General features: G+C 37.4%; 1 protein-coding gene across 1 annotated transcript; it reads left to right on the top strand.

Annotated features, from left to right (window-relative positions):
* The first annotated feature begins 12107 nt into the window (after positions 1-12107).
* On the top strand, positions 12108-110152 carry COL21A1 (collagen type XXI alpha 1 chain). Its single transcript, XM_063389396.1, has 31 exons — positions 12108-12227; positions 26884-26954; positions 37041-37160; positions 38994-39545; positions 44093-44261; positions 44396-44612; positions 45940-46113; positions 47036-47113; positions 49402-49410; positions 50847-50930; positions 53061-53123; positions 62256-62309; positions 63255-63308; positions 65586-65639; positions 66473-66526; positions 68118-68171; positions 68250-68303; positions 71099-71152; positions 86358-86402; positions 86742-86795; positions 90952-91005; positions 92193-92246; positions 92714-92785; positions 96089-96124; positions 96802-96846; positions 98892-98924; positions 101690-101836; positions 101918-101972; positions 102263-102463; positions 103915-103992; positions 104721-110152. Exons 3-31 carry the CDS (start codon positions 37073-37075, stop codon positions 104906-104908), a joined length of 2874 nt encoding a protein of 957 aa, XP_063245466.1. The 5' UTR covers positions 12108-12227; positions 26884-26954; positions 37041-37072; the 3' UTR covers positions 104909-110152.
* Positions 110153-121896: the final 11744 nt, after the last annotated feature.

Here is a 121896-nt window from a genome sequence, read left to right as displayed (position 1 = left end):
CTTTACCCTTGCTTTCTGTAATAAGGAAAATTAAATCTAAGACTATCTACACTCAGCTGCTGGGATGGAAATATTTTTATTCATGGAACACATAGGATAATCTTTATTATCCTCTGTACTATTTTTGGTTTTTTCTCCCCTTACTATTTAAACAAACAGCAGAAACTCAAGGCAAAATTTAGCTAAACTGAAATTGCCATTAATTTATACAAAAATTGAACTGAGTACTCATGGGCTACTGCTATCAGCCCAGGAGAAATTTTATGCTTAGGGACTTTGTATGATGCTGACATGAGCTTTGGACATGCAGTGGCTTACAAAACTGCTTCTAGTAACTTGAGTGTATACATTTTCCAAGGAAACAGTCTGGTTTTTCCGAATAAAAGATGCTGAGTGGAAGGACATACTGGAATCAGAGAAAAAAGCCAGGGTGTGGGAAATGTTAACTCACAGAGCAGTTGAGTAATGCCAGCTGGTCCCTGTTCCACTCCCCACTGACCTTTCTGGAAATGAACCCTGGCATGACTCACACTGCAGTCCCACCTCCACACCTTGTCTGCCCTCCCTCCCCTTGGGGCAGCTGAGAGCTTGCAATGGCAGTCACCCTCATATGGCTCATTCATAACAGCAATTTGATGTTTGGGCTTGGGGTTTTTTCAGCTCCTGTGCATAACATCCCTTTCTGTTCCTTGGGTTAAAGTAGAATTCAGTGTAACGTGATGTAAAACTGTTCCCTTTCAAAAAGAAGCAAATTTTTCCTTATTTTTCCTTTTCTGCCGTAAGGTTCATCTCAACACTTCTTTTTAATAATTTCTTCAACTGAGTTTTCTCAACTACCATCCTTTTAATTATTTGATAGTAGTTTAATGTGGTATATGTATTACCAAGGAAAACCAGCTCAGTATCACACAGCACATGATCTACCACCTTTTTCTCATATGTCAAAGGACAATAAACAGTGATGACTGCAAGAATATTATCTATTTATCCTGAAGGAAATTATTAGTCTTGCTTCACTTCCTAGGTTTCCAGAAATCAAGTTCCCAAAGACACTGGGATCAGATTCATGTGAGAGACACAATTTTATTGCGCCAGTTTATTGCTGAACCTTGTGTAATAACAGAATGGACTTGATTATACTTTAAGCAGTAGCACTTGAAACTACAAAACTGGAAAGACAATTCATGCCTGTTCCCTGAACCCCTCAGGATCCAGCAGACTTGAAAAGGAGTCAGAAAATCATTGAGCCATTTCAGTGAGCCACTGGGGAGCAAGACAAGCCTTGCAGAGAGGCACCATGCCATTTCAGGAGTCTATAGCTCCTCCAACGCAATTCCATTTCATGTCCTTCTTTCTGATATTTTCCTCTATCTTCCCCTCATGTTTTCCTTGGTTTTCTGGCTCTATCTCATATTTTAGCTCTTGAAATGGAAGGGGGAATAATCCATTTACTTAGTGGCAATTTGTATGTGTTAGGCAGACTGAAAGGGAAAAAAAAATGTTATTTCTGGAGGTGCCAGAAGTCTGATATCCTGGAGTTCTTCCAGGTATCTGTGTTAAAAACACCCATTGAATCTTAGGCTTGCCGTGAGCATTTGTGATTAACTGAAATTTATAACACCCTTTCAAAAAAGTCTCCCTTATCTATTTTTAATGACAGTCTTATTCCTGTTTCTTGCACTTTGACAGCTGTCTTTATTACATTAGTTGACAGATTGTTAAGAATAGAAGTATTCAGTGTAAAATTAACTTCCAGTGCCTGTTTCTTGGAGTTAGCAAGACGAGTGTAATAAAAACTGTGTGCTTAATATGTTGTATTAGAATAATGGAATATGAATAAAAAGCCTGTTTCTCTTCTAAAATCTTCTACTGTAACATAATGCAAATCTTGAATAATCCCAGAACTCTTATGTGTTGTAGTCAAAATCATGAATTGTATTTTATTTGCTATAAATTTATCAGTGTATATCAATTTTCAGTAGAAAGTATATAAATAATTTGATCGATTGTAGAATATGATGGGAGTACTTTTCACAAACTTCTATTATATTTTAGTAATTATAAAGCTTTTATATGGAAGGTTAGAACACGAACCAGGCAGTTTACTTAAGTAGCAATGCTTAACATTGTTTTCTCATTTGCTCATAACTTACATGTATTTTGAAAAATAACTGAACTAAGGCAAAACCAGGAAAATAATACACACAGAACAGAAGAGAAAAAACAAAACAAATGATGGAGTGGGAGGAAAGAAAGATGAACTTTTGTTTAAACACTATTAATAGGGAAAAGGATCCCACTTTCTGAAATTCTAGCCCTAAGGAAACCTATTGCAGTTCTGTCACTGATTTTCATCCATGTAAATTCTACATCTAGAATAAATTTCTAGTATTGACTAGGCTATAGTACAGGTGCAATATTTTGTGATATGTGACTTTACCTTTACTCACTTTGGCTTCTGTATGTTTAATGACAGTGGTACATAGATCATGATAAAAACTGAAATATTATGAATTCTTAATTAACATGATGAAAAAGTTGCTCTTGAAATGCAAACAAGAATTATTTGTTTGATATTTGCAAAGGGACATGGCAAATGGAACTGTTATATTTAAAACTGGGTAACTGAAAAAATATTGAAGCTCTTTGAAGTGAAAAGTGAATAATAGTGGGAATAACACAAAATGGAAAAAAAAAGGATAAGAAGAAAAATATTTTAAAAACATTGACAAATAAAGTTGATAAGATATTGCCATGATAAAATGGGCCTTATTGTTTGACAGCTTTAAGAGTAAATTAGTGAAACACCTGGATGAAATGATTCAGGATGACTATGACTTAATGATTATTTTTCCCCTGCTTATGATTCCTTCAGCTTACCTCAAGTTATCTTTTTTTTAGGTATTAACAGTAATAGTTGACTTTTTAAATTGACTTTCACTAGCTGTTCTAATAATTAAATAAATAATTTCATAATTTATTAAATTATATAATTATATTACATATTTATTTAATTATAATAATAAATTTAATAATTTATTTTTCAAACTCATTTTTTCCTGATCTGTTTAGGAATCTCTGTTGCATGCATCTGACATTGTCCTAGGTTACAATGTCAGATGTGCCCAAAGTATGTATCCTATCACCCTCTTCACCAGCTGTTGGAACCAGGTGGGGCAGTGTTTCCCTTGGCTCTCCCTCTGGACTATCTTCTGTTACTGGGCCATCAAGGCCTTGCCCATGACTCACAGGTAACTCCCTCTGGGAGCCATCTCTGTTTAATGGGCAATCAAGGACCCACTGCAGGACTCATAGAATGAGATCAGCCCATTGTGAGATGCTCTGCCCAGGGGAGGAGCCAAGCATTCCCACCTGGATATAATCTGGGATTTGGGACAGCACAGGAGGCCTCACCCACTGGATTACCAGAGGACAAGAGCTACTAAACCTTTCTGCAGGATCACTGCTTCAAGACTGCTCCATTTGGACTGCTACCACCACCCGAACTGACAGGGTGGCAGGTTGTATTCTGACTCTGTCAGTAGTCTTTTGTACTTTTGCTTTTATTTTATTTTATTTTACTTTTTTTCCCTCCTATTAAATTGTATTTCTGATTTGGGGTCTCTCACTGCTTTTGCTTCCAAACCAGCAGAGACACATGCCATCAGTCATCTGCCCAGTCAGGTTCAGCATTTGATTACAGGCTTAGCCCGTGATTGGACTCAGACTGATGGGATCTAGCCTAAAATTGTTTGAATGTTTCCACTTGCTTTCTGGACTTTAAAGGAGGCAGAGCACCACTGCTCAGGTAGTACGTCTGATTTGGTCAGCTGAAAGCCTTCTGGAGTGTTCCTGAAAATCCACTTTACAAAGTGTGATTCTTAGAAGTCATCCCAAGCTAGGGACGAAGTTACTCCCATTAGATCTGCAGCCAAATTAAAATAATTAACCGCTGTTCACTTTCCATCATTGTGGTGTTATTTGGATGCATATTTAGGCATCTTGTGAATTCACAAGTATCCTAGCAGTCACTCTGAATTCTGTGCTCCATGTATCTGTTAGTTCTGTATTCAGTAAGTAAATTTATGAGAAAAATGGAGCATCTCCATAATAATCAAACCAATGAATTTTTGTAGTTCTCTAATTCTCTAATTTGTTTTCAACTGTTTTTGTTCTGTGTCAGTTGAGCTTGACAATTTTGTGTTTTCCAAAGAACATCTTTACTAGAAAAGTTTGACTTATCAGAGGTATATGATGAGTAGCTGGAATGAGTCAGACATGGCATAATTTAGAAGTAATTGGCTTCTTCAGGATTAATCTTTTGACTATTTCTCTGTCTAGAAGAGTAGCTTGTATTTCCTGCTCTCTAAAAAAGTTTTATGTCCTCTCACTATGCCCTCCTCACATATATAGAAACTTTCCGTTATTTTACTTTCCATGTTTTTGGACACAAGGCTCCAGCCCCCCATCACTGCCTTTTTATCTGAGGAAAACTGTGTGATTCTTTGTAAATGAGCATTATTTCTCACAAATTTAAACCCTGGCTCTTAAAAAGATTTGGAGTACTTTCCATTTCTACCAGATGTTCCACCCATGTTTAATGGGAACAGATGAAGTCATTTAAGGATGTAAGGATTTTTTTTGATCCTTGGAACTTGGGTTATACTCTTCACAAACATCTGAAATATCCCTGGTGCATTCAAGAGTCTAAATGGAATTCTGCATCACTGAAGCAATCCACAGGTTATCACAACACATGTTATTTCCCCTTCCATGTCTCTATGATAATTCAACTTGAAGGACAACATTATATTCAATAAGTTAAAATTGTAAATATATTCTGTTTCTTATCTTTTTTTCCAAAGTATCTCTTGTATAATAAGGTAGATGATCTTCGTCTTTTTGTGAATGAAGACTTTTGTAAGCAGAAATCTTTATGTACCTTCATCTCTTTATTAGATGTTTGATACTGTTATAAGTGTGGAAGATGGTGGTAATCACTGCTTCAAGCCATCTTTTAACATGAAATCAAATTTCTTTTTTATTACTGTGTGATGTGCTAGATGATCCAGTGGGAGAGGGGCTGCTTTGTTTCAGCAATATTGCATAAGTTATACTTTACTGATGCTTCTCATCATATGTCCCCACCTCTTCATTTTACCTGGAGGAGACCAGAAACAAAGTAATTGCTCTATTAATTTCCTTTCACTGTTTTCTATGGATATTTCTGTTGAGTTGTTTCCTAGATTTTTTTTTTATTCTGGTGCTGCTTTTGGGTTCTATTTTTTTAAGAAGCTCTGAAATACCAACAGTGTTGTACGCTGTCCTCATAATGCCTTTTTCTTTAGCTTCACTTACTTCTGGTCGTTCCTTTCCCTTGGAGTTCAATCCTTCATCTAGCTTGACTATAAATTCTGCAAAAGAGCGATCCCAGTTTCAAAGAGTAGTTTGTAATCTTACAGACGTACTTGCATGTTGATTTATTATCTTTCTAACTCTATTATGAGCCCTTGCTCAGAAAGAAGGCGAACGACAGAATGTTCTCCTGTCACCCTGCATGCAAGGCCATTGCTTCAGGTAGTCACACTTTCTTCTACTGACATTGAACACTTGAGTATTATCCTGAAACTCCCTTACTCTTTAGAGTCCTGAGGAGTCCCATGACTTGGATCAAATCCATTTCCAAAACACGTTGATTAGAAACATTAATACTATAACAGCACAAAACAGTTTACTGTGAAATAAAGCATATAAAGTAAGCTGTACTTCTTCTTTGTCAGCAGTGACAGAATAATATTCAGCACAATTTCTTCAACTCGACCACCTGACCACTTCTATTGTGTGGATCAGTAACCAGGACAACAGCTCTGCCACTACCAAGCCATAGATACCTGGAGAGAAGTGCTACAGGAAACCCAGCTGTTCTGGGGTTGACAAGTTACTTCTAAAAACTGCTGCCAGCTCTCCAATAACCCCAGAATTTCTTTTCCTGTAAGGTTGCAATCATCAGCATAGTTTGTTCTACTGTCAGAGGTCTCTGAAGTCTACTGCACCTCTACCACATGGGTTGGAGCCAGCTAAGAAACATTTTCTCAATTAGCTGGCCAGTGACATTTTTGTGAAACTCTGCACCTTAAGTCCTTCAGTATTTTCTGATTACATTGACAATCACTCAGGTTTTGCTTCTGGAAAAAAATTCTTCCATGAAGATTCCATGCAGTTTCTCCTCACTATTTGCTACTCTTGATAATTGTTTTTGCACTGTATTCTCTTTCTTCATCAGGAACCATTTATAAAATGACTTTTCCACTCAGGCTTCAAAGTTCATCTCTTGAGCAGACTCTTGCAGGAATTGCCCAATCAGCTGCTGCCTTCCTGTGCCTCTGGTCTTCTGCTGGCAGTAACGATGGCAAGCCAGGCAATTATTAAAGTCACAGCCTTTCCATATTCAGAATCATCTGTTAATGAAGAGCAAAAAAGAACTGATATTTAAACACAATTCTAATGTACATTACTACCTAAAGGCTGTTTATTGTTTCAGTTCTTGGATGTGCTAGATTAGAGATCCTAGGCTTGCCTGATGTCTGCTTCTTTTTTGTGCAGAAGTCACTAGCTATGATTGTTGGGAACAGTTGGCAGGGCAGCCTTTTGAGGCAGGACTAGATTTTTGTTTTCTTCCAGTTATATCCAAAGCAATAACAATGAAACCACTGATAAAATGAAGTACTTCTCTATAGAGGTGCTTCCCAGAATAATTATTACATAACTCGCAAGGTCAAAATCAGATTATTGGAGCTGCATGTTATCAAGCTGCTGTACGATAATGATCTCATCACAGAAAACGTCTTGAGTGTTAGCCAGTGTAAATATATTTAAAACAACTTTTGTCTACAGCACTTCCAAATTCAGTTCTGAGCTGATCAGTATGGATTATATTAATTCACAAGAGAAGAAAATAGCTCATGATGTGGTTTATAAGATACCTTAGTTACAGGACAGCTGTTGAATTAGCAAGTTCTCTCACACAGGGCACAAGAGTACTTATAGCTTTTTTTTTTTTTTTTTTCCTCCTCATGGTAAATCAGTGATTTTATCCAGGTGAAGTTTCTGTACAATCCAGCTAAATGAAAATCATATAGTGGGAACAGATTCTGTATCTTGAGTCACGCTCAGTCTGGCACTCTGAAAATCATAGAATGGTTTGAATTGAATGGGAAGGCACCTGAATCATCTTGTTCCAACCCTCCTGCCATGGCAGAGACACTTTCCATCAGACTGGGTCACTCAGAACCCCATCCAGTCTGGCCTGGAACCCTTCCAGGAATGGGGCATTCACAGCCTCTCTGGGCAACCTGTTCCAGTGTCTCACTATCCTCACACTGTAGTATTTCTTCCTAATATCTAACCTATATCTAATGTAGTATCTATCTAACCTCTATTAGATTAAGGTCCAAAAAAAGGTCTAAAGGTGCCGAAGTGCCTATTGAACCAGTATAGTGAACCAGTGCAGTGAAAGAAATGGGGAGCCTCTAATTTTTGTTTATTTGAATGCATAGAAACCTGTAATATTTCTGTAAAATCTTACAAGACAAGAAATGTCTATTTTCCAAGTTTAGAAGTTTGTGGTTTTTAAATACTCTTGTCTTCTGTGTTAATGACTTGTAACCAAAAATCAAATGCCCTACCCTTTTTTTAAAGACCTATTTCATTCATGAGAGCTACTGACATTATGTAATTTCATTCCAGATTTGTATAAAGGCCTAGTCACAAAGTTCATGGAGTACTCTCTGCTCAGTGTTTACACAAAGAGACAGAGTTCTGAAAGTGGACAACCAATTTCAGTGTTTGTATCACTAGCCTGGAGTAGAGTAGTGTCTACATTAGCACTAGCATCATTAAATGGCAAAGAGCTGTCACTTAAACTGTGGAAATACCACTTTTCAATCATGCTTTTTTTAAGCAATGGCTTAAATGACAGGGATTGTGGAAACTTCTGTTTTGCAAATCCTGGTCTCCAGCTGCTATTTTCCAGTTGTTTCCTCTCATGCATTAGCTCCAGTTTCTCTTTTACCAGCCCCAGTCCTTGCTCACCATAACAATGCAGAATTCATTTCAGAATCTTGACTATGTCACTATGGTAAACCAAAGCATGTTTATTGGAGAAGTGATGGAAAATACAAAAAACTTTGGTTTGCTGTAAGTTTGTTGAATTTCTGTCCCTAAAAATAAAACCTGCTCTTGTGGAGATGATTTAAGAATGTGACGTGGTTGCTGACAGCATAATTAAGTAAACATCTTGCACTACTAGCTTTCTAAAGCTTAAATTCGAAGTGGTGTGATTACTATAGAACCTGTATTTATTAGCATTTCCTACTGAGGTGGTGCATCTGTCCCCTTTCTGTGCTGTCGTTTTATATTAAATCTGTTTTTGCTGATTCCTTTGCTGGTGATTCTTTAAGCAACCTTAAAACACTCATTGGTGTAAAGCTTGACATTGTCTAGACTGCAATCTCATTAGGGTGTCACCCTGGTGTCCTAAACATAGCCTAATCTCTTTCTATCTTTTGCCATTCCCAGGCCAACACATGATTACCAGAGCTGTAAGTACGCTTTATGTATGGGATGTCTGCTGAGGCGTATAGAAGTGTTGCTGCTTACCAGAGTGGGTTTGATCCCATGAGAATTATCTGTCATGCACAGGTGTAAATTGAGCTGGCTCAGTGTCTACATTTATCTTTGAGTTTACTTGTTCCTAGCTGACTTCCTGCTATTTAGTGACTGATTGTAGGGGTGGATAATGGTAAAAATAGGCACAGAATTTCAATGACAGGCCAAACAAACCTGAGAACTAGAAACGATGTTTGAAGCTAGCAAAAAGTATTTTTAATCTTGAAGCACAGAATAGTCAGAGTTGGAAGGAATCCACACAGATTATCAAGTCCCACTCTTAAGCAAATAGCCCATACTGGGATTGAATCTGAAACCTTGGCATTATTAGAATCATTCTCTCATCAACTGATCTCAGGGTCATAGATAAGGAATATCAATGTAGCTGTCTACATTACGTAGAAATGTCACCATTTTGCATGTGATTACTAGTAACAAATATAGAAGTTATTGTAACTCAGTCAAATTACATGACCTGAGCACTATTGATTGGAAATTATCTAAATATGTGTATTTTTTTAACCATTATGCAGAACAGCATATGAATTTAAAACTTAAATTTAGATTTATATCCTTTAAAACTTCACCGAAGAAAAGAAAATGGAAAAATTAAAATTCTTGCTGAGCAAGCAAGAACAAGGTCTACAGAATGTGATGCCTGTTTCAGGAGGAGGGAAATAGACATAGAAGAATAGGTGTATGGGTTTTGAAAGGTATTTTTCTTAATCCCAGTCAGTAAAACTTGATTCTTCAATATATTTAGGTAATATCAGTGTGCGTCCTGAGAGCTTCCACAAGGAAACAATTTTCTGTCTACATAGCCTTGGCTAATGCAACTTGTTTGTAAAATAACCAGAAATTAATTTGAAACCACAGAATCCTGAGACAAAGAAAGGCATCGAGAACTTTCACAGTGTGGGAGGAGGATGACACAATTTTTGATTGCCTGAAGCTAGATAGGAATGTAGTGGAGACCTCAAAATGACTAATTTGGATGCAATTTGTGCTTAGATTTTAGAATGACATTTAATTTCATTTTTGCATGCCCTCACTGGACACCATACTGTTTTATGTTTTACACAAGAACATTTTATCCCTTCTTCAGACTCATTATTTAGGAAATAGCATCAAATGCTATTGACATTTAAACAGCTAAAATTCACCATTTTAATAATTTAATAGTGGGAAAACTTAAATGGGTGAATAAACATAGTGGCTACACAATGATCTACTGGGGACTGTGTTCACATCCATTTTTAGCATCACCTCTTCCACCATGACAAGGATAGTGGCTAGCAACACTTCTATTCCATTTTTTTAGCTGTAAGTTAAACAAAAGAATTTTTTTGTGAAGCCTGGGAGATCACTGGTAGATTTAAGTCACAAGACCACTTCTTTATTACTACAATATTCCAGACTTGACTGTAGATTTGGTCAGAGGCAAAGTTTACACAAACAGTGTTAAAATGTTTCTGCAGTCATTCATAGGAGTTACAGTGGTTAGAGTATCATCAAAGTTTGTAAATGATTCGTGTTTAAGGAGTTACAATACACTGGCCATGAATGGTAGGAAAATTTTCATGTTATAAACAGAAATATCATCATTGTATAAACAATGGCCAGAGGTGCTGCACTTCAAAAAATACTGATTCTGTCAGATTTAAACCCTCTTAGATTTGATATTTGCTATTATGTACTCTGCCCATGGTATAGTTATCAAGATTTTTCATGAACTCTTTTAGCTAAAATAGGTATTGTCTACTCCAGTTCATTTGCCAAGTTTCCTAAACATCCATCTTCTAGAGGCTCTTCTTTTAAATTGGGAAAAAATATACAGAAAACACACATATGTGCGTGTGTTCAAACAGATATATATATACACACACATATGTATGAGCAAATTCACTGACAACAAACTGCATCATCATACAGTGAGATATACATTTGTTTATGTCTGAGCTGCTCGGTTCCCAAACATGTGGTCAGAGGGAGGATGGGAAACTGTCAAAGATGTTCCTTTCAGGTGTCCCCAGATAGCGCCATTCTGGGATACAGTTTAGAAAGAAAAGCATCTTTTGATTCTTGCTGTGTTGGGGAAGACAGACAACAGCAGGCTTGATGTTTGAAATTTGTGTCTTATTCACACTTAACTGAGAGGTGAAAACCCTTTCCGTCAGGTGTGGAGGTGTCTATCTTATCTTTGTGTGTGAGTGGGAAACACAGACACTTCCTGCCTTGTTCATTCACAAAAATCCCCTGCTCTTCAGTGATCCTTGAAAGAGGCTACCTGTTAAAGCATACTGGGGCTGCATTTGAACCCAGACTTGTGTCCTGGATAAATAAACTTTGCAAACACAAGCTTTTACACAGGCGTGGGTATAAGGCAAGCAGGAAGCATCTGAGGGAAGAGAGTGGATGAGGTCTCTTAGCACAAAATAGATGAATTGGTCATGGGTACTGGTGTGCCCACAGTACAAATAACCCATGATGTCTTGGAAAAGGTAACAAGCCGACCCCAGACCCAGAAAATGGCAGTGGCAGAGGGGTAAGGGCCTTGAGCATGGGAGCAAGGAGCTTCTGCTTGTGACTGCTGGCATCCATAAACCACACTGGTTTCTAATGTAGTTGTCCTTTATTCACAGAGAACTAGGGAAGCTGCACTCCCTTTTGCACCTATCAGCCTCAGATCAATGTTAGCCATGCACCCAGTCTGATCAAAACTAACACTTCTGTGTTATTTACTTAATGTTTGTCTCCATATGCATTCCTTCACAGAAGGGCAAGGCCTGTGTGACACGGCTCTGATGTTTCTCCAAGAGCTTTCATGGATGTGTAGGGGCAGACATGAGGAACATCAATCACCATAAATAAATAATTAGGGAATGGCCCCAGAGACCTTAAATACTGCTTCACCTGGGCGAGGCAGGCTGGCATACCTCTTTCAGCTGTGGGGATTCTTTAAGTTTTTTGAAGGTGGTGAGGGACACCAGCTCCTGCTTTTAGTTAAAACTCCTTACACTTGAAAGTCATATGCTTATTGTCTGGTCATCCAGTTACTAAACACAAAGTGTTCCCACTAGTCTGTCTCCTGGACAGCAATCTCTGAGGCCAGGACTCAAAGCCATTCTGCCCCTTCACCTGAAGAAGTAATGATGGGCAGGAGTTCATCACCAAAGGACTTCAAACGGCTGGCCTGTCCCTCTGCTATCCACCAGCTCGCTGACAGCGATGCGGCCCGGGGTCGGGACGCAGTTCCAGACCGGGGAAAGCCTGTCCAGGCCGGGGCCGTGCGGGGCGGCGGGGGCGGCATTCGCGGGGCAGGGGCGCACGGACGGCGCGGCGGGAGCAGCGGGCGGCGGGCCCGGCGTGTCCCGAGCTGGCCCCGGGCCAGGCGGGGCCGTGCCAGAGCGCGGGGCCGGCGGGGGCGGCGCTGCCGGCGGGGCGGCTCCGCCGGGCCGGGGCTGCCGCGGGGGAGCGGGCGCAGGGCAGAGCCCGACAGAGCAGCGAGGGCGGCAGGGCGGGCACCGCGGCCGCGGAGGGTCGGCGAGGGCCGCCTGCAGGTCGGAGGGGTCCCGGGGACGCGGGGGGCGGGCGGGCTGCCCGGGGCTGCATCCCTGCGGGGCTCCATCCCTGCGGGGCTGCATTCTTGAGGGGCTGCATCCCTGCGGGGCTCCATCCCTGCGGGCTCCCCTCGCTGCAGGGGCAGCCGGGGACGGGGACAGACACGGGCCGGGCGCGGGCAGGTGCAGCCCTCGGGGCGGCCTCGGGTAGCCGGCCGTGGGCACCGTGGAGCCGGGGGGCTGAGATAAGGAAACTTGTGCCTTCTTCTTAACAGGGAGCTGACAGTGAAACTGATGCGGGCTTGGAGTTTTTTTTTTCTTTCTTTCCAACGTGACTGAGGTTCGTGCAGCAGGTTGGACTAGCATGACACCCTCGCTTAGTTTATTGGCAGGAGATGAAATCATTTATGCCTGCTATGTCCTTCTGTGCCATCCAGAAACCTGCTTTATGCTTGCACTGTAACCTGCACCGGGTTGCTAGTTAACTTCTTTATTAGGTTGTGGCATGAAAGTACAGAGTTTACAAGACTTTACTACTTTAGTAAAGTAGAAGGATTCATAATAACTGCAATTACACTTGTTTCTGTACCTGAAAAGAAAAAATTGCTCTGTGGGCCACTTCTGAATATTGCTGTTTAGATGTGTAATGCTTAGATGCACATGGTATTTAGGATCTGGTCTTCAAGGATTAAAAGGCTGGGAAACCAGTCCATTGGTTGATTCTGAGTATCAGGAAAGCTTTTGGGAAGTTTTCCCCAAACCTTATGGATTGTGGTTATTATATATACCACTCAAATATTTTTTTTCAAATACATAATACTGAACTAAAGGATGAGCACAAAATATTTCTTTGAAGAATCGTGCTAAATAATTTCCTTAGGACATTTAGTTTTCAGCATGAAGACTTTGGCAGGCTACAACATCTTAAAGATGTGCAAAATCAAAACAAATTTCATTTGGGGATGCATAACAGGATTGTTGCAGATGTATGATGACATATCTTGGTAGTTGTGACTTTGGGGTTTGTATCTGGTGTCAGTTCTGTCTGGGATTCTGGACACCAAAGTTCCAGGAGAGTCTTACCAGTTCAGCAGGAGATGAGTTGCAAAGCTGGTCAGAGATATAGAAAGTGTAGTCTTTGGGAAAACGGTGAAAGAACTGGAATGTTGCAGTCTAGGGAAGCAAAACTGATGAGAGATGTGATAACAATCTAACTGTGTAATTGGTTGCTGCAGATGGGAAGCAAACTCTTCTCCACATCCTGGGAGACATGACAAGAGCCAGCTTGCTGAGCTGCTGCAGGAGAGATTAGGTTAAATTGGTAGGGAAAGTCCTGTCTAACTGTAGAGGTAATGGAGCATTTAATGTCCAGCCAATCACCAGAAATCCTTAAGACAAAAGTGATGCTGTCTTCCTGTTGTCAGACACTAAATGGGCCTCTCCAGGTCCATTAAAGGTTCCAGGGGTGGCAGAGGCAACTAGGAAGCCAGCCTGTGAACTCATACACTCTTGATGATGATCATGCATATCAAGGAACTAACTCAATGAGGTAAATAAGGCTCAGTGATCCATTTAGGGCATGGGTTGGACTCGATGATCTTGAAGATCTTGTCCAACCTAGTGATTCTGTGATTTGTAATATTTCACTCACATGCCTAACTTTTATACCAGTTCTTGTGATTTTTCGCCCTTCTGCTCAAACTGCATTTGCCATTGAAATCTAAGAGCAATGTGTGGTCTGCTGATGAACATCACATCTTGGTTTGGTACCATCACAGCCAGTAAATTGACTTACTGGTAAATGTTAGGAAATTTCAGCTTAGTTTTGAAGTACAGTTCTGCAAAGCCAATCACATAGTTTCCTTCAAGTCCTCAGTAATTAGCAGAGTGTCTCAGGAAGTGCATGAGGCAGAACTGCTTTTGTTTAATGAATGTCTGTATTGGCTATGATTATCATTGTGGAAAGTACTCACAATATAATTCAATTCTTAAACATACTTTGAAATTTATAGTTTGTCCTACTACAGTTTAACAAAAGTTTTGCCTGGTGCAGTTATTAGCCAAACTAATTACAGAAATAGCTGACTGAAATGAGTCTGGGTGGTTTTCTTCCATTACCTCCATTACCTAGAGGTTTTTGCTGCTTTGCTCAATATTTATTCTTTTATTGTGTTATTCTTTGTATTGTTCTTATGAATTTAAATGTTAATTATATTAAAAATTCTACCACATTCTTTGCTTCCAGAAATTAGCTTCCCAGTCCAAAAAAGGATCACTTAAGGTTTTTGAACATCCTTATTTTATCAGTGGGAACAGACGAGGTCTAACCTGGCTTTCTAGATGATTTGTTACTATTTTGTGTCCTGTGTTCTGCCCTTAGTATTTGGAGAGGCATTGATTGAAGCTGATTCAGTTTTTCCAGTGTCTCTTTATGAAAAAAAGAGACCCTTTCAATTCTCTTAGTAATCTGTTCTATTAAGATGTCTTTGTTCCTGTGTTTTTTCTCTTCTTTGAGCTGACATGACCAGAGCTGAGCCCAGTAACCCTGCTGGAGACATGCTGTTCCTGAGGCATCTTCTGCTCTTTGCTCCTCAGCTGCTTTCCATCACACCCGCAGTGGCGTGACAGGCTAGAGTTCTTGAAGTAACCAAGATGTGCCTTATAAAATGTCTTTCATTAGTTTTTTCTGCTTCGTTGCTCTGGACCCCATCAGAGTTTCTCTGAATCATCTCAAGGATGAATTTTGTCAGGGCACAGCAGTGGGGGTTCCCATGGAGGGGTGGCAGGGACGAGCCTGGCCTGTCCCACTGCCCGGGCACAGAGCAGAGTCTGGGGGCACCAGGGCAGCCCCAGCCCTGCACAGCTGGGAATGGGCAGAGCCAGGCTGGGAGCTGGGCCTGCACTGGGACCCGGCTGGATGAGGCCCATGGCCAGCCTGGGCTGGGCTGTGGCATCACTGGGACAGGGGCTGATAGCCCAGGGGGCTGACAGGGGGCCTCCAGGTGTGGGATGGACTGGTGAGGGCTTGTTGGTGCCCTGAGCCCTTGACACATTTCAGAGCTTCACTGATCCAAATTTTGTGTTGAAAGCCTGTGAAATCTACCCATTAGCACCGGTATCTGAAGTATCCGAAAATGCTGGGCTTTAGGGAGGGTGGTCCTACACAGACTGGGAGACCAACTTTGCCATCTGTCCCAGCATGACAGTCACAAAGAGACTGTCTGAGAGTTTAGCTCCCCCAGTTACACAGACTGACGTGGCCTCTAGAACTGTGCAACAGAGATGTGTGTGCTCGAGCACCCCGCTGTTCAGCAGCACTTCCCTGGCTTGCCTGTCCTGCAGGGTTTTCTGCAGGCTCTGCATTCTCTGCATGGAGAATCCAGTGGACCTCCTTGAGCGCCCGTGGGGGCAAAGCTCACATCCTTGGATTGAAGGTGGCTCCACCAGCCAGGTGTGCTTTGTAAGTAGCCAATACTACTCATCTGGAGTAAAACTTAGGGTAAGCAGAATATTGTCAAGAATATTGCTACACCATGGCAATACATATTGCTTTGTTGAGTGAAAACAACCCCATAATAATCAAGGCTTGACATTCCTTCCCTGCTTTTGCCCATGAAAATAGGCTGAGCTCTGCAAGGCTTCTGTGTTCCTTCATTTAGAACTGGTCTGGCTGTGGAGAAACACAACCTATGGTAGAAGAAAACTTAGGCCTCTGGGAGCATAGAAAAAATGTCTTGAGTGACTTTTTTTCCTCTCTCTGGTTTCTGTGGCACTGGGCTACTGTGAGACTTACAAAGGAAACTTTTCCAAGTTACTGTTAACCTGCACAGGCATTGCTTTAAAACAATGCTGATTGATTTACTCTTTGAGGGTAGATGTCAGGCACACTGTTCATGATTAACAGCAGATAGAGACCAGGGAGATGAGCACTGTTGATCATACTGAATGGAAAGGAGAGTACAAGGTAAATATGTCAACCTTTTGGAATTTTGTGTGATTCATATAATTTCAGTCTTGAGTAATTGATCTTTTTATCAGTGTGCTTCATGCTGTAGTAAAACAGGATTTAAATAGTGAGAAGTTAATAGCTGCTCTAAGTAAAACACACAGATCCTAGAAGAGACCCAGTCTCTATAACTAAGAACATGCAAAAATTGCAGGGAGGTTTGTTTGAACCTGATGTGGTGCAAAATAAAACTGTCATTCATGCCAGTGAGATTTGTGCTTTTCCTTGAATTTTCTGTCTGTTCAAAACAAGCCGGTTAAGTGTACTGTATTAGCACATAGGACATTTACATTTCCACCTTGTATATTTGTGTGACTTTAAGGTTGCTTCATAATTCAGACTTTCGTATTCCGAGATTTTTCTCAGTCCTGTTGTTAGTTGTGGCAGCTTGCTCTGAAGCTCTAGTTTGAACTAATTACAAAAAGGGGCTGGAGGCTTCTTAGTAATGACAGAAATGAATACAGATGTGGTAAAATGAGCAGGTTATGGAGATCACAGAGGGTAAGACAAGGAGGGACTGGGATGAATTGCAGGTCCTCAGGGGCAGGAAGGGTTGAGGAGTGGCTGCAAAGGCCCTTTGGCTGTGGGACTGGTGGTGGTGGGATCTTCTGGCAGCTGACAAGGGGATAGAGGCATGAGTAGGGCTCAGGGCATTTTTAGGACAGGGAAGGTTGGCAGAGATTTTTGGCAGCAGGGTCTCTTTTATTCCCTCACCCTTTCCATCCAGACCAGTTTTTCTCATTGTCTTTTTTACTGTCCCACGTTGTGGGGTGCCTTTTATCACCTTTGCAGTCATCCATTTTTACTCAATCTAACATTTTTTCTTTCCCTCGTCATTGCCCCCTGCCAATCCCTCCCAGGCTTTGGGAAATGGGCTGGGATCTCAGGATCACTTGCTCTGGCTGTCAGGAAAGTGATTATAGGAGGTATGAAGAGAGGTGAGGAGGCTGTGCAGAGGTGAAGGCAGCACTTCAGTAACCTTTTAGAGAGAGATTTACTCCTTCTGGAGTCCTGCATGACGTGAGGGATGTCTGGCAGAGAGCTCCAGCAAGTCTGCCTCACATACATACACTCAGTCTGTGTCCTCGGAGACAGTGGTACTGTGTAAATAGGTGCTAATCAGTGGTTCAGGATGTAGCTCTGCCATTCCCATCTTCTTTAGCACAGGTAAAATCTGTTGCAGAAGCGGTCTACTCGCTTACAAGTGTGCAGGTTTGTGGGTGTAAAAGGTGTTGAATGAAGAAGTGATCACTGGGTTTTTGAATGTTTTAATTAGGAAGTTAATCTTATCTGGGGAGGGCTTTAAATGTGGAATATAAGCACAGTTGTATATGTGCTGTGTGATAAAACTTGTAGAGTTTTTAAAAATATTTTTTATCTGTTGAATGTGCTAGAAGAGTATCTACCCAAGCTGTCTTTGAAAGTGAGAAACTGAGTTGTCAGAATGAAGAGTTCCCCATCTTTTGTGGTTGGAGTCTACATTAACAGTGCTATTTGATTAGCTCAGAACTATGTTGTATATTTTAAAGACCACTTACTCTACTCAAAGCTCTGTAATTTTTTTTTTGCATTTAGTCCACCTTACCAAATATACAATATTGATTTGCTTTACCTAAACTGAAAGTTCTTCTCCCTTTTGTGTAAATCTTCAGAGCCATGGTGATCATAAAACATGTCCTAACTCGCCTGAACTCATTTTTGTCCTACATCAACAGAAAATGGAAGAAAAAAAACCAGGCTCTGAGCTCTAGTTTGAAATTAAGCCAACAATTTTTAAAGCATGCCAGCTTGTATTTTCCAAAATATGTTAAAAAATCTGTATTTTCTTCATTAAGTAAAGTTAATGATTTCCAAAAGTTTTCTTTTTAGTCAGAACTGTTTCAGCATATAAAAATGAGTCCAATTAAGGTGACTTGAAGACACATAAATGAAGAGTGCTGCAGCTGGTATTACAGCAGGCCTACATTTAGGCATAGCCTTTGATAGACACTTGGGAAGTCTTGTCAAAAATACCTTGTTCTTCTTTTGGTGTCAGTAGCTAATTCCAATCCCCACCCCTTATGAGCTCCCTAATTCCACAAGAGTTTCCAGGATCATGTAACTAGAGGTCTACATTAAATATGCATAGTTGTATTAAGAGTACAATTTATAAAAGTATCAGATTATTGTGCTCAGTTTAAAATTGTGGTATAACCCTTGCTTCACTAAAGTGTACAGACTTTTGCCAGACTAGCAAAGGAGCTGCCAGCAAGCATGATGGGCTTTCTAGACTGTCAGTGTAATGCATTCATTTAGGGTAAGATGTATGAAGTGGTATGAAATTCTTTTCCTGATATTGGAAGATTCAAATTATAGGTGCAAAGTACTGCCCTCAATGTCCTCAAATGTATTATTTTTTCCCCTTAGTCTTTTAACGACCTGGATACCCTGGGTGGCTCTCTTGGAGCCGTGGTCCCAAGAGACTCCATTAGACAGAGATCTAGGCAAGGCTGTTTAAACCTCTTTAATTGCAACCTTCCTTGACCAGATCAGTTCCTCCTTACCGGCACTTGGGATCTGACCCTGGTTTTCTACTGTTTCCCCCTTCCTCACTGCACATAGAAAATATATAGTAACATTCCCAATTGATTAAAAAGGCAGAAGAGAAAATAAGCAGTGTAAGCATGACTGCAGTGTCCCGTGTGGAGAAGAGGAGGCAGACACGTCTGTGCAGTGCTTACAAGGTGGTGGAATTATGCAGAACATGGCTTGATAGAAAAAGTGGGGATGGACAAGATGGAACTGTTACTATTGTGAATTCACTCCTTTCTCAGTTCTGGGAAATGTTTCAAAAAAAGCATTCTTTGGGAAGTGGCTCTGAGATTGGACTGTATGCCCAAGGCAAAAGCCCAGGGCAAAGTTACATAATGCTGGACTTCCACTTTGTCAGAGGGTTGATTACCCATGGAAAGTGGACTTGGCTGTGGCCAGCTCTTAAATTCTTGGCCTTGATAGCACCAGACTGTAAAGAGTAAAGTAGATCACTCCTGGCAAAATGTAAGCTGAACTGAATGTCAGCGACCTGGTGAGAAGCTATGTGCCTTCTCTTCTCAAGTGGAATGGTATCTGGCCAGCTATTGCATTTTGCTTAAAAAGTTTCCATTAGGAGGGAGCAGAACTGGGTGGGTAAAAGTGATAGAACTTTTGAGATACACCATGACATTCTCTGTCAACTCACGTGACAGAACAGTGTGGAAAATACAGCCATGAACACTAGAGTTAGAGTGCAGCTCTTCGCAGCAACTTAAGTGAACCTCTATGTGGAAATATAATAATACAAAATATTTGTATATGGAAAGGAGTTTTCCAAGATAAACCCCCTAATTATCTTTCCTGCTGAAAAGAAATTGATATTCTCACCTACTGAAAAGAAGTCCTCTTTGTCTTTCAGAAACTGTCATTTCTGAATGCAGAGAAAGTGAGCATCAAATGACAAGCCTAAGCAAACCAACCAAATAAATTAAATTACTTTTGAAAAGTCTATCTGGAAGTTAACAGAGAAAGAAAAATGGGGAAATAATGGCAATTAGGACCTGGAGGCATTTTTTCTTATCTCTGAAAAGTAAAACTGAGAATTCTTCAGGTCCTACGTGGAATGACACCAGCCATGAGAAATCCCTGATTATAAGTGTATCTAAATGCTGGCAATATATTAAACTCTGAAAAATATGCCCTTGCAGTACAATAGAAGATAAACTGATAAAGGAGTTTTTTTGCCGTTTTACTACCATGGAAAAGAATAACGGGTAGGGAAGGGGAGGATGATTTGCTGAATACCAATAACAGCAAATTCTTTTTAAAGGTCCTAGACAATGGAAGTTTATGTTTGTTATTCCCTGGTGAATTTTCAATGAGGAGAAAGGAATGTAATTGTAGGCCCCTGTGATTAAGTCCATTTGCTGTGCAAAGGGGCCCACATGGCCATGGCATGCTCATGACTGGGCTGAAATGAACATTGATGAGTTTTGCCAAAAAGGGGAGGGAAGACGGAATGCAGAGGATTTCATTGAGGAGCTCAAAAGAGAGGACAGCTGCACCTAATTTTCAGAAGCACATAGTTGTCTTCGAGGAAGCTAAGCAGTACCAAGAATAAAGATTAATTCTTATTTCCTAAAGAGCAAAGGCATTCCATTTATTTTATCTGATGTTTTCTTTTCTGATCTGGATTAAAATAAGGTATCTGCCCTCAGAAGAGGTGTTTCTAGCAAAGGAGAAATTCTTCTCTGTGCATGCATAAGTATACCTACTAATTTCTCGCTGTAGTTATCAGTAGTTCACGGTTTGATGGCACCTCTCAGTAGTAAGGAAAAGACATTCAACAAGACCATCCTGGAACTGTCTAATACAGAGCATTTCCTTGAAGAAGACCCGATTTTCTCTGTTCTTCAACACTTGACCACATTTAGTTTTGGATTTGCTTCATGGTCACTGTATGGGATTTTTAAATACATCTGAGTGATACATGTCTCCTGCAGAAATACTTAGAGGATGCCTTTGAAAAGTTGGCAACTTCAGGCAATGAAATCTTGCTCAGAAATCAAAGAGCTGTGAACATTCTGTTGCATGGTGATTTCATTCTGAAAACTGCTGTATTAATACTTCAATAGAAGTCAGGCACTGATGATTGACACCTGAAGTAAATATGTGATCACTTTAAATGATTAACCTGTTTTCTTCTTTGAATAAACAGAAAGTAGTTTTTCTCTCCTGAAAATGAATAGGTCAAGATGTTGACAACATTTTGATACAAAGGAAAATATTAATAATTATTGCAACAATTGTTATGAAATACTCCAGTGTCCTTTTGTGACACAGAAATTTTCATACTTTTTTCCTGAAGCAGTTATTTTCTAGTTTTTGTTGCTTATACCTTTTTCACTATTTGATATTTTCAATCTATTTTTGTTTTCATGGAAGCTTAACAATATGACTGAAAAGAAACTGGCTTTCTGTATTTATATGTATATGCACTTTTTTCTCCTTTAATGCTACCTGAGAACCAATTGTCATGTACATAGATAGAGTTCATCTTCAACAAGTTCATTCCAAAACACACATGACAGTGTTTGATTTTAAACAGCTAAAATATAAAGCAATGTTTATGTATTATGATATAGTTGCTAGTTGTTGTGGCTAAATTATAGCTGTGTGAATGTATAATTCTCATGAATTATATATCCCAAATAAGAACCAAGAATGTAATCACACATTTTGAAATGAGACTCACAGACAAGAAAATCCATTTTAAGTAAGAGTGGATCTATTTCTTACAGTTTAAGTAAGAACATCATATGATACTATACACACCATCTTTAGCTCTTGATACTATACCAAAGATTCCTCCAAAAATACTTCTTTTTAAGGATATGATGATTATGCAAAATGAGATTGTAAATAACCATATGAAATTATTTAGCCTATTGTGTGGATTATCTAGAATTCACACACCACTTACATAATTACTGGGGTCTTAATGTACCTTCAAATACCACAATTTTTGCAGTGGCAAATATAACTTTTATAAAAATACCCTGAAAGAATTAAGTTGGCATTCTCATAGGATTCAATATTTCAGTAGTTTTGTGTTTTGTAAACATATCATAAAAATTGGAGGAATAGAATTTCAAAGAATACTTCTTTTTGTTTCTTTTACATGAAAGGCAATGTTTGGTGGAGGTTTGAGCATTGCATATCATTCTGTAACTGGAAACAGAATAGCTGATATTTAAAGTGTCGAGTTATATGATGTAACGTGTATGCTCATTTATTTTGATGACTTCCTGATCTGTTTTGTTTGCAGGCCCAGTTGTACAGACAACGCTTTGTTTATTTAAGCCTTAACACAACAAATTACAGTCCAGGTGCAGATTTTATGATCCATTGAGATCACTATTCTTTTTTTTTTTTGTTTTGAGTGGAAACTGCAGTCTATCCAGTCATTTCAAGGTGAAGAAGTCTTACTCTGCTTGTACAATAATTGGTTTTGTCTAAATCCACAGATGTTAGTTTTACAACTTGCAGGTAAATGCTATATTTATTTTTACATGTCTGTGTTAAAGTTTACATATTTTTATACTCCAGCACAGAATTTAGACAATAACATACTTTATTAAAAATTAATTTATCCAATAACATCCTTTATTAAAAATGAATTTCTCCCTTAGTATTAAATTCTGTAAAAAATTCTCTATTCTTTGGCAGAGATAAGGTAACATTATTATTGGCTTAATAATGGCCTAACTCCAGGCTACCTTCTCCACCACGAAGTTGCCCCCTGGTACAGAGGTTTCAACACCTCTTGGTTCTTTCCTCTTACCTTAGTAGAGGATATAAATACACAAATATAGCTTTATTACATTTTTGAACCTGTCTTTTTAAAACTCATGTTAATTAAGTCTACTAATTTTTTTTTTCTGTGAGAAAAACTTCATAGACCAGGTAGATCATATCAGAGACTATATTTAGAACCTCTTCACCTGGATCCACGTTGATTTCTTTTTGTGTATGTTGTCTAACATAAATTATTTATTGCTATATGTTTGATAAATTTGGTATATAACCTTTTTCTTTTGATTTTTTCCATGTGTATTAAATGGTTGTTCATGCTGCAGTCTTACTATATTTTCAACAGTTTATCAATCCCACAATTTAAAGGCTAATAGATATTTTATAATAACACTTTAGAAATTATTATGAATCTCATCATCATGGTGAAAAAATATAAACCAAGTTACTTTATGTTGGTTCTCCATAGCATAAATACAGGCACTAATGAATCTAGATTTGGGTTGTACCACAAGAACCAGCAGAACCTCATTTTGTAACTAACTGCTTTGTAACTAGTACTCATGAATTAGCAGGAGCAAAAAATGTAAAAACCTGCTACTATTACCTCCAGCATCTTTTGTGTTCTGATGAAAAATGGTCAGACTCTTGGGAATGTTGGCAGACAGTTGAGAATTGGATATAATTAAAAAGGATCCCTCCCAAAAGGGAGGCTGCAGAACACCATGGTCTGAAGGATCTGTGCTGGTAATACTCTTAAACCATGGCTTTTCATTTACTGTAGGAAATACAAATTGACATCTAACACATACATTTATCTCCATAAACCTTCTTTATATGAGGTCACTAAGACTGCATGCTTAGTGGTTTTGTCCAACTCTATAATCCTAAGCTTCCAGTGTGACAATAAACCCTAGAAACACTACAAGTGTTTGCTCTGAAATGCTGTAAGTGATGCTCAAGATGTGTTCCCTCTTGTATATAAACTCATCTTTTAAACAAACAAACAAACCAACCTGAAATCTACCACTTTTCTAAGAGCATGAGTTTGATATTAAAAGAGAAATGCTCATCTCAAGGTGAATAGCTCTGGAATATGTCTGAAAATGCATTTGGCATCTTTTGAAATGTCAAATTTCTGACACAAATTTTAACGTATTCCTTTCACTTTTTTTCTTAACTTTGTATTAAAATTTATGATAATAGAAAATCTGTGTTTTTTAAAATTTGTGCTATTCCTCTGAAAACCTGGTTATGCAAGAAAGCACGACCTGTACTTTGTTCAGGCCTGTCTGTTACCATCAATATACTGGGTAAGCAATTTGCCATAGGTCCTAGTGAGTGTGCCATGTTGCTTTATTCATCCTTTTGCAAACTACATTGGTGACATTTCTTAATGGACTCTATGGAAAATAAGTTACCCATGTCTTGTATATTTTGAGATATAGGAACTACTTCAGAAAAATTAATCTGTGTTTTTGAAAAAAAAAATGTTTCCTATACTGCTTTAACCTCTACTGGCCATTTAATTCACCAGTAGCTAATTTAGGTGAAGTTGGCTGATTCAGAAATGTGACAGTTTTGAATTATTAAGAAATTCTAGGATCCTTCATGTCAAAAAGCAGAACTGTTTGTACTGTTCTCTTAAGCAGAAAAGTTTCAAGTGGAATGGAATGGAGCAGAATAGAATTATAAAATTCTTGGGGCTGGAAGATACCTTTAAGAACATCAAGTCCAACTGTCAACCCAGCATCATTACCATGTTGACCATTAAACTGTGTCCTCAAGGGAAAGTCTTTGGCTGTTTACTGTATGGGTTACAATATATAAGCCATATAATAAAATGTGTAATTTCTCAGAATAGTCTGTGGTAGGTCTTCTGGTAAATAATATTTAACTGTTGCTCAAAAGAGGGTGAAAAGTGCCTGATTTATTTCATTTCCCTGGTGGGAACCTAGGAGATGTGTGGGTGATGAGTGCTTGTGACTGTTTGGGATCACTGCTGAGTATAGTAGTAAGTCTAATGGCCTGGGGGCCAGACAACTCTCTAACCCATATGTTGAAGATTTCTTCATAGATGTAGAGTGGGAGGAAGGAATTTGCCTTCTTCCCATGAGTAAACTGGCAAGATGGAACAGGATGCAGCCTTCCACCCCCACTCCATACTTGCAGTGCCAGCTTGTAGGGGAAATTGCCTGCAATGGCAGAGGAAAGATTTTCTGCAGTTTTGAACACTCAGATTTCTAAGAACTTCCAAGTGCAGACCAAACTTGCATGGCCCTGCCTGTTGTTATTGTAAAACCAAACAACTCTCAGTCTTGAAGGTACTTCTCCTCCCAATATCCTGGACATTCAGGGTTGCACTCCCATTTAGACTCCCTCAGCCCCAAGACAGTACTGACCAGGACTGCATGCAGCTTCTGCACCCTCACTCCCCACATCCTAAGAGTCCTCCAGAGTCCTTCAGATATCTGACCTTCCTCTAGGTTCTCTTTCAGTGACCTGTAGCAATGCTGACACCCCCACAAGGAGCTAAATTACTTTCTTAATGGCCATTCTTTAAATAATCAGAAACAGGTTTGTTAGCAGACACTGAGGGATATCTAAAAAAAAAGCAGCACTTCCTAGATCATCCAGAATAATTTTTTTCATCTGTTTATTCTATGTATGGTTTTTTTTCTGTCCTACTATTCCACAGATGATCACCTCAATATGCGCTGTTGCTCCAAGACTGGGACAAAATAGAGCAGAATGTTTGGATGTGTGAAGTTGTATTGGATTTGTGTGGCCAGGTTTTGATATCAGTGGGACTTCCGTGATGGCTTCTTTGAGAAGCTTCCAGAAGCTTCTCCTATATCTACAGGGTCATTGCCAGCCAGCTCCATGATGGGTCTACAGTTGCTGTTGACCAATGCTGAGCCCATCACTGATGGTGATAGTATCTCTGGGATAATTTAGTTAAGAAGGAGGAAGAACCCATGCAATGACAATTGCAGCCAGACAGAGGAGTGAAAACATGTGGGAGGAACAGCTCTGCAGACCAGGGTCAGTGCAGGAGAGGCAGGAGGTGCTCCAGGTGCCAGAGCTGAGATTCCCCTGCAGGCCATGGTGAGGCTGCTGTGCCCCTGCAGCCCATGGAGAACGGGGGTGCAGAGATCCACCCCCCTGGAGGACCCCACTCTGGAACAGGTGGTACATGAAGAATTCTGTGACCCCATGAGAAGCTGGCACTGGAGCAAGCTCCTGGCAGGACTTGTGACAAGTCCCTCTACAAGGGACTCACACTGGAGCAGTTCATGATGAGTTTTAGCATGTGCAGAGGACTCATCTTGGAGGAGTTTGTGGAGCACTGTATCCCATGGGAGAGACCCCATGCCAGAGCATGGGAGGCTTCCCCTGAAGAGCAACAGAGAAAATGTGATAAACTGATTGCAAACCCCATTCTCCTTCCCCCTGTGCTGCTGGGAGAAGGAAGTAGAGAATTTGTAACTAAAGTTGAGGCTAGAAAGAAGGAAGGGGTGTGGGGAAGATGTTTTTAAGATACGCTTTTATTTCTTGTGATCCTACTCTGATTTGATTGGTGATAAATTAAAATAATTTTTCCCCTAGTACAGACTATTTTGACTGTGATGACAGCTGGTAGTGATCTCCCCCTGACTTCATCTCAACCCATAAACTCCTTGTTGTATTTTCTTTCTTCCTTCCAGTTGGGGTGGGCAGTGGTAGAGCATCTTTGGTGGGCATCTGGCCTCTATCTGGGGTCATCCCACCACAGAAGTACAAGGCTTTTAAGTAGAAATAGAGAACTAATCTGGAATCTTACAATAACAAGCATGCTGAAATAAAAAGCAGCTTCTTGTTGAAATGCCTACCTGGGACATTGGGAAATATTGGTGTTTTTCTATGAGAGAAAGTGATTTACAACATCCAGGGAGAACTTTGTATGATGTCTGCTGGCTTACTTCATATTTTTTCTTGATGCTATTTACCTTTGTGAAGGTGAAAGCAGAGAAAGACACAGAAATCTTCTAGAGGAAGAATACCCAGAGACAGAGGTTGTATAGTACAGGACTCCTGCCCATCCTGCATCTTTGCAAAGCCTTCTTGATGCAGCTTGTCCATTCGTTTTTGCTTAACTCTGCAGGTACTTTGTCCTTAGTTGCTTGGTGGAGTGAATGAAACCGTATGGACTATGAAGGAATTTTATACTTTATAAAAGTCATAGAAATAATTGTCTACATGTAACAGGCTGTAAGAGTCATCATGGTCAAAGAAAGCAAGATGGATTATTTGCTGGAATACCTTTACGTTCTAGTCTTTTTGCAGGTGTGAAGCAGCTGGGTGCGGAAGTTCTGCATGGTTTTAATTTTTGCTTGGGATTGTACTGATCTGGAAATGTGAGTATTTCTCGATGTACCAAATTTTGGATATACTTGAAACAACAAATGTTTGTTTTCCCCTTTGAGTATGCATGCATTAAAATTCTTTTTTCTCCCCTCAAAAAAACTGTTGAAAAATCTTATGGGTTTGATCTAGCCCCACTGAATACAACTGTAATTCTTTCAAAGTTTTACTAGTTCAGGTCCTAAATTCCTCTGGAATTTCTACTATTTCCATTCCTTCAGCCATCACAGCCTACTTTAAGTGAATTGCCAATTTTTCAGTGAAAACAAGACTAAGTAAAAAGAACATTATAATTAAAAACCATAGAATTGGAAAACATAAAAATTTTTTTATCCATTTATCTTATATAGTTTTTATTGGTTTGATGTCAGTGAGTTTGTTTATTGTACAAATACTACTGTATAATCAAGTGTTTTAGAGGGCAGTCTACTTCATGATACCTTTATATATAGTCTAAATTAATTTGAATAAACAGCCATTCACTCTACAGTATAAAACAATGCCATTAGGTTTTGAAGCTTGAACAGATAGTTTAATCAGCTTTTCCTGGGGCTATACATTTTTTTTTTAAGATTAGTGTGATTTACCTGTAATTGAATTTTTCCAGAAATGATGGAAAAAAGAGAGCGGACAGTTAAAGAATTACAAAGGACTAGGCTTTCAAATGAAGTTTTGATGCCTTTGGCTAAAGCAGGTGTCCACAGCATTACTCTTATCCTCTCCAGCCTTTGACATTACTTACATTAAAACAAATAATAGCATTAAGTATAAGTTATGGAAAAAAACAATGAATTACACTAATGTGCTTGCTGCTGGAATCCAAACCTGTTTGGAGAATAAAAAGATGACAGAAAAATATAATTTCTGTTTCTGATGCTGGTCTTTATTTGTGGGAGGCAAACAAAGTTCACAGACTTATTCTTTACATAGTAAACTTATTTTAAATCCCCTCCTGTGTATTTCTTACTGTATCTTTCTTGTTTTCATGGTAGATGTTGCAGTCATCATATTGCAAATAACATCTTAGCTAAGCCAACCCTACCCTCCCTTTTTAAAAGTGGAGAACTAAAATAAAAAGATGAAAAGAAAATAAATGTAATGGGAAAAGAAAGAAGTGGATGAGGAGCTGTTAGCAGAAATGAGTATCTCACATATGAGGACCTAGTTGAATCTGGTTGCACTGACAATGTTTAGACCCTCAACTGTCTTGCTTTTCTGAGGCCTTTGAGACCACAGCAGTAACTGCTGAGCAATTCTGTGTGTGTCTTGTCAAATAAATAGGCATGATCCAAAAGTAGTCTTTTAATTGCATTAGGAGTTCTTACTTGGATTGAATTCATTTTTAAGTTGCCTTTATGATTCTTTTTATCAACACTCATTGTTAGAGATTGTTATACTTTTCTCTTAAACTGATTTCTATAGTGGTTTCATTGCTAAATGATATATAATTGTATGTAATTATATATAATTTATAAAATTTCTAGTTATTTCATTATGTGCCGTAATTATTGTTTCTCTTGTCACTGGTCCAATTGAACTCTAAATTCTTTAGTGCAAACAAAATGTTCTCCCAAACTATTGCACCAGGTAGTAATTTCTATTAATTTTTTTTCTCTTTCCCTGTTTGGTAACATAGATACTTATACATGTGCACAGTCAAAATTTGGGCTTTGAGATTTCCTGTAGGAGTCAGTTGAAACATTTCTTATGCAGACTTCTGTTATCGTATGCAAGGTTAATTTCAACTGTACCATTTGAGTGTCAGATTTTATCCTAGTGATTAGCTGTTTTGTTTTTCTTGGGTCCATCCAAGGAGGGAAAGTTCTGTGGAATCTCAAGATGCTTGATAAGAAAGAAATAACAGCACAGGCTTTTCACAGACAGGATTAAATCATGGTTTCCAGGGAGACTTCAAATCCATTTGTTGCAGCCAGAAATCTGAGCTGCCAAGTGTGGTTACTTACCCATCCTATAGTACTTCCCTGTCAGTCGTGTATCAGTCCAGTAGCTCAAATGCTGTGGTAAGCCTCCTTTTTCTTTAACCCATAATATCTAATTGCTGGCTACTGGCACAGCATCCTCTTGGAGTGGGAATCAATCCAACAAAGTATGAAGTGCCAGAAGAAATTCGTTTTAAAAACTCAAGTCTTCTGTGACTTCAGATGTTGGAGCATGAATACAAACTGTCTCTGCTGTAGACTGGAGGAATATGTGGGTTTGTGTGCTTTACTGAATCATATGAAAAATAAACAGTCACCCCATCTTGTTTAAGGCTCAAAAATATGTGTCATCTTACTTCAGTTATAGTATGTATCAACTGCTTACTTTAGTCTTCAATGTATAGCATGGAACTTGGTATAAAGCCTTTATACAATTGATACAAAACCTTCTTTTCAAAATCTGCTGAAAAGATGATAAATTCTTTAATCTTCTCTGCACTTTATATAATCTGCATAATATTTTATACATTATATATATAGCACAGGTATAAATATAAAGTGTAATCTTAGCATGTAGTACTAATTCCTGTGAGTTTATTTTGTTTATATTGAATACCTCTAATAATAGGAATTGTAATCATGCTGGAGAATGATTGCATTTAAACTACTGGTCCTCTGAATTTTTTTCTTACCTACCTGTAAAATATCTTCTGGAGTGAAGATTGAAGTAGTTTGCTTTATCAGTAATTTTGGCAGTGCTCTCTTGACTGTTGAATCAACTATTTTTAATGAGAGGTTTAAATTTTATCTGTGGCACAAATAATCGAAATATCAAATATCATCTTGAAATAGTAGTTACTGCTTTTACTGAGTTTTGAGGGAAAAATACAAAATGGCATTTGAACAGCAAAACAGACCATGCTAATGTGTACTGAGGGACAACAGATGTATACGCAGAGGCAGGTAAGACTGATTTCTGAAAATGCAGATGAGACGTGATGTTACTGTTTCTCTGAGGTCTCCAATATTCATTCATGTTCTTCACATGCTTGGGCATTCATCTTTTGCTAGCTCAGTTGCTTTGCCATCAGCTCTGCACAGCTCTCTGCAGCTGTGGACTTGAGCAAGAGATCTTTGTCTGCATGCCTTCTCAATTTTTCATGTGTTTCTCCAGCTCTGTTTGGAGATCTCTTTTTTTGTCTGTCTGCCAGGTAGGCTTTAGATTCATAGAGGGAAAGCAAACAAAACTACAGCTCTTAACCTTGCTCGCTGTTGTAAAAGATAGCAAAGCTGGTGGAAATGGGTTAGGTGGCCCAAGCAATGCCTGCATTAGGCTTTTCTTTTCAAGGTAGTCCAGGCATTGCTTTCTGCTTGATCTCAGGGTTAGGAAATAAAATATGTGAAACTGTGCACTATGTGTACTTTATATTGCCATGTATTCATATATAGACCTAGTACAACTAAGAATTACCCAGAACTGAACCATTTTATATGGCTCTTTATACTTGTTGCACTAATACTAATAAAAAACACAAAGAAAACTCATGTGTAACTTAAACACATAATTTTCTTTCTTGACTCCTCTTAATAAAATCACATCCTTAATCACATATTTAATACTGTAGGAAAATCCTGGCATGAATGTAGTTGTACTGCTGATTATGCCAAAATCTTCTGTTCCAACACAGAAATAGAAAGAAATGGTATGAGGGATGCTGATGTGTTGCCATGAATTTTCCTGGTTTGCTGAGCGTTCATATTAAAGGAGAAACGTGCAGTTTCTCACGCTGGTGAATTGTAAACACAGGACCATGTTTTGTAAATATTGGCAATGTTATGAATTCTTTCTCCAAGAGAAGGGGAGGCTGAATGACAGCCTCCTGGACCAATGTGACAGGAGAGGTGGCGATACCCTTCTCCAATCCATGGTCACCTTGACACAGATATAAAATGGAAAAATAAACTAAGGGCAGGTCTTCTGCCCTGCTGCTCTGTGGCACCCAGATCTGTGTCCCCAGTCTGTGTTCCTGGTTGGGCCTCCACGGTGATACTGATGTACTTGTCACTTTTGGATATTTTATCTATTTGTAGGCAGTCTTGCATTTATGTACATGTATGTATGTGTAAATCAAGCCTAAATTAATTATATCTTCACAGTCTCACCCTTCCCAAGAAATGCTGTTATTTTAAATGTTTGCAAGTATAACATCCTCCTCAGCTGTGCCTACCAAGAAAAACAAATGAATAAGAACAATATGTGGAAAACATGAACGCAGAATGGGACTGAAATCCAAGGGGAAATAAGTACAGATTCAGATGAATTACTTGATGAAACAAAATTACTTAGAGCCTCATAGAGTTTTTGAATGCATAGGACTGATACTATTAGGTAGAGATAGAAATAAATAGTCACATGTAAATTGCCCTAACATTTTATTTGCAAATCCCATTAATTCTGAAAGTGGAGGGTGCAAATATAAAAAGGTGGTGATGCGATATTGCATTACTTTTCCATATTACTTAATGCATATTAATCAGGATTTTCAGGTACCTTTTTCTTGCTGTGCAGTTTTTGTAGTATTGCGTAAATTTGAAACTGCAAAGAATCTGCTGTATGTCCTTTCAGTCATTATTGTTGTAATGTCTTCATCCTCATCCCTTTGTATGCCAGACTTAATGATCTCTAGTTGAATTATGAGATGTTTATGCAGTGATGCAATATGAGAGAAGTGTTAACTTATACTTGGAAAGCTAGCTAATACATAAACCCTTTAGTCTGACTATTTTCTCAGAATGCTGGAAAAGGTTAAACCATACCACTACTGACTTTCTTTTTAGGCAGTAACTAGCGGTCAGAAGTGAAGGAAGAAACTGTTCTTTTCAGTGTAGTTCTTCAGTAAGGCATCTTCATGCAGCAAAGAAGCAAGGGTTTTCAGAGAAAATAAATCTCTCTATGAATTTGAATAGTGACAAAACTGCACTGAAGAGCAAATATTTTTGATTCTATAAGATTCCAAATTGCTCTAAATGGAAAATTTCCTCAGAGAGTATTCATGAAAAGAATAAAATGATGTATTTAGGGCACTGGAAAAATTGCTATGGAAAGACTGTATCAGTAAACTGCCCTTTGAGATGCTGAAGGTACTGCTTTTAGACATCATAAATGCAAGGTGGAAATACTGGCTAACCCACTTAGATGTATAAATTTTCTACTGAAAACTTAAATTGGATATGAAATTATTGTGCTGTGCCTGCAGAGATGTCATTTGAACCTTTGTGCACTTCTGCACAGCAAAGCTGTTCTGGGAATTGCATGCCTTTGCCATCTGTAACACACCAACACTCTCAAATTTGTTCAAAAATCAAGTAGTGGCTGTTGGTTTCAGTACTGGCTGTACCACATTTTTGCTGTGTAGGAGACCTGAGTTCCATTTCCTTCCCAGTCACCGGTTCACTGGCCCTGTTGGTGCAAATGCTGCTGCACAGCAAAATTGCACTGCCCAGAAGAAAGCAAGAAATAAGTTGCAGGAACTGTCCAATTGGTTAAGGCTGCCTAAAATGACAGCATGTGGGTGAGTTGCTGTGTCATCAGTTTCCAGACTTCATGGAGTTTCCCTGCTGTGCACATGAAACAGTGAATGTGCGTGGGGGAGGCAATCACCTGTCTCTGACCATGCCCTCAGAGGGTATGGGCTGATGTAGCCAGGTGTTATTGTACCACCTTTCTCTCCTGCCTTTGGTGAAGACAGAAATAATACTTTGTGAACTCTTGTCTTGGTTTGGAAAGACAGGTATCTGTCAGGGAAAACTGGAGTTTCCCTTGGAATGGAGAATGCAAAAACCCCCTCCCTGCAAATTATTACAATTTTGCAATTAGGAGCTTTCAGGCAAAAGTATGGGAATAACAGTTCTTTACTAGGAATATTAAAAATAAAAATGCAGTAATACAAAAAATCAAGCAGGTAAATAAACAAAAGTCCTAGAAAACCTTGATGGAGTCAGGAATATGACCTGACACCCTGTTGTCAGGCCAGGCTGTTGGAAGCAGTCTAAATAAATCCTCCTGGAGTGACAGATGTGGTTTTGTTGGAGTAGAGATGATCCTGTAGACAGGATTCAGTGGTGGTGGTGAGATGAGTCCGGTCTTCCTCTGGGAATCCAGTGGAAAACAGGATGTCTGGGGTCTCTGTGTCCCCATTTTTATCTGGGTAGGGAATGGTTGGCTCTCCTCACTGAGTGGTGCATCTCACAATGGGATGGTGTAATGTGTCATGTCACTGGTGAGCCTTAATGGCCCATTAAAAGAAGATATCCCCCAGAGGGGTGGACGAGGTTGATGAAGGAGCTAAGAAACACTGCCCCACCTGCTTTTAACAGCTGGTCTGTTATCAAAAGGCATCTACCCTCCTCCCTCTGGAGTTAAAAGAGATAAAGAAGAAAGAAACCATCTCCCAACTGCTTTCTACAGATGAAATAGAATACACATTTTTTGGTTACATAACCCAAGACAACTCTACTCTGGAGAATGGGTTCTTTCTTACAGAACCCCATTTGTTCAAGGGTCTGTTGTTTAGTAGCACTGCTAGGGCCTTACTTTTTGTGTACTCTCAGATGCAGAGAAATTTGCCTGAGTCTTGATGCAAATCACTCAGAAATATTGTGTGTGCTGTACAGCCCCAGAGCTCAGAGCAGAAGCCTTTACATAGGCTGTTTGTTTTCCCTCTTTCTGAGATAGGCTTTTTCCTTAGAGGACTGTTTCCATTCACTCTGACATCCATTTTGCTATCAAACTGGCATGTAAAATACCAAGATAAAAAGCATACAGTGGAAAGAATGGCCATAATGAGTCATACTAAAGGTCCACCCAACCCAGTATCCTGTCTCAGTTAATACCTCATTAAATATTGTGGCTTTAATTTAAACAATTTTGTGGAGCTGGGAGATAGCCAAAGGTTTGCTCCTGCCACCCTATACAGCACCAGAGTTACAAAGCCTGGTGTTGGTTGTGGAACTCTGTCCCTTTTAAAGTGGAAAAAGTAAACAGCTATGAGGATGACTTGAAAAATACAGTAACACGTGTGCTATTTCTCCACTAATACTCTCTCAGTCTGCCACCCTTTACTTGAGCTGGATGCACTATCTGTGTATTTATTTAGTAACCCTGTATGAATTTCTGCTGCACCAACTTCTGTATATTAAAAGTGGTTTGGTATAACTGAGAAGTGGGAAGGCAGTTCTATGTGTTTTACTGGTTACGTTTAGTAAAGCCACAAACTAATCACTAGGGATAATTTGGAAAAAGAGGCCAAAAGTTTTGTTTAAAATATTCATTCCTGGTTTGGGTGGCGTTTCTGTAAGTTTCAAGCACACTATGGTTGCCTGTTTAATAACTACTGTGTTGACAAGATACAGCAGCTGGGTCTCTGCTGCTGTTGGTTTGGCATCTCTTTTGACTGTTAAAAGTGCAGTGCTGTAATATTCTATTTTTCCAATAAATTGAGCATTGGAATTATCTGGTTGCTTAAGCTCTGGTTTTATCCTTTTAATTTTGGTTTTTATTAATAGGTCTATTTTGGTCTAGTAAACATTTATTTTGGTTTATACTTGAAATGAAATCTCAAGTACAGGCTTTGCTGAAAATGAAATACAGAATTCTCACAAATGGAAAAGATGACCTGTCAAGGGAATACAGTTTGGTTCTGTGAATCAGATAAGCTTGTTTGGACAATTATTTTATTGATTCCTTTTAAGAAGTATAAGTTGGACCATGGTTTTCACCAGAAGAAATGTTGCTGTAATGTGATGTTTTTAACATTAAAGACATGCACTGAAGGCTGCTGTAGCATTCCTGATGCCTCTCTGTACCCCAGGACAGCCAGCTGCTTTAGCATGTACCTCTCCTGTGATGAAGTATTAGTGTTTCTGTGGAGCAGCTCTTTCCCCCGAGGCACAGAGCTTCCTTGCAGGCCCCTGCTTCCTCTTTTCCCTTCTGAGCATCTGCCTCTTTCCTGTAACTTCTGTCATTCCAGCAGATCTGGGAGGCTCATCCCTGCAGGTACCAGTGGGTAAGTGCTTGCTGAATGATGAGCACAGTGAAAGGGCACAGTGCAGTTTAAGGAAGGCATTTGTAGTTCCTGCAGGGTTGGTGAAAGGGGAGCAGTGCCAGGGAATAGGATCCCAGTGTCCACACCTGATCTGAAGTATCTGTGCCCATGACACAGAGCACATTCAGTTCACATTCAAGGCAGTGTACTGTTAAAACTTTTTTTTTTTTAATTTAGTTAGCTGTTTTAATTTCATTAAATAGTTATAACATTTATGATAGCTGGCACTGTACTCTTTTTAGTAAAGACTGATAGCAGTGAGGTCACTAAGTTGCTTGTTTTCTATTTTCATTTTACATAAATTCTGTGGTGTTACACAAAGAGCCATTTAGAAAATCACAGAGGTGACAAACAGCAAAGCTTAGGTAATGTTCTATTTTGTAGTTAGTTAATGTGCTATTTTGTTCAATCTGCTTTTTCAAAACTGTTCCTTATAATGTGTTTATTTATTATATCAGCTCTCTGTACTGTGGTCTATCTGGTTTTGGGTTTTTTTTCAGTTATAGGCTGACATTTTTCTGATATTCTAGAAGTGTGCAGTTGTCCTTCAGTCACCTGCTGTTCAAATTCCCACATAGATTTAATTTCTCATGTTATTCTTTGATATTGCTCAATCTGGTCTCCTGAGAGACATGTTTTACCCTCCAGTAAACACTTGCCACAGGAAAGGCTGGAACAGATTTTAGGATGATCAATTGTACAAATCACCACCAAACCAAATTATCTATGTAAATTGTCTACCTCTACTATGGTAATATTTTTTTATGTGTCACAAACCTAATACTTATACAGTTTCATAGGTTAAAATAGATCCTTTTTCAAATAGCTGGAATAAAAAAACTTCCACTTAATCTGTTTGAATGAAGGTGATATCCCAGTGTAGCAGAACTGGAAAAGTGGATCTTGTGTCCTATCTCATAGAACCCAAGGTGTGTCTGATTTTTTACCCATTCTGACACAAGGTAATATGAATAACAAAATATGGCTCTACCTTGCAATTATCTGTAATCTGAAGGAGAGATTTAATAACAGAATAATTATGGTTCTGCTTTATTAACTTTGGGGAATTACATTAGGTGGGAGTAGCATTTCCTGGAAGTTGTCTGTTCTGCAGTAAAATGAATTCACCCTGAAAATTGCATTTTACATTGAAGGATGAGATGAGACAACACAAAAGAGATTCAGTATACTTTCTTTTACAGTCTTGAAATTAATGGATCTCTAATACAGTACTCCAAAAAAGTATCTTTTACCACTATGACACTATTTTTTCAATAAACACAATGAATAAATATTTCGTAATTAAAATGAATTAGTCAAATAATGTTTTTAACAGCAATATGAGACCAAAATTGCATGTTTGCTTGACAGGGGGTTATATTTCATAAATCATGATAGCAAAGGAGACATGAACAGAGGAAAAAATCAAAAGTTGAAGATGTACATAACTTATGTAATCTTGGATGTTTGTACATTGTCTGCAGAGCTTGGCTCTGCTGGGGAGGGGTCGGGGCTTGCTGAGACCCTGACTGCTGGTGTCAGTCTCAGTCCTGGGGTAGAGAGGTGGGAATTGTCCCAGACTCCCTGAAGTAGCCAGGTGTGTGAGTTGAGACTGAAGTAGCACCCCCCCACCAGTACCTGATAAGTAAACACTTGCCATATTTTGGATCTTTTGGTATTGTCTTTTGATAATGGCTACAGAGTGGGATAGTAGGATATTGTTTGGACAAGTGTGTGACTAGGAACATAACCTACTTTTGAAAGTGCCTAGCAGGAGAAATGTATAAATGCACCTGGGTGAAAACCGAGCTTCTACAAGAAGGCTGGTGAGTGTTGTTGAGTTTGGAAGCTCAGTTTTGGGCTTACATGCCTGACTGACACTTTAAGTCAGTGGTTCATTGCAGGGTGGTCACATCTGGTCTTACAGATTTGATTCAGAGATGTTCCTCAGACACAGTTTTTAAATTGCAGAAGCTTGGAAATTTTTTTTGTAATATAATAACACTCTGTTTTCTTTTCATTTTTCCCCATCTAGTTTTGTATCAAGACCTTGAGAATAAAATACACATGGCACAGATTGTAACATTTTTTCAGATGCTGTTAGTTCTGCTACTTCATGATTATATGTCAGCTGAAGATGGCGAAACAAGAGCAAGTAGGTCTTAATTTTTGTATTTCAGATAAGTGCAACTTCAAAGCATACCTCGAATTTTTAGTATCTATTTTGATGTTCACATGTACCCTTCTGTTGATGGTGATTTTATTTTAATGTAATTTTCCTGGTGAAAATATAAAAATATATGAAAATTAGCTTAAATATCTTATTTCTTCATTAGCAAGGGAATGTCTTTATCTGTGTCTTGGAAATGCCCAAGGGGGCAGATGGAATGGTAAAACTCCAGTTTTGATTTAAAATTGAGTCTCGAGTATTTGTATTTTGTTTCAGAAGTCATGTTCTGATTAGCTTAGTGTTATGTGAGAAATTAAATAGGGAAGAATGAAGGTTCTATGAGAGGAAGCTAACTCCAGTTGTGTGACCTTCTTCCACATTCTTTAAAATTAGCATCTCAAACCCCACCAAACCATTTGTATACTCTAAACCTGGTTTATATAAAAGAAAACATTAAAGCAAAGTAGCTTTCTTAAAGAAAAAGTGACTGAATAAAAAAGTGTAGAAGACTTGCCTCTGGCCACAATGATACTTCCAGGGTAGATCTTTTTCCTCTAGTTTTGCTCTCAGTCCAGGAATTTTCAATATTTAACAACAAACCCCATAAAATTCCTTTTGGTCTTTAGAAGGACTTTTTATATTCAGTCTACCTGCTCTTGGAGTATTTATCAAAATGAATACTCTGCTTTTAGCGGAGTCTAATGATAATGAATCATCCCTCCCAACTGAAATTACTTTGTGATTCATATCCCTGGACCACTGCGCGATGGACTCAGTGTGCCCTTTGCTCCTTCTGCCAGTGTCTTTTCTCCTCACCACCACCTGCATTGCAAAAGCATTTCTCCAGCAGATTGTGGTCACTTGCTTTCAAGGGAGGTGAAATCTTGACTCAACCAGAAGTGTCCACAGGCAGATTTCAGGGTAAGACACTCATTCCTGTGGTGGAGCTGCAGACTTTCAGAAAATATAAGGACAATAAGCTCCATGACCTCATGTGCCATGAGATAAAAATAAAGCCTTCTGCTTTTGGCCGTGTCCTTGGCACCCCATGTGTCAGTTATTAAAACCTCTTTCACAGTCAATGGAAGGTGATTCCCTCCTTTAGAAAGTTATTCCCTCCGTTTTCAGATGGAAACGAAAGACTTAGTTTATGACTACAGCTAGGAGAATCCATGCCTAACTCATCATGCAGTTACACTCTAGTTATTAAATGCTTATGTGATTCTGTAGTCGGGAGGTTGAGCTCATACACTGAATGCTTTTCTTCTTTAAAAATCAGCATATGCTACCAGTAGCATTCAATTGAGACTCAGGATTTTGTAATACTGATTCTGTAAATGCCATGTAACAGTGTCCGAAGTCAATTAAAATGTATTTGTAAAAGGATTCTGGAGTATCCAGGCTATAGCCTTCCTCCATACAGTGCTTGGTTTGCTAACAAAAAGGAGTTTTTATGTTTATTATGTCTGCAGATGAGATATGAAAAGACCCAATACATTTTCCTTTTTGTTAATTGAATGGAATGCAATTGCCAGCTAAGGAACTGAATTCCAGAATTTTTCATATTTTTTTCTGATGCTAATGCAGAAACCATAAAATGGTGTGCCTTTCAGATACCAAGATGGATCTGTGTACCCTACACAAACAATCTTACACAACTTTGGCCTGATGAACTCTGCTAATTTTTTTTCAGCTGGAATGTATTTGTCACTATAGATCCTAATATAAACACTAATTGGTAGGAGAAACATTTACTGTGGAGGAAGAAAGTGAAAGTGTTCATTAAAATACTTGTTTGTTTGGTTTTTTTTTTTTTAGGTTGCAGAACTGCTCCAGCAGATTTAGTTTTTATCTTGGATGGCTCTTACAGTGTTGGCCCAGAAAACTTTGAAATAATCAAAAGTTGGCTTGTCAATATTACGAGAAACTTTGACATAGGGCCCAAGTTTATTCAAGTTGGAGTTGTCCAGTACAGTGATTACCCTGTACTTGAAATTCCCCTTGGAACTCATGACTCCTCTGAGAACCTCATCAGGGAAATGGAGTCCATACACTATCTGGGAGGAAATACAAGAACAGGAAGAGCTATTCAGTTTGCCTTTGACCATCTTTTTGCAAAATCTTCACGATTTTTAACAAAAATAGCAGTTGTTCTCACTGATGGAAAGTCCCAAGATGAGGTCAAAGATGTAGCAGCAGAAGCAAGGAAAAATAAGATCACTTTGTTTGCAATTGGTGTTGGCTCTGAAATTGAGGAGGATGAACTTAAAGCTATTGCCAATAAACCTTCATCAACATACGTATTTTATGTTGAAGACTATATTGCAATATCAAGAATTAAAGAAGTTATAAAACAGAAACTCTGTGAAGGTAAGGGATTATAAAATATTTAAAGTGTGCAAAATGTAATTCTGTACACATATTTTTTAATTTCACAAGCAGAATACATGATTAATGTAATCTAAGGGACCTGATACTCTCTACTATGACCTTCTTTCTTTTTGATCTTGTTTGTGGAAATTCCTCCCAAAATGTTATTTTCTCTGTCAAACAAAGAGGAGTATTTGGGAAAGATAATGGTGTTTTAACACAGTATGTGTTTAATTTCAATATTATTCTTTTGCCCTAAGCCCAAACTTTTTTTTTCATTGATAAAGTTTGAAAACACTAAAAATATTTCAGCAATTCTCATAGTTCCAGAATATAGAGTTTACTTTATTGGTTTCACAGTTGCAGTTGATACTCATGCACAATCCAGCATTTCTTTTAGAGAGGTGAGAGAACAGCCTGCCATTACAACAGGAGTTTTTCTGAATACATACTTCTAGTATGTATTGAAAACTCTGATGAAAGACTCCTGGAAAAATCATAGAATCGTAGCATGGTTTGGATTGTAGGGGACCCTAAAGATCATCTAGTTCCACCCCCCCTGCCATGGGCAGGGACACCTTTCACTAGATCAGGTTGCTTAGACTCCCACCCAACCTGGCCTTGAACACTTCCAGAGATGGGGTATCCATAACTTCTCTGGGCAGCCTGTTCCAGTGCATCACTGCCCTGATGGCAAAGACTTTCTTCCTAATACCTAATCCAAACCTACCCTCCTTCAGTTTAAAACCATTCCCCCTTGTCCTGTCACTATACACCCGTGTGAAAAGTCCCTCTCCAGCTCTCTTGTAAGGTTCCTTTAGGTACTGGAAGGCTGCCCTAAGGTCTTCCCACATGCTTTTCTTCTCCAGGCTGAACAACTCTAACTTTCTCAGCCTTTTTGCACAGGAGAGAGGCCCCAGTCTTCTAATTAGCTTTGTGGCTTCCTCTGGACTTGCTCCAGCAGGTCCACATCCTTCTTATGTTGTGGCCGCAGAGCTGGACACAGCGCTCCAGGCTGGGACTCATGAGAGTGGAGTAGATGTCTGTAGTTGTAGCAAGCAGTTATGATGGTTCTTAGAAGAATTTTATAGAAGAGCTAGCCAAGACCAACATTGTAAAGTGACTCTTTGACTTTAGAATACTAACAGTCTTACTACATTGAGCTTTCTGAAATTTTGTAAAACAATGGGTTTATTTTATGTATAAAAAAGATAGCACATTGCTCCTAAAATGTATCATTGAGACTCTAGTATGTCAATGGTTTTTTGTACATGTTTTATTATTAAGAATTGATGCAAGTCCTATTTCAGTTGTACCATATTTCTGTACTTAGTAAGAATGAAAAGTACATTTTGTTTGCTCTCACTTTGAATATCAACTTCACTGAAAAAATACAGTGATACTTTTGTTGAGGATATTAGTGTTTATTTCTTGCTACATTAAATGAAAATCATAGTAATTCCTTGTGGCTGATGTAGTAAGGTGGTCAGTCCAAAAATTAAATGAGCTAAGTAGAGCTAAATTCTTTAATAGAACTTCATGCAGGGAGAAATTCCCCTAAATAAACACTAAATAGACACAATATTTTCTGTGACTAAAATTTTCGCAGAAGTGCCATTATATTTCATCAAGATGGGTTTTCAGCTTTCAGCATCAAGTTAACTAGTATCCTTTAAATTTCATTGGTGGTATTTCACATGATTTACAGCAGTAATCTGGGAATGTTGACTATTTGTAAAAGTGTACTTCTCTTTCACTTAAAGAGACCCTTTGCTTTGTCTCTATTCCATCGTGCACTTCCTTGTTTCAGCATTTAGATACTTATCTTGCAGATCAAAGCCACTTGGCAGTCTTATTTCTAACCGCAATGTCTTTAACAGGTGAACTCCAAGACTGATAAACTGCCATTTTTATAGCTAAGTTGTGCATTATTTTATGGATTGATTTATTGATCTATTTACTGGTTCTCATGATGGTAAGATTCACTTTGACTGAAGGAGAGGAAGCTCCATGAGGGCCGAGCAGCAATGATTTAGCTGTGATCAACCACATGAAACTTCCTGAAAATGTTGCAATTCTTTCTTCATGCTCTTTGTGTAAATGTCAAAAAAAAAAAAAAAGCCAGCTTTTACTCTGTGGAGTTTAAAAATCCATTCTTAAGTGAACATAGATATAAGGGGCAGTATCTCCTTTCTGGACAATGGAGGCTGAGTTTTGGTGGTTGCTGGAGCAAGTACTGCACTTAGGAAGAGGCTTGCAAGTGGTGGGCTCTAGTATGCCTTTTGGGGACTTCAGTGTTTGTTTTAGGGGGAAAAAAAGACTTCTTGAACCTGTCAACCAGAACTGTGCCAAATATTTAAGGGATATTTAAAATTTATTCTGAAAGTCAAATGTTCTTGTACTATTAATATGCTATACCAAAAATAATAATAAAAAAGTGTTTCAGGAATGCATTTAGAAAGAAAACTCAGTGCAGACCACAGGATTTTGTCTGGAGAATGCAGAGAAAAGTTGCTTTGTCCCAGATACTGGGATTTAACATCATAAAGTTTTTTCATGCTTTAGGATGGAAAATAAGCATCTGAAAACTATGTAAAAACACTAAAAGGCAACAAGGTTTCAGAAAAGGCTAGAGTTGAGTGACTGATGCTTTGGACTGGAAATACAACTCCATTTCCAATGGAAGTCAGCTCTTAATTTTGCCATTGATTTCTGCATGCTGTACAACGGCTCAAAGCATCAAGTTATCAAAATAGTCTTTGCCAAAAGATTATCCAGAAGACCCAGAAAGGTCTTACCTAACTGGGAATTTTTCGTGTAATTCAGCAATGTGCTAAGGGAAAGAAAATATAGTTTGTTAATGTTTAATTTTAGACATGCTTAATTTGGTTGGTTGGTATTGGCTATTTTGACCCTGATCCATAATATTGTCCCTCTTACATAAAGTATTCCTATTTCTGCCTTTAGTTTTTGATTTTACACCAAATTTATAATATTCTAGCTAATAGGAGTCCCTATACTTGTCGGTGTATATGTATGTGATTATCTGTAATCTCTATTAATCATGATATATCCATTATCCAGCTTTGCAATAAACGAATTTAGAAAATAGTTTCATGAACAATGCTCACTTGAAGAAACCTGGAAAAAGTCATATTACTCTTACTTAATAACATAAGTATGTTGACTTAAGTCTGTGTTTTGAGAAGAATGAGAAGGAAAGTTTTGTTGGACTTGGTGGGTTTTTTTGGGTTTTTTTTTTTTTTTTTTGTTGTTGTTGTTGTTGTTGTGTTGTTTTTTTTTAAAGTATTCAGGAGGTAGATATCTTAATTTCCAAAATGTGGACAGAGTTCTTGCAGTTCTGTCTTGTAGAACAGAGAGACAGTTTATTTTTCATTTGAAAGTCAGGTGTCATTTTGCTGCAGGGAGGAAAAGAAAACTAAGGGGATTTTATGTGGCTTCTTGCTGCTGCTCCCAAGTACCTGTGACATGGATCGTCCTTTCCCACGACAGACAAGTTGTGCAGAAAATTAGTGGGATTTTCTTAGAGCATATTTGTCCTGCTTCCCCCACAGAAAGGGGTAGCTTCTCACTGCCCTGGGGTTGGTTAGAAAGGGAAGTCATGCAGTGTTGCTCATATTATGCAAAGAAGCCAGTCGAGACCTTTGAGCTGATAATTCCCTGGCTCAGAGACAGGAGTTTTCCAGCCCATGGCTTTTCCAGATGGAGATAGGAACTCTCCACCCCTTTTTTGGAATGTATTCCTAATCTCTTCCCTGTCTATGAACTGAGGCTTTTCTGAAGAAATAGTGGGAAGTGAATAGTGATATTTATTGTAAACTGTTTAGCATGATTTTAATAAAACAAAAAACTTTCTTTTCATTGATTTATTACCCTAATGTTTGTTTTAGTATTAAATTTCACTGTCTTCTCTCTTTTTCTTTTTTTTTTGTTTGAGACAACTTAGGTCCACTGTTTTTGTGTAAGGATAATTAACCAAGATAATGTGTAGCTAACTTACTCATCCACAGAAAATGCATCACACACTATTTTTCCAGTGAGAATAACTTCAAGTAGATTTCAGTGTAACAGACAAAACAGCTCAGAGTCTATTTTGAGTTAAGTGAAATGAAGATAAAGCTTCGTCCATTTTCAAACTGATTTTATAGTTGGGAGGGATGCTGAATTCAAATTGTTAGTGCATCTTGGAAATTAACATCTATAATTTTATATAATTTTGGAACCGTGCAACTTTAGAAATGAAATTCAATGTATTTATTAGCCAGATATTGTAATACCCTTTAACTACAATTAGTGACAATTCAAAATAGTATGTGAATGTAATTGCAGTAAAATATGACATCTTAATATTCTTGCTTCAAGTCCTTGAGGATCCTGCATAACACTTGTCTCATGTTGTACATTTCTCAGTTCTCTTTTTATTTCTTGAAAGGCAGAAAAAAAAAAACCTAGTTGGGTGGGAGGCTACTTTTTTTGAAAGTTTTTAAGTCATATTTTGGACTGTCCTTGCATTTATTACTTTGCAGAATCTGTTTGTCCGACAAGAATTCCAGTGGCAGCTCGAGATGAAAAAGGATTTGACATTCTTGTAGGATTAGGTGTGAAAAAAAAAGTTAAAAAGAGAATTCAAATATCAACCACTAATGCAAAAGCTTATGAAGTAACCTCACGTGTTGACCTTTCAGAATTAACCAGGTATTGAATTTTGTAAATATGCTTCTATATTCAATAAGGGTTTTTTTGTTTCTTTAAGTGAGAAGGACTTATTTTAAGATTTATATGAATGTTCAAGTACTGTCTTGTTTTTTCCACCCTTCCCCCTTATTTAGGAATGTGTTTCCAGAAGGTCTCCCTCCATCCTATGTGTTTGTTTCCACTCAAAGATTTAAAGTCAAAAAGACATGGGATTTGTGGAGAATCCTGAGTCTAGATAAGAGACCACAGATAGCAGTTACTGTTAATGGAGAAGAGAAAACATTATCATTCACTACAACAAGTTTAATAAATGGCACACAAGTTATTACATTTGCTGCACCTCATGTAAAGGTAAGGAGTATGCTACTGTCATGCTGGAATACTTCTTTAAGTATGCATTATTCCGCTATTCCCCTCTTTGAGGAAACCAATTTCTAGTACAATCTGACAGTCGTCTTTCAATCTTTCTTCAGTAGTTTCTAGTAAAGTATTCCACTCTTATAAGAAGGATTGTCTTAGCTGCAGATGAGACAGAGGAATGGAGATTGAATGACCCTATTCTTGTATTTGTAGCAGGAATATGTGCAGCCCAGAGATTGCCCTTCCTGCCACAGGTAGTATTGTTTAAGTGAACAGAGAGGCCTAATTCAGCAGACAAAGACTGGGAAAGATTTGCTGCTGGAGCACTTCATGGCCAAGTGGGTTCAACTTTTCTGGGAAGTGGAGGCCTGCATTCAAATCCCTGCTCCAAATCAGGCTGAAGGAATTTTAAATATAAATCCTCATTGAAGGAAGGACTCTTATCCAAGGAATAGGTCTTAACTACTAAGCTTTTTCTAGGGAGAAGTATTTTATTCTTCTGTCACTGGATGGAGAATTTTTGCTCTTTCTTTCCAAATTTCCTCTACCTTTTAATAATTATTAGTAGGCAAAATATTTTTTTATTTTTTTAAGAAGCTATGTTAAACTTGATTTACAGGAAACTGCTAGCAAATTCAGGTTCAAGTCAGTAATCAATTTGTATTTATCTATTTCTTGGAGCTGCACAGACAAATCAGTCTCATTCATGCAGTCCCAGATATCCATGAACTTCACCAGGAAAACACAACTTTCGTGTTTGGTTTTTTTGGTTGTTTTGTTTGTTTCTCCATGCTTGCCTTGCTGTTTTGGAGGACAATAATTTCATGGCTTTTTTAGACCTGTGTCTAAAAACTATGTATCTAAACACAGTATAAATGTCAATATACTCTTAATGAACATTTTTCTTTAATAAACCTTTATGATAATTTATCACTTATCAATTTATCACAAGTACCAATTCTTTTTCACCATGATTGATGACCTGAAGTGTTCGAGACATTAAACCACTGCAGATAAAGAGGCTTCTGGCTGCATATTTTTAATAAACACGGGTTTGAGCATGTTTAAGGTCATAGACTAAAAAAATCTATGTGAGTTATAAAAGAATTCTGAAATAAGGATTAATTACTATCAATTGTCATATTTTCAATTACAATATTATTAGGCAATGCTTTATTTGCCTATATAGTTTAGAATTATTTGCAGCCTCTATCATCTCAACCATTAACAGCAGTCTGATTGTTGAAGTGCAGTTTTATGGTTATTAAAATTGAAGGCATTTTGTTTTAAACAATGCTGTTTTCTTCATTTTTCTTAGACATTGTTTGATGAAGCCTGGCATCAAATTCGTCTCTTAGTAACAGAAGACTTTGTAACTTTATATATAGATGGCCAAGAGATTGAAACAAAGCCATTACATCCTGTTTTAGGTATTTACATCAGTGGCCTAACCCAAATAGGAAAGTATTCTGGAAAGGAGGAAACGGTACAGGTAGGCATATGCTAAAACTACAATAATTCAGTAATTCTGTTGTAAGTTAACATTGCATTGGTGGCTTCTGTTCTCTTGAATTTACTCTTCTAACATAGAGTAGACTGAAATTTAGTATACAAAGGTGTAATACTTAAGAAAGAATAAAAATGGTCAGGAGGACTTAGCACAAGAGATGTATCCTGTGACATGGATGCTTAAGGGATCTCACTTTTTCCAAGGAGAAAATTAATGCAACGTGGTTGCCTGAATTTGGGAAACAGTGTCTCAAAGTAGGGAACTTCCTCTGGTTGACATTTGAATATGATGTCCTTCCATCAGTGTATGCTGGTAAAAGAGGGAAAATTTTGGTCAAGTTTCCTTCTCCTTGCTTTGCAGTCATGACAGATTATACTAGAAAAACTGACAGTGGTTTCATTTTTTTTTGGAATGTAGAAACAAAGATGAATGGCAAAAAGTTTTGTTTACCTGATGCCAGTGTTTTTATTCAAAAAGAATTTTTATTTGTGAAGCATTAGGGATGCCTTCACCTGCTTCACCAGAATTTACTAACCCTACATCTGATATGAGCAGGTCTGTGTAGGAGCATCTTTGCAGGTCTGTTAGGGTAAAAAGAAGGAGGTTGAGCTTGGCTGTGCTATTAACTTGTTTCCTCAGTGATATTGGCAGCCAGCGTAGTTTGTGCTGCATGTGTTTGGATTAATTCCCAGGGAATATGGATGGTGATTTCTGTTATTTTTAAAAAATTCTTAGATTGATTATTTTTATTTAAATAATTCTGTTACAGTATATTTAATTGGTTGCACATATATAAGCATTGTGAATAGCCTAAAAAATTCTGTATATTTCTTAATATTTAATTGATTTTTAACTGTAGTGAATGCACAGACCTCTAAAGAGTCTTTTATGTTTTGAATTACAGTTTGATATACAAAAACTGCGAATCTACTGTGACCCAGAGCAAAATAATCGAGAAACAGTCTGTGAGATCCCAGGATTTGTGAGTATGATAGATGAACTTTTGAGGACTACTTGGCATTTTTTTACAGATCATTGTTATAAGCTGACTTAATGAAGTTTTAAAATAAATTACCCTATATTAATACAGCTGGTGCAAACACATGCTTGTTACCTGTGCAATATCAAGTGACACAGACTTTTGTCTGTTTTAAGCCTTTTTTCTTACAAGGTGTTTTACAAGTTGTTTTAGTTTACGATATTTAATGGTGTAAATTTGATATCTGACTATAGAAGAATCTCAGAATCCTCTCTTAAAATTTCAGATTTTAAGCATTATAGAATAATAAAACTTCTAGTTTTCTTCAGTGTAAAATTCTTTAAATATGACTTTTGAACTTTACTGATATACTCCTTGCTGCTTGTCAGGTCATTTAATCTGTGAAATTTTGGTACATAACCAGCAAATCTGTATTTCTAAATCACTTTCTCCCATTAGAAATATCTATGCTGAGGTCTGTGATAAATATCCCAAATCTGAAATGTTGCCACGATTTCAAGAAGTATGTTAAGTATAAGACAAATAAAATCAAGACTTTATGATTCACATGCATAATTAGCAAGCTTATGGGGACCCTTTGGCCCTCTCTTGGTCCTCTTATAGTTAATTATGCACTGAAATATAAACCATATGCAAACAGATTTGGAAACCAATCATGACTGGCAGGGTGGGATTTAAGCATTCAGTTCCTATCTCAAAGCATAAGCAAGAGATTGATTTAAACATACAGATTCAAAATGCTCTTCTCTGTTTGGTGGCTAAAATAAATTAGGCTAAGGATTATCAGCTGCCAGTATCTTACTATGTAGACCCACATTCCACATGTTGTGATTTGATTTAGTATCATTTTGCTGGTTTGACAATAGAACCATTGAATCTCCAGCATCCAGATTTTCTTTCTTGTCAGACTGGTACATACTGCCAACTAGTCTGTTTTTTCTTCTTTTTCTTTGGGGCTGGTGTGTCTAATGCATCCTTATCAGGGCTTTTTCAGCTTTCAGTCAAGAAGCAAATAGGTGAATGGGTTATTAACTGTTCTGACCTCTGACTCTGTGTCAAGAACTAGCAGGTCCAGGAACACCTTTGTAAAATTGGCTTTGAGTCTTGAAGAAAATAAAGTAAATGGCTATTTAGATGCACCACATATCTTTTTGCTCTTTACAAATTAAAAGTAGGATATGAAAAGCAATCAAATGAAAACATCTTGCATAAAGAAAGCAAACACTGAAAAGCCTTTCATATCTTATGTTCTCTGCAATTTATCAAGGAATTGAAGCCAAAAGATTGCTTTTTGCCATTTTAGTTTCCCTGTCTGTTTTTGTAAATTAAATTTGGACTTTGCCCATGTGATTCTGGACTCCTTCAGAAAATAAAAATGTTGGATGGTCTTCAAGGAGGAATATGTGGTTTGTGGTTGTATTCTGTCAGAGTTCCTGAAATAAGCAGAGGCTTCATGTACTAATTACAGCCCAAATTAATCCCCCTTCCCAGAGCTACCTAGCTGCATAGTAATTTTATGCTCCTTCTATGATCCGTGGAAAATGAAAACTTTCTCAAGGGGTTGCTTAAGCTGAAAATTGAATACAGAGATAGCTCTGTGTCTACAGAGCATGTATGAAATCTGCAGTGGCTATGTGCATTAGAATGCTCCTGTGGACCGTGCAGCTAATGGTGGCTACTAAATTATTAAGACAGACAGTTTCATGGTTGTTACTCTGAAGTATTTGAGGTTGGATTGCTCTGTAGTGTTGCAGATACTGGAACAAAAATCAATTGATAGCAGAGTCTAATGCAGTCACAGGAAAGCAAAAAAAAGCCAGCCTTGCCTCTGTGCTGCTCTGTGTTTTCCCAGATACAGGATTCAGGCAGAGAGCAGAGATTTCAGAAATATTTTGGTACATCCTCTGACATGAATGAACAAGCAGAGGATATTTTTGATGAGAAATTACTTCTAGTAAAAGGTTTGACTGAAATCTAAACATTTGGTGTGTAAATACTCACATGGTTTAGTATTAATTCTGTCATTATCTTTTAAAAATTGCTGCTGCTAACGCCCATTGACAGACCCTTAAACACAATTAACTAAATTAATTTCATATTGCATTGTCAGCAGCTGCACGTAAGTCTCAGAAAGTTTAAAAATTTGAATTAATCATTTCTTGACAGTTACATCTCAAAAGTTATGATTGGTTTTGATATTGTTTCCAAATGAATGTATTTTCTTTTTAGAAATATTATTGTACTCTTAAAATGTGTTTCTTTTGTTTCAGAATGGAGAGGTAGGCTTGATCCTAAACTACTCAAACTCAGTTTAAGGTAGTATTGGACTTTTTATAAGCTTCTTATTATTCTAGGTAATATACACTTTGTTTTCAAAAGGGGACAGAGATTTGCTGAGCTTAAGAGTGCTGGACTTCCCTTGCTTGAACTGTAGTCAGCAGACAAATAAAAAATGATATTTTTGAAAAAACACATGTTCATTAGAACAAATGGTCTGATGTTTTCCCCCAGTTCAATTCATCTGCTGCTGTTTGCAGGGGGATGGGGGATATGCATGGTCAGGTAGCTGTTACCTGCATTGTGCTAATGGGCACTCCCTGAACAGGAGCTTATCTGAAGACTTAATGACAACTTCCCTAACCTTACCTGTAACTCCCAACCTGTACCATTGCAAAGGAAGCATGGGTTTGTGTTTTCATCAATCATTTGAACCTGAGAAAAAATTCCATTCAATAAATGTCTTAAAAGGTGTCATTATTCTAGAAAATATGAGTAAAATGCGGTGGAGATTTTTAGATAATAAATACAAAAAAACCACTTTTTTTGCTTGGATTCTTAAATTTTTGCCTTTCCATAGGTCTAAGAACTTGCTGGGTTAGGGTTGATGGGTGAAAAAGACTTTACTGACTCTAACTCCAACACAGAGATTTAGCACAGATGTACCTATAATAGATTGGATTTAGTAGCTCTCCCCTTGCCTGCCTGAGTAAAGCACTGAAATTTCATGTGGGGCTTAGTGGTGAGAAGTAAATACCACAAGAAAAGAAATTCTAGAGGGTTATGTGGTTTTGCCAAGGTTTAGTATTTAGTACTGCAGGGAGCATGGTTTGGAGGAGGTCACCTAATGCTCTTTGTAGGATGGGCACACTTGGGACCAGGACTAGTGACCTCCAGGAGTCAGTGGTAGCAGCTGTGTCCTGCCTCCCCTCCAGTAACTTCATAGTGGGAACACATGCCTAGGAGGTATGAGACTTGGGGTTTATTTCCTTTACAGGCTCGCTGCACATGATAGCATGCCAATGGTTGGGATCATTATGCTATACATATGATATTTTACATAATTTTACACATTTTTAATTAAATTGATATATTTGAGAATTGATTACACTTTAAATTACGAATATAGATTAGGTAAGAGAAGTGTCTTTCATGTTGCAAGATAAAAAATTATCAAGCTGTAAACAAAACAAAGTTACAGGTATCAGCCCAATATTGGTACTTAAGTTTTTTTATTTTTATTCTGAATAAAATTATTTTGTGCATGAAAAGTAGTTGGAGGGCAATATTCAGATAAGCAGAACTTCCAGCTGAACAAGAGAGTGAATGCCAAGACCTAAGTGAAAGGCAGCCTAAGGAAAGTCAGCCTCACATAGTGTTCAGTAAGTTTGTTGGCTGCCTTGGTGTGTGTGCTGATGGCTGTTTTCACTCTTGGTAGTGCATGAATGGTCCCAGTGATGTAGGCTCAACACCTGCCCCCTGCATATGCCCACCAGGAAAGCAAGGACCTCCAGGCCCCAAAGTAAGTCTCTGTTCTGTCTTGTTGAATGTGTCAGCTGTGTTTCCCTGCTACTCTTCAGCAAACGATGTAGAACTGTTAATTGAGGATGAAATGATTTTCTAACAAACGTCTTTTAATGGAGAGGGGGGTTCCTTCCTTCTTTGTAAAAGAATGAACTAGATGCTTACTGGGAGAGTTGCACATTAGCTGTGCTGATGACTTCCTTTCTGTGCTGATGAAGAACTAAAATAAGTAGACTTGAGTTGCAGAAGTCTTACTTGGCAAACTCAAATCCCCAGTATTTGCTTTAGTACCTTTCTCAACAACTGTGCTAAGCAGTGTTTACAAAATTATTTATAAATGCAGACAAGAAAACCCCAAATCATTTGTGTTTCATTAAGCAAATGGATAAAAACCTTCTCTGCTGTCATCATAAAAGAGGTTACAGTCTGCTCTAGCTACCTCAAATCAAAGGGCTTCTTGATACAGTGGAAAAGGTTTCTGATCAGGGAATTGAAATGTGCAACACAGAGATCATTGTTATTGTTTCATGTAATAGAATTTCTGTAGTCTTTTACCTTTTTTTATTCTCTTTTTACTATATTAGAGAAAAAAAGTGGGAGAGAGAATGAAATATTTATAATTTTAAAAGAATGGAAGACCAATTCCTCTAAAGTATGAAGTAATATGGAATTTCAGAACTCGGATGACCTATACCTGTTGCATTATGTGCAATTTTTCTCAACTACCATGCACTGTAATATTTGTTTGGGGATAGTTGAATAATAGAGGTGACAAGATGGTGCCTCACACAAACGGCTGCAGAAATTTAAAAACCGATTTAGTGTTAAATAGCTTATCTAAGTTATAGTATTTATTAACTTTTGAATACTGGACTCTAGAACCATATGAATTTACACTTAATTTCTGTGTTGGTGATATTAATGGAGTACAATAATTTGAATTGAATCAAAGTGATTTCAAAATACAAATAACTGATATTTTAAGCTTTTCAAGTTAAAAGCACAAAATTTCACAGTTAAATAGTATATTTGAAAGCAAATTTAATTTTGCTCAAATCCCACATCTGGAGTTCTTAATTTGGACAGCAATATTTCTGGGTAACTTATTACTAATTTAGCAAATGGTGACTGTTACGCTTTTCAAAAAGGACATTATTCTATAGTCTCTTCCACTTTGTTCAGCATCACACGTCTGTGGTTTGTATGTGAAATGATGTTTTTCATAGTCACATTGAAAGTTAGTGTCCTGTTTCCCTTCTAATGTCCTCCCTATTTATAACAATTCTGGAGTTGTAACTGACTCACAGGTCTTTTGATGGTTCAGCCTGAAGAAATAAGTACCTGCTTAATACCCCTGCAGAAGTAAAATGGTTTAGAGATCAAGTCTTACTGGATTTTGCTGAGTTCAAGTAAAAAAAAAAAAGATTTTTTTAGCATTAAGTTTTAGTATAAAATTTTTAGTAAAATAAACAGAGAAAGTCAATGCTCTAGAGAATATATTGAGTAGCATGGTAAGTTCCTGCTTTCTCACCATAAACAGCAAGCCTTGGCAAGAAATTTTTCTTTTACTTTAATCTGTAACAGTGGTTATCAAAATAATTGCAAAGGACTTTTAAGAAGAAATCTAAAAAATATCTTCTTTTATGGCAATTGGTATGTGGAGAGGAATTAATTATTTTGCAGGTTTTAGTCCTGGCTCTTACCTTTTTAGTGCTTTGGTCTTAAGAATTAGGCTCAGCTAAAGCAAATGAGAGATTTCTTCAGGAAAGAACTACTTCATTAATGAAGTTTTATTAAAGATTGTTTCATCTATTTGATAAAAAGTGTTTCTGTTCATTAAAGTGCTAAAAGACTAGAAAACTTTTAAGCTGATGGGTCAAACTTACGCTGTAACCAAGTATGGACTCTCTTTGTCCAGCACTCCACAAGGAGTTGGGGAGAATATCCCCCCCTCCTCAAATCAGTTATTTTTCATTGTAGGAATTGCTCCTCAGTAGTAGATCTCTGGACTTGTAGAGACTGTTCTGTGGAATGTGTTAGGGTTAAGGTTATTTTGTGCTAATTTTAAAATACTTACAATTTTAAAATGCTTATATATTTTGTGTGTTCACATGTTGCTTCTCCATAGGGTGACCCTGGGCAGCCTGGGAATCATGGTTATCCTGGTCTGCCTGGTCCAGATGGTAAGCCTGTGAGTACTAAAAACTTAGTCATATATTGTAAATGTAAAACTAACAGGAGAAAAAACATGGAACACTCATACCAGGTTTTTGAAATTTAGATGATTTTGTCTCCATTTTTTGAAACTCTGAATATCATTTAAGCACTATCTGCATGTAATTGTTGTATGAATGTCAATCATATTATTTTTGTTTCAAGGTATAATACTATAAATATTACAGTTGGATACTGTTATGAAGCAGAGAACAGGCTATGAGTGCTCCTGTTGGTCTTGGCATTACTTTGCAGCAGTTATGTTATCACCTTCAGTCTTTAGTCCTTAAGAGTTTGTTCACTAGAAAGCACCTTGCGTCGCCTAAAATCCTATCTGTTCTTTTTAGGGCTTGCTCCTTGGTTCATAGAATTTCTTTGTGGGCTACCTCAAGTAGTCCATCAAAATATGTAGATATACATGTAAAATTTAAAAAATATAGATTTTTTTAGTTCCAGACTGGTTCATTTAACTGTGGTGATTCCATTTATAAGCAGAGTTAGTTTAACAGGAAGGAAATAGATGCTGAAAACAAAAAATAAAATAGTTTCTATATATTGACTATTTCCCTGTTTTACAATATGGGACTTGTTATATTGAAACCCGAGCACAATAATCCTGATGGTTCAGATGAGCAGTGTTCATATGAATTTTTCACCAGTCTAACAAGAAAGTATCCTCATTTTCCGTGTGATATAAAATGGTTTTGTACTTTTGCTCTTAAATAGCTTTTGATGGCTATTAAATTCAAGAGTTTTTTGATCCAGTTAGAGAAGACAATCTGAGTTGAAACTATCAGTGCTTTAAAATACTGCATTTTGATTTTAGACAATCCTGAAAATACAGGTTTTAAAGTATTCTAAGATGGGGAAGTGTATTTAATCAGAATAACTTTACAATTGATAATTGGGGGTACTTAAGCTTATGAAGAGCAGTTCTGATCTCCTATAAATGGTTTACAAGCTGTCTTAACACAGACATGTATGGGGGAAGGTGTCCCTCACACTCTGACCATGCTGATTTCTGGAAAAAGATTTGCAGCACTGATAAGCATCACAGAGCTGCCTTTAATCCAGGTAAGTCTGATATTTTGAAAAGTAAAGAGATATCATGTAAGCTTCAATGAAGGTCAAATGGACTGGATATTGGCAGGAGAATGCCAGTTTCTCTTCTGTCTTCTAACAAATAGATTAAGACTTCATTTCTTAAGCATCCAATCAGCTACAGCAGTATTGTTTTAGAAACAATTTGTTATGCCTCTTTCATACTTTAATGAATAGGTTACCATTTCAAGGCTGTTTTTCTTCCCTTCTTTACTTGTATAAGCACTGGAATTTGTAACAGCGTGAATAATGAAGGAGAAATAAATTGATACTGTAGACCTACTGTAATTTTGTAATGTGGCAGTTGTGGCTTCTTTTTCCCATGAGTGAGTCATAATGTGTATAGATGGGCATTATCTAGGTTTGGGAAGACAGGTATCAGGGAAAACTGGAGTTTCCCTTGGAATGGAGAATGTAAAACCCCCCTCCCTCCAAATTATTATCATTTTGCAATTAGGAGCTTTCAGGCAAAAATATGGGAATAGTAATAACAGTTCTTTACTAGGAATATTAAAAATGCAAATGCAGTAATAATAAAAAAACCCAACAAGCAGGGAAACAAACAAAAGTCTTAGAAAACCCTGACGGAGTCAGGAATATGACCTGACACCCTGTTGCCAGGGTGTTGGAAGCAAATAAGTCCAAATAAGTGCTCCTGGAGTGACAGATGTGGTTCTGTTGGAGTTGAGATGATCCTGTAAACACGGTCAGTGGCAGTGAGATGAGTCCAGTATTCCTCTGAGAATCCAGTGGAAAAGAGGATGATCTGGGGTCTCTGTGTCCCCATTTTATCTGGGTAGGGAATGGTTGGCTCCTCCCCACTGGGTGGTGCATCTCGCAATGGGATGGTGTAATGTGTCATGTCACTGGTGAGCCTTAATGGCCCATTAACAGAAGATATCCCCAGAGGGGTGGACGAGGTTGATAAAGGAGCTAAGAAACACTGTCCCACCTGGTTTTAACAGCTGGTCTGTTATCAGAAGACATCCACCCTCCTCCCTCCTGGAGGTACAAGAGAGAAAGAAAAAAAAAGAAACCATCTCCCAACTGCTTTCTACAGATGAAATAGAATACACATTTGTTTTTGGTTACATAACCCAAGACAGGCATTCTCTGAACATAAAAAACATTACCAGAGTATCTCTGAATGAGAATCAAAAAGCTCCACTACAGGAAAAATTATATCACTTTGCTGAAGAATTTAAATTCTTTGAAAAGCTTGCAGCTAAATGCTATAACTTTTTTGACTGATGAATGTTTCTGAAATATCAGTTGTAGTTTTTGCACTTGTCCTTTGTAAGGACATAATTGCAAACCAATTACATCATCTGCACCTTTGGCCAGTACATTATTTTTCCTTAGAGTAGATTGTTGGGTGCATTCCAGGCAACCTTTTAGTTGTGAATGGTGAGAGACCCTTTAGATCCACTGTACAGGAAAACAGATTCCTCTCTCTTTTTCTTTCTATTTTACTTTTGTATTTGCTGGTAAGACTAGCACATTTTCTGTGCTGTGGTTGAGTTTTTTTGTTTGGGGAAACTTCGCTTATCTGAATGTTTTTAGTTTTATGTCCTGGGGAAATCTGAGAAACAAGTTCTTAATTCTGAGAGCACCATGGGCTTACAGGTAGTTGTGTAGTTGGTCTTGTTTAATCAAATGGCTTTTGCATGAAAAGCTTTTCCTGCAAAGTCAGTCTTTTCTTTTCCCAAACACATTTTTATGTTCTTCTCTAAAGTCTTTCCAGTTTCCCTATCTGTTATTAATTTTCTTGGAACACTACAACTGGTCAACAAAATTTTTCTTCCTCTGAAAAAGGTTTTAGGCATGCATTTATATTACTATATGAAACTGATTTTAGAGTAAAACACCTAATAAAATTTAGTTTGTTGTTTGTGAGCTGGCTAGATTGTTCTAATACTTAATGTTAGTTTTAGTCTAGAAAAATTGAAAACAATTCCTAATAATATCTTCTGTCTTACCAGCACATAATTGTTTACCCGGTGTTATCCAGTAAAATTGTTTATTCTAATATTTGGGGAAGTGAACATAAACATGACTTATTTTCAGTCATTTCTTAGATGTTATTTTTATTAGTTTTGTTTAGAGTAATCTTTGTTTTTTCCCTTTGCTTGCCACCTCTGTTTATATTCTGATACATACAGAAAAGATCAATTAAAGGAACTGTAAAAAAGCCTAAAAGTGAAAAGCAAAAGTAATGAAAATACATTTTTTTCCATTAAAAAATATGATTTAGAACATGAAATTATTAAACTGTCTAGTCAAGAGAAAAGCACGGATAAACAAGTGTGAGGATAAGAACCAATATTTAAATCTCAAATTGAACTCATTTTCATGAACACTATTAATCTGAAAGAAGGAGCTGGAGTGATTGCTGGCCCTGGAAGCACTCAGCAGCCTAATTGTGTGGTCACAAGGCCATTTTTTATTCCAAAGGATGATTTGTATGTACTGGGGAAAAACCCAGTTTAAGGGGAAAAATAAATTACCAGAATCTGTGCTGTGATCACTTCTGGTTAATAGAGGTGATAGTTTATCAATCTGCTGACAGAAATTTAAGGAATCCACCCATTTGTCAATTTTGAACTATGAACCATGCAGCTGGCAAATCTGGACAATTTTTGAGTATTCCATCTAGTTTCACTCATGAAATTTTGGAACAATTTGCCTTGTCTTTACAGTATGTACAAGAAAATAAAATAAAAAATGAGAAAAAATAAGCAGTTTACAAAAAAAAAACCTGGTGAGACTGACTTTACTGATACAAGCAGATATGGAGTTCATAAGGTATCAAAAGCCTCCCATGATTAGTAATTTTGGATCATTCCAATATATATTTTAAAAGGTTATAGAGCACTATTGCATCTGTATTACCTAGAGTTTAATATTTGGTGACCAACTGAAGGCCAAATAGCAACGATGAGCTATTTCAACAATACTTTTGGAATAAAAATGGATAATGGCTTCACATGTACATGAAATTCCCTGTGCTACTGGATGGCTTGCCTGGGATTTAAGTTGTTATAAACTCTGCAGCTACTTTTCTCAGAAAACTTTCATAGACAGAGTTGATAATTCAGCTGTGAAATGCTGGTCTCAATTCCAGGAAAATACACATTCCTCAGTAACACTGTGGCCTTGTTATTGTTAGAGGAAATCTCTGTGCTCTCTTCTGATGCAGTCACGTAATGCCTTCCCTGAGACATACAAGTCTGGAGTCAGAGTGATGCCTGATGCTGACTTGTGCTGCAGAGACAGCTGTAGAGTTCAGACAAAAGACCACATCACTACTTGCAGCAGCTGCCAAAGGCAGAAGATGTGATAAGGATGAACATGTGAACAGTTAACAGGAACAGTTAACAGAGCAGGAAGTTAGACTCCCTTGGTACATCATCCTATGTCCAATAGGCTGAAGCTTGGGAACTTTTAAAGCTGGATATACAACCTTTTATTTAATGAACTTGATGGATCTTTTTGCCTCTCTGCTATTTGAGAACGTCATATTTAAGTAAAATATTCTGCTGGGGGTTCTGAATTATAAAGGCATGGCAGATTATGGAGTAGCAAATGGAGGAAAGTGTAATAAAATGCAGAAATAATAAACATGGATACATGTCCACATAGTTACAACAAGTTCTTTAAGATGTAATGTATTTTATGAAAAGAGTTTGAAGACTTGGCTTGTAATGCTTTAGATAGTTGTGCTTTAAAGATTTTCTGCAAGAAACTGCCACAAGAGGTCTGCAGACCTTTCAGGGTGTTTTCCACATGCTAAGTTAAATTTTCCTTTTGCAATTGAATTTCATTATGCTTAGTTACATCACCCTAAATAGTTCTTCTTGCTTACTGTTTACAGTCTCTGAATATCTTCAGACCATTGCTTTTGATCCCTGGTTTCTTCCTAGCTAAAATGAGCTTGCTTACTTCTCTCTTGTCTTTCCCAAGCAGTCCTGTGTTCATGCCTTTGTTGTTGATATTGTTCATTGACTCCAAAAGCTCTTCATTATAGGAGTGTGAAGTGCAGTATTCATTGCCTTATCTATACATAATTTATTTTTATTTTTAATTTTTTTATTTTTAAATTTTATTTTTATTTTTAAATTTATATTATTTAATTTTTATTTTATTAGATGGAACATGCCTACGAATGCTGAACTTTTGTCCTTTAGGTGTGGAAATGCGTTGAAGATATACTTCTGAGGTTTCCTCTGCTATTGCACCCAGAGTTCCTTGGAATTAATACTTGTCATATGTCTTTCTTGCTCAATTTTTGCCTTACAGGCAAACTTAAGTTTCGTTTACCAGTAAGGACGATAACAATATTGCTAAGTTTTTGTGGCTATTACGTAAGTTCTTTGACCTAGGAAGTGTGTTCAGTCTTTTTCTTTAGAATTATTTGCAAATTATTGCCATTTTCTTTAAAAATCTCAGAGTTTCATTTAATCTGTGATTTTTTTAAATACCCAGCAATCTGGGACAAAACTAATCTCAATGTCTAGCTGTTTATCACTTTCCTTTTAAGGATTTTCAGGCACTAGAAAATGATCAGTACTGTTCTCACAACAGTAAACTGAGAGGTAAATTTTGTGTAACCCTGATTTCAGATGAAATGACGTAAAATAAAAAATAAGACTATGAAGTGCTGCGGAGTAGTGCTGACTGACAACATTGATGAAACATAATAAGTGGGATTCACTTGAAGACATACATTTAGTATTTAAATGGGTACAGAGACACAGGGCATTTAAATTCTCATAATAGTCAATAGGTGTTTAACTAATATATCACAAAAGGTATGGGATTTTTATGTTGTAAAGTGTTTTGTCTTGCCCACACTGAAAGACAGTTAATGCCACCCAAATATTTTGTGCCACTGTCTTCTAACACTGGGTCGGTGTCTTAGGAGTCTCAGATTTTAGGAGCTGCCTATATTTAGGCAACTGAATTCTAAACTGAATATCAAATTCAGAGTTAACTGTAATACTTCTCATGCTATTTGTGTGTCTTCAGAAAACTTCATGAGAGAATGTTGGAGTCCAGGATATCCCTCTGGCCACCCAGAAGGGTTGGGAGACCGGACAGGGGGGTCTGGGATCTGTACAGGGGGTTCAGTTAGACCCACACAGATCCCAGGAGGACACTGACTCTGATTCCTGTCCATGGGAGTGAACACTCACATGCAGGAAGAATCACAAACCCTAAAATTTTAAAAATAAGTAGTAGCTGGTTTATTATAGAATATAAATATAGAAATTAGGATTCTTAGTATATGGGGCTGAAGAGACAAGATGGAGGAATTGGGGAGTGGCCCCTGTCCTCCTTGTTCTTGCTCTCGTCCCCCATCTTGTGCTGAGTTGGGTTTTAGAGATTGGTTTAGAGTAGAACTGACATGTTAGCATAGGTAGTAGGTATTGGTAAAATTTTGTAAATAAAAAATACGTCTCGGACAGTGGTTGGGTCAAGGGGACCGTACATAAGGTGCGGGGCTCTCTGATCTGCCCCAGTCCAGCCGCGTGTCCTGCTCTGCTGGGGATGCCTTGCAAAGCTGGACAAGAACTGAGAGATAATTAAGAATAAACAGCCTTGATAACACAAACTGCTGGACTCAACTTGTCGTCTCTGGCTTCGGTGTGAAACACCTAGGGCGAAGAGAAGACTGAAAACCTTATTACCTCTGGGAACAGCAACCCTGAGGAAACTCCCAGGGAACAGCAACCTTGGGGGAAACCTTATTACCTTGAGGGGGGGGGGGAACAGCAACCCCAAGGAGAATCTCAGGGAATCATAACCCTGAGAAGAGAAGACCAAGCTCAGATAAAAAATATTATTTTTGGTGGCAGATCTAGCGTGTTCACTCTATTTGAACGAGAACCTACAGTCTTGAATGCATCAATTGAAAAGGGATTTTTCACTTCTGTCCCTTTTACATGAAACAGCAGCTATGGCACTGCTGTTCTTGCAGATGTGTACGTATGTCACGCAGGTACTCCTACTGAGGGCTTTGTGATTAGGGAAAGAGGATTTGATCTGACTTTAGTGCAAAACATTTTTAGGCATTAGCATGTAGATTGATGATCCATACTGCAAAAGGAGTAGTGATACAAATATATACTATTTTTAATGAATTTTTTTTTGTTAATTATAGAAGGTGGTTTTTAACTTGTGCAACAATTCCTGTTATTTGTACCAGATAGTGATTCTAATTTTTGTGACTTTCTGCGAATTTCCTTTTGAAAGCTCTTCCAGCTTTCCATTAAACGAACACATTGACAATGTGTTGATTTGTATTGAAATCACAATACTATACTTAGCCCTGAGCTAAATATGCAGTTTTCTTCTGCTGTCCTCCATTCATCTTGTGATTTTGAAATTCAGTTCAGCCAGGAAATTGCCCTCTTCTACTTCTTCCCTTGCTCAGTTAGAGGAAGAAGGGAAATTGCATTGCAGTGGTCTAAGTTATGAAATTAAGTTTCATTTCTATAGAATATATCCTGCAGAAAGTTGTATCAATTTTTTAAGAAGAAAAAAATGGATAAAATTTTAGAGGTATTTTTTGATTTGGTGAATTTTTTCAGCTACCCACGAGACCTATAAGCCCTCTGGAGATTCTATACCATGCACAGTTAAAGCTGATTTTGCCAGAACTGCCTTGAGCACTAAAAGTAAAGTAAAATGCTTGATAAAGGATCCATGTATGACAGAGACCTAGAATTCTGTTTACTTCTATATTAAACATTACCAGCTGGCTCATCGGGCAACTGCTCAAACGTCTTTTGGGAAGAGGGCACAGCAAGGACTCTCTTGTATCTAACACAGCAAATCATTTTAAGTCTGTTTATTATTCTTAGGAAGCTCTGACTGATATAAAGAAGAAATGAGACAAACAAATTGCCTCCCTTGTACTGAAAAGGTTCTATTAGCTCCTTTTTACTAGTGTGGAAATCACCTTGAAACCCATTTGGAAATAGGATTATTACTTCTCTCAGTTCAAATCAGGATCAAATTCTGGGTATTTGAAATTGGATAGCCCATTTAATGGGATTTATTAAATTTAGTTTTGCCTGTTTAAATGTCAGACAGCCTCAGAGTATTATAGAACAATTTCTCATCTTGTTTTATATGTTTTCTTGAAAAAATCCTCTTGGAAGCTCTATTTCCACTGCAAGGACATTTTTAAATGAGCTATGTAAATTTCTTATTATTCAGTAACATGCCTCTCTTCAAGGATTCTTTAAATCCCTTGTTAATTTTGCATGAAAACTGCTATCTTTTCTGTACTAATTGAATCAAATCTACCAAAACATAGATACATATTTTGGTTTCTGTAAAGATTCTCTTGTTCTGCCTATGTTGATTTCTGGTAAAGCATTCCTGAAATTCTCTTTGTAACTCATGAATTATTTAGTATTTCCCAGTATTTCCCTGTAGTCCCAGTCATTCAAATTATTTTATTTTATTTGTAGAGACTGTTATATACCTTCAAGTTCGTAGCTAAGTGCTTAGTATCAAGAATGGAATTTTTTGTTATGTAGTGATATTATAAAACTAGCTGCATAATGTATTGGAACATACCTTGTTTGTTAAACTTATTTCTGTAACTGGATAAAAGCCTTTAAAAGTCTTGGCATGTTTCAGCTATTTTTCTTAGGAGAGAGAGGAAAAATGTCTACATATGTGGATTAATTTCTTCTTGTTTTCAGTGGAAAATAAAACAATATGTTTGTTATGTTTTTGTGTAACAATTCTAAAATAACTGGTTTTAGCTACAGTCTAGAGGCTGAGAACTTCAGCTGCAGATATGAAAGCTTTTGAAAGCTGAAATCTAAATCCCAAATGTATGATTGTGATAGCAGTTGCTAAAATCTGTGACCTAAAATTATAGGCTCATGACAAAAGTTCTCTAGTAAACAGAAGGATTTTTTTAAATAGGTGTTTGGAAATTTGTATATATTGCTTTAGAAAAGTGACAAGTCTTGGTTCTTTTCCTTAGGGATACCAGGGATCAGCAGGAACTCCAGGTGTCCCAGGAACTCCAGGGATTCAAGTAAGTTTCTATTTAGTTTCCAGAATTTGAATATCTGAGACAAATCCTGCTAAGTCTCTCTCAGTATCAGTTTGTCATTGAGAGTTGAGGTGTGGGGAATGAAGAGGGCTCCAGAGGTGTCATGAAATCAGGGACCCTCCATGGGTGAATTGCTTTGAAATTCACTTGGCTTTGACGTTTGTAGATAGGCTATTAGACTGCAAATCTAAGCAGTGCTAGGTAAAGCCTCTAGAAGATGGACTCAGCTGCAGCTTAGATATTTTTATCCTGATCCATAAGCCAAACAGTAGTTTCTTCAATTTTTCTGTGAATCAGTAGCAGTGATCTGAAGTCTTGTCATAGTGATGGATTACCCGTCATTCACACAGCCAAAACAAGTTTTCACATAAAGCCCAGACTGATGGAGGAGAATTCTTTTTCTTTGTTGTATTTATTTAGTAGTCCTTGCTAAGACAGTTGTTGGAAACCGGTGCTGTATTTCACTTGTGGCATGATCCAGTCTGAATAATAGTCAGGGATTTACTCATTTGTGGGATTAAATATCTGAGAGTCTGCTGGCGCCAAGAGCAAGCCTGAGAAATGGCATATGTGGAGATTGTCTGATGGGCTACTGAAGGGGACATCTCTGAGCTCTCATGTTGACAGGTTGTGATTTTGAACAGGCTGGTACAGCTGTGTGACATTCTTTTTTTTTCCTGGGGTGGTCCTTGGTTAGAACAAAAAATGGTTTCAGTGTTCCTCAGTCATGGATGATGATAGTGCACCGTGTTCATCCATGCTGGGTACACATTATGCTTAGTTCTGCTTTGTGTCCAGTCACCAAAATGCTGGAATCAGGCTGCTGACACATTGGTCTCTGGCCCATGTTGTGTCACATTTCTGTGTCTAATTCTGTATCAGATTGTGTTAGCATTTGAGATCATGTTAATTTCTTTCTCAATTTAGGGACCTCGTGGCTTGCCAGGTGTCAAGGGAGAACCAGGAAAAGATGGGGCAAAGGTAAGAGAACCCAAACAAGAATAATAGATAAAAAGTTTTTACTCTTACCTTTTATAATTTTTGGCTGTACAGGTAATAGTATTTTCACATGAGTGTTCTGTGAGAATTGTTTGCTAAAAGCATAATAAGAAAGGACTAAGAATCCTAAATCTAAATTCTGAATCTGTCTGTCTTTATTTAATAAAGTCTATATAAGCTTTAGCACTGCCAGTAGAAACTTTATTTCACTGAATAACATATAGAAAATGTATCTAATTATGGGTACCTGGAAGCACAATACAGACATCTGTCACAGTGTTTTCTTTTTAACTCTTTTCACCCTTTTTCTGTTTAAGTGAGAATCCAGATGACTTAGGCAGGAATTCCTGGATGGCACTTTCTATCAGAAAACACTGATTAATTGAACCCAAAACTTTTTGTGGAAAATTCTAGCTGATGTGTAGCCAGTAGCTTGGAGATACAGACAAATGGGGAAGCTTACATGTAACTGTTTCCTGGTAATCAGGATAAACTTGACTGGATCTTCTGTATACACAGTGAATAAACTGCCCATTGGCCATAGCTTTCTCTCACATTTCTGCCCTATGCGTAGAAAAGTTCTTAGCTGATTGTGATGACAATTATTTTGGTTTTGACTCATTAAAACGTCAAAGCTCTTTCTGTAAAACAAGCACTTGTTTTCCCAACAGATCTTAGAATTTCTTTGTAAAGTTCCCAGTAAGTAGGTCCTTAAATTCGTTACTGTTCAGCAGAATTCTCAAATACATGGTTAGAGCTGAAAAATTGCTTATGTGTTCTGTGCTTCATTCATCTCAATCTCATTGATTTTAGAAGTTAATGTAATCAATCAGTCAGTACTGAAAAACTCTAATTGCCTTGCAGTGCAAGGTTGTGACAGAGAATATTTCCTATTGTTCAGTCTAGCCTTGTTTAAAATGTGCCAAGAAACAGGGCTTCCACCACTGTTTTAGAGAACATTTCCATTGTAAAATAGGTCTTGCCATTAGATTTTTTTTTTCCTAGAAATTCTGCCCAAATTTTCATCTCTTTATTTCGTTCCATTACTTGAAAAGATTCTCTAGTAGCTAATTTAAAACTGTTTTCATTTCCAAATGTTTTAGTTTATCCAATAATTGAACCACCACTTCTGAGTAGAAATCAAGACTCCGCTCTTTTTCATTGAGAAGCAATGGATATATGAAGTGTTAATTTTACAACCTTTGCTGATTTTTGAACTCCATTCCATTGTCTGCTTTTAATATTTATTTGTTGAGAGATATTGTGATAACATTAACCCACAAGCTGTCATTCCTGTGGTCATGTTCCTGCCTACTGCAAATATATGACAGACCTTTCCAAATCTGCTTAGGCATGAATGGCTTTGATAAACAGCACTGAGACATGTTGTCCTGGTTTAACCCTTGTCTTAGGATTTGAAATATTATATAAAATAACTTTCTAAGCATAATTTACTATTCCTTCTATCTGATTGAAATATATTAAAAATTGAAATATGTTGTTCAATATAAAAGTAGGTATTAACAGAAAGAAAACATTCTGGTTGTCCAAAAATGATTTTGTGATTAGCTGTTTCCTCATATGAAGTAGTCTACTAAGCCAAGCAACTAGAATTAGTTTTATTGTTTCAAGTCAAGTAGTGACAAGCTGTAATTTAGGATTTTGTTGTTATTGCTTAAGGGAACTTGCAGACAAATTGTCAGTTAAATATCCTCAGTACCAACAGAAAAAGTTTGGAATTCCTAATACCTGACACCTCTGAGAACAGTAAAAAAACCTGGTGCTCTGCCTTGTCTTTTCAATTGCCAACTGCTTTTACCTAAGTGAATTCTTTCTCCCTCTGAAATGAGAACTCGTTTGTCAAATCGCCAAAGTTGTTTTATAACTGTTTTTTGGTTTAATTTAGTTTCTTTTTTGGAGCAAGTACTTAATATCTTATTTTTTAATACTTTACTTATCCAGATTAAGCTGGTAGGAAATTTCTTAAGGTCATAAATTGCTGCTTTTGAACCTCCATAAGACTTACTAAAAGATTACCATAAATTTAGTCTAAAGTCTAGTGATTAAGGTTTTTCTTTTATGTAATGAATTTTGTTTAAAGGTACGAAAACTCTTATCAGTCATCATACCAATGTTAGGAAGTAGATACAGTGATATATTACATCTTTCCACTATTTGTTGATCACAAGAATATAAATATTGTTGTAGTATATTGCCACTATTTTGATGCAGGAATTTAAAATATGTTTGCTGTTTCAGGGTGACAGTGGATTACCCGGTTTTCCTGGATTACATGGGATGCCAGCACCAAAGGTTGAAATTAAATATTTCTTGTTATAATATTCCTGTGTTTCAGCTTGCCTTGTAGTTTAATTTAAAGGGTAAACAAGTCTATGTACAATACTATTTCAGAGCATTTGACCAATTGCTCAAAATGAATAGATGTGAAGGTGATATTTAGGGAAGATACATGCCATGGGACTTCCTTATATAGATATCAAACAATAGAAACCACGTGTTACTTAATTTCTGTTTTGCTCTATGGGATTTTATATTAATTTGATTTTACTACTACTTAGAGGATTCTTCATCACAAATAATGTTTAAAGAAAAACAATTATATTATATTCTTATTCTGCTTGAGTGACAGCATTTTGAAGAACAGTTCTGATCTATCACAGTGAGTGTAGTTCATGTTCCCCAAAACAATTTTCCCAATATTTTTTGCTCATCTATATTAGTACTCAACTGAATTTACCTCTTAGTTTTTCCAAAGTTATGTTTTTAATTCTTCAGATAAGAAGAAATCTTCAGAAAAGTCCAGCCCTTTTCAAGGACACAATAATTTTCATGTAGGTTCCTGCCTATATTGAAGCAATGAGAGTCACGGTGCTTTCTATAGGAAGTAGAAGCCTTAAGCCTGTGGGTTTTCTCACCATCAGTGTTGGATATTCTGGCCTAGTCCTCTAGGAAAGCTGGGCAAATTCAGGATTTGCATTTAAATCTTGGGCATGTTTTTTCCATCACATGGAGCTCTTTGCCTTCTCTGTGTCTGCTATACATGTATACTTCCTATATATAAATATATCTTTATGTAAGTGCTTCTATTTTTTAAAAATTAACTTGCTCACATACATTTTGTCTAGGGAGAAAGAGGTCCTAAAGGAGATCAAGGAGTGCCAGGAATATATGGAAAAAAGGCAAGTGACTTTACAAGCATAAATTGAAGCAAAATGCTATTAGTATCTGTATTGGGGTCACAGACTGGTTGCCTGGTGCAAACCCCCAGGCACCTCTCTCAATCTCCCTTCTCAGCAGTGCGAGGGAGAAAAAAGGATGGAGAAGCTTGATGGTCCAGGGAAGAGAGATCACCTGCCAGTTACTGTCACAGGCAAAACAGTGGCTGTTTGGGGAAAATTGATTTAATTTACTGACAACTAAAATGAGTTTGAATAGTGAAAAAACAAACAAACAAAAAACCAAACAACTAAACTCCCTTATCATCCACTCTGCCTTTTCCAAGGCTCAGCTTCCCTCCTTCATGGGATAGGAAATGGGGAGCAAGGTAGTGTGGTCTTTAACAGCTTCTCCCTGCTTCTCCTCCTCCTCACACTCCTCCCCTGCTCCAGCACAGGTCCTTCCCATGGGCCATAGGCCTTCAGGGCAGACCTGGTCTTGCATGGATTCTCCATGGGCTGCACCTTGGCTACCACAGCTCCACCGTGGCCCCCTCCAAAGGCTACAGGGGAATCTCTGCGCCAGCACCCTCCTCTTGGTGTCTGCAGAGCTGTCACTTTTCTCCTCTTCCCTTATTTTGTTAGTTTCACCTTTCTGTCCCTTGTTAAACACATTCCCCTACTGCACCCTGCAGTGGATGGTTGGATCTGGCTGGAACCAGCTGTGTCCACCTGGAACCGCATGTGTCCGGCTGGAACTGGTTGTGTCCGGCTGGAACCGGCTGTGTCCGCCTGGAACCGGCTGTGTCCGCCTGGAACCGGCTGTGTCCAGCTGAGGCAGCCCCGGCCTCCTCTCATGGAGCCCCTGCATTCCCACCTGGGCACAGGAACCCCAGGCAATATAATTAATATTTTTATAACATGCGTATTCACAGAAAATGTAATTCTTTATTTAGAGCTCAGAAAAATGTTCACTGCTTTTACTGGATGTATTTACATTTAGTAATGTCAAACCTAGCCTCTGCTTATTTGGATATTTTGAAAATCTTTTAATTCTGTTAGTAGATTGGTGTAATTCATTTTCACATAGCACAAAATGCATGCATTTTTTGTAAATATGTCTATGGGGTAACACACCATATATGGGGCATATATAATAATTATATTGTAAAGAAGTCTGTGCTTTTTAATACAGATGTGCATATAACCAAACAAGAGAGAGGAGAGGAGTTAGGAGAGGGAGGAGACGAGCACATGAAAGGAGTGGGGCTGATAGCACATGGGAAGAGAGATGTTTAAATCTGTAATTTATATAAAGCAGAGAGTATAGTTTGGCCACCCAGTGTTACAGCTATATTTTCACCTGGCCGTTCATTTTCTTCATGTATTTAGAGTTTTAAGCAATTTCAAAGAGGGTCTGTGTTAGCATTTCTGTAGTAATTTTTGTTTATGTAATGGAGTCGTAGTTATTAATTGACAACTGCCTGAGTAAAGAAAGAAACAGATCTGTACTTTTTCAAAATAAGAAATAAAATACATGAATTATTGGTTAAATATACTGAATTTGCAGCATAACATAGAGCACTGCTTACTTTCTGCTTGCTGTTTTTCTCAGGGTTCAAAAGGAGAGAAGGGTGATACAGGGTTTCCAGGAGTCCCTGGGCGATCTGTAAGTTTTCTGAAGACAATTTATTGTTAGCTTTTGCTTGTTAATTTACCTGCTGATTGTTGTTCAATGTTGTCACAGGGAGACCCTGGCAGAAATGGGAAAGATGGATTACCGGGCAGTCCTGGCTTCAAGGTGTGTAGCAATGTATATTAATACCTTGATAAAGTCTTCAGTAGCATTGCTCATGGTGTAAACATGCCAAGTTTATTCTGTGGAGTATTACTGGAAATCAAAATAATGTTACTAGGAGATGTGGGAGTTTACTGCAGCCATGAGCAGACTTCATTGACTTCATTGTTTTCAGTTGTTCTGTGAGCAGAGGCCAAGCTTTTGTTAAGAGTGTATTAATAATCATTAGAGATTGTTTGTACTTTGTCTCCCATATCCTTTTGTGTTTCTCTAACCCTGTGATTCGGTTAAAGAGATTTATATGCAATTATACATTGTAGAACATAAGTGCTTTTGAAAGGAGCTGCAGGAAAATTAGGGGAAAGTACCTTCAGTATTGGATTAATGTTTTTGTATGTGTTTTTATTCTCTTCACTATGCAGTGCTGTTCGTATTTAATTTAGAACAGTTTTTCAAGCCGACTAAATATGTGTTCACTGTAAAGAGGGCAACAGGATCTGATCTTTCTATAGTGTATTGCAGTCTGTGAACTCACTGGAGATTTTGCTTGCCTAATTTTGTTCAAATTTGTGAATAGTCTTCGGCAGTATCAGTTTAAAGTTCACAGGGGAAAGATTTTAATAATCTTTAATAATCTATTAAGATTTTAATAATCTTAATGTCGTGTAAATGCTCAATTGAATTGATCTAAAGAAGTCTTTCAACAGCAGCTTTGTTCCTATAAGGTTTTTTTTAATAATAATGAGATTATCTAGGGCTGCTCAAGATTGATGTTACTTCAGTGTCCAAAAATGCAGGTGTACTTCTGAGTGCATTTGTCTAAATTCTGTAATTTAATACTGTAGTTGGAGATCTGGATTGTCCATTTTGTGACCATGCTTGTCTAGAGCAGCTGGGGATGAAACTGGCCTATCTGTGACATCTCCTGCAGCAGGGACATATGACACAAGACCTGTGAGACACCTAAAACCTTCCTGTCAGCAGCTGTCAATGAGGTACATCCAGGGTAATGCCAGTGGAGTCTGGAGAATAATTCAGTTCAGAGAAGGCAGACTTGTAGGTATCAGTTTAGTTGTGCGCATAAAAAGCCCCTGGTGCATTTGAAATATAATGGGGTCCAAAACATCCTCGGGGAGCTGAAAAATGTGACATAAGTCCTATGGATAGCCAGTGCCTTTCTGGAGTGGGAGTAGACAAGATCCCGTTGTGTATCTCAAATATGACCAAACGTCTGTGTGTGTGCAAGGGAATTCGATTCCTGGTGTGTGCTCCGCTGAATCAATGCTCCATCAGTTGTCCAGACTAGACTTCTGTTATCTGTGATATGAGCTTGGCTTCTTCCCAGATTTTGTTTCAAATGAATCCTCTCTTATTTTACACATATGTGTGTGTATGTACACATATATATACATATATATTTACATATATATATATATGCATACACACACACAGATATCATTGCTAAGTTGGAGGAGAAATTCCTTCTCTGGTACTTCAGAATGTTGGGAAAAAATAGATATTAGATTTTTTTTTCTTCTCTGGTATTTGATAACATGGACAGGTAATAGCCACAGTTAACATTAACATAAAATTTTAACTGTCACTGGTGGCAATTTAGAGTGAGGCATTGTGTTGCTAAAGCATGAATTTGGAGAGCACTTTCATATGTTTTATGCATGTAAGCAACATACAGAGAATTCAGTATATTGTGTGAATGTGTGTACATCTAAACTGAAAGATGTTTTCTGGACTATTTTCTTTATTATTGTAGTACCAAAAATATGATGTGCTCGTTAGATTTTATTAATTTTATAGTATACTAGTTAATAGAAGCCATATTTTTCATTCAAACATTTCGCTAGCCTGACTTCAACATCTGCTTGCTAAAAAACATTGCTTCATTCTGGGTCTGTAATCAAATTCAGAACAGTAACAAACAGGCTGTCTTTGAAGGAAATTTCTATTGGAGCTTTCCTGGTTTTTTACAATACTCATTTTGGGAAAGAATGTGGAAAAAACATGGCTTGAAACTCAGATGCTACCCATTGTTACTTCAAGTCTAGCTTTTATAATTTTAAGTTAATTAATGCCAGATTATTTTATATGTGTGTGTGTATATCTATCTATATCTATCTATATCTATATCTATATCTATATCTATATCTATATCTATATCTATATCTATATCTATATCTATATCTATATCTATATCTATATCTATATCTATATCTATATCTATATCTATATCTATATCTATATCTACCTGTAGCTATAGCTATAGCTATAGCCATAGCCATAGCCATAGCCATAGCTATATCATCTATATCTTTGCCTTTTTTAATGTGATTTTATTTCTGGAATTATTCAGATTTTCTGAATACGTTAATATCATACATACTTTGATAAATATTGGATCATTTGTGCTACTGCTGTATTCTGAAATGCTTCAAAACATTTTTAATACTACTATTTATACCAACAATTACAATGCAACACTCTGTTATTGTTTGATGCATTTTTTTGTACCAGAAATTTCTCTTCTGAATGAAAGTAAATATTCTCTCATCTTTTTTGCAAACTGTTTGATACCTGTCAGACATAACATGAGGGAATATGAGATTGACGACACTTCCTGCTGTGTTGTAAACTGCTGAGATGTTTGTTTGATAAAGTCTCAATGTGTGTGTGTTTAAAATTTTACTTAGATTAAAAATATTATTTATTATTTCAAATAATTATTTTTATTATGCAGCTAAGGTTGTTTTCATAAAGGTTTGGGTTTTTTTTTTATTTTAAAGGGAGAAGTTGGGCAGCCTGGATCTCCAGGCCTAGAAGGACATCGAGGAGAGCCTGTAAGTGATCAAATTGCTGACATATCCTTATGTACTGATTTATTAGTTTTGTTGGGTTTTGTCTTTTTTTTTTGTCAATAGCTATTATACTTCACGTTTAATTTGTATTGATTGAGTTGTTGATTCTTTTTTTAAAGTTCTCACTTATTTTCTTCTATTCATCTTTAAATTTGATTTAATTAAAAGAAATAAATAAGCACTTAAAGATACCTTAAAAGAAAAGATTCTTCACCATATTGCTGTTGTATATACTGAGATATATAGATATATATATATATAGTATAAAATTGTCTCATTATTGACTTCTGTCCTGTTGATGTTGTGATATTGTTAGATATTGATAATTACTTACTTGAGGGAAGATTCAGGATGGGTTTGACTCTCATTTCTGTTACATAGTGTGTCTTCCTTCAGATACTGTTTAATCACACTTTTAAAGTCTATTTTTTCACTAAGTACCACTGCCTTTCCTTTTTCCAGTTTTACTGGCCTTTTACTTCCTTGCATCTTCTTACACCATATTATCTGCATCTCTGTTCTTGCTTAGCTGGGGACCATGCTGCTTCATTTTTACTTTGCTTGTTTCCAGAGACATTGTTCCTCTACCAGTGTTTGGGCAGCTCATTTCACCTCCTCATAATATCTGATAGCTGGGCTTTGTCCTCCTGGTTTCCTCGTTTGTCTCTCCCAGGCCAGCACACTGCTTGAAGCAGACGAGCCAAGAGAGCAGCTCTGAGTGCTGAGAGACAGCTAGCTGTCTTCAAACCATCAGCAGTTCTCTGCAGGCCAGGAGCAGTAAACAGGGCTCAGTTGGTGGAGCATTACCTTACAGATGAATTACGTTCTGAATTACATTTTGAATTGTAAGATAAAGAGATACAGCTTTATACAGTCAGAAATGTTGTGGTATTGGATATAACGGGAGGCAGTCTGAGTTACATAATACTGAAAACTGATAGAAAGTTTTGATAATGAGGGGTTGGAAATAGCACTTCCAGCTGAAAAATTGAGAAAGCTTTTCATTTAAATATTTTTACATTTTCACCAAAACCTTCAAAAACATTTTGAGTAGACTGAAAAACACTAAGAAATCCTGCCCGAGAGACTTTCTTCCCACTTGTTTGGCTTAAGAGAAAAACATACATAATTCCTCCCCTTAGCTTTATTTTTTCCTCTTTTTCTGCTCCAAATAACTCTGAGGTGTTTTAACCTTTTACGGTCTGTGGTGTCTTCATACGTCAGAAAGACTGAAAGTCAATGTTAATTAAATATCCTAAAATACAGCTGAAGGGATTTTGGTATATTGTAAGTTGGTACACCATAACAAATGTTTTGAGATAAAAATGAGTTCTGTTACTGTCCCTAGCCTTGTTTTGTCTCTTTTCATTTTTACAACAGAAATGGTAGTTGGTCATTGTCATTTTTAAAAAAAGTCAATCTAAGAAATGGAAGGGAAAGGGTACTTCTGACATAGAGAGAATGAAATATTTAATACTTTAACAGCTCTCTTTCTAGTGTGGTTTGCATTTGTTAAGTGTGAACTGTACCTACTAATGAAGTATATTTTGGTTTGCAGTTAATATAAATGCTTCACAATGTAACATTTTAAACAATAATGTAAATATAAAGTCCCATAATTTTGCTTTAAAGGGGAATGAAGTGGTAGATTTAAGACATTAAAAGTACTAGGAAGTCTTTTAAAATCTCCGCACAATATTGTAAAGGGAGACTTCCAAAATATAAACAACAACAAAAAATTTAAACAATCCTAATAAAGCAACCTAAAATGCATTGGATGCTTCATTTATAACTAATGGAGGTTCTGAAGAGCAGAAAATCTACAAGCTGGCCATGAAATTGCCTCACCATTAGGTCACCATTAGGGCATGTAAGACACTGAGTCATCCCTGCTCATCTGCCTCTGTTGCTGATGTAGCACCATCCTGCATGAGCAAACCCAGTGCTCCCATCTGTTCAGGGCCTGGAGGAGCAGCAAAGAGCAGAATAGTTCAGTGCAGAAATGTTGGGGTGAAAGTGTGTCCTTTGGTTGTGGAAAATGAGAGCTATCCTCAGCTGTGAGATATATGGGCTCCTCCATTCAAGTAGAGGCTAATTGGCTTCCACCTGTTGGAAAGTGAGCTGGATTTTGGATGTTGTGAGTGACGTCTTGTTCAACTTACTGCTTATGTTGTTTCTGTTGTTCCTCGATGTGTATTTGAAATATAAAGTGTGAGTGCCTCCTCTTGGCTCGCCTTCTGTAGAATTCAGTGGGAATTCTCTGGTGGGATACTCTTATAGTAAGGGCTCTGGTGTGGATGACAGAGATTGAACTGTGCTGTGCCATCCCTGGGACAGCCAAATAGGCTGCTTAAGCACAAGACAAGCCTTGGATGATACAGTTGAAGATGAATGACTTTATATCATTAACCAGTCACATGCAGCTGTGGTCCTGGGACAGCTCAGCAGGTTGTGTGGCTACCCTACCCACACAAACATACATGCAGACAGTCTTTATTTCTTTCATTCAGCCACATTAGTGTTAGACAGGGGTTAATTCATTAAGCTGATTATTTTAAAAATAGTCATCATATGATCCCTCTTGCTTTAGCAAGTAAAAATAACATGGTTATGAAATGAATGTATCTTGAGACAACATCTAAGGAGCAACTGTCTAGAATGGAGAGCACAGGTGAACTGAACTCCCATTGCCTCCAGCTTTTGAGAAGTGTGCTTATTTTTTGGACAGAACATTTTCTGCTATATTATTACTCTCACTAATCGCCAAAGTTACAAACAGAAAAAGTAGGTTGTAAAGATAAGTAAATAATTTCAAGAGATGTGCTTGATTTCCCTCAGTAACACTATTTGTAACTTCAGTTAACCAGACTATCCCAGTTTTATCCATTCTGTAGAATAACATATGACACTATGGACAGAATAATTTAGATAGGATTTGGTAAAGGTAGTAATCAAGCTCATTTTCCTGATGACAAAAACAGACCATGCTGCCATTTAAGTAGTTCAATGGCTAGTCATCTGTCTTACTGATGAGAAGGTGTTTTGATAAATACATTTTTTTGAGGGACCAAAAACTTAATTTCAGTCTGACTGTCCTTTTTTGCATAGGTAGGGTTTTTCAGAGTTGGGTTTCAGGGGAAGCTCCTTGTGTTTGCAATTATGCAGATGGGAACTGAAGTGAGTGCTTGTGGGTAAAGCTGGCAGGACATTTATAGCACTCTTCTAGGCCTCTCATATGCTCTCCTGCCACAAGTAATATGTCTGAGCATTTGCAACTGCTCATGTTTACTCTCCAGAAATCATATTTTTCAGAAATGCATCTGCAAACACTTAAAATGGTGGAGTTTTTCTCAATATTTAGGTCACATTGCAAGACCTCAGATGTGGCCTAATTTGTGCCAGCGACAGCAGCATAACATGACTTTCAGCTTCTGACCTGACTCCTACTGTTATACCTATACTCCTGGTTTGTCTGTTGATCTTTCATAACTGCACCAGGAATGCCAGATATAGATCAATGCATTCTCTGAAAAAAAGTGTGTTATATGCTAGGAAATGGTAGCAGAATTCTTTTTGAAACATGTTCAAGATACACTACAAGGTACAACAGAATTTGTATTGTCTTCATAATGCAGAAATCCTGAAAACAAACTAGTATAGCCAGATATCCTGTATGTTTGGAAAGCAAATATAAAGTTAATGTAATTCTACTGCATCTAATAACTATGCTGAGATTGATAGAAACAGGAAAAAATGAAAGAACAATCCTGACTTAGTAATATAGTAGTATGCAGACAATTTTTTGAGGTTTTGTTACTATTATTTTCCTCTCTGTGTCATGTAATGTTTTGCTTGATGCTTCTGATGTTGATGTTATGTTAGTTTGTACAAATTTTGGGTACTAAGATGCCATTTGCTCAACATTTGTATGTTGTATTTGCATTTACATATTGAGTTATGAAGTACTTAGGATAAAAGCAAACCTAAAACCTGTATTGTGTATCTATGCAGTAGGCCTTGTGAAAAAATGTCTTTGTGAAAGTGTTACTTTATTTTTTATCCACCTAGTCTGATTATTGTATTTCTACTTTTAATCTCTTCATAGGTTAAAGCATTAAGATCCTGTTGTATTTCCAGTGCTCAAAAGATCATGTGTTGTGCGAATTTATTACTTGTGGAAATATTCCACAGAGCACTAAATACTCCCTTCAGATTTTATATCACCTTAAATTAGGCTTGCTCTCTCTTTGTACATGATCTGTAAAGAAGAAATTATTTCCTGTCAGTTTTTAAGAGAAAAGTGATCAACAAAGTGGTTGGTGTGAGTCTATCAAAATTTTTAGTTTCTGATCTGATACTCATGTTTTTCTACTAGTCTGAGATACCTTGATAATAGGACCAGAGCTCTGATGGCCTGCTTTTCAGAGATGTCAGCATTACAGTCATAAGGGTAATAAAGACTGTCATTTTTTTCTTCAAACGATATCTTGGGGGGTCTCAAAAGAACACCTATTTCTTTTTGAAAATTCTGACTTTTACCTGTAAATAAAAAAATAAGCTGTTATTTGGGTGGGTTGATTTTTTTTATACAGAAACAGCTGATAGTGATGATTTTTGTAGGCATGTGCCATGCATCATTATTTCTTTGCAAGTAGGTTTGATTAGTTGAATGCATTTTTTGGTATTGTTTCTTTATTCCTTCTGCTAAAATCTAAATTGTTGAAGTAGGCAGGGCAGAGTCTTGCTGATGACTTTCTGAGTGCTTGAGTTATGTAACAGATGTTGTTAGTTTTGTTCTCACTTGAGAAAGGGGGAGATGACAGCTTTGACTGCACAATTCTCGCAGCAATCATTTGGTAATTACATAGTGCTATAAGCTCAAACAGTTTTTAGACTGAATGCAGGTTTTTCTCTGAAGTATAACTTGTAGATATCTGTACATATTTTGAGCAGACTTTATTTTCAACCTAGGTTATCTTCATTCTGACTGACAAGTTATTTTAACAAAATTCATTCCATACTATAATTACAGAAGAGTTAATTGCTGTTAAGAAGATAAATATGAGAATAATGCAGTAATGAAACAAGCAATTAAAACACATCTGGAACTTCAGGCAGGCTAATCTGAATTTCTTTATTATTCCCAGTTGACAAAGACGATACAAGACATGACAGCATAGCTGCTGATCCAAAGCTTATTGAAGTCAATGGAAAGATTCCCATTTAATTCAGCCTGGACTGGGTCCACAATGAATTCTGTAATAAACTTGGACCCACCAGCCTAATGCAGCTTGGAAAATAATGCCTGCTTTTCTAAGTTGTAAAGCTAACAGTTCTCTCTCAACTAATTCACACTTTCTGCCTGTTCATAATTTCTAATTTTTAAATTTACTTCCTCACACAGTGCCATTACATTAATATATTAATTTGCTATAATTACAATATCTTTTTTGTCCTTGTTTTGTCTACAGAGACTTGAGGAATTATTTTGTATTATTTTTTCCAGCTAATGCTGTTTTAAATTTGCTAATTTTGGAAAATCATGTAGAGAAGAGGTGGCATGCCCTGCTAACATTTCTTTAAGACTGTTTTATAAATGCAATGTTAACAAAGGGAAATTCTTAAAAGTTGTAAGGAGATATGAAAGGAGCTCTAGCTGTAAACCAATTGTGTACATGAATGGCATATGCTATAAATAGCTGTAAATGGTACTCAGAGGACTCTCTTTTCTGCTTGTATGCTGTAGAAGCCTTTTTATGCTACCCTGGCACTTTTTGATTGATTCATATGCTGATACAAGTTAGACACCAGCATTCTCCCCTATTGCTGCTGTTTTGAGAACATAGAGATAGAATACCTCTAGCAAATGTGTTGTAACAATTTAAAATCTTTCTACTGACTTGATGAGCTGATAAACAGGTGCTCATCATTTGTTAAATATCTCTTAATAATTTATTAATATTTTATAAACTGGAAAAGAGTGTTAAAACAGTTAGGAAATTAAAACAATTAGGAAAGAATTAAATTAAAACTAAAACAATTAGGAAAGAATTGTCCTGCAGTGAGTACTTGAAGGTGCAGTTTTGTTAAAGAGTGTAGTAACTGACTTCTAAGCACAAAATTAGTGGTAGTGATGATTTATTTATATTCCATGATTGATTCCAATGAGCTAAACCTGTTCAAACACAAAACCACAGGCTCTTCTGAAGAGTCTGATTTCTTCTATTCATTAAAATAATTCAGTGTATTTTTGGAAATTTTCACATAGAGACTTTAAGCTTGATATTATTCATCTTGGTTATCTGTACAAGAAGGTGAGCTTTAATTGCCAGATGAAGTGCTTTGGCATAAGCTTCTTCTGTCTAGAGTAAGACAAATGTTCCACCTGTGTTTTTTCCCCCTGAGGGAATGATGATATGTAGGTTGAGCCTTTAGCTGTCATGTTTTCAGCTTGGCATAGAGGGAGACTAGGGATCTGGTTTGAAACTGAGTGAATCAATTTGGTGGTATGGATATATTTATTACACATCCAATGTACTCTCTCATGGTAATATTCCCCAAAAAACATATAGGTGTTTGCCTATTTAAATGCTTGTGCATTTAGGAAATTGCAGAGACTGTGATATGCACATGCTTACAAACATCAGTACCTTTTTTCTCAGTACCAAAAATTATATTTTCCTGGTAATAATATTGCAGTGGGTCTTTTTCTGAGGATTTTCAATCCTCAGAAATTGATTTTTTCAGCATTTTGAGATTACAGCTGTGCAATATGACAATGTGTTTTTAAGTGGGAAAACACCAGTTTGCTACAACTGATTATCATTCAAAAACATTTCTGATTAATTGTATTTGTTACTTTGAGCCAATGATGCACTGATACATTTCAAGTACATTACTTAACATACTATTTCTTGGAAATAAGAAAAAAAAGGCATTCTAAAAAATCATTGGACTTGATCAAATGTAGATTTTTTAAAAGCTGAATGGACAAATCACACAACTGTAAATTGATCCTGTGTTCTTTATCAGAAATTTATTCTCAAGTATCAGTTAAAAGTGGGGGTGTTGGGGTTGTTGAATTGGCTTAAAGAATTAAAGCAATATAATGTGTGTGTGCATGTGCCTGTAACTGGTTAGTTCAACCTGCTGAAAACAGCTAGTAAAGATCTTGACGTTTAAATGGTACAATGGAATAAAATAAGTATACCTGAAATGCTCAACAATCACTTCCTTTGACATATGATATTTCAAAAAGGACTCATTTGCATTCTTTTGGATCCACCTGATGTCAGTAGTCATATGTAGAGCATTCCTGAACATGTGTGCAAATTTCGTTCTGCTAAGAAAGGCTTTTCTGAAGGAGGAAAGGCTTGAAGAGACTGTTTGGACTGGTATATATTGTATATTGGGCTGGCATCTGACCTGTAGGTGCCAGGGAAGTTGATGTTTATACTTCCAGTAATCATTGTTTTGCATGTGCTGGTTAATCTTTAAAGCACAGCATCTCCTTTTATTCTTGCCGTACAATTTTCTTCTTAACATTTTATGACTTAGGTAAATATCTGCTGGAATTTCCAGTGACTCTGAAGACCAAACAGAAACTTCCCCCAGCTAATTGCTAAACTTAGAAACCAATCATGGAGCAGAGTATGAATGAGGAAGACACTTGGTTAGAATGTAGCGGACATAAATATTTATTATTTCAGTTGATTTCATTTGCACGTCACTGTTCTGTTGTATGCTTCACAACATGTTTATGGGTAAGTTATTTAACCATAAATAGAAAGAGGTTTACCAAAAAGATGTTTGACTTTCCTTCCTCTGATCCAACTTCAACAGAGTAGTAACAGTGCAGTCAGTTTTCTAGCTAGTCATCCTTCAACATGGGAGAAGTCAGAGAAAAGTGTTAGTACCTGAGTCCTCAGAAGGTCTGAGTTACAGACTCCTTAAGAACTGTGGTCAGGGTGGTGATACAAAGCACTCTATCTTGCTCTAAGTGCTGTATCTGGCAGCAAATCTACAGCCTGCATTCTGAGAATTACCCAGAATGGTTTTTATTTCACCTCATATAATCAAATATGAATATATATTTAGTCTATTTCTTTGATATGATTTTTTTCTACTGTGAAACTGATACTTGCATTCAATCATCATTAAATATGTGTCTGAAATAGAAGGGGTCATTTTAGTTTTGATTGTCCTAGACAGTTTAGATATTTGGATTAATTAAAGTTATTTTAATTGAAGCCCCCCAGAAAATACACAAGAGAAAAACAAACAACTTGTAGCAGGGCTTCTTTGTTAGTTTTGTATTCAAGTGGTAGTTGGGCTGTCAAAGTCATTAATTACTTGTTGTGTTTCTTCTATGTGACCTTCTTGATCAGTAACACTGCATTATTCCTGTCCACAAAAAGCTTTAAAAGTGAAATTAAGAAGCTGATAGTTGAATCTCGGACACTGAAGTAAATATAGCGCTAGAAAACTTCGGGAAATTTGGCACAGTAAGCGTTTCATTTTTTAATCCTTCCATACTAAAATGACTGTGAATTGAAGCTATGGAAAGTCTTGTCAGAATATAGTCTGACTTCTGATCCATGACAAAAGAAAACAAAACAAAATAAAACACCCTGATCTTTAATCAGAGTGAATTTAAACCCATTTTCAAGATTTAACTAATATTTCTGCTAATATTATTAAACCATTTTAAGAAGCAACCTTTGCCTCTTATTGCCAAATTAATTTTTGCTTTAGTAGTTAGTTAGTTTTGGTAATTAAATTTAGCCTTAGTGATTGCTGAGTGAGTCAAGGTGTGATTATCTTTCTTCGTGCTCTGGAAGGGTTTAGTCCCAGCCTTTGTTCCAATTTTTCTTAGCTATTTCTTAAACAGGCAACCACTGCCAAACAGACTTGGACTAAAGGAATTATCACAGAACTTCTTCTCTGGGAATGGATAGGACTATATAGAAAATGATTTTTTTTTCACCTGTTACTTGCTGCCAGATTGTCTCTGTCAGAGCTTTTGGACTTTCTTAGCTAAAAATGCAGGCTGGCCCATCCTGCTTAATAGCCAGTTCTGTAGGAATTTTACAATCCATTTTGGAACATTTTGGAATTACTGTTTTCTTTTGCTATGTACTGTGACCAATTTTGCAGAATCCACCATATAAAAAAAAAAAAAAAGAGCATGGTTTGTTGGTAAACTTACTGCAAATTTAACTGAGTAGTTCCTTACTGTGGGAAAGAGATGTGGCTGAAAACTCTGTCCATCTGCATCAGTGTGCCCTGTGAGGACAGAACTCTTAGGTTATGTTTAAGGAGCAGAGCAGCAGTCAGTGCCCTTCAGGGAGGCTCTGCTGGCCTCAGCCTGCCCTGTCTTACATGTGCAGGGTGCTCAAGCACTGGGACCCTCAGAAGTTTTTCTCCATAATTTAAGTGGAGAAATTTTAAAGCATTTTGAAGGCTTGTAATTGCTAGATAATCAGTGTGTTTAAGTGTCAAACGTGGGTCAGTTTGTCAGCATTTAGAAGTCTGTAAGATTTCTGACAGGTTGGATGTTGGTTTTCATAGTCTCTAATGCTGCTGCTAACACAGTAGGCAGAGGGAAGGCATCATGGTGTCACCTGCAGGGCTGGGAGTTCAATTTTGTTTGCCCACCTTTGTATCCGTGATGATTTGGCAAGTCTGATGCTCATATTTTTTGAGGGTTCTTTAGAAGAAACAAGAGTAACACCAGTTTCAGCCTGTGACAAGATATACACAATTTTCATTATTTTTTTTAGTATTTCCAGCTTTCAGGTTATAGTTTTCCAATGTCTGTGTTGCTGGCAATGCAGCAGGAGTCACTTTGTTCCACATTTAACATGTGTGTTTTATTGCTAATAACTGATTTGCCAAAAAAAGTGTTTGAAAACTGTGGTCTTATAACTGCAAAGACCTTGGTAACGTTTTTTCCTTTCCTGAACTTAATTTAAAGCTGCTATGCTAGTCTGGTGGATAGTCATTATGACTGTGGGAATGCTTCTTTTTATGTAGCCCTTTTTTTTTTTCTCTCATCAATTACAACTACTGAGTAGTAGCAGATTCTGCTTTGTTGAATTTCTTTTCCACTTTTATCTATTATCCACATTTGGTTTGTCTCTTTCATTCTATTAGGATTATCAAGGATTTGCTATAATCCTTTAAAAAGTGTTTTGATTGTTGTACTTTCATCCAAATTATGGCTTGACTTGTACTTTTTTGCATGTCTCCAGTAAATCTCTCATGTATCATCAAGTAGGCTTTTTCAAGTAAGGATCTGTAATACATAAAGAGTTGTGTTTTCCAGGTGTTTAAAGGGATCATGGGAACATGTGGATAGATAGATATCTTTTGTGTATCTTGTTCTGTTGCTGTAATTTATGTAAGATCTTTTAGGGTCTTCCCAGAATCAGAACTGCAGATTTTTCAGAGTGGAAGGAACCATTTGATTGAAACATAAATCAGGGTACTCATACATGCTAGTAAACCCATCTTTTTATCAGAAGAAAATAAGATAATAATGACAATTATACTAAAGTTCTCTACATCTGCCTGGGGAATTGACTGCAAAGCAGTTTGCTCATAACAGAAGAGCTTTTGGAAACACTCTATAATTTTACATCTTCCAGAGAAGAGATAAAATTTTATGATTATGGATATGTACCTGTAGCCTAGAAATTCCTGCTTTCCATAATAGGGTATCCTGTCCTATTAGGCATTGAAGAAATGGGGAATATTAAGGACAGTAGCAGAAAATAGAGGATAGAAATGAGCTAATATGTACTCATTTTAATACTAAGATAGGTTTTGTTTTCTTCTAAAAAAAGGTCTTCTGCATGGTTTCTTTTGCTGTTTGCAAGCATAAAATTAACCATGAGGGGGATGCAGACAATCTTGGTACCAGCTAGAAAAAGCAGGAAATATTTTGAGAAATGTATCTTGTGTCTTAAGTAAAAATGCTTACATCTTGTTAAACTGTATATAAGGCCCCAGGCAATTTCCTTAATGGATTTTTTGTGGGGCTGCATGGAAGAAAGTCCATCTGTTTAATATAACCCAAAACAAAAATAGACACCTCATGATTAATGAAAACTACAAGAAATTTTTTCCAGAGATTGTGAAAACATTTTCCTCTTACAGTTAAATCCACTCTATTACAGTTGAATCCTTTCTATCTGCCAGATATTATCAAAGAATGGAAGATTTATTTAAATTGCTGAAACTGGAATAAAGTAGAATATTTATACAGAATTTTATAACTGTCATAATTGGGGTTTATCATCACAAGAGAAACAAATTAATGCTTTCTGAAGTCCCAGCTGTGCAGGCTGCAGCTGAGGAAGACTGCATCCAGGAATTTGGTTGTATATTGAGATGAGCTTCATTTTGCAGTGTTACTGAGACAGACGTAGACATGAAGGTGTGTGGGATCTGGCTGCCTGGGCATGGCCACCAAGAGCCATTGGAGCTGTGTGAGGACAGCTGCAGCATCTGGCATGCACGACACAGTTCTTAGAGCAGAGTGACATCTTTTTCAGAAGGTAGATCTACTGTCAAAAGCACTATCAGTGGCACTAGAGATTATTTCCATTATCAACAGGCATTCAAGTGTCATTTTAGGTCCTGGGTACCCTGCAAAGCCTTCCCAAGCCTAACCAGACCTTAGAAAGCTGACAGGCTTCTAAGTACACATAGGTGAGACAGGGTAGAAGATTAAACAAGCAACAGAGGCTGAGTAAACAAAAAGGACAGCAGTCCATACCCAGTCTCCAAAAATCTTGGTTATCTGCCAGACAGGTACACGATGACATTAGTTTTTAGGGACAAACTCAGCAGTGTGTGATAAAACTGCAGTTGGGGATTTTTGGAATGAACATGATTTTAAACCAAGGAATTATATTTGCTAGACTGTCTCACTGGCTTTACATTTCATGTGATTATAGAACTTGCTAATTAGGGCTAAAATAATGAATAATGTTACAGGCTTTTATGGGGTAAGGGAAGACGTCTCATTTAAGGGGAAATTTCAGATAAAGGAGGAAGGCATTGGAATGCATGAAGGCAATTGAAAAAGTTGGATTGATACTGAAAGAACTGAGGCAGTACTTGTTATTCACTTAATTTTTAAATATGAAGAAATACTGAATAAACCTTACGTGAAGTTTGATGCAAAAGAAAAAGGGGAACAAATGAACCAAATCAGAAGTATGGAAATTCTCCAACTCATACAAGGACAGAAATCAGTAAAGCAGAGTAGATGGTTTGATTTTTAGATATTCTGGCTAGAAATGTAATGCAATTTTCTGTTGGTGTTGTAACTGCATATGTGATATATACAAACCATTTAACAAGCATTTTCTGGAAAGACAAGGAAAAAGGAACTTTAGAACTACAAGTTGTTTCCATATTTTATATGAAAAAAATGTGCTCGATAGCTTTGCAAAGGACATCCCTCAGGGCAGTTTTTTTTCTATAGGCCAGTGAATCATGAACTATTCCACAACATTGATTCTATTACTCCCAGTGGGTGGCAGTTTTCCTATTTGTAGCAGTTCCAAGCATTGTTTTTCCCTTAGTGGCAGAAAATTGCATGATGAATGTGTTTCATATTAAGTTTTGATTAAACACAGGCATTTGTGATAATTTTAGTTGCAATATACTCTTCAAAATATATTTTTTTGTCTTACAAATGGAGTAAAACTAATTGCTTTGCCTCATACTTTAAAGTTAGAATGCATTTTTGATAATTAAAGTAAGGTTTCTTTGACAGTTTAGTTAGTGTTATGTCATCTTATTAAATATAACTTTCGATTCAAAATGTCTTATTACTCGTGGGACTACAAAAAAACCCCCAAAAAACCCAAAAAAACAAAAACCAAAACCAAAACAAAAAAACTAAGGATTTGTATTGCAGATGAAATCTCTGTTTGGGAACAAGATACATTTCCAAAGCTTGATTTGACTTTTGACTTAAAAGTTAGGTGAGAAACTCTTGATATCTAAACTACCTTTTAACCTTGTCTTCTCAGAAAATGCAGATAATTCTAATTGGCATAACCAGAGATTATCCATGTAAACGAAAGCAATATAGTGGGATAGATAATTACAAGGCAATCGGTTTTAATTTGTAGGTATTCTGGGCCCGATCCTACAGAAATTAGTCTTTGTAATTACTTAAGCATGGAAGTTACACAGAAAAACAAGTCATGGGAAATAGTCATTCTGTATGACCAAATTAGCCACTTCATTCTCATTTTGTGCCAGCCTACATGTGGAGAGTAACTGAAAATCTCCACCCCATGTACTCTGAAAATCACTTACATCAGCATAAGTGATATTTTCATTCTTAGCTGAGTGAATGTCAGTGAACCATAAGGGAATTTTAAGGGTCTAGACCAGCTCTCACTTAAGAGCCTAAGTCCCACATACCTCTGTAGTGAAGAGTCAGTGAGAAAGGGAAAAAAGGGGGGAGAAAGAGAAGGAAATATGAATTAGTTTGACAGTTTTTCTTGGAGTTTCATCTTTCTTTGTCATTGAATGTTGTGTACCAGCAATTTTTTTAATGCAAGAAAGATCAACTCATCTCAGCAGACATGGTGTATCCTCTTTTAGGCATGCTTATTTCATGGTAAATAATTTATTGTGTTGGATAAGAGTGTGGAACTGTGTTCTCTCAGCCCTCCAAATTGCATAGGAATGTAACTGGAAATCCCTGGTATATTCAGAACAAGAAGGTTCCTGCCTAGTGGGATTTTTTCAGCATACATTAAATTCTGGTTTATATTACAGGTACAGATACTCATAATTTGATTTTTATATTTTACAGATACAGAAATAAATAACTACATTATTAAATGTTATAATTATATTAAATAATTATATTGAGAACTCACAGAGGGGTCTGGAAGTTCCTAAATGTGGTGAAAAACGTCCTATTTCCCATCTCTTTATGCGAAAGATCTAAGAAGGTTTTGGACAAAAGTTAAGAAGAGTTATGTAACATAATGTGAGTGGAAGTCTTAGTACGAGGCATTATTTTCAAGTTCTTTTTATTGCATTATTTGATCTCTTCCTTTAATGACAGATACATTGGATTTTTGATGGTCTGTAAAATGCTCAGGATATGATTGTTAACTCATATGTCATTGACCAATGAACTGTTTCTACTCAGTGGGGTCATTATTTACTAAAAGTGGGTGTAAAGTGCAAAACAATGGAACTGTCTTTTGCACAGATGTAATTCATATGGAAACTATTAGGTTGTGGTTGTTACATTCATGTTATTTTTTCCCCATAGAATGTATTTGTTTCAGTGGTGTCTAGAACAGTCATCTTGTCTTCACTGCAACAAATTATTTTCAATATTAGATTAAAATGTAAAGTTTGTAGGCCAAATTCTTGCTGCAGATTAGTTATGGTACAAGTAAGAACATTGTCTGTCCAACAAATTTGAATAGTTCTTACTTGAGAGGAAAAAATGGACTAACTGAATATTGACTTATGCATTAAGCATATACAGAGTTTTAACCTGAATCGTGTCTGATTAAATGATCACTGTTAGAAAAATGTGAGATGTATTGTAGAGCTGAATGAGCAATGGTGCTGAGGAAATGGCAGCAGTCTTCTAGTATTTATGAAGATGGAAGTTAGTATACATCAAGTAAAACTATATCTGTCTCTTTAAAGTCACTGTATTTTAGAGAAGGTGATCTGTCATGCTGATGATCCTGTTAACCAGGGCTTTTGCTTTAACTTATGTAGGAAATCTTATGGATAATGTAAAATGGTTTCTTTCCATGTGTCAGTCAAGGTTTTGGAGCAAGCAAGAGCACGTGAGCCTGCTGAGCAGTAGACACAGACTCCTGCAACAAAAGCAGTGGGGGACAATTCAACATTAGTGTTTCACTGTATCCCTTGAGTAGTCTGCATATTTCCAGCTGAAGCTCTTTCTCCTATGTGTTTTTGATGCTTTGAGGTATTTTGTTATTCTTGAGGTTTTTGTCATTGGTTTTTATTTTGTTGTTGTTTTGTTTTGTTTTGCTTTGCTTTGTTTTGTTCTGCTTGTTCCTGCCCATATTTTAAAGAACCCATATCATTTAGGCAAATGCTAAAAAAATTCTGGTGAAATAATTACATATATTTAAATGGTTTTCTTTTTCCTTCTCAGGGAATCCCTGGAATTCCTGGAAATCAAGGAGCAAAAGGACAAAAGGTACTATTAGTTTTTCAAAACACAGTTAAAAGCTATACTATATATACCCATTCCAAACTAAGAGTTCAGGCTTAGAGAAGAGTTTTCATAGTGGGGATTTATGACATCAAATCATGCAAAAGAGTGGAGACAATTCATGGCATGCTTAAAAATCTCATATTAGGTTTTATTTCAACTGTTCCAGAAGTAATGAATAGTTTAAAAGGAACCATGCTAATTTAATAATACATTGAGAAACAATCTTAACTGACTAAATCTACATAGTTAAGGAACATACTAAAAAATGTTAAGCTTACATGCATTAGTCATAGAATTTTTCTCTTTATGTAAAAAATACAGGGTGAGATTGGACCGCCAGGTCAACCAGGAGCAAAAGGGTCACCAGGAGATACTGTAAGTTTCAAAATTGTGTTATTATGAGCAAATAATTCTGGTGTTTTCATTCTCTACTTGTCTTAAACAAGCATGCAATGACAAATACAGGAGCAAACTAGCATTTGCAGGTTGGAAAGACAAAGCTATGGCAAATGTAAGTTTTTAGCTTAGTGACATTTGCTGCATGGAAATTCCGGCTGAAAGCTGTGAACTGTTTTTTTCTGTTAGATTTGCCATTACTTTAAGCTTCTAAATATTTTGACAAGAGGTGAGAGTACGTTTTTATGAGTTCTTGGATTTTGATGGTTGTTAAGAAATTATATTTTATTTCAGTTTAATAACTTGTCTGTCTCACAATTTATCTCTCCCATCTTTTTTTGAGGTCTCTCCCTATGAAAATCTTCATCAGTGAACTTCTCCTTGACATATAGTAGTCAGGCTGGATTTCATCCATTTTGATAGACAAAGGGGATTCTGATGTCACTTAGTAGTGGTTAAAAGTAGAGATAGTACATGTTTATATCTTCAAGGACAAATACAGAATACTCAGTGGTTCTGTAAAAGGGCTTTGATATTAATTTCTCAATCATCACTATGGTCACACTGTTAAGACCATCTTAGTACCTAATTTTCCTTGCATGACAGAAATAATCTTTTCAGGGACCATTCTTTCCCACTTGCAGTGACTGCAGGGGTATTGTGGTGGCTTGTGCCTCACTTGGTTGGATGACAGGAACCTTGAAGGAAGAGGATGCCAAGGATCTCAATGTTGACCTTTTAATCCTCTCTCCTCCTTGCTGAATCTCTTTAACCTAGCTAAGGTTATCATATTCTGGAGTGTGTAAGGTCAGACCTGGTAGCAAAATTTCTTGGGCTTACATCCCACTGCTGTATTCACTGTTCTGAAGACAATCCTTGTGTGGAATCCTCCCGTTCCTAAGAGGCTGAAATCTGATCTTGCTCTCCTTATGTTAATACCTCTTTTGACCAAACCCTAAAACTCTGCCCCTACAACACCCTATAAAACCCCACTACTCGGCCCCTGTCCCTTTCTTGGTCTTCCTCTTCGCCTTCTTCTCTCTCCCCAGTCCTGGAGGAAATAAATATGGATCCTCCTGCTTAACAAACAGAGGACTGTCTCGTCTGTTTTCCTTGCTGGCGACTTGTACTTCCCTGGACACGATGGTCACTGTTGCCGTACGATGCTACATCCTTGTTTGGATGGAGGTTAGCAACAGCAATGTTTGACTATCGTGGTGTGTGCAGTCTGGCGTAATTACATGTCACTGCATGCTAAATTAGCCATCTGGGTATGAAAGTAACTACTGACCTAAGCATCATTTATATACTGGTGTGCTGGAGTGTCCCTTCCCTTCCCTTCCCTTCCCTTCCCTTCCCTTCCCTTCCCTTCCCTTCCCTTCCCTTCCCTTCCCTTCCCTTCCCTTCCCTTCCCTTCCCTTCCCTTCCCTTCCCTTCCCTTCCCTTCCCTTCCCTTCCCTTCCCTTCCCTTCCCTTCCCTTCCCTTCCCTTCCCTTCCCTTCCCTTCCCTTCCCTTCCCTTCCCTTCCCTTCCCTTCCCTTCCCTTCCCTTCCCTTCCCTTCCCTTCCCTTCCCTTCCCTTCCCTTCCCTTCCCTTCCCTTCCCTTCCCTTCCCTTCCCTTCCCTTCCCTTCCCTTCCCTTCCCTTCCCTTCCCTTCCCTTCCCTTCCCTTCCCTTCCCTTCCCTTCCCTTCCCTTCCCTTCCCTTCCCTTCCCTTCCCTTCCCTTCCCTTCCCTTCCCTTCCCTTCCCTTCCCTTCCCTTCCCTTCCCTTCCCTTCCCTTCCCTTCCCTTCCCTTCCCTTCCCTTCCCTTCCCTTCCCTTCCCTTCCCTTCCCTTCCCTTCCCTTCCCTTCCCTTCCCTTCCCTTCCCTTCCCTTCCCTTCCCTTCCCTTCCCTTCCCTTCCCTCCTCTCTCCAAAACTCCCCTCCTTCTTTAATAAAATAGATAATCAGTTAAAGCTGATGTAGTTTTTGTTTTCTGATGTAGTTTTCTGTAGACAGAAATTGAAATTTGGAATTTTAAAATTTCTGGGCTACTCTGTCATCCAGTACATTTAGCATTTCCTACACAGTATATACTTAGCCCTGATCCAAAATGCGTCCCTTCCTTTCCTAACTACCACAGATACAATCACTACATTACAGCTGTTAGAAAGCCTTTTTTGTATAAAGAGGTTAATTTTCTTTTCCTGAACTTAGAGGACTTTCCAGCTACCTCCTAAAGATCTCTGGAAAAAATAGATTTCCTTGACAACCAGTTATTGTAGTTTTCCAGATGAAAATTCCAAATTTCGATGAAACACTGCCTGAACTGGAAGTTCAAATGTCCCTACTCTTAGTTAACACATGAACATTTGTTCTCTCACCTGTGCCTCCTAACAATTTTTATTGCCTGTTACTGGATTTTTTTTTCCATTTATTTCTGAGCAAAGTTGAACAAAATGCCAGAGGGAAGGCTATGTCATCAACTCCAATAAAGCCTCATGGAATTCCAAAGTGCTCATATTTATTTAACTCACCTATCATATTTTCTTCAAATTTTATTTGAATAAATAACATCTGGTTCATGATACACTTGAAAATAATTTATTCCTCTTTCCTGTCAATTCAGTCAATGTATTTTTTTTGTCACCTGATAAATTAAATAGGAGATTGATGCATGGAATATCTGAACATGTTATATGGCATTTGGGAATTTAAACCAGAAAAGATAGTGGGATTTTCCTTGTATTAGTCACATTGAATATGTTTGTTCCAGAAAACACAGATGGAAAGCTTGTGGATGGTCTATTAATAGCTTGGGAAAATTTTTCAGTAACAAGTTCTGCTTCAGTAATGACTATTCCTATTGCATGGCCAACATCAGCAATTTATTAATTTACCTGCCATATAATGTCAGCTCTGGAAAACAGGACAATAATGGTACATTTTGTGTCCCTGAATTGTTCTACATTTTTGTTCAGGACATTCTCTTCTCTTCTAATTTTATATAGTTGCCAGATTATGTTCACAAGCTTTTCCTCTATTGCATCTGAGGATTTCCATCTTGCAGTGTGCTGATTTCATTTAGTCTCTGCATAATTTTTTAAACAAAACAAGTTCAATATGGCCTAGTAATGAAAGTGCAAGAAGGGAAACCAGGAAAATTTGATTTTAGTTCTCATTTTCCTGCAGATGTATTCATTTTAGTTCTCCTTTTCCTGCAGATGTATTCTTGACCTGTAATTATACTAAATGTATTTTCTGATTTACCTTCTCTGGTGTGTGTTTGCAGGTCAATATGCATATATACACATAGCTGATTAATTTTTTTAAAAAATAAGCTATTCTGTACAAATAGGATTTCTGCATTGTATAAAATAAAATGAATGAGGGGCTTTTTTTGTGAGCATATGTCACTTCTGTAATCCAAAGACTGATGTGGGTTTCCTTAGAAATAATGTAAGTGAGGTGGTAGAGTGTCTATGGCCTAAAGAATAAGTGCTGTATTTATTGATGGAAAGTTTTGGTGATCAGTATTTTCTTACCATAAAGAAGTCAAGAAACATGAATTATTCTGTGGTTAATTTGTGTCAATCTTTGATTAATGGTAAAACAGAGCTGAAATACCAGAAAACTGAAGAAAACTCTGAAGATTTTACAGAAGATGCAAAGGTGTGGCCCCGAAAGCTAACTGCTCCTGATAAATCTCCATAAGTTTTGCACAAGGAGTCAAGATATGGCAACACACGGTCAGAAAGGAGAAAGAGAATTGTGAAATGCCACAAATACTTTTGCCAGTTTTGGAAACCCTAAACAGAAACCAAGAAACTTTTGTGTCACTTTCAGTTATAACTAAGGATGCATTACAGACTGGGTCTTCAGCTGCAGAATTTTTTTCTCTCTGGAGTATTCCATGACAGCACTGTTCTTTTCTCCTGTATTTTTTTTTTTGCTATGCACAGTAGCCCTTCATTAGACCATAGACATAGAAGGTCTAAAATATCCACTATACTGTATCAAAATTAGAGCCTGTATAGTAATAAGATAAAATTTACTGTTGATTTCAGTAAAGAAATAGAACAATGATGCTACTAATACAATACTCCTTATTCCTCTGTTTTAGTACAGAAATGTCTCTGTATTTTTCATAAATAGGGTTTGATGGGACCAGAAGGTTCACTTGGTCTGCCTGGAGCTCCTGGGCCTAAGGTAAGTGTTGGCGTCAATTTGCTTGTGACTTTGATAAACGACTGCTTTGTATGAAGATTTGATCTGGACAATGCCAGGAGTTTGCAGCTCATTTTTTGGTGTATTGGTGAGCAGCTGTGTGATTTTCCCTGTGCTGCCTTCTAGGATAGGTCCCTCTCAAGAGAGGTTAATGTAACTCAGTAAATGACGCCTGCCATCCCGCGAGGATTTAACAATCGCGGAAATGGACACGAAACTTTGTTTCAGCTTTACAGTCCTGGAAAATGTTCTGCAATGCTGGAACCAGATAATTCTCAGTATACATCTGAACTTTCCCATATTACGTTTATTTATGTTCTAATTGTGTTCAATAATGTAATGTGCTGTTTCTTCCACCCAAGGAGCCAAACTTACTTCAAATGTAACTTTATTGATTGCACCGCAGCCACAGCAAGAACTAATTTTACCAGTGCTCTCAAAAGCTAGCATTGAATTGTATGTCCTAGAGAATAGTTTAGTAATATAGAATCTATTTCCCAATATTTGTATTTACATTTAAATCCCTTTCCCCCATACCTTATTTTACAGCCAAAAGTGCATATGCATTTATTTATAATTGTATACTGACAGTAGCATTTACTTAAGTGTCAATGTTTTCTATAGTAAAGAAGATTGAATAACTATGACACAACTACAAATTAATTAGCTTTATTTTTGTCTGTGAAAAATGATTTTATTTTGTATACTTATTTGACTTAGAATATAAGCTATTTCTTAAAGAATCATTCTTAATAAGCTCATTCTTACGAAAGTCCATCATGAAGTCAATAATTCTTGGATTTAATGCAAATCCTCATGCTGAATATATGTCTAATTCCATAGGCTGCAATAAAAACCCGAACATAAATAAATATTTTGACTTAGACAATTAAATAACGTGATGGAAATCAGAGGTCAGTACACACAATCTTGATGTGACTCTGTGAGGCAAATGACACAGATGGAGATGGGTTGGTGCACAGAAGCTGGCAGATCATGTTTTGTCATCAGTATCTCTTTTTTCCTGACAGTTAATTATCTGTAATGGTCACTACCTGTGCCTGTTTTTAAAAGTCAGTTTCTCAACAGTGTCTGTTTATGTTTGCTAGTCATACCATGTGTGACAAAACATAATAATGTACCAGCCACACTCCTGCATTGTTATATAGGGTGATAAAGGCGAACCAGGAATACAGGGGAAACCAGGATCATCAGGAGCCAAGGTAAATATAATGCTGAGAAGTGTTCTCGATAAAGAAGCAATGAATTTACTTTTTCATGATTTACTTATTTTTCATTATTTCCCCTGGTTATTTGTAAGGCAGTTTGTTTCACAGTAAAACAGATAACATCATATTGCATCAGAATCCATTTGATGACATATTCTTATTAATTTTATACTAGATTTTAGGCTGTGAAAATCAGGTGATAAGTTCAAACCTGCAAACATAGTTGTTAATTAAGGTAGTGTTTTTTGTGTAATATTGAAACATCAGCTGTATTAAAAGACAGTAAAAATGGATACTGGATATGGCACCATTCCTTCAAAAATCCTTCAGACATTTCAATCATCTTCAGTTATAAAATTTCAAAATAGCATAGCCAAAGCGTATCATGTGGCCTTGAGAAACATTCAGTGTGTGTTTTTACACACAGCACATCACTGACACACAGCTATTGTATTACTCAGGGAGATCTAGGCGTACCAGGGGCTCCAGGTGAACCAGGCTACCCAGGCATTCCTGGTACCCAGGGATTAAAGGTAAGTATTTCTTTCCAGTTTTAAATTATTGCATCTTTTTTTGGAAGTGCTTTTCTTATAATAGATCATTATTTAACAAAATCCTTTCTCTAAATACATCATTATTAGATAACAGTTGGACACATTTAAAGCAATAATATGTCCATCCTGAAAATTTTCTTCTGAAGGATAAAGGCCTTGGTGTGAAGGCATTTGTGGTGAGTTGACCTTGGATGAATTCCAGGTGCCCACCAAGCTGTTCTATCACTCCCCTCTTAAGGAGGACAGGGAAAAATCAAGAAAATAAGATGAGAGAAACCTCATGGGTCAAGAGAAAGGCAGCTTAATAATGTAAAAGGAAAAGCCATGTGTGGAAGCAAAGTAAAACAAAATATTTATTCTCTGCTTCCTGTCAACATGTGTGTTCCACCAATTCCTGGGAAGCAGGACTTCAGTACACATAGAGGTTTGGAAGACAAATGTCACAATAATGAAAGATCATCTCCTCCCCCTTTCCTTTAGCTTTTATTGCTGAGCAGACATTTTATGGTGTGGAATATCTATTTCAGTTTAGGTCATCCATCCTGCTATGTCATAGAACCATAGAATGGTTATGTGGAAAGGGACCCTTAAGATCACCTGGTTCCAACCCCCATGTTGTGGGCAGGGACAGTTCCTGCCACTAGATGAGGTGGCTGAAAGCCCTGTCCAACCTGGCCTTGAACACTTAGAGGGAGGAGGTATCCACACCTTCTCTGAGCAACCTGTCCCTGTGCCTCACCATCCTCAAAATAAGGAATTTCTTCCTAATAAGCCTAGTTTGAATTTGAAGCCATTCCCTCTTGTCCTGTCATTACAGACCCTTGTGAAACACTCTCTAGCTCTCTTCTAAGCCTCTTTTAGGTACTGGAAGGTTGCTATAAGTTCTCTCCAGAGCTTTCTCTTCTCTGGGCCGAACAACCCCTGCTCTCTCAGTCTCTCTTCATGAGAGACATGCTCCAGCTGTCTAATCATCTTCATGGCCCTCTGCTGGACTTGATCCAGTAGATTCACATCCTTCTTACACTGGGGGCTCTGGAGCTGGACACTCAGGAGAGTGGAGTGGAGGGGGAGAATGCATCCCTTGCCCTGCTGGCCACACTGCTTTTGATGCAGCCCAGGATGCAGTTGCTTTTCTGGGCTGGAAGTGCACATTGCCTGGTCATTTTAAGTTTCTTATCTATCAACATGCACAAGCCCTTCTCTGCAGGGCTGCTCTCATCCCTTTCTTCACCTAGCCTGGATTTGTGTCTCCCGAGACCTTGCCTGGGCCTAGCTTACAGGAAAAGGGGGTTTGGGGAGACAGCCTTGATGTTGCAGGGAGCTCTGCTCAGCAATACCCAAAGCACTGGTGTGCTATCAACACCTTTCTAGCCACCACTGCAAAGCACAGCACTCTGAGGGCTGCTGTGGAGAAAATGAATTCCTCAGCCAGACCAAATACAGATTAGAGAAATAGAATTAAATCAGGCATTTCACTTTCATAAGAGGTTGAAGGGTAATGAGACAGTAAGATAGAAAGGTGATGTTAAAATTTTATGAAAACCCCATGTAGAAGTATTCCAACAGAGCTCATCTGCTCCAGATGGAACATGTTTCTTGTATTTCCAGTGTCACATATGCCAGCCTCATATACATGTCTTAAATATAATAGAGTACTTCACATGTCAGTAGACACATACATGGATATGCCTTACATTGACTAGAGCATGGAGTCAGTGTCATAGTTGTAGTTTAATTAGTTTCATTATCACTATATATTCAATTCAATATCTAGGGGTTGTGTAAGGCACATGAACTACAACAATAATATTTTATGAAAGATGCTTTCATTAAAATTTATGAAACTTGTCTAAATTTTAAACTGAAGAAGTCTTTGAACAGGTAGTTTGTTTTATATGAAGATGAAAGTTAGCTGGAGTTACAAGTCCAATGATAAACTGGAATTATTCAGGAAGAAAAGTGCAGTTTGGGCATCTGACAATAAAAGTGAAGCCTTTCAGCTATAGATGATTTAAAAAATTGAAACAACTGAGTATTTTATGTTCAAGTACAATACAACAGAATACTTCAGCTGTCATAAATGTTTTCATATGTTCTGGGATTTTCAATCAGGAAAATACTTGCAATTGCAAGAATCTCTTCTTCATTACTGTTTACCATTTAACAAAACATTCTTTCATTTTACACCCAAAAAACCCCCAAAAAACAAACGGCCAAAAAACCCAAACAAAATAACAACAACAAACCACCAAAACATCCCCCCCAAAAAAACCCAGAAAAAAACCCCACAAAAATAACCCCCAACAAACCATCCCCCAAAACCCCAAAACAAAACCCGAACCAAACAAACAAAGACAAAATAAACCCAAAAATCTCCATTCTAATTATTTTATTTATTGAATGCAGTTTTGCACACCCCCTACAGATCTGTCTTTTGTTTAATGAGTTGCTATGGTCATGGTTCAGCATTTTCATTTATGTCTATTTAAACATGAGATGTCAGAGCCATCTCCCATAATTTTTAGTTTCCTTTTCAGTTAATGAAGAGAGATAGGCACATTTTTGGAGTACATGTTTTATATCTCTGTTGTTAATTAGAATAAATAGTTTTCATGCACTGCCCTTTTCTCTCCAATGTCAATTAGATGATGTTCAGACAAGTTGATAAAACTACACACCTAACTTCTAAGCACTATTTACACCATCTGATTGCAAATGCCCCCACTATTATTTACTTTAAACATTTCAAGACAAAACAAGTGGGTGGAAATGGAGCTTAGTCCTTAAATATTTTGATTTAATTTAAATATAGAGGGGTTTGTGATGAAAAAATACTTTTTTTTCTTTGTTTTGTTTTGCATAGCTTCTGCATGTAGTGGTGCATTCAGCTAAAATTTAACCCATGAGAAACATTGCCTCCCTTCCTGCCTACATCCTCTCCACTCCCATGCACTGTGTAGATAAAATCCTGCTGGATTTGCACCTCATTATGTTGTATTTTTTAATTTTTTATTTGGTGTGTGAGTATCCACTGTCTTTTTTTTTTTTTTTTTTACGTGAGCATCTACTTTCTTTTTGATAATTGTTTTACTGACAAAGTCCTTTCTTAGTGTAGCTTTCTGGACTTTTTTTTGTGTACGTGGGGATAAAGTGATTTGTTTTCTTTCAGTATAAGAAAAAGCTAGATGTTTCTCTTGTAATTACTGTGTTAAATTAAAGCACAGATTACATGTTTTAGAGGTGACTCGTTTAAATGGAGACCTTTCTTCTAATATTTTGCAGGGGGAGAAAGGAAACCAAGGTGACACTGGTATCCAGGTATATAAACTTTTCTAATGAAATCATCTGGCATTGCTATTTATACAAATCTTAGGTGTTCATTCAGATAGGGTTTTTTAAGATTAAGCTCCACAGAAGGTTGAGTAGCAGCAGTAAATCTCCTTCGAGGAAATGTGCCCAGTATGGCCAGCATGAGTTTTGAGCTGGATTTCTGGGCTCCTCAGCAGGCTGTTGGCATTTGGTGCAGAGCTGTGTGCTCCTAGCAATGGTGCAGGCACAGGGCTGCAGGTTGTGCTGCTGCCCCAGAGGCCTGGGACATCACCCAGGACTGTCACAGGATGCGCTCTGTCCCTGCCTGCAGGGCACTGCAGGAGCACAGAAACACAGTCAAAGTGACTCTACCTGGCCTCTGCCTACCTGCTTTACTGTTACCTTGTGGGGTTTTCCTCCTTGTTATCTGAAATTATGGAAATATCCACAGGAAAAAGAAGAGTATCCTGTCATTACTTGGATCCTGGCTTGGTTCTTCTATGTTCAGGGTAGAAATTTTATTCTGCACAGTTTCTGCACTGATCTCTTTGAACAGTAACTTCAAATTTATTTGTCTTGGTTTAGAATGAGGTTTTAGTATTTAGCTCCTTGTGTTATTGTTTTGATAGTTTAATTACATGTACCAGATAAATCTATATTTTATAAAATGTGCTTCTTTTCTGAAGGGACTGAAAGGAGAAAAAGGAAGACAAGGAAATCCAGGTTTACAGGTACTGTCAAAATAGTGATCCTGTTTCAAGATAGCCATAGTGATCCTAGTTTGAGGTCACAATTCATATTTGTTTCTTAACACTTCTTCCATCAACACTTGTAGGTCTTTGCATCAGGTGAAATATATTTACATACATGGTAACATAGTTGTATAAATTACCTCTTAAACCCTCAGTATTTTTAAAATAGCAAATATAACACATACAGAGAAGATGGAGCAACACTTCTCTCAGCTGTGCATGCTTGAAGGATCAGAGGAAATGCACGAGTTGGAACACAGGACCTTGATATACAGGAAAAACATTTTGCTTTGAGGGTGGTCAAACACTGGAGCAGGCTGCTCATAGATATTGTGGCAAAACCTGTCTGGACAGCATGTTAAGTTGATCAAGCTGCATCTGTTCTGCAAAGGAAGTTGAATCCAAGGAGGTCACTTCCAACCCACATGTTCCTTGTTCTGTGATACTTTATCTTGAGAAACAGACCATAAGTGCATTTCTTTTATTATTACAGTAAAGCCTTAATTATAGAATATTTTTATAATACAGTTATAAGTAATATAAAATGCAGATAACAGCAAAAAGTGGCTTTTGTGTAAAGGTTATAAGTGTGATACTTGAGATGGTAAGAATTTGCATGTACCATGCTATACTTTCATACAGTTCATTACTTCCTAGACTATACTGGGAGTCATTATTGACATCTTCTGTGCTCATAAATTACAGATGTTTCCTGTTTCAGCTCTAAATCAGTGAGATCCAGTTGTTTCTCTTTAGCTCTAGGGCAGTGTATTCTGGTTGTGTCATAGTTGGCAATCTTGTTATTCCACAGAAAATAGCTGTTAGTATTTATAAATACTTGTTAACTGCACAATCTACGTCATGTCTAAACAGAGAAGTATTTTTTAGAGGTACATATCTAAAACTAGACTTGGAAGGAAGGCAGAGTTTCTTTTTTCAGAATTATGACATGGATACAGCTGCCTGTCTAGCCAGATGGACCCAATTCCCAGGGATTCTGGGCAGGAGATCTAGACTGCATGTTAGTTAACACTCTCAGAGATATGTAGGTTGAAAATAGTTCATTATTAAACTTGAGCAGATTTAAAAAGAAATACATAGTTTAAACTGAAAGTCTGGTCATTGACGTAACCAAATGTAATGTCCTAGACTAACACTTTACAATTTAAACTTTCTGTTTATTTATGTTGCAAATAATGGACAATTTTTTCATATCTTTATTATTTTAATTATAAGGGAAAACAAAGTGATAGTGAAGAAAAAAATTTTTTTTCAGATAGAATGATGCAACTGAATTGCTGTTGATTGCTTGCTTGCTTTTTTATTTTTTTTGAGAAAGCTGGAAAAATAACACAGACTGAGTCTAGAATTGTTTGCCATGCTTATCTGGTTTGGTCACCAACCAAAAGAATCAGTAATTTAGTAGACAACACAAGGTCTTTCCAAGAATTCTCATGATCCAAGACAATACAGATTTCCTTGTCCAAAAGAGTGAATCAGGAAAGTGAACTGCCATCTTGCCATGGGACCTAATGGTCAGTAACACCATTGAACCACTTGGCAGAAATGACACCAAAATAATTTGCTAGCATGCAAAATCTCCCTTACCACTGAGTCTGTATTTCAAAGGCTCTGAAATTTATTTCTGCCTAGTGAGACAGTATTAAACAGTTTGAATTAGGAGTTTATTTCTGCTAGGATACATTCACTTTTGTAAAGCAAAAAAGGTTTTGTCTCTTAAGTCTATATTATGTTTCTATGTTTCTAATGTGTGTGATATATTCCCAACTTATCCTCTTGGTACATGATATAAAAGGTAATACTGAAGAGTTCATTCACCCTGATATAAATTTTTCACCATTATATGCAGTTTTGTGTTTTGTAGTACAGCAATCAGAGAATCTTTAAATATTAATATTTGTGATTGATTACTGAAAATGAAGGACAAAACCCATTAATTTTTGATTCCAAGTAATTTGGCTCAGCCTGCATTTTAAATTTCTTTTTCATCTTATTTTTTAAAGGGAGTAGAAGGATTGAGTGGAGAACGAGGAGAGGTACGTATTTTTGCAACGACAAATATAGTATTACAAAATTATTCCATTTGTTTCTGCAAATTATGTGATCTGTAAAATCTGTGTTTAGTCTTCTGTATTTATGTGTCTATAAGCAACAGAGGAGAAATTGAAAATATTAGAAAAAGAAGTATTAGTTATAAAGAGATAGAATGAGGTATTCATTTCATTAAAAAATTATTAAAGCTAAGCATATACTTTAAGAGAATTAAAAAGCCAAGAAACCAACCAACAAAAAAAGAGAAAGGATTGGTTGAATAAATAACTAAAGAAAAAGAATCATTGTGTTGCATGTTGTTTAAAAATAGGTATTTAAAGTATTAATTTTGTTGGTTGTTATTTATTTACTTCAGTATTTTGTAAAATCAGAGTATACACTGTCCCATTAATCTAATTCTCCTTCAAATTTATTTAGATATTTTTTGTTCAACCTTTTTCCTTAAAGCATTGCTGCATAACAATAGCTGGATATATTAATTGGAAGTTCTGATAATGAAATTATTTTATCCATTTTAACATATAAGTTGTTTCATATGCTTCTGTGGTTCTAGGAAATACTTCAGTTGCGGTTTGGCTTATAGGTATTTTGCTGAATTATTGCAAAAACTGGTAAAAGATTCCTTGTATGCTATTGAATTAGTCTCCTTAAGTATTGTAAATCACGGCAATAAAATATTTCTACTGGAAATCCATTTAAATAATTTCTTACTACGTATTAAGCTATAATGATGTCATTGTATTTACTTATCAAACCTATAAAATTAGTTTATTTTCTATTTCTATGAAATATGGGTTTTGTTAGACTCTGATTTCTAAAAAGATTTTGCAGCCTGTAAGTCTCAGCACTTACTGAGCTGTTTTCTTTTCTTTGCTTTTCTTTGCCAATAGCAAGGGTCAGCAAACAAGGCCTCACATGGATGTGGTTGAACATTAAAAGACCAAGATATATTGTGGAAAATTTTCCCCCTACAGTTGTTTCTTGGCAAGTTCTTCAGGCAGTTCTGCTGATGCTTCCAACATTTTCTCCTGGTGTTTTTATGTTGGCTTCTTGCCTCTAATGTTGTTCTACAGTAGATGCTATTTCCCCAGTATTCTCTGGTTCTTTATGCCTTCTAGCCCATTTAACATTTAGTTCAGACAACTCAGCTTTCAAGCCTTTTATGTAAACATACTCCATAAGGGTAAAAAGAATTAAAATTAAAAACCAAAACAAAACCCCTCCTTATCTATAAACCCAACATGATTTCAGATCTTGGCACATACAGTTTCTAGAATAGCCACAGGTAGCTACATAAGCACCATGTGTTTATCTCTGAGCCTTGCTGACAGTTTAAATTAAAAAAAACGCTTCTGCAATTATGTACTGGAAATGAGCAAGTACAAATCTACATGAGGTAACTAAGAGGATCCCTTCTCTGTGACTACAACATTCAAGATGAAAATATCAAGAAAATAAATTGCAACTGCAGCTTCGGAAGAAGTTGTATCTCAATTAATGTAAGACTTCTGAAGGTTTGGACTGCTGCTCAGGTCATGCCCCTGAACTGGCCACTCTTCCAGCAGTACTCTTAGGCACTTGACTGACATCTGTCACATTTTGTCTCATTTCTCTGTTTCTTTAAGAGCATGAACTACCTGTCTGATTTTACAGCCTGCCTCATAAAACTGATTAATCTGACAATGAATTTAAAGATTATTACTCTGTAGTAATTAATGTATAGAATTCTGAGCATTGTTACTAATATAGACCAAGCCAGGAAGCTTTGAATTTTTCTGGTATGAAGAATCTTGATAATTAGATAGGAGATGTTACAAAGTAATATAAATACCATAATTTAAAATTTGGTGTAAGTATTGAAACCGTATGAATGAGTATTTCCTAAATTTCTATTATTTGCTTCAGTGAGTTTGTCATGTATATTAGTCCTGTTCTCACAACTCCATCTAAAATAGTTGGAAGTGGAGAAAGAAAATTTTTCAGCAACTAATAATGTTGTGCAGAAGTTGTGCAAACAAGGGAGGAAAAAACTCATAATGGAGCAAATGGAGTATGCTGACTTTAATCTTGGGCACATAGTGATGTTTTGTTGGCTCCAGAACAGGGAAAGAGTTCCTCATGAGCTATTGCAGTAGGTAATTCCATGCATAGAACCATTGCTTTAGTGAAGTTATATCTAAATATTTTTCAGCATTTTTTTACCTTTTCCAGTGAAGCAAACAGACTACAGTTACTATCAATCAGATGGGAAAAAAAAGAAACAAAAAAATCCCTAACTGAAATAAAGTTATTTTTTTCTTTGTGTTATACACTGCAGATATAAGGTAAAAGATTTGATTATTATTGTAAGTTTTCAGGCACTTCAGTGGTGCCAAAATTTTCACATCCAGTTTTTCTGGTCTTCTAAGGATTTTAACATACTATAAAAAATTTTTTGATTCTGAGGAAAAGTGAATAAAACCTTTCCTTCCATGTGTTAATAATGAAAATTAAAATAGGTCTTGAAAGTTAAGAGAAGGTAATTTATTTCTAGTTCTCTTTGGAAATTTTTTCTGAAACAGCTAAGGAATCTGAAAACTTCAATACATTTTAGCAAAATAGATCTCGTCAATATCAAGTAAATTTTCACTGGCATGAATTTTATTAAGAACTTCAATAAAGGTTTCTCAGAATATGTTTGTTTGGTGCTACCTACCTTCCAAATGATCTGTGAACATATAAGTGGCTTTTCATTGATTTTTCATTCCAGAAAGGTGAGAAAGGAGATCCAGGCATTCAAGGCATCGGTGGACAAAAAGGAGAATCTGGTGCCCAGGGTGTGATTGGACCTCCTGGTCTCAGAGGTCAGCCAGGAGACAGAGGACCCCCAGGACCACCTGGATCAGATGGAAAACCTGTATGTATAGGACTTCAAACTTTTCATTGTGTACCTTAAAAACCAGAAAGAATTGCATGCTCTGTTCTTTGTTCAATACAGGCACGAGAATTTTCAGAAGAGTTTATTCGACAGGTGTGTTCAGACGTACTGAGAAGTAAGTTTGAAAACTTCTTTACTATTGCTTCCTTGTTTGAAGTGCTAAAGAAATTTCCTGATAATTCTAGAAATGCTTTTTTGAACGCATGTTCCATATTGCAAATTTATTCCGTGTTTTCCTACGCATGTGGAACTATATTTCCACATCACAGGTTCCATACTTTACCTTCTTGTTTCCTAATGGTATTATATTATCTTAAGAGAGGGAACTGATTTTGTGTTAGTGGTTGAGGGCAATATGTCTATTGTTACAACTCTTTAAGCAATTTTTTGTTTGAATTCTCCCAGCCCAGTTGCCTGCCATCCTCCAGAGTGGAAGACTCCAAAACTGTAACCATTGTCAGTCCCAAAGTGCTCCCCCAGGACTTCCAGGACCACCAGGTCCCAGAGGCCCCGAAGGCCCACGAGGGTTTCCTGGTTTACCAGGGAGTGATGGCATTCCGGGGCTGATGGGCATGCCAGGCCGCCCTGGGGCTCGTGGGACAAGAGGTACAGTGTGCATGTGTCAGGGTGCTGAAGGCCTTCATGCCTTGCTTTTCTGCTTCAAGTTGTGAATGGGATTAATGCAGGGTGGAGTGAGAGAATAACTGGGCTTGTTTGGCTGAATGGAATTGTGGACACGGAGCAGTGTGGATGTTTCACCACCTTCAGGAAACAAGTGACAGGAGAGAGAATACAGGAACACAGCCAGATAGTTACTGTTCAGTTCTACTATGGTCAAATTCTGTTCTGATCTTTTTAGAGAGGTCTTAGTCTCATGTAAATGTTTCTACCTGCATTTAGATTATTTTTTACATCAAATATGCCTAGACATAGGTTTAGAAGTATTTCCATGTTTTCTGATTTCTTTTCTTCCAAACTTGTTTGTTTCTCCTGTTTTAAGGAAGAGTATTTAGTCATTGACTACTGAATATCTGTGCTGATGTTTGACATCCAACAACTTTTATACTCCCTTTGATTTCCTGACTTTTTGTCCTTTTGTTCTCTTTATCTGAAAATTATTTTTGCTCCTTTCTTTATGATTTTCATAAACATTCTGGATTCTTTTAGGCAGGCTAAGGTTTATGCTTTCAGGTAACTCAGCTGTCAAAGCATTCCAGTTGATTTCTGTGATGTATTTGCAGACTTTATGTTAAGTACTCATATATAGTCTGGAACTAAAGCAAGAGACTGGGTGGAGTTCATCATCTGGTAACTGGTAGCATCAAAATAATCAGTAAAGCTGTATGAAATAACAGCTAGCTAGTAATGTGCCAGTGGTGAGCAGAAAAGTGGTTGATAAATATTTACTTTCTTTGTGACTTAGTACCTGTGACCTAGCACACCAAATTCATTTTCTGTGTAATCATGGTTGCCTGTAGTACTTTTATAATTTCATCTCCAACAGGAAAATTTGCAGTTTTTCTCTGGAGCTGACACTAGCAGTTTTGGTTATTCCGTAGAAGTTGGAAAAATAGATAGTGTATCTATGAAGAAACTGAATTTACTAGGTTGTACTAGTGTAAGAGAGCTAATATATTTTGACCCTCACAGTATTTCTTTGGTGGAAATTTAATTCTGCTGTGTGTGCTGTTTTTTTCTATATTCTGTATTCCACAGGGATTATGATGAAAAATTTACACTTCCTTTATACAACATATTAAAAATTTTGCTGATAGGAAGGCAATGACAGCAAATTTCTTAATTACCTATCATCTATTCCATCAGCTGAGAGTTGCTGTCTGCTTAACTGTTGCTACATCAACTCTAAGTTCAGTAAAAATTAGCATAATTTAGAGCCCAGTCACACTGTGTGGGTTACAAGAAAAGGCTTGTTTTGCATCCCATTATTTGCTTTTGAAATGTTACATATTTAATTCAATAAATATTACCAAACTCTGATTTCTGACTTCATTGGATGAGAATGATGCAAGGATATGCATGTGTTTGCTAATTCACAGGACTGCCAGGGAAGAATGGTGCAAAAGGCAGTCAAGGAATTGGCGTTCCTGGGATCCAAGGCCCCCCAGGGCCTCCAGGTGAGGGATGGTTCAGGTGTGCAGATTCGGTGCATGCTAATAATTTTTTTAAAGTGTGGTTTAGAAAAAATGATGTAACTTAGAAAAACTTACCTGATTTGTACACACCTTACTTACCAAATATATTTTAGAGCAATACTTTACTCTACTTGCATACCTTATAAATTGCCATACAATACATTATTTAATATAAGACAGGTCCTGTAGAGCTTGGTATCTGAGACTGCTGTTTCTTGATGGATCCTGAAGTCAACTGTTTCTGAAAACTGAGCCCTGATATGATCATGTGACTTGTAAGCATTGCTTAATGAGGGAAAATATTCTTTATAACATTAGTGTATGCATACAAAATGTAAAGTTGATCCTGTGGAAGATATATTAGGGCCCCATCCAAAGCCAGAGAAACAAATAGAAATAGGGGGACTGGTTCTTGCCATGGTGGTTCCAGATGATATGAAAAAGTAGAATGGTGTATTAAAGCAGATTTTCATATTTTCCTTTAAAAGCTATCTTTATTTAAAGTGTTTTGCACATGCTTTTAAAAAATCTTTATAAGATATCATGTTGTTTATATAAATATATAAGCAGTTCATGACAAGAAGTGCCTTTGCAGGAAATGAAATTTTATTTACCTGCATACTTCACCAAAGAGCGTTGTGGGTCCATACTTGCTCATTTTCATTATAATAGTACTGCATTTATTTATTTATTGCATGTGTGTTATTAAGGTCCTGAGGGTCCACCAGGCATGAGTAAGGAAGGACGTCCTGGAGAGCGTGGGCAGCCTGGTAAAGACGGAGATCGTGGCACTCCAGGAATGCCAGGACCAGTTGGACCCCCCGGAATTTGTGACCCATCACTGTGTTTTAGTGTCATTGTGGGGAGAGATCCATTTAGAAAAGGACCAAATTATTAATTTGTGATATGAAAATTTAGAGGAATAGTTATGGTGCTTATCTTTCGTGGTTGTTCAAATCTCAGGAAGGTGACCAGCAGTAATCCCACAAGAAGGGCAAAAGTACCTCTGACATTAAATGCATTAAAATAATGGTCTCAAAGGTTATACATTGCTTTAGACAAAAAATTTCAAAACTCCAGTCACTTTTTTTTTATACCTTGCACTGGTTGAATCTCAAGTGTTTTTAAAGAGATTATCAGTTTTAATAGAAATAAAACTAACTATAATATTTGGTATTTAGTATTTAAGTGTCCTATCATTCTCCTTTTACCTCTTTTTACCAGAGAAAGTCCTTTGCAAAATTGCTGGAAACACCACTGGGAGCAGGATTAGGTCTTAAATGGCATTGGTCAGGTATAAATAACTGTGAAATTTTTCACATGCAGCCAACATAGACAGTATTTGATTTTGAAAGAATATGGCTGGCTTTGACTTCATATGTGTGCAAATTTCATTGCCTTACGTACATTTCATATGTCATTGCTCCAGATGTGAGTGAAAGCATGTTATCAGATTTTTATGAATTAAGACAGATACTTTGACTCATCATAGAAGAAATGTCACCTATTTTCCCATGAAGCTCTGCTTAAAACTGAGGTGAAATGCAAGCATAGAACTACCAGTTCAAGGGCCAAGGTTTTATTGAAGATGGTACTGTCAATTACTGAATGTCACAAGTTTCTATGCGGGTGATTCAACTCATATGAAAATAGCATTAAAAATAAAAAAGAGCAAAAAACTGATTTTAGCTATGATTTGATAAAATTAAAAGATTTAAAAATGTTTGCACAACCCCAATGTAGCAGTTCTGTGTAATGAAGTATCAAGTTGTATACTCTTTGCTGTTTCTGCTCAAGGACTGCTTGCCAAATTGAAGAAGCAGGTTTACAAGGAGAAAGGCCTAACTGGTGTCTGACCAGGTGCAATGTTTGTTATGCTGTTTTCCTTTTGCATTTTAAGCCAGCTGTGTGTAATTTTCATTGTATGCTTTGCTAATGAAGTGTACTGCTTGCTTTTGCATAAAGAGCAAAAGCCCAGTTCCCATGAGAATTTAAAATCCATTTCTTAAATTAAGGCAGAGTCCAGTATTAAGTTAACCTATGCTTCATAAGTCACTTTTTCTAATGTGTTGTTTTTCTGTTGTCCTACTATCAGAGATTGTTAATATGCTTGACATTCAAGGTAAAATAAAAGACATACTTTCCAATAAAATATATGGTTGAGTGAATTATGAGTCTGAGAGGAGACAAAACCAAGACCAACCAAACAAGGGCAAGTCAGAAGGACCTCTGACTGCAGTGAATGCAAACAGAAGACCAGAATTCCTTACTTGTAGAAAAATCCTCTTGATTTTCAGCCAGTCTGATTGGTAGCGTTGTTTATGATTTAATTTGATCAAATTAACACCTTGAATTTTAAAAGTAGTGGTGGTTTTCTCACCCCATTAGTCCTGCTGGAGGGTTGTTTCTGAATAACTAAGGATCTGTGACTAATTTCCAGGTTGCATCTATTAATTGGCCCTTTCTTGTAGTTTTTTATATGCCTGGCCAATTTCTATTTGAGCTCAGCTTTGGTTTTCTGTCTGCATTTCTGTGCATTGTAGCAGTGCCCATGTAGTTCTTGACATGTGTTTATCTGCATTTCCAACTGTGGGACACTTCTCTTTTAACAGACTTGGAAGCTCACAGTTATGCCAAGCTGGTCTCTTGCTCTGTCTACTTCTCTATCTTTAAAGGAGATGAACTGTTGTGCTTCCAGGAAGAAAATTTTAGAAGAACTTCTGGCATGTGATAGCTCCTATATCCTTCATGGAAGCTTCCCATGAAATCCTTCCCAATTTATCTTTGAGAGAGCTGAAATTGATCGACATATACTTGAGGTGATCTTCTGCTTGTCATCTTGTCAGGCAGCTAAGGAGCATTTGTCTTAATGTTTTTTTGCAGGTTTTTTTTGGTCTGTGCAAATAAAAGAGGTAGTTACTCATTCTCTGCTCTTTCTGGTATCTAAAGTAGCTCAGTTTGGCCTAGCATGAGTGTTTCTGTATAGTGCTGCTCAAAGAGTACAAGCTATGCTAGTTACGTCAGACAAAATCTCATGTTGGACCCATTGCATTTTGTGTAATAATATGATAAGAAAGACTGAGTAAACTAAATAATTAAGAGGCTTCACTGAATGTAAACCCAAATTCTAAGCCTTGATCTGCAAAAGGATGTTTGATGCTGAATCTGATTCCCTACACTGCTGAGCTGTTTGGATGCTTTGACCAATAGTGCTGCTGTATCTTCAGTATTTTGCTTTGAATTTGAGTCTGTGGAACTGTCACATTTCTGCAAAAAGGATTTGGTTTTGCCAAACTGAATTTTCCAGAAGACATGCTAGCCATCCAGTCTGTGCAGATGCCTTTTAGAAAGTTATTAGTAACAATGTAGCTTAAATAAATGGAGACACTTTGAAAATGTACTTTTACATTATTAAATTCCCAGGAGCTCTATAGGAAGCATCTTGCATCCCAGTGAAAGGCCTAGGTTAAAGCCTAGAAACTTGTGATTTCAATTATTGCTCCTTAAAAGATTTTGTCAAGTCAGAATTTAGGAGACTTCACAATCATTTCATTTCCTGACTTCATTTGATATAGTGGGATTATACAGCAATGTAGGTGTGTCCAAGATTGTATCTTGATTGGATCTTTTAACTGAGAATATGAACATATTTCCAGATCTTCATCTGGTTCTACAGTAAGAGGTTAAAAATGGTATAAACTCAAGTATTATCAGATTAATGATCCACAGAAGAGAGACTTTTATTTAGTATTGATGCAAACTATATGAGGTTCTTGCAGATGTTGATTTTCAATCAGAAGCTGTGAATTAAAAAGATCACAATGCAAGATGTCACCATCTCACTTCCCAATATTCTCTGGAAGTAGTTACTAGAAACTCTGTTAGCTGACGTTTGCTTGCTTACTCTCCTGATATTAGTCATTAAAAACTGGATCTTGGGCTAGTTTTTAAGCAGAGGGCAAGATAAAAAAAAAGGATTTCTGGATTTTTTTAAAATACATTTTGCTGTCTAACCTTGAGTTAAGAAGTATCCTCTCTGGCTGGTCTAGTGCCTGTTGATGACAGCAGAGGAACTGTAATTCATTACACTAAATTTTTAATATGGCTTGATCTCGTAATATCTCTGTGTGCATAAAATAGATTTAATATTTACCACTTTACTGTGCTCATTGATTTCTGTTTTCTCTCAGATACTTAAGCATGTACTTGGACACAAAGATGCAGAATGGAAAAGAATTACTGTGGGAACTGGATTTGGACGTTTTTTTTCTTTAATCTCACTTTAATGAAAGCCTAGTGCTGTATAGATGGAGCTCAGCAATTTTCACCTTTGAGAATCATGATAGAAAAGCTTGGAGTAAATACATATGGAGTGATGTGTCTATATACGATTTACTAAAAGACCAGATGTCACAGATGGTTTCCACTTGTGCAGATTTATTTGGTAAATACATAAATGTATATATATATCTTGTGTGTGTGTATGTGTGTGTATGTATCATTCTCAGTTCTTCATTTAAGTGAAAGATATCATAATCCTACAAATAAAAATAAAAATAAAAAAACCATAAAATCATAAAGTGGCTTGGGTTGGAAGCCATGGGCAGGGACATATCCTTCCACTAGACCATCCATCCTGTCCTTGAACACTGTCAGGGATGGGGCATCCACAACTTCTCTGGGCAACCTGTTGCAGTGCTTCACCATCCTGACAGTATATCTTCCCCACAATACCAATTCTCTTAATCTTTCTTCATAAACGTGGGGCTCCATCCCTCTTATCATCTTGTTGTCCCTCCTCAGGACTCACTCCAGCACGTCCTTTTCTTCCTGTGCTGGGGTCACTGCAGGTGGGGTCTCACCAAGTGGAGCAGAGGCCCAGAGTCCCTTCCCTCACCCTGCTGGCCATGCTGCTTTTGGTGCAGTGCAGGATACATTTGGCTTTCTGGGCTGCAAGTTGACATTGCCAGCCCAGCCTCTCATCTACCAGCACCTCCAGGTCCTTCCCATCAGGGCTGTTCTGGATCTGCTCATCCCCCAGCCTGGATTGATACTGAGGGTTGCCCTGACTCCAGTGCTGCACGTTGCACTTGGTCTTGTAAAACCTCACAAGATTGCCGTGAGCCCACTTCTTGAGCTTGTCCATGGCCCTGTGGATGGTATCCTGTCTTTCTGGACTGTGCAGTCTAGTCTGGAAATCTAGTCTTGTAAGAACTGAACTATTGCAGTCCTTCTACTGCTTCAGAGCCAAGGTGTCATTGTCAGGTTCAGGAGTAGCCAGCATATGTCAAGGTTGGTGGCCTTTCAGAGGAGGAGCTGAGAACTGCTAGCTATGCATCTTTCAGAACTAGACAACCTCATTTCTGTGAAAACTCAAGGTGAATTAAAATGAAATTTCAGTGCATCTGACTGTCCTAGAAATGAACATTGCCAAGATCTGTCACTATGGCTCACATGGATTGAATCAAACCTCTGTGAAAAGATATGTAAGTTTTTCTTGTAGGGGGAACACATAGATGATAAATCAAAATATCTGATAATCCATAGTCACCAGAGACCATAACCCTTTTAAGAGCTATTGCCTTCTGGGGTGCTACTGAAATGTTTAAAAGTTGAACTAATATATATATATATTAAAAAAAAAAAAAAAAAAAAAAAAAAAAAAAAAAAAAAAGGTGGGTTTTTTTTTCTGTTGATAAGCAGGATCTTCTCATAGAGGACATCATCTATGTATCTTGGAGAATTTAAGTACATTTTTGCAATGGGGAAATCATTACTATATGATTCCTGATTTTTTCTTTACAAGCATCTTCCCTCTCCCAGTATTTGCATACAAGTGTTTTTTTTTGTATCAAAAAATATTCTGATGACATTCCAGTATATTGTATTATTCTGTGTTATGGTTTTCTTTCTCGGCACAAAATGCAAGCACTAGCTGTTTTTCCAGAAGTCATCACTGGCCACTCAGCTAGCTCACCTAAGGTATATTGGCAGGTTAAAGCTCCTTAGTTGTCTGCCATAGGCTTAAAGAACTAAAGTGCTCTGTTTTGATTTTCTGACAACTTTCCCCAATTTTATGCTTATAAAAGTATATAGTATCCGTCCACTTAAGGAAAAGGTAGGTGAGAATTCATCGGAAGATTTAGCCATTGGACTGTTACAATCGTCATATGCCCGTAATGCTTCCAAAATATCTTTCTCATGTTGGAAGCTCGTAACTCCTAGGAGTGTTTAATTTGTTGTCTTCTGATTTTTCTTTTTTAAAATATAAAAAGAAATCATGGTATCTCTGAGACACATTGAAAGCACATGTTGAATATAATGCAAAAAAAAGCAATAATACAGAGAAACTGTGTTTCAAATAAAGAACATTATTGAACTGTGGAAAAATATAATGCTACCTGACAGACGGAGAAAAAAAAGCTCTCTTCTAATTGGGACATGATTCTTCAAGGTATGCGAGGCTCTTACTGATGTGGGAATGGATGTCTGCCTTTAATGTAGCCAAGATGGATCCTGAAGCAAAGAAATGGCTTAAGCAGTACAGGAGTCTGGGTAGCAAATAAAGGGGAAAGAAAAGGTCATCCACTTTATTCCTTCACTCTAATGTAATATGTATTGAATGAATTATGCTTCTCTTCAGCCTTCTCAAAAAATTATGTGAAAGTACACTGTGGGTATAACAAGCCTCTTGATAGGAGGTGACAGAGCTCCCAAAAGTGAAAGCTCGTGATGGATGTGTCTGTGATGAGCACCAGCAATCTCTGACTGCTGGAACCAAAAGTCTGGATGAGAATTCAAGGGCTCATAATAACAGTTTTGCCCTGATACTATCTAACTCCTGCTCTGGAAATTGGCAAGCAAATGCTTGCACTTAACAGTGTTTGTGTTATGAAACTTTTAAGATTTTTTATATACACATTAGTTCTTTTACAATGCTCATTAGGAAAAAACAAAACAAAAAACCTAGAACTGAGGAAAAAGAATGTGACTTCATATGTTGTGGTCACATAAATCTTGTACTGAATATCCAAAGCCATCTGTGCTCAAGGACTGGGTTACTTTGCCTTCCTGAGGAAGGGGCTGAACTGGCATTAATAAAATCCCATGTACTTAATTTTTTTTTCTTGCACCATGGTGTCTGTTGCACTCAGGAACCCAGCAGCCAGCAGCTTTCTCCAGGGCAGGTCATTATTACTCAGGCTAACAGAAGCACAGTGTTCAGAAGTCATTTACTGTTCAGTATTCACTGTAACCAGATCACTGCTAAATCATGAATCAAATTTTTGTACACTCTAGTGCTTGTTGGAGGTGCCTGCCAGCAGGTGTATGTACCACTGAGCTCATACAAAAGCAGGTACCTAGAAAACACCTACTGGCAAAAGCAAACATGTATTGGAAGTTACTATCAATGTTCCTTTGACATATAGATGTAATTGATAATAAATAAGAAAACTTACTTTTTTGGTAGATAAACTCAGGCAGTGTCTGTCATGAGAAAGCAAATTTTATATAGCTCAAAACAGAACTAGATTAATATCATTTTTTCTCACAATGACATCACTGCCTAAAGGATATCTCTGTATTACATTAACACTGGCGAAATCTTTAGAAACACTGGAGTAATATTTTGATGGTAACTCATCAGTGAATCTTCTTTTTATTTTACCTCCATCTGCAATGGACTTTTTTTCTTTAATCTCACTTTAATGTTCTTTTTTTTTTTTTTTTCCCTTTTTGACTACATTTCTGCTTTTGCAAATGTAATGGCACAGTCTCTGTGTGTTTTTATCCACATCTTCCTTGTACTTCAGTCTCTTCTGCTGTGTTTGCAATGCTCCTGTATATAAGAGGTGCAAAAGCCAGGTATTTCCTTAGATCCTGAGGAATAAGGTGAGTTACTGGCAGACACCCAGCCTGTTGAGAGCTGTGTGCATATTCCATTGCTACCATGGGATTGTTCTCTCTGGATGCAAAGCTGTGTGAGAGAGAAAAGACTGCCTGGAGGAGGGGCAACTGCTGAACAGATCTGTGAGCTGGACTCATGGAACCAATGGTGTAAGAAATCTTGGTGTGGTGGGAGGGAGCGCTGAGATATTGACAGGGGAAACCTTCTGCCTTGTGTCAATCACCAGAGCTGGAAGGACATGGTAGTAAAAATAGTCTCTCTCAGGTCTAAACTTCTTGACTGTTTGAACTTGATTTCCTGTGTTGTCCAATCAGCAAATACAGCTCAAGCCCTTTACCATGTATTCCATTCTTTACTGCTTAAAATTTGAGTCTGAATGTTTCTTTTATTAAACAAGTTAGAGTTGGCTAGAGATATACTTAGGTGCTATTGAATGGATTGCAATTTAATTTTGCAATATAAGTTATATTGTGCAGTATAATAGAGTCTAATATTGATGCCTTAAGTTTTAGCTTTCATATTTTCCAGATTCTGTACTGTGTTGGTGTATAACTCTGAACTTCATATAAAGTGTTAGCAAGTTCTCTTCGCAGTTAGTTAGACAAAACAATCCTCCAGCCTGAGAACCAAGGACACCGTTTCAGCTTCAGGCCCAAAAAATACAAACAACAGGGAGCTGAGGAGAGCAAACTGGGAGGATGGAACTTCATAACCTGAAGCTTTAATTGGACAATCAACCTCAATATGTAAATGGACCAAAACCTACAAAAGTGTGAAAACGTTTGACCCATTGTCCATTTTGGGTGTTGCCTTGGCCAGACTCGTACTTCCCAAGGTGTATCCTCTGAAGGCCTTTTTAATAAATACCTACTTTATTCCTTTAACACTGTCTACCCTTTGTTCTAGGTAGCCTCTCAAGGCATCAATATAATCCCAATGTAAATGTGTGATCGAAGTGGTGAGGCACAGGGACACGTTGCCTGGAAACCTTTGGATGCCTCATCCCTGGAAGCGTTCAAGGCCAGGTTGGATGGAGCCGTGAGCACATCAGTGCATATGATATGAACATTTATTCCTTGCAACACCAAGCTTTATGTGCATTAACGGTGTTACATACCATTGACTTCAAGGAAGTCAAGGAGGTAAATTTTAAGGTCAGTTCCAACCTCTTCAGCATTGAGAACCACCTTTAATAGTGTTACAGCAATTTCTCACGTTTACTCCATCTGTTGTGCCTACATGCCAAGTAAAGAAATAACATGTTTGGAAGAAGTGACATTTCAATTTCCAGTAAAAATTCTTGGATCATGTGGAGCTTTGTAGATATGTCACAAAATGTTCCTCATGCTTAAATCGAAAGTTTAAACAAATTGTCATCTGTTAAAATGCCCTGAGAACACTGGGCATGAGGTGTTAACAAATGGAAATTAATTTTTATAGCAAGTGTACTTATGGGAATTTTTTATGGTTACAGAGGGTGTTCCAGCATATCCTTGATGGTAAGCAACCACATTTTCCATGCTGGATGATCAGAAGGCAGACACACAACTGTACACTTTGGTACACTGTTTTCACACAACCACTTCTGCTTGCTTTTGTTGTACATGTAATAATAGAAAGGGGATATTTTTTCCCTTTCCTCCTGCCACAGTTCTTCAGTGTCTTTCTGGAGTCACTTGCCTTAAGACTGTGGGAGAAATTCCAAGTTAAGTGACAGGGATTTCTATACTTTCACGTCTGCATTACAAGTGGGGTCAGTTGATCTCTCCTCTGTCAGTCTTAACTCCTGGTTAAGAGTTACTGTGTTTGTGGAGAGCCCCAGCTTCGCATCCAGGAGGTCTTTCACATGCATTTAGATTCAGAAATCCTAATAATCTATGCACCTGAGGTTTAATTCACCTGCATACAGTGTTTATATCTGTGTGGTGTATGGCTGGCTTCTGGATCCCTGTGTGCAGCTTGTGTGAGCAGCTGTCACTAAGCTTTCAGATATGTGAGCCTTCAGAAATTGCTTCCTTTCCTTACTTTTGGTATTACTTATCCGTTGGATCACTCAATTGGTGAAACACATGTGTACATGCAAGTAGATGAGTAAAGTCCTTGGGGCTATCAGACTTGGAAGTACGTGAAGGCTTCAAACTAGACTTGTGTTAGTGCTTTACTTGTTTGTGGCCTTCTAATTAGTGGTATAAATATGCCCAAAAGCTGCACATAGGAAGCAGTGTTTAGTAACAGCTTTGTTAAGCTTACTTGATACCAGCATTTCTGTGCTGGGATAAAATTACCACATGGTCTTCATTAATAAATTATGTTCTACGCATGAATAGGCCTTTTATAATGTGAAAATGTTAAATTACAGATACAGCTGAAGCATCAAATTTTACCTGAAAAGATCGTTTTCCTTCAGATATCAATTTAGATTATGCAGCTAAGTCACAGGTCTTTATCCAATGAAAAACCCAGGGCAGCCAACCAACCACAAAAATACGGATCTCTCCGACATCCCCCCAAATAAAACAACAAAACTAAATACCTAGTCAATGTAGAGATACCTCAGATCAGTAACAGAAAAAGAAATAATTCTGGTACTGAAAGAAATATTTCCAAATGCTTTCAGCTTTTGCAGAAATAATAATTATGACCTAGGGCATGGGGAGCTGATTTAATATACTTGTAGGTTAAATAAGTTCTGTTGTATTTCTCTCTCTCTCTCTCTCTCTCTTTTTTTTTTTTTTAATTTTGCTTTGAAAAAACAACTAGCCCAAAGTTTTTCACACTTTTCTGAGGAATGAGCAGTTACTGTCGTATTCCAAATGAACCAAACCACATGATGCTTAGTAACAGGATTTCAGTGATGAGGAACAGAGCCACACATTCACCACACTTTGGTGGGCTCCAGACACGGCTTCTGGAAGTATTAAAACTGAAGAATATAAAAGAAACATTAATTTTAGGAATTACTCCATCTTTAACCAGCTTTTGCTTCTTGCCGTATTTGTGTACCAACTTTTAAAGAATACTAACACCCTGTATGCTAGAACTAAGCATCAGTTAGCTTAGAAACACCAGGTTGGATATTGTCTGCATGAAAGCACTGGTTTGGGTGTTTTCTGAATATTTCTGTGGATAAATTCCTTACATCTAGCACTAGGACGTGTTACTTGAAACAAAAGGAGGGAATTTGCTTTACTACAACATTTCTAAAACAAAGGAAAAATCCCAGTGCAGCTATTAGTGGTATATTTTAATACCATCTCTTTTTCTTTTTTTCTTTTTGAATTTGCCTTGGGCTTCATGTTGCAGATCATAGCAAAAAAAACCAAAAAAAAACCCAAAAAAAAACCCCACCACCACAAACAAACAAAAAAACCCCAACAAAAAAACCCCAGCAAAACAAAACAAAAAACAAACAAACAACAAACAAACAACAACTAGCATGGATAAACCAGAGTGTCATTAGTGATTTAGATATGTGAAAGAGGTGCAGTTCTTTGATACCATTCCTAGATAAAGCTGGGAACAACTTTCTAGAGGAAAATTTTCCATGTGATTTCTTTTCCCTTCTCCCAGTAGTGTTAACAGCCTGAGGGGGGAAAATCTCTTCATGGTCTAAACCATGATATTATGTCTAAAAATGTGTTCAGACAAAATATAGTTGTAATTCAAGTGACTCTGGTGCCATGTAGAAGCTCTTGGAATGTGCTATTTAATGAAGTGGTTCTCCTGGCTGTCTTGCCTTTACTGTACTCAGTGCAGTTCTGCTTCAACTCTGTAAAGTTCACCTTTCTGTGCATATTCAGTGAATTATATACTTTGCCATCAAATTCACTTCTTAAGATGTTTAAAATGATTGAAGTTCAGACCTGCACAAGTCAAAGAAAGTGTTTTGTGTTTATTCTTACCAAGTATGCATTTCATTCAGAAGAGAAAACAGGTATAGTTCATTAATGTACATTAAGGTACAAACATTTCTGAGCAGTTCAGCAATTTTCATTCAGTTCTAAAAAGTATATATTCAGTGCTAATATGCATGATCGAGTTCTCTCTGCAGTATCTGTGTCATTTCCAAGCTCATTTAACACAAGATGGTATCCAAACCAATACATGTGAAGATGTTGCCTTAAAGACAGTAGCAACTTAGCATTCCATGTTGCTGAAAACTGAGTATACTCTTTCATAACCAAAAATAACCCAGAATTTTGAAAGGAAAAGAATGTGCTAAACATTATTCAGCAAAAGCAGAGCCTCTACTGTTTGCAGAGTTACAGCTAAAGGAACACTACAGATGTAGTTCCTCTGTTCCTCATTGGAATAAATGTCTGTCCAGCCAAGAAAGAGTAAATTCCAGGGCAAGGGATACTTGCCTTTCTAGAGCAAGCTATCATGCGGCTTTTCTAACTGATTTTTCTTCAAATTAGGGGAGGATATAAATCAATAGCCAAATATTTCCTAATTCTTTGAAATGAGAATTAATATTTTACAGTATGAATAATTGTATCAGCCTCAGTCTATCACTAACAAATCAGATGCCCCCAGAAAGCAAAGGCTGACCTTAATTTGACAGAGATATTCCTTCCAGACTGACTGAAGACAAGGCTTGAAATTCCCCTCATTGTGACATGGAGCACTCAGGAAAAGTGGGAAAATTCTCTGGATTCACTCACCACAGCACTCTAAGACTGTGCATAATTGCTCTGGGAGCTGACGTGGAGGGGTCTGAGGGCTGCAAGAGGATTGAGTCAGATCCAGTACAGCCAGTGGCCTCTAGAGCTGGTCTTAGAGCCCTGGGTGAAGCACCTGGGTTTCCTAACTAGAAAAGACCTGCCGAGAGTGATCTGAGAGCGAAAGACTTAGGGAAGGATCAGTCTTGGGTTCTGCACTGAGGTAACCTCCCTCAGTGCTAGGGAGGGGAGCAGAGCATCCATCCCATTAGCCAACACCTGAATTAAGGCTCATGAAATTTTCTCCTGGTACACACCAATATGATTGTAATTCCCCTTTCCTAGAAAGTGGGCTATGTTTGAAAACACTCATCCAAAATACAGTGAGAACATTTGATTCCTGCTTGAAATGGAAGAGGTTTTTTTGGCTGAAAGGGGCAGGAGGGAGCGAACTGTGGGGCAGCTGTGGGGCACCGGCCCAGAAATTGTGTGGGAAAATGGAAATGCTACTACTGCTCCCAGAGAATTTCACACATGTGTGAATGCTCATTGCCTACAGAAACAGGCTTTGAAATGAACCAACTGCACTTCTTGCAGATAAAGTGGCTTAAAAGTCAGACCACAGTATTATGCTCCCACCCTGGTGGAAAAGTTTGCAGAGCAGCATGAGTTAAAGAAAGCACTCCTGGATAATCTTTACATTGGTGTTTTGGCTGGGAGCTTGAATGTCTCAAGCCAAGAGGGCTGAAACTCCTCTCTGATTCCTGGATGTTTTCCCTGGTCCTTGGGTGTGACCTCTTGCAGATGGGCTGCTGGGCTTTGAAGGAGGTTGTCAGTGGCTGCAGGGGAGAACCTGGAACAAGGCTGGCAGAATTTCTGCTGGGAACAACCCAGACCACGCATCTGAATGAGAAATAAGAAATGTGCCAAGTTTCTCCTGTTTGATGGTGTCAGAGAGCTCCTGCCACATCCTCTGCTGCATCCTGGAACCCTCTGAATCCTGTGGGCTGAAACTGCTGCCTCCAAACCCCCTCTCACACAACCAGAATTTGAACTGACAGCAGTGGAGGGGGGGATTTTCTGCCCTTCTCCTGGGGTAGAGTGGGAAACTCTGAGAGCATGATACCCCCAAGGGGCACTTGAGATAGTTGGAGGTAGCTGGGCCAGAACAGATCCTGTCACAGGGCCAGAAGAGTTGTTCTGTGCCAAAACCTTCTTGGTTTCACATGGACGGTGGAGATAGGGCTTGAATTCAGGCACCAGACCAGCTTCACATCTGTTTTTCAGAAGCAGTTGCACTGCTGTCTGAACACTTGGGGAACTTCAGAGGAGAAGGTGTGGAGCACTGAGACTGGCCTGCTCTCTGCATCCGGCAGTGGCACACTAAAAGCGGGATTTTAGGATCGCAGCTTTTCACAGAAAAATTCAATTAGTTGTTTTTTTGGGTTGGGCCAGTTCCAGTCCTGGGCCTGGGCCCAAATGAGTGCCCAAAATTACTACACACATAAAAGACAGAAAGCACCCTACTGAGGTTTCTAATTGCCTTCCTATAAAATTCCTCATACAAATCCATCCTGAAGGAATATTAAATTGTTACATTTCCTTTGTTTCACAACTTTGTATATTTTTTCATTCCTGAAAAATCAAACAAAGCTTTTGAAGTAAAAATAAAAAAACAAAAAAGAAGGGGAAGAAGGAGACAGGGGGAAGAAGCCCACAAGGCAAATAAACCCATTTCAATCAAACAAAATGTGTATGTGTATACGAATGGGAGAAAATAAAAAAGGCAGTCAGATGGCTCAAAGCCTGTTCTCTGCTTGAGTCTAAACTTTTGTTAAAGAACATAGCACAAAAAAAAAACCCCAACAAAAACTAGCTGTGAAATTCCATACAGAAACACATAATTACTTCTTATTTAATTGTTAGACAGAATCTACATGAAATGGAAACCAGTCAGGTTTAGTAATTGGAGGGAGTGGCTATTTTCTTCATCCTCTTTTTCTGTCTCTCTTTTGCCAAAGCAAGACATGTAGAACAACGAAACACATTTTTATGATGAAAAAAAGCAAGGACTTTTGTTTTACTTCAGTTTAATTTCTCACTCAAATGGTTAATTTCCTCATTCATCTTCCTAATTTTCTCCAAACTGGGCATGGATTCCTCACTGAACATGTGTTTTCTAAGATCTAACTCTAGCTTCTAATCCTTGAGTCACTTCTGCCTGTTTCAGGAAAATAATCTAACAACCATTCTGTTTTATATTCAAGATTTGCACTTCGGTAATTTCTCTTCTGTGTGAAATACATCTGACCATGTGTATAGATAATCACTGCAGACATTTGTACTTGAACTAAGAATCCATGGTCAAGAGATAGAAATAAAATGTGGTTTTTTCTCATTTTAGTGTAAATATCCAAACTAGGCTAGATTAAATCCTTTCTAAAAGTGCCTGTTCTCATTTATGGAGAATTAAGGATTACTATGTTGGGAGTAGCATCTACACTGGAGTTACATTAAAAACAGTCAAGATGCATCCTTCTCTCAGGCTGAACCTGTACTAGAAAGTGAAATACTGCCAGTGAATGTTTTTGTGTCAGTGAATAGCTGGAAAACTCCTTTGCATGATGACTGATGTACTCCCAAATAATTGCCAAGTTCAGTTCAGCAGTGAAAACATTCCAGAGACCTTCTCGCTAAGACATGTGCATATAGGCACATATAAACACCATGTTTTAGACACTAAGACAGTTCATCAGAGTAGACATTGCCAGGTCCATCCCAGCTGACCTTGTTGTCTGGGGAAGTAACTAACTTATCTGCTTGGGAAAGTTAATAAACCATTAGCTAACATTATCTAACTAGTACGGGAGTGTTAATGTCCCCTTTCTATTTCAGAACTCCCATTGGTTTCAAATATCTGTGGACAATCACAGTTGTCCTTATCATCAGTGTGATTGCTATTTCCTTCTACCCCAAATCCTACATGCATCTATTTCCAGGTAACACCTAAATCATCATTTTTTTTCCTGAACAAGTGAAATCTTTGCTAATGCTGTATCAAAGAAATCCCTGTTATTCTAATTGACTAATCATTTTGAAGGTATGAAGGCTTCCAGATTTTGCTAGGGCTTTTTACATTTGCATGAAGTTTAGGATGTAAGATATTCATCAATCTGACAAATTGCCTTTCTTTTTTTCCACTTTAATCAATTGTCTTTAATGACTGAAACTTCTTCAACATTTTCAGATGACTGTACCCAAAAAATTTTCTTCCTTTCTTTTGCGTGCTACTGCAAGTGTATGCAGAAGTCTCTCTGTAGCATAAAGAAGGAAGCCAAAGTGCTACCAGAATAAGCGTGCACACAAACAAGGTATATCTTCTCTTCCTTCTACTGACTGCTTTTATTTTGTCCTTCTATCCCTGAAAGCACACGTATATCTCATATTATCCAAAAGAGGTCAGTCATTGTCTAGCCTTTTCATACACTGAGGAGAGTTGAGAAGAATATAACCTGAGCCTCTGGCTCTAGTGGTTTCTGACCTGCTCACTTCTAGTCCCAGAAGAACCATCAATCCTTATGTGGATTAGCAATGTGGTGGTGTAATCTGTGATTCAGATGAGCCCTGGCAGCTTTTCTGTAAGTGGAAGATACTTGTGAAGTATCTTTCTGATATTTCACAAGTCAGCAGATCATTCTTTCAGCTTCCTCAGCACTCAGTCCTAGAAGTACTGCTCTTTGAAATGTATAAGCACCACTATAAAGAAGAAGCAGAGACCTTAGGGCACATTTTTCAAATCAGTAGGGTAGACTCCTTGCAGGTCACCAAAATAGAGATGAGTTATTTGCCTTGGCTGCTGAGGCTAAGCAAGCAGCATTTTCTGACTGAGGAGCAGCCACATGCCTTCTCTCCTGCCACAGTTGCTTCAGATTCCCTAGATAACCTAGAGCCTTCACACTTCCAGATCTTCTTCTGCTTCAGGCAAATACATATTTACTATATTTCAGTTAACCCACTTCCTTGTCAAGCTCTCCTGCTGTTTTTGAGAGGATCTACTAACAGCAACTTTTTTGATGGACTTTTTTATTTTGACTTCCTGACTTTCAGTGGATGTAAGACCCAGTCTTTAAAAAGTCTGTATGAGTAGATCTTCATATTGGCATCATTTGAACACAGCCTTTACAGAAGCAGTGAAAGATATGCCAAGCAGGTGTCTCCAATGAAGGCTCACTGGGCCCACTATGAAGGGACCCTCCTCCTCTGAGGTCCCAAAATTTTTGTCCTTGCATGTTATAATGATCTTCATTTTCCTGTTCTAGAACTTTGACAGGAAACACCTTTGCACTAGCTCTTTACTTTCCTTTCTTTACCATCTTTTTTTAGGTGGTTACAGAAATATAAATTCTCATTGAAGCCTAGAGTATGTTCCTACAAGATAGTGATTAGGAAAATGGATACAAATAAGTGGTTATTATAACAGATATCATTTGGGAAGCCAAGTAGATGTTAGTAGCCAGGATAAACTGTCATGATAGTGAAGCATTGGAACATTGAAACAGAAAGAACTTCTGAAAACAACCTGGTATCTCTGCTCAAAGAAGGGCCAAGTTGGAAATTAAAGCCCACCTTGAAGTTAGATCAAGTTGCTGATCCATAAGGTCAGCATTTTTTGGGACTCTTTATTTATGGACAACGTTCACATTTCATGTGATGGCAGAAACTTTTATTTTATACTCTTCTTCTGTACCCAAAAATTTTATTTGTATAGATATTCTGTAGATTCCTGTCATTTGTTGAAGAAGCTACAATACTGGGTATGTTAAAGACATGATGTAGAATGGACCAGAAACCAAAGCAGAAAAGATGCCCAGGAACAACAGACAAGAGCAGGAGCAAAAAACTGAGTTATTGTTATCAACCCACTTATCACCGGCGCACTAATCAAGGAAGAGGTAACAGAGACAATAGATTGGGAAAGCATCCTTTTATCGATCTTTGTATCACTGGAGAGCACATTTCTATCACAAACATAATTTTCTAGCTGTGGTGTTCTTGAGGGCAGCATGAGAAGAGGAAAACAAGAAGAGCTAGTCTGAACCTAGCAACGGGCAAGTAATACAGATACTGGAAGGGTTCCATGCACACCACACACTCCTGTACAAAATGTGCTTCAAAACAGATTTGGGATATGTGATCTGCTACAAACATCTGTATTTTGTGGGCTTGTACAAGCTCAGTGAATGCATTGTCATATTTGATGCTCCTTGAAACAATTATACTTTTGTTTGCACTTAATTCTCTAACAGCAAGTTTCCC

The sequence above is a fragment of the Prinia subflava genome, chromosome 2 (assembly GCF_021018805.1).
Source record: "Prinia subflava isolate CZ2003 ecotype Zambia chromosome 2, Cam_Psub_1.2, whole genome shotgun sequence".
NCBI lineage: Eukaryota > Metazoa > Chordata > Aves > Passeriformes > Cisticolidae > Prinia > Prinia subflava.
Note: the sequence above shows the minus strand (reverse complement) of the source record. Positions and strands in the feature narration are given on the sequence as shown.

What these genes read in the sequence shown, in the direction of transcription:
- COL21A1 (XM_063389396.1), top strand. Translation starts at nt 37,073, where the DNA reads ATGGCACAGATTGTAACATTTTTTCAGATGCTGTTAGTTCTGCTACTT. An exon ending in AAGGAAATCCAGGTTTACAG is followed by an intron (nt 96,847 to 98,891) that starts GTACTGTCAAAA and finishes TATTTTTTAAAG; the next exon opens with GGAGTAGAAGGATTGAGTGG. An exon ending in TGAGTGGAGAACGAGGAGAG is followed by an intron (nt 98,925 to 101,689) that starts GTACGTATTTTT and finishes TTTTCATTCCAG; the next exon opens with AAAGGTGAGAAAGGAGATCC.